General features: G+C 44.4%; 4 protein-coding genes across 23 annotated transcripts in view; 1 reads left to right on the forward strand and 3 right to left on the reverse strand.

Annotated features, from left to right (window-relative positions):
* Positions 1–42,332: 42,332 nt before the first annotated feature.
* On the reverse strand, positions 42,333–68,358 carry LOC109874750 (mitogen-activated protein kinase kinase kinase 20-like). The gene is made up of 12 exons (XM_031810111.1): positions 68,007–68,358; positions 65,279–65,366; positions 63,786–63,887; positions 61,235–61,300; positions 61,003–61,031; positions 60,367–60,504; positions 59,852–59,938; positions 55,546–55,620; positions 54,968–55,074; positions 43,378–43,516; positions 42,968–43,196; positions 42,333–42,640 (listed from the first exon to the last, which is right to left on the reverse strand). Exons 1-12 carry the CDS (start codon positions 68,163–68,165, stop codon positions 42,333–42,335), a joined length of 1,527 nt encoding a protein of 508 aa, XP_031665971.1. The 5' UTR covers positions 68,166–68,358.
* Positions 68,359–69,300: 942 nt separating this feature from the next.
* Positions 69,301–103,168, reverse strand: LOC109875107 (rap guanine nucleotide exchange factor 4). Of its 18 annotated transcripts, none has more exons than XR_004206423.1 (30): positions 102,990–103,151; positions 96,055–96,201; positions 95,794–95,882; positions 94,967–95,113; positions 91,325–91,397; positions 91,160–91,224; positions 90,246–90,352; positions 90,006–90,127; positions 89,496–89,679; positions 89,303–89,387; positions 85,609–85,669; positions 85,450–85,526; positions 84,992–85,138; positions 84,680–84,860; positions 83,180–83,600; positions 82,880–83,030; positions 82,721–82,809; positions 82,578–82,602; positions 82,321–82,393; positions 82,088–82,234; positions 81,848–82,001; positions 75,231–75,356; positions 74,783–74,859; positions 74,570–74,671; positions 74,356–74,446; positions 74,212–74,262; positions 74,046–74,133; positions 73,332–73,396; positions 73,143–73,197; positions 69,301–70,122 (listed from the first exon to the last, which is right to left on the reverse strand). XR_004206423.1 is itself a non-coding variant. In XM_020467298.2 (30 exons), exons 1-30 carry the CDS (start codon positions 103,139–103,141, stop codon positions 69,995–69,997), a joined length of 3,081 nt encoding a protein of 1,026 aa, XP_020322887.2. In that variant the 5' UTR covers positions 103,142–103,168; the 3' UTR covers positions 69,301–69,994. The 18 variants fall into 18 exon arrangements, 16 of the variants coding, with proteins under 16 accessions (XP_020322887.2, XP_031666643.1, XP_031666642.1 ...); XM_020467298.2 differs by having other exon boundaries at positions 81,904–82,001; positions 82,321–82,396; positions 83,522–83,600; positions 96,059–96,201; positions 102,990–103,168; XM_031810783.1 differs by having other exon boundaries at positions 81,904–82,001; positions 102,990–103,159.
* Positions 103,169–115,739: 12,571 nt separating this feature from the next.
* Positions 115,740–131,793, forward strand: LOC109874751 (neurabin-1). Of its 3 annotated transcripts, none has more exons than XM_031810403.1 (19): positions 115,740–115,972; positions 120,154–122,212; positions 122,940–123,072; positions 123,200–123,320; positions 123,406–123,510; positions 123,592–123,688; positions 125,970–126,089; positions 126,235–126,288; positions 126,674–126,774; positions 128,695–128,823; positions 128,936–129,032; positions 129,113–129,185; positions 129,257–129,393; positions 129,460–129,707; positions 129,813–129,887; positions 130,019–130,205; positions 130,442–130,549; positions 130,812–131,000; positions 131,267–131,793. In XM_031810403.1, exons 2-19 carry the CDS (start codon positions 120,263–120,265, stop codon positions 131,465–131,467), a joined length of 4,125 nt encoding a protein of 1,374 aa, XP_031666263.1. In that variant the 5' UTR covers positions 115,740–115,972; positions 120,154–120,262; the 3' UTR covers positions 131,468–131,793. The 3 variants fall into 3 exon arrangements, with proteins under 3 accessions (XP_031666263.1, XP_031666262.1, XP_031666264.1); XM_031810402.1 differs by having other exon boundaries at positions 120,257–122,212; XM_031810404.1 differs by lacking the exon at positions 130,442–130,549 and having other exon boundaries at positions 120,257–122,212.
* A 2,268-nt stretch (positions 131,794–134,061) lies between these two features.
* The window catches only part of LOC109874753 (integrin alpha-6), a 52,562-nt gene continuing 46,623 nt past the window's right edge, over positions 134,062–140,000 (reverse strand). The window contains exons 14-24 of the mRNA XM_031810405.1: positions 139,852–140,000; positions 138,971–139,054; positions 138,801–138,880; positions 138,634–138,711; positions 138,414–138,516; positions 138,115–138,291; positions 137,836–137,934; positions 137,637–137,747; positions 137,385–137,483; positions 137,172–137,297; positions 134,062–135,736 (exon numbers count right to left, since the gene is read on the reverse strand). The exon at positions 139,852–140,000 is cut by the window's right edge and continues 11 nt beyond it. Coding sequence (XP_031666265.1) covers positions 135,662–135,736; positions 137,172–137,297; positions 137,385–137,483; positions 137,637–137,747; positions 137,836–137,934; positions 138,115–138,291; positions 138,414–138,516; positions 138,634–138,711; positions 138,801–138,880; positions 138,971–139,054; positions 139,852–140,000 — 1,181 coding nt within the window. The 3' untranslated portion in view covers positions 134,062–135,661. The remainder of the gene's footprint in view (positions 135,737–137,171; positions 137,298–137,384; positions 137,484–137,636; positions 137,748–137,835; positions 137,935–138,114; positions 138,292–138,413; positions 138,517–138,633; positions 138,712–138,800; positions 138,881–138,970; positions 139,055–139,851) is intronic.

Consider the following 140,000-nt stretch of genomic DNA (forward strand, 5'->3'; position numbering starts at 1 on the left):
ACAAGTCAGAAATAGAGATAAAATGAATCACTTACCTTTGATGATCTTCATATGGTTGCACTCAGAAGACATTCATTTATTCAATAAATGTTCCTTTTGTTCGATAAAGTCTCTCTTTATATCCGAAAACCTCAGTTTTGTTTGCACGTTTTCTTCAGTAATCCACAGGCTCAAACGCAGTCACAACAGGCAGACAAAAAAAACAAATTGTATCCATAAAGTTCATAGAAACATGTCAAACGATGTTTATATTCAATCCTCAGGTTGTTTTTACCCTAAATAATCGATAATATTTCAACCGGACAATAACGTCATCAATATAAAAGGTCAACAAGAAAAGCACTCTCTCGGTCACACGCATGAAAAAGCTTTGTGATACGGCAGGGTCCACTCAATCAGACTGCTCTTACTCCCTCATTTTTCAGAATACAAGCCTGAAACAATTTCTAAAGACTGGTGACATCTAGTGGAAGGCATAGGAACTGCAATTTGAGTCCTAAGTCAATGGATACTGTAATGGCATTGAATAGAAAACTACAAACAAACAAAAAAATCCTAGTTCCTGAGTGGATTTTTCTCAGGATTTCACCTGCCAAATCAGTTCTGTTATACTCACATACATTATTTTAACCGTTTTGGAAACTCTATCCAACTCTACTAATTATATGCATATCCTATATTCTGGACCTGAGTAGAAGGCAGTTTAACTTGGGCATGCTTTTCATCCAAAATTCAAAATGCTGCCCCCTACCCTAGAGAAGTTAAAGGTCTTACTCACATTGGCTGCGGAGAGCGTGATCACACAGTCTTCAAAAACTGTTATTTGCCTCGAAGCAAACATAGAAGTAGTTTAGCTCGTCTGGTAGGCTCGTGTCACTGGGCAGCTCTCGGCTGTGCTTCCCTTTTGTAGTCTAGTCTGTAATGGTTTGCATGCCCTGCCACATCTGACGTGCGTCCGAGCTCATGTAGTACGATCTTAGTCCTGTATTGACGCCTTGCCTGTTTAATGGTTCGTCGGAGGGCATAGCGGGATTTCTTATAAGCTTCCGGCTCCTTGAAAGCGGCAGCTCTAGCCTTTATGTTCTTCTTCTGGTTGGGGTATGTATGTACTGTCACTGTGGGGATGATGTCATTGATGAACTTATTGATGAAACCAATTACTGATGTGGTGTACTCCTCAAAGCCATTGGAGGAATCCCGGAACATATTCCATTCTGTGCTAGCAAAACAGTCCTGTAGCTTAGCATCTGTTTCATCTGACCACTTTTTATTGGTGCTTCCTGCTTTAATTTTAGCTTGTAAGCAGGAATCGGGAGAATAGAATTATGGTCAGATTTGCCAAATGGAGGGCGAGGGAGAGCTTTGTATGCTCTCTGTGTACGAAGTAAAAGTGGTACAGAGTTTTTAAATCCTTTGGTTGCACATTTAACATGCAGATAGAAATTTGGTCAAATGGATTTATGTTTCCCTGCATTAAAGTCCCTACTAGGAGCGCCGCCTCTGGGTGAGCATTTTGTTTGCTTATGGCGGAATACAGCTCATTCAATGATGTCTTATTGCCAGCCTCTGACTGTGGTGGTATGTAAAAAGCTACAAGCAAAACCTTGATACTTCCTTAGATATCGTGCACCAGCTGTTATTTACAAAAATACATAGTCCACAGCCCCTTGTCTTTCCAGACTCCGCTGTTCTATCCTGCCGGTGAAGTGTATAACCAGCCAGCTGTATGTTGATAGTGTCGTCATTCAGCCACGTCTCCGGGAAGCATAAGATATTACAGTTTTTAATGTCTCGTTGATTGTTTTATCTTCCGTGTAGGTAATCCATTTTTTTTGTCCAAAGATTGCACGTTTGCTAGCAGAATGGAAGAAATTGGGGGTTTAGTCGATCACCTACGAATTCTCAGAAGGCAGCCCGCCCTCCGGACCACTTTTCTCCGCCTCCTCTTCACGCAAATCACAGGGATCTGGGCCTGTTTCCGAGAAAGCAATTTATCATTCGCGTTTGCCTGTCAGACTCGATAAAGGAAAAAAAATATTCTACCAGTCTGTGCTGAGTAATCACAGTCCTGATGTCCAGAAGTTCTTTTGGGTCATAAGAGACGGTAGCAGCAACATTATGTACAACATAAGTAAAAATACAAGTTACAAACAAAGAAAATAAAGAAACAAAAACACAATCGGTTGGAGGCACGTAAAACTTCTGCCTTCTTCTCCGGCGCAATTTTATGACAATATTTTGCGTTATCAATAATTCAGTTACACTTTTTCTGATATCACATGCCTTACTTTTATTTTCACGCAGAAGTAAAATCAAGATTATGCCTCTACAGCCATTAATTCCAATTAAACTAATTTGGATTATTTTACCAATATGGCTCCCATTTTAGTTGGAACTTTTAGGATTTTTGACATGGCCCTTTCAGTAATTTAATAGGATCTCTACGCTCTCAACATTGTGCTTGAGCATGTGTGTGTTTATGTGTATAAGGGAGTGTCACACCCTGATCTGTTTCACCTGTCTTTGTGATTGCCTCCACCCCCTCCAGGTGTCGCCCATCTTCACCATTATCCCCTGTGTATTTATATGTATCTGTGTTGTCTGTTACCAGTTTGTTCTGTTTAGTCAAGCCTACCAGCGTTTTTCCCTCTGGTCCTGTCTCTGGATTGTTCCTGCGGTCGTGGAAATTTCCTCTATTTACCAAATCATGAGAGCAAACCACACACAAGTCAGAGTTAGTTATCACAAAAGTCCATCTTTAATTATATGAGCTCTATCACAACCCTGTGACTCTCAGATCAATTCAGTGTCTATCAATGAATTCTCTGAGAGTCCCTTACACATTGTAACTGAGATCCTTTATAGCAAAGACACACACATAGCCAGACAGCATAGGCATAATTCATCGTTCAGCTTTGTCTTCTAAACTATGTTATTTTCTCAAACTCAGAACCATAAACCAATCTTCCATATCAACAGGCATATATCAAATCCATCCTATCTTGACAAGATCACAGAGACACACTGACTGGCACACAGACATTGTGGAGCCAAGAGATACATGCTTGACCTCTCCCCTCTCTCCAGCCCAAGCAACTTAGTCTTGACATAGAACAGATACTGCAACCCCGCCACAGTATTATACAAAAATAACATTCTGATGAGAAGTAACTTACAAACATATGATGAATATAAAACATCTTACCTATGTTACGAACTAATTCTGATTATTCCCCAACACTGTTCTCTAGTTTTCCCGGTTGACCTTTTCTGCCTGCCCTGACCCTGAGCCTTCTTGCCATCCTGTAACTTTGTTCCACCTTTGAGGAGTATTGACCCCGGCCTGTACTTGACCTGTATTTTGCCTGCCCATGTTGGATTATTAACCTCTTAGTGCGTAAATCACTCTAGCGGGATTAAATTCGACAACATCCGGTGAAATCGGAGCGAGCCAAATTCAAAATACAAAATCGTAATTTTCAACATTCATGAAAATACAAGTGTCCTACATCATTTAATAGCTTAACTTCTTGTTAATCCAGCCGCTTGTCAAATTTCAAAAAGGCTTTATGGAGAAACCATGTGAATATCTGAGGACAGCACCCCGCACACAAAAGCATTACAAACATTTTCCACAAGCAGAGGCGTCACGAAAGACAGAAATAGCAATAAAATAAATCACTTACCTTTGAAGATCTTCCTCTGTTTGCAATCACAAGGGTCCCAGCTATAAAAAAAAAGTCAGTTTAGTTGGTGCGCTTGACTCAGTAATCCACCGGTGTCCCTCGTTCAAAATGCATACAAATTAATCCCGAAAGTTACCAATAAACTTCGTCCAAACAAGTCTAACAACATTTCTAATCAATCCTCAGGTACCCTAATATGTAAATATGCGATAAAACTTAAGATGGAGAATAGCACGTTCATTACCGGAGATAAATAACGAAGTGTGCGCCCTCACCGAAGCACGCCACAATACTACAGCCAAAATGTGAGCCACCTAGAAAAACTACAAATTCTAGCTCATTTTTCAAAAAACAAGCCTGAAAGTCTTTCTAAAGACTTTTGACATCTACTGGAAGCGCTATGAACTTTAATCTGGGAGGTATTCTATTGATTTAACCATAGACAGGCATTTAAAATGGTGTCACCTCCAAAACAAACATTTCCGGATAGATTCTCCTCAGATTCTCCTCGGGCTCTATCCGTTCTGTTATACTCACAGACATAATTTTAACAGTTTTGGAAACTAGAGTGTTTTCTGTCGAATACTATCAATTATATGCATATCCTAGCTTCTGGGCCTGAGTAACAGGTAGTTTACTTTGGGCACGTCAGTCATCCGAAATACCGAATACTGCCACCGGCCCTCAAGAAGTTGAACTGTTGTTAATTCAACATTGTCTGCATCTGGGTCTTACCTTGAAACGTGATAGTACGAACTGGCCATGACTGACCAAGCAGCTGCCCAACGCCATCTCCTCCCAAGGAGCCACCATCATTAGGCACGAGGAATTGCTTCGTGGCCTTATGGAGGGTTCCAAACATTGGCTGAAAGCCATGACCGGGTTTTGGACATTTGGCAGGAGCAATTCCACGGGTTGTCTGGGAGGCAGCCTACCACAGTGGTAACCCCACAGCCCCTCAGTAACTCAGCTGCTAGCAGCGCCGTCTCATCGGTCACTCCACCTTCTCGGGAGCCTCGCTTACCTCACCCGGAACGCTTCAATGGAGAGCTGAGTACCTGTTGGGCATTTCTAGCTCAGTGTGCCCTCATCTTTGAGCTTCAGCCATCCTCCTTCCCCTCAGATTGCTCCAAGATAGCCTACCTCATCACGCTGATGTCCGGGAGGGCTCTGACCTGGGCTACTGCTGTATGGAAACAGCCGGCCATATGCGTTAGTTTGAAAGGGTTCGTGGGAGAGGTGAAGAAGGTTTTTGATGCCCCATTCTCCGGGAGAGAAGCTGTCCGGAAGCTAATCCAGCTTCGGTAGGAGTTGCGCAGTGTGGCAGACTATGGGGTGGATTTCAGCACATTGGCAGCGGAGAGTGCTTGGAACCAGGAAGCGCTGATCGATATGTTCCTGCATGGCGTCTTGGAGGAGGTTAAGGACAAGCTTGCTATTCGGGAGTTACATACAGATGTCGATTCCCTGATCGCGTAGACAATCCGCATCGAATGGCAATTACGGGAACGACGGATGGAGAGGAAATTCTATTTCGGTCGCACATCCAGGGATTCCACCTGGCCTCCGAGTCAACCAGGACGTCCCCGACGGTCCCATTGCCGAGAGAACACGAGGCTTCCTGTCCTCCCCCGCGAGTCGCCTAAGATGACGAGTCACCGTTCCCGAGCCTATGCAACCAGGCAGAGCTGGGCGCTCGCAAGAGGAATGGCAATACAGGCTCAACACAAAGAAATGTCTGTATTGCGGGACTCTTGATCATTTGGTGTCCTCTTGTCCTTTAAAAAAACAAGTTCACCGGTAGGAGCGAGTAATCTGGTGGGCCATATGGATAACTTTTCTGCTTCCCTTGCTCGCACCCCTTTTCATTTCATTCTGCTGTGGGGAAACCAGTCTAAACCTCTCCAGGACCTCATTGACTCTGGGGCCGATGAGAGCTTTTTGGACGCTACCCTGGCTTCTAAGCTGAACATCCCCACTCATGTTAGCGCGCTGGAAAGTCGCTCTATAGGCCGGGTCACTCATTTGGGATTCTCCTGGCTCTGGGGACACAATGCCATCATCAACTGGTCTATGGGTGCCATCGTTCTGCCACGATCATTGTCTGAAGTCAGCGCAACCTGCCCCGGGACGTCTTCTTGGGGGTTCGGAAGGTGCTCCGGACCTCTATGCAATCCCCGCGGGTGTACCAGGACCTCCGGGAGGTGTTCAGCGATGCCCGGGCCACTTTGTTTCCGCTGCACCAACTCTATGACTGCAATGAAGTCAACCCACACTCGCTGAAATCAGTTGATGATATGACTTAGACAAGTTAAATGCAACAAGTACTGATATTGTATCATGTAATAGCAATAATTACAGTTTTCCAAGAAAATAAAAAAAATAACATTTATGGTCTGTTTACATACATATATATTAGAGGCTATTTATTTAGAAGAAAAAATATATATATAAACGCAACATGTAAAGTCCCATTTTTCAAGAGCTGAAATAAAAGATCCCATAAATGTTCCATACGCACAAAAAGCTTATTTCTCTCATATGTTGTGCGCAAATTTGGTTACATCCCTGTCAGTGAGTATTTCTCCTTTGCCAAGATATTCCATCCACCTGATAGGTGTAGCATATAAACAAGCTGATTAAAAAGCATAATCATTAAACAGGTGCACCTTGTGCTGGGGACAACAAAAAGGCACTCTAAGATGTGCAGTGCCACAGATGTCTCAACTTCTGAGGGAGTGTTCAATTGGCATGCTGACTGCAAGAATGTCCTCCAACGTCGTTTTAGTGAATTTGGCAAAATGATCAGGCCTACCACTGTTGTGTCATCGGCACACTTAATGATGGTGTTGGAGTCGTGCCTGGCCGTGTAGTCATGAGTGAACATGGAGTACAGGAGGAGACTGAGCGCCCCTGTGTTGAGGATCAGTGTGGCAGATTTGTTGTTACCTACCCTTACCACCTGAGGGTGGCCCGTCAGGAAGTCCAGGATCCAGTTGCAGAGGGAGGTGTTTAGTCCCAGGGTCCTTAGCTTATTTATGAGATTTGAGGGCACTATGGGGTTGAACGCTGAGCTGTAGTCAATGAATAGCATTCTCACATAATTGTTCTGTTTGTCCAGGTGGGAAAGGGCAGTGTGGAGTGCAATAGAGATTGCATCATCTGTGGATCTGTTGGGACGGTAGGCAAATTGGAGGTTTCTGGGATAATGGTGTTTATATGAGCCATGACCAGCCTTTCGAAGCACTTCAGGGCTACAGATGTGAGTGCTACGAGTCGGTAGTTCTTTAGGCAGGTTTCCTTAGTGTTCTTGGGCACAGGCACTATGAGTGTCTGCTTAAAACATGTTGGTATTACAGACTCAGATACAACTATTTTACATAGGTTTAAAGATTAACTTGTGAATCCAACCAAAAATGCTTTACGGCGTAAGCATACCTTGCGGTTATTTGAGAACATAGCCCAGCAGACAAATCCTTACAAACAGTAACCTGCCAAGTAGAAGAGTTACACAAGTCAGAAATAGAGATAAAATGAATCACTTACCTTTGATGATCTTCATATGGTTGCACTCAGAAGACATTCATTTATTCAATAAATGTTCCTTTTGTTCGATAAAGTCTCTCTTTATATCCGAAAACCTCAGTTTTGTTTGCACGTTTTCTTCAGTAATCCACAGGCTCAAACGCAGTCACAACAGGCAGACAAAAAAAACAAATTGTATCCATAAAGTTCATAGAAACATGTCAAACGATGTTTATATTCAATCCTCAGGTTGTTTTTACCCTAAATAATCGATAATATTTCAACCGGACAATAACGTCATCAATATAAAAGGTCAACAAGAAAAGCACTCTCTCGGTCACACGCATGAAAAAGCTTTGTGATACGGCAGGGTCCACTCAATCAGACTGCTCTTACTCCCTCATTTTTCAGAATACAAGCCTGAAACAATTTCTAAAGACTGGTGACATCTAGTGGAAGGCATAGGAACTGCAATTTGAGTCCTAAGTCAATGGATACTGTAATGGCATTGAATAGAAAACTACAAACAAACAAAAAAATCCTAGTTCCTGAGTGGATTTTTCTCAGGATTTCACCTGCCAAATCAGTTCTGTTATACTCACATACATTATTTTAACCGTTTTGGAAACTCTATCCAACTCTACTAATTATATTCATATCCTATATTCTGGACCTGAGTAGAAGGCAGTTTAACTTGGGCATGCTTTTCATCCAAAATTCAAAATGCTGCCCCCTACCCTAGAGAAGTTAAAGGTCTTACTCACATTGGCTGCGGAGAGCGTGATCACACAGTCTTCAAAAACTGTTATTTGCCTCGAAGCAAACATAGAAGTAGTTTAGCTCGTCTGGTAGGCTCGTGTCACTGGGCAGCTCTCGGCTGTGCTTCCCTTTTGTAGTCTAGTCTGTAATGGTTTGCATGCCCTGCCACATCTGACGTGCGTCCGAGCTCATGTAGTACGATCTTAGTCCTGTATTGACGCCTTGCCTGTTTAATGGTTCGTCGGAGGGCATAGCGGGATTTCTTATAAGCTTCCGGCTCCTTGAAAGCGGCAGCTCTAGCCTTTATGTTCTTCTTCTGGTTGGGGTATGTATGTACTGTCACTGTGGGGATGATGTCATTGATGAACTTATTGATGAAACCAATTACTGATGTGGTGTACTCCTCAAAGCCATTGGAGGAATCCCGGAACATATTCCATTCTGTGCTAGCAAAACAGTCCTGTAGCTTAGCATCTGCTTCATCTGACCACTTTTTATTGGTGCTTCCTGCTTTAATTTTAGCTTGTAAGCAGGAATCGGGAGAATAGAATTATGGTCAGATTTGCCAAATGGAGGGCGAGGGAGAGCTTTGTATGCTCTCTGTGTACGAAGTAAAAGTGGTACAGAGTTTTTAAATCCTTTGGTTGCACATTTAACATGCAGATAGAAATTTGGTCAAATGGATTTATGTTTCCCTGCATTAAAGTCCCTACTAGGAGCGCCGCCTCTGGGTGAGCATTTTGTTTGCTTATGGCGGAATACAGCTCATTCAATGATGTCTTATTGCCAGCCTCTGACTGTGGTGGTATGTAAAAAGCTACAAGCAAAACCTTGATACTTCCTTAGATATCGTGCACCAGCTGTTATTTACAAAAATACATAGTCCACAGCCCCTTGTCTTTCCAGACTCCGCTGTTCTATCCTGCCGGTGAAGTGTATAACCAGCCAGCTGTATGTTGATAGTGTCGTCATTCAGCCACGTCTCCGGGAAGCATAAGATATTACAGTTTTTAATGTCTCGTTGATTGTTTTATCTTCCGTGTAGGTAATCCATTTTTTTTGTCCAAAGATTGCACGTTTGCTAGCAGAATGGAAGAAATTGGGGGTTTAGTCGATCACCTACGAATTCTCAGAAGGCAGCCCGCCCTCCGGACCACTTTTCTCCGCCTCCTCTTCACGCAAATCACAGGGATCTGGGCCTGTTTCCGAGAAAGCAATTTATCATTCGCGTTTGCCTGTCAGACTCGATAAAGGAAAAAAAATATTCTACCAGTCTGTGCTGAGTAATCACAGTCCTGATGTCCAGAAGTTCTTTTGGGTCATAAGAGACGGTAGCAGCAACATTATGTACAACATAAGTAAAAATACAAGTTACAAACAAAGAAAATAAAGAAACAAAAACACAATCGGTTGGAGGCACGTAAAACTTCTGCCTTCTTCTCCGGCGCAATTTTATGACAATATTTTGCGTTATCAATAATTCAGTTACACTTTTTCTGATATCACATGCCTTACTTTTATTTTCACGCAGAAGTAAAATCAAGATTATGCCTCTACAGCCATTAATTCCAATTAAACTAATTTGGATTATTTTACCAATATGGCTCCCATTTTAGTTGGAACTTTTAGGATTTTTGACATGGCCCTTTCAGTAATTTAATAGGATCTCTACGCTCTCAACATTGTGCTTGAGCATGTGTGTGTTTATGTGTATAAGGGAGTGTCACACCCTGATCTGTTTCACCTGTCTTTGTGATTGCCTCCACCCCCTCCAGGTGTCGCCCATCTTCACCATTATCCCCTGTGTATTTATATGTATCTGTGTTGTCTGTTACCAGTTTGTTCTGTTTAGTCAAGCCTACCAGCGTTTTTCCCTCTGGTCCTGTCTCTGGATTGTTCCTGCGGTCGTGGAAATTTCCTCTATTTACCAAATCATGAGAGCAAACCACACACAAGTCAGAGTTAGTTATCACAAAAGTCCATCTTTAATTATATGAGCTCTATCACAACCCTGTGACTCTCAGATCAATTCAGTGTCTATCAATGAATTCTCTGAGAGTCCCTTACACATTGTAACTGAGATCCTTTATAGCAAAGACACACACATAGCCAGACAGCATAGGCATAATTCATCGTTCAGCTTTGTCTTCTAAACTATGTTATTTTCTCAAACTCAGAACCATAAACCAATCTTCCATATCAACAGGCATATATCAAATCCATCCTATCTTGACAAGATCACAGAGACACACTGACTGGCACACAGACATTGTGGAGCCAAGAGATACATGCTTGACCTCTCCCCTCTCTCCAGCCCAAGCAACTTAGTCTTGACATAGAACAGATACTGCAACCCCGCCACAGTATTATACAAAAATAACATTCTGATGAGAAGTAACTTACAAACATATGATGAATATAAAACATCTTACCTATGTTACGAACTAATTCTGATTATTCCCCAACACTGTTCTCTAGTTTTCCCGGTTGACCTTTTCTGCCTGCCCTGACCCTGAGCCTTCTTGCCATCCTGTAACTTTGTTCCACCTTTGTGGAGTATTGACCCCGGCCTGTACTTGACCTGTATTTTGCCTGCCCATGTTGGATTATTAACCTCTTAGTGCGTAAATCACTCTAGCGGGATTAAATTCGACAACATCCGGTGAAATCGGAGCGAGCCAAATTCAAAATACAAAATCGTAATTTTCAACATTCATGAAAATACAAGTGTCCTACATCATTTAATAGCTTAACTTCTTGTTAATCCAGCCGCTTGTCAAATTTCAAAAAGGCTTTATGGAGAAACCATGTGAATATCTGAGGACAGCACCCCGCACACAAAAGCATTACAAACATTTTCCACAAGCAGAGGTGTCACGAAAGACAGAAATAGCAATAAAATAAATCACTTACCTTTGAAGATCTTCCTCTGTTTGCAATCACAAGGGTCCCAGCTATAAAAAAAAAAGTCAGTTTAGTTGGTGCGCTTGACTCAGTAATCCACCGGTGTCCCTCGTTCAAAATGCATACAAATTAATCCCGAAAGTTACCAATAAACTTCGTCCAAACAAGTCTAACAACATTTCTAATCAATCCTCAGGTACCCTAATATGTAAATATGCGATAAAACTTAAGATGGAGAATAGCACGTTCATTACCGGAGATAAATAACGAAGTGTGCGCCCTCACCGAAGCACGCCACAATACTACAGCCAAAATGTGAGCCACCTAGAAAAACTACAAATTCTAGCTCATTTTTCAAAAAACAAGCCTGAAAGTCTTTCTAAAGACTTTTGACATCTACTGGAAGCGCTATGAACTTTAATCTGGGAGGTATTCTATTGATTTAACCATAGACAGGCATTTAAAATGGTGTCACCTCCAAAACAAACATTTCCGGATAGATTCTCCTCAGATTCTCCTCGGGCTCTATCCGTTCTGTTATACTCACAGACATAATTTTAACAGTTTTGGAAACTAGAGTGTTTTCTGTCGAATACTATCAATTATATGCATATCCTAGCTTCTGGGCCTAAGTAACAGGTAGTTTACTTTGGGCACGTCAGTCATCCGAAATACCGAATACTGCCACCGGCCCTCAAGAAGTTGAACTGTTGTTAATTCAACATTGTCTGCATCTGGGTCTTACCTTGAAACGTGATAGTACGAACTGGCCATGACTGACCAAGCAGCTGCCCAACGCCATCTCCTCCCAAGGAGCCACCATCATTAGGCACGAGGAATTGCTTCGTGGCCTTATGGAGGGTTCCAAACATTGGCTGAAAGCCATGACCGGGTTTTGGACATTTGGCAGGAGCAATTCCACGGGTTGTCTGGGAGGCAGCCTACCACAGTGGTAACCCCACAGCCCCTCAGTAACTCAGCTGCTAGCAGCGCCGTCTCATCGGTCACTCCACCTTCTCGGGAGCCTCGCTTACCTCACCTGGAACGCTTCAATGGAGAGCTGAGTACCTGTTGGGCATTTCTAGCTCAGTGTGCCCTCATCTTTGAGCTTCAGCCATCCTCCTTCCCCTCAGATTGCTCCAAGATAGCCTACCTCATCACGCTGATGTCCGGGAGGGCTCTGACCTGGGCTACTGCTGTATGGAAACAGCCGGCCATATGCGTTAGTTTGAAAGGGTTCGTGGGAGAGGTGAAGAAGGTTTTTGATGCCCCATTCTCCGGGAGAGAAGCTGTCCGGAAGCTAATCCAGCTTCGGTAGGAGTTGCGCAGTGTGGCAGACTATGGGGTGGATTTCAGCACATTGGCAGCGGAGAGTGCTTGGAACCAGGAAGCGCTGATCGATATGTTCCTGCATGGCGTCTTGGAGGAGGTTAAGGACAAGCTTGCTATTCGGGAGTTACATACAGATGTCGATTCCCTGATCGCGTAGACAATCCGCATCGAATGGCAATTACGGGAACGACGGATGGAGAGGAAATTCTATTTCGGTCGCACATCCAGGGATTCCACCTGGCCTCCGAGTCAACCAGGACGTCCCCGACGGTCCCATTGCCGAGAGAACACGAGGCTTCCTGTCCTCCCCCGCGAGTCGCCTAAGATGACGAGTCACCGTTCCCGAGCCTATGCAACCAGGCAGAGCTGGGCGCTCGCAAGAGGAATGGCAATACAGGCTCAACACAAAGAAATGTCTGTATTGCGGGACTCTTGATCATTTGGTGTCCTCTTGTCCTTTAAAAAAACAAGTTCACCGGTAGGAGCGAGTAATCTGGTGGGCCATATGGATAACTTTTCTGCTTCCCTTGCTCGCACCCCTTTTCATTTCATTCTGCTGTGGGGAAACCAGTCTAAACCTCTCCAGGACCTCATTGACTCTGGGGCCGATGAGAGCTTTTTGGACGCTACCCTGGCTTCTAAGCTGAACATCCCCACTCATGTTAGCGCGCTGGAAAGTCGCTCTATAGGCCGGGTCACTCATTTGGGATTCTCCTGGCTCTGGGGACACAATGCCATCATCAACTGGTCTATGGGTGCCATCGTTCTGCCACGATCATTGTCTGAAGTCAGCGCAACCTGCCCCGGGACGTCTTCTTGGGGGTTCGGAAGGTGCTCCGGACCTCTATGCAATCCCCGCGGGTGTACCAGGACCTCCGGGAGGTGTTCAGCGATGCCCGGGCCACTTTGTTTCCGCTGCACCAACTCTATGACTGCGGGATTGGCCTTCTCCCGATCACCACGCCGCCCTCATGGATGTCTGTACTCTCTGTCGAGACCAGAGACCAAGGCTATGGAGACCTACATTGGGGACTCCCTAACAACAGGATTTATCCATCCCTCTTTCTCTCCCACCGGCGCAGTGTTCTTCTTAGTGGAGAAAAAGGACAAGACCCTGCGCCTGTGCATTGACTACAGGAGACTCAATGACATTACCGTTAAGAACCGTTACCCACTACCTCTTATTTCCTCTGCCTTCGAGCCACTCCAGGGGGCCACTGTGTTTTCCAAGCTGGATCTACGGAACGCCTACCACCTGGTGTGGATACGAGAGGGGAACGAGTGGAAGACCGCCTTCATCATGGCCAGCGGCCACAATGAATAGCTGGTCATGCCTTTTGGCATGAGAGAAAGAGATAGAGAAATATAGGGAGAGAGAAAAAGGTAGGGAGAGAGAAAGAGATAGAGAAAGATAGGGAGAGAGAAAGATAGGGAGAGAGAAAGAGGGAGAGAGAAAGAGATAGAGAGAGAAAGAGATAGAGAGAGAAAGAGATAGAGAAAGAGATAGAGAAAGAGATAGAGAAAGAGATAGAGAAAGAGATAGAGATAGAGATAGAGATAGAGATAGAGATAGAGATAGAGATAGAGAAAGAGATAGAGAAAGAGAAAGAGAAAGAGATAGAGACAGAGATAGAGATAGAGATAGAGAAAGAGATAGAGATAGAGATAGAGAGAAGGGATGACTTTGTGGAAATAATCCACAAATGTTGTTAAATCCACAACACAAACACAGTTCTGGAGAGAAAGAGCAAACAACAGCGTAAATGTTGGATGTGTTCATCATTTCGCTCTGGCTATCTACTCTGATTTCAGAGCATTCTCTTCTGAGTGTGCCAGAGGGCAGAATAACTCATGAATTTACAAATGCTCAACACCCGCTAAATATGGCCGGTGTCAGTAATCATTGGCAAAAAACGTAATTAAATTGTTGCCAGTAGCAGTTACAGTCACTACCGCTCTGGATAATATGAAAACAGCCTAACCAGCTCTGCTAGAGCCGTAAAATGGTGAGAGTGAGGTGTTCTCTCATTTGTTTCTGGAAGTAGCTAGCCAGTTAGCTTGGGTGCTTGACTGCCGTTGTGTGGTCAGAACGCTCGGATCAACTCTACTCTCGGCCAGAGAGTCCAGTGTGCACTCCAAACGCTCCAAAAGCAAAACACTGACAACGCTCTGAATTTATGAACGCCCAGAGCGCACTCTGGCACTCCGAAGTGAATTTACAAACACACCCTATGTCAGAGCAACTATCCTCACGCCAGTGTGTGTGTGTGTGTGTGTGTGTGTGTGTGTGTGTGTGTGTGTGTGTGTGTGTGTGTGTGTGTGTGTGTGTGTGTGTGTGTGTGTGTGTGTGTGTGTGTGTGTGTGTGAGAGCAGAAGACAAAAAGGATTGATGGTTCTGAAGGCTATCACAAATCCCCTTCTCTTACCTATAAGCCTGCAACACTCCCCATTCATCATGTCTTCCATCCATCCATCTCCTCTCCTCTCCTCTCCTCTCCTCTCCTCTCCTCTCCTCTCCTCTCCTCTCCTCTCCTCTCCTCTCCTCTCCTCTCCTCTCCTCTCCTCTCCTCTCCTCTCCTCTCCTCTCCTCTCCTCTCCTCTCCTCTCCTCTCCTCTCCTCTCCTCTCCTCTCCTCTCCTCTCCTCTCCTCTCCTCTCCTCTCCTCTCCCCCTTCAGGCATGCTGAGTCCCTTTCCCTGCCTAGTGTGATATAAGAGCTGTCTGTTGTCTTGCTCCACACCTTTATTATTCCTCTCTAAAGAGAAGAGAGGCAGAGGTGGCCACTCACTTACTGCAGTCATGTATATGCTGGCCAGCGTGTGGTTTGCATATAAAAGCCTGCTGGTGAGAGTGATTAAATGGGTATCAGGTAGTATGTTGAAATGGCTATTGTTAAAAGGGATGTATCTGTTTAAGACATCCTTGGTAGGGATAACATCATTGCAGCAAGCGAGTCCAGACTTCTAGACTATCTCCCTCTTTCTTTCTCTTTCGCTCTCTCTTTCTCTCTCTCTGTTTCTCTCTCTCTCCCTCTCTTTCTATCCTCCACTTACTTGCTGTGTACGCCAAATTAGTCTCATTGTGTTTTACTGGGTGTCTCAGTGACCCCACACACTGAGCTACAGCCCCTCTACTCCACAGTGTCTAATAAAGCACTAATGGAGGAAACACTGGCTCCTCATTAGGATGTTATTCATGGCTATTGTTTCTTCACACACAGCCTGGTAGTGTAACTTACAGGGCTGGACAATACTCTGGGGCTTATTCACTCTCTAGTCCGTGTGCCAGGAATTGACAAGCTTCCTGCTGAATCATATAACCATTTTCTGGGAGGGACCTCTTTATTAAGGTGTTTCAGGAGTCCTTATATTGTTATTTGTTTCTTAGTAGAAGCAAGCAGGGTTGGGTAGGTTACTTTGTAAATGTAATCCGTTACTGTTTCTAGTTACCTTTCTAAAAATTGTAATCAGTAACGTAGCTTTTGGATTACCCAAACACAGTAACGTAATCTGATTACTTTCAGCTACTTCCCCCTTATGAAGCATTAGAAGAAGACAAAAAGGATCCATCAAACACATTTGGTGTGTCGTCTTACAACAACTGAAACTTGGACATTTTTTCAAAGTAATGTCCTTTTTCCACAAACATCTTATTTGAATTTATAATCTTAGCATTAATCATCCACTTTTTCAAAAGCATCTGTAATCTGATTACAATATTTTAGCTGGTTACTTAACTCATTACATTTTTTTTAAACAGATTACTCCCCAACCCTGGTAGCAAGCAGTGCAGTCTTTTATTGAAAAAAGTGGGGGAATTGGGTTTTCTATGAAATTGGAGGCCAAGAGAGGAGAGGAGGACAGTAGCCACTGTGCTTCTACATCTGCATTGCTTGCTCTTTGGGGTTTTAGGCTGAGTTTCTGTATAAGCACTTTGTGACATCTGCTGATGTAAAAAGGGTTTTATAAATACATTGTATTGATTGATTGACTCTTCACCCAGCCCCAAGTCTCCGCAATACTCTGGGGGGTAGGATGCATCCAGGTGTACTTCCCTCTCAAACACACACACACACACACACAGACAGGAGAATTTGACATTTAAATGAGGTCTAGGACACAATGCAGAGTGATTGGCAGTAGGAGGGGTGTATTGATGGGAGGACTCTGTGAGGAACTGATAACAGCTGTCTTATTCACTCACTGGAGGAGAGGAGAGCATAAACACACACTTTACTTGTAGTGACACACACACAATCCCATATACACACTCCCATATACACACTCAGACACATATACACACACATACACGCTCCCAGAAGCATGCACCAGTTAGCCTCGAGCTAAAACGAAGTATACCAACTACAATACCTCTCTTGCCAATTTTGTCTGCACCCTTTGTCAACACGGAGCCCCGCCGATCCATCACGACTGGTCTGCTGATCTGCTGACGTAATTCGGCCAATGTGCTCTCAACCAGCCTCTGCGTCGTGGATGTAGTGAAGATCCATCTGCTAGCCTCGGCCCACTAGCTTCCTCGACTATGTGTCTCCCGCTCACCTAGTGTAGTAATCGACTACCGAACGGTTCCCTGTTTCATCTATTTCAACCATCTACACAGCTGACTGCTGGACTGTTCATTAACACGGTACTTCATTTAGTTTATCTGTCGGCCTCAGCCTTGAACTGAGGCCCTGTGTGTAGCTAACTGACCCTCTCTGCCCATTTATCGCCATTTACCAGTTGTTGTTTCGCCCGTTGTCTCTCCCAATCAACACCTGTGATTGCTTTATGCCTCTCTTTAATGTAAATATGCCTTGTATACTGTTGTTTAGGGCAGCTCTCATTGCTTTCTGCCTCTCTTTAATGTCAATATGCCCTGTATACTCATTGCTTTATGCCTCTCTTTAATGTCAATATGCCCTGTATACTGTTGTTTAGGGTAGCTCTCATTGCTTTATGCCTCTCTTTAATGTCAATATGCCCTGTATACTGTTGTTTAGGGTAGCTCTCATTGCTTTCTGCCTCTCTCTAATGTCAATATGCCCTGTATACTGTTGTTTAGGGTAGCTCTCATTGCTTTCTGCCTCTCTTTAATGTAAATATGCCTTGTATACTGTTGTTTAGGGCAGCTCTCATTGTTTTATGCCTCTCTTTAATGTCAATATGCCTTGTATACTGTTGTTTAGGGTAGCTCTCATTGCTTTATTTTACCTAGTCCTGCTTAACATGCCTCAGGTAACCCCCCTTGTCCCACCCCACACACATCAGTTAAGAAAAAATTCTTATTTTTTTTTTTTTTTTACCCCTTTTTCTCCCCAATTTCATGGTATCCAATTGTTTAGTTGCTACTATCTTGTCTCATCGCTACAACTCCCGTACGGTCTCGGGAGAGACGAAGATTGAAAGTCCTCCTCCGATACACAACCCAACCAAGCCGCACTGCTTATTAACACAGCGCCATCCAACCCGGAAGCCAGCCACACCAATGTGTCGGAGGAAACACCATGCACCTGGCAACCTTGGTTAGCGCGCACTGCGCCCGGCCCGCCACAGGGGTCGCTGGTGCGTGATAAGACAAGGATTTCCCTACCAGCCAAACCCTCCCTAACCCGGAAGACGCCAGGCCAATTGTGCGTCGCCCCAAGGACCTCCCAGTCACAGCCAGTTACGACAGAGCCTGGGCCAGAGTCTCTGGTGGCACAGCTGGCACTGCAGTACAGCGCCCTTAACCACTGCGCCAACCGGGAGGCCCTCAAATTCTTATTTTCAATGACGGCCTAGGAACAGTGGGTTAACTGCCTTGTTCAGGGGCAGAACGACAGATTTGTACCTTGTTAGCTCGGGGATTCGATCTTGCAACCTTTCGGTTACTAGTCCAACGCTCCAACCACTTGGCTACGCGGAGATGCAGCAAGCTTAACTGGCGCCTCCAGAGATGCAACCTCTCTCATCGTCACTCAATGCCTAGGTTTACCCACACTGTACTCGCACCCTACCATACCCTTGTCTGTACACTATGCCCTGAATCTATCCTACTGTTAAGGGAATTTGTATCAATAATGACTAATTATGTGTACATTTCAATCAGGACTGACTAATCAGAATACTATTATGTTACTGTATATGTACTAATCAGAATACTATTATGTTACTGTATATGTATGAATTTTATTTTTAATCCTAGTACTGAATATAATGTGTGTAAATATAATCAAGAATTAGAACAATGACTGTCTGTTCCTTGGTAGAAATGAATGAACTATATCGCCAGACTGGCTAGAATGCTTATCTACACAGGCTGACCTTGGCTCTAGGCGAGGTGGGAAGGCTTGAGAACTATAGAGCCTTTCTACCAGTGTCAAGAAGAGACGGAACATTTAGAAAACGCTGACGTAATTTTCAGTTTATAACCTGTGGTAAAATGTATAATGGGCAGTACTCACGAGAATAAACGCAGCTGGTTGATTTCAAAGACTGGTCTCTGTCCATTTTATACCAATAAGGGTCTTACAACCTCTTATGAATTGTCAGAGTGATTCATTTTAATTGGTTATTAAAAGAGAGGAATTTGATTCCTGTAACACCTACCGCGCCCAGAAATCTGCTCCTTTTATTCTCTGTTCCCAAAGCACTAGACGACCAGTTATTTTAGCCTTTAGCCGTACCCTCATCCTACTAGCCCTCTGTTCCCCAGGTGATGTAGAGGTTAATCCAGACCCTGTGTGTCCCCAGGCACTCTCATTTGTTGACTTCTGCAACAGTAAAAGCCTTGGGTTCATTCATGTTAACATCAGAAGCCTCCTCCCTAAGTTTGCTTTATTCACTGTTTTAGCACACTCCTCCAACCCTGATGTCATTGCATTGTCTGAATGCTGGTTTAGGAAGGCCACCAAAATTTCTGAAATTTCCATCCCCAATTACAACATTTTCCTTCAAGACAGAACTGCTAAACGGAGCGGAATTGCAATCTACTGTAGAGATAGCCTGCAGAGTTCTGTTTCACTATCCAGGTCTATGCCCAAACAGTTCGAGCTTCTACTTTTAATTCAAGATCCATCTCTCCAGAAATAAGTCCCTCACTGTTGTCGCTTGTTATAGACCCCCCTCAGCTCCCAGCTGTGCCCTGGACACCATATGTGAATTGATTGCCCCCCATCTATTGAGTTTGTACTGCTAGGTGACCTAAATTGGGATATGCTTAACACCCCGGACGTCCTACAATCTAAGCTAGATGCCCTCAATCTCACACAAATTATCAAAGAACCTACCAGGTATAACCCCAAATCCATAAACATGGACACCATCATAGATATCATCCTGACCAACTTGCCCTCTAAATATACCTCTGTTGTTTTCAACCAGCATCTCAGCAATCACTGCCTCATTGCCTGCGTCCGTTATGGGTCCGCGGTCAAACAATCACCCCTCATCACTGTCAAATGCTCCCTAAAACACTTCTGCGAGCAGGCCTTTCTAATCGACCTGTTCCGTGTATCCTGGAAGGATATTGACCTCATCCCGTCAGTAGAGGATGCCTGGATATTCTTTAAAAGTGCTTTCCACACAATCTTAAATAAGCATTCCCCTTTCAAAAAATTAAGAACTAAGAACAGATACACACTCACACACACAGTCCCATATACACACTCAGACTCACACATTCACATATACACACACACAGTCCCATATACACACTCAGACTCACACATTCACATATACACACTCACACACACAGTCCCATATACACACTCACACACACAGTCCCATATACACACTCAGACACACACATTCACAAATACACACACAGTCCCATATACACACACAGACACACACATTCACATATACACACTCAGACACACACATTCACAAATACACACACAGTCCCATATACACACACAGACACACACATTCACATATACACACTCACAAACACAGTCCCATGTACACACTTGGACACACACGGACTGGCACACACATTCACACATACATAAGGGGGCATTCATGCAGAAGCAAACACGTACACACTGATTAAATAATATAAACCAATCATGTTGTGGTAAACCAATTTGACACACACACACACATATACACACACAGAGATACTTTTCAGGTTGACTAGTTGCATTACTAATTCCCCCACAAACATCCTGCTGGGGAGTTTCATTATTCCCAAACGAACCATCGGAGCCTGACTCCCCTCCAAGTTACAGATAAAACACACACACACTGAAGTATTGCTCTCTCAACACTATCCCGTCTCCCCTGGGCCGGACCACTCGCCTGCCTGCCTTCTGTCCGGCCCCAATCAATCACACACACACACACACACACACACACACACACACACACACACACACACACACACACACGCCAGTGGAAACTTATGAAACATTCATCAAGCAGCATCTCTAACTAATGAACGAGAGTCAACAATGAATTATTGATAATATTCTAATGGTTTACCTTCCTCACTAATTACAGAGATGTAAATGGGAAACAAATTATTATCTTCTAATGACTCTGCAGAGTTTGAGCCCTGGGAAGTAGAAGAGTTTCAGACTGACTGACATAGAAGACAGAGAGAGGAAGAGAGAGGGGCAGAGAGAGGTAATGGGAGAGAGAGAAAGAGATAGAAAGAGAGGGAGAGAGAAAGAAAGAGAGAGATAGAGATATAGATAGAGAGAGAGAGAGAGAGAGAGAGAGAGAGAGAGAGAGAGAGAGAGAGAGAGAGAGAAAATGTAGTGTAGACCATTGAGCCTCAACCCTAAGTATAGAGGTTTGACATACCTGTCATACCTTTGAACTTAAAACAGAAAAATATATACAGTACAACTCTTTCTGGCATTTACAAAATTCAACTAGAACTCACAGTCTTAAACGATCATCCATGTTTCTCAAATGTCAAATTTCAAAAGGTTTAACGTCTATAGGCTACGGGGTGGTATTTTCACGTCCGGATGAAAAGCGTGCCCAAAGTAAACTGCCTGCTACTCAGGCTCAGAAGCTAGGATATGCATATTATCTGTAGATTTAGATAGAAAACACTCTGAAGTTTCTAAAACGGTTTGAATGATGTCTGTGAGTATAACAGAACTTATTTGGCAGGTGAAACCCCGAGAACAAACCATCCAGGAAAAAAACATTTTGAGGTCGCTCTCTTTTCAATGAGATTTCTATGGGATCTAGATTTCTAAGGCACTTGCTTGCAGTTCCTGTCGATTCCACTGGATGTCAACAGTCTTTAGAAATTGGTTGATGTTTTTCCTTTTTTGTAATGAAGAAGTAGGGCAGTTCAGAACGAGGGTCGAGTCTAGTGTACTGCTTGTTAGAGGCGCGCGACCTGAAAGCTCGCTCCACTTTGTTTTTATCCGCTATTGAACGCAGTTTATCCCGACTTAAATTTTATCGATTATTTATGTAAAAAAATACCTAAAGTTGTATTAGGAAAGTTGTTTGAAATGTTTGGACAAAGATTAGAGGTAACTTATTAGATATTTTGTAGTCATCAAACGCGCCAAATAAATTGACATTTTGGATATATAACGACAAAATTAATCGAACAAAAGGACCATTTGTGATGTTTACGGGACATATTGGAGTGCCAACAGAAGAAGCACGTCAAAGGTAAGGCATGAATTATATTGTTATTTCTGAGTTTGGTGTCGAGCCTGGCGGGTTGAATTATGATTGTCTGTGTTTGTTTGGTGGGGTGCTGTCCTCAGATAATATCATGGTTTGCTTTCGCTCTAAAGCCTTTTTGAAATCTGACATGTTGGCTGGATTAACAACAGGTGTAGCTTTAATTTGGTGTATTGCATGTGTGATTTTATGAAAGTTTAATATTTACAGTAATTTAATTTGAATTTGGCGCTCTGCCATTTCACCGGATGTTGTCAAATCGATCCCGTTAACGGGATTTTAAGGTTAAGCTTAGGCATTATCTCCAAGTGTTTAAGATTAGGCATTAACTCTGAATGGTTAAGGTAAGGGATAAGGTTTGGGAGAGGCTTCAAAACAAAAGTCGCAAAAACAACTCTCTATCACTGGATTTGCGACATGTAACTTACAGGCTTACTACACCAAATCCACCATCCACAATGCCCTAATGAAGCTGAAACCGACTTGAACGTAAAAGCGCTCACTGTTACCCTTAGTGCCCAGACATGGATGGACGTCGAAGACTGACTCGCACCACGGATGACCTGGCTAACCAAAATGCCAATTAAAAATATTTTTACATACCTTTTCATGATACGGTCTCACACACACACACACACACACACACACACACACACACACACACACACACACACACACACACACACACACACACACACACACACACACACACACACACACACACCACAGGAGGTTGGTGGCTCATGGTAATAACTGGAGTGCAATCAGTGGAATGGTATCAAATTCCGGCCATTATTATGAGCCATCCACCCCTCAGCAGCCTCCACTGATACACACACAAACACACACACATACTCTCCCACACAAAATGCCCCTGTGCAAGTCCACACACAAAAACACTTCATCAAAGCAATGGTCAAGGTGGAGACATCTCCTACAATCTGTCTCCCCGAGTACTGTCTCCTGAGGGTTGCTTTATGCTCCAACTGAAGATTCATGTGTGTGTGTGTGTGTGTGTGTGTTTGAATTATCAGAAGCTCACCCTGCAGTCTGAAAGTGTTCAGGCTTATGTGCTTATTGACACCTCTCTCCTCCCTTTATCCTCCCCCTCTCCATCCATCCATCCATCCATCATCCACCTTTAATAGCCTGTTAGGAAAGCTGATGCCTTTCATTAGCACAGAAAAATTATATATGTGTATGTGCTTGCGAAGAGGACCCCCCCCCCCCCCCCCCCAAAAAAAGGCAATCAGCGATGCCAAAACCAGACAGCCACTTACCTCCAGACGCTCAAACACAAACACACACAGACCCACAGACACACACACACACACACACACAAGGGGGAAATTGAGACATTGTAGAGGGGATGGGACAAAACAGCCCATTATAGAGCTGAATAGAGAAGTGATTAGATGTCCTCTCTGCATTTACAACCTTCACACACACACATTCCTCCAGGGAGAATGTGTCTAACAGTAAGCAGAGTAACCAGCCATCCAATCTCCCTGTTTCATTCCCCCATTCATACTGTTTACCAACCAATCACACAGAACAAGATTACTACCTCTGCTGCCCCCCCCCCCTCCACACACACACACACACACCAATCAGTATAGGGTAGACTAGAGACAAAGGCATGAGAAAAATCTATATTTCATCTAGGTTTGTTGTTTGGGTGGTTGTGTGCTTGTCATTAGGCCTGACCCCTGTGGCTGGGCAACACGTAATCAAATCAAATCAAATTCTGTTGGTGACATACACGTGCTTAGCAGATGTTATTGTGGGTGTTGCAAAATACTTGTTTCTCTAGCTTCAACAGTGCAGTGATATCTAACAAGAAATATCTAACAATTTCACAAAATACACACAATACACACAAACGTAAGTTAAGGAATGGAATTAAGAATATATAAACATATGGATGAGCAATGTCAGAGCGGCAAAGAATAAGATACAGTAGAATAGAATACAGTATACAGTTATGAGATGGGTCACGTAAAATATGTCAACATTATTAAAGTGACTAGTGTTCCATTTCTTAAAGTCACATGGCTCCGCTGGCTCTGCTGAGGTGTATTTCTCTCCACTCATACAGGGGTAATAAAGGCCTTTCAGTCCAGGCCTTTTCCATATTTTGTATTATCATTTTTATTGTGATTTATCAGCAGGTGCTGCAGCACCCTCAGCACCTCGACTTCCCACAGCTATGAGAGGGTATCTTTAGAGACTTTTATGAGGAAACATAGAGACTACAGGGTTCAGAGTAGTTACTTATCACGTAATATAGTTTCTCAACTCTAGTCCTCCAGTACCACCAACAGAACACATTTTAGTTGTAACCCTGGACAAACACACCTGATTCAACTTATCAGCTAATCATCAAGCCCTCAATGAGTTGAATCAGGTGTGTTTGTCCAGGGTTACAACTAAAATATGTACTAAATGAAATGTCAACCTTTTGTTTGACTGTGTTGTCTGGAGTCTGCTGAAGACTCCTAGGATGAGCATTGCAGGAGAGAAAAGTGAGAGTGTGATAGAGTCAGCACAACCTGTCACTTCCAGCACAGTGTCTTTATTAAACTCCTCACAACGCTCTATTCCCCTAGCACAGCCTACGGTGCTTTAGTGCTTTAATACCACTGCAGGTTCCTCAAATACACCACTGATACAGATGACTCTAGTGTTTACATTACACCACTGATACAGATGACTCTAGTGTTTACATTACACCACTGATACAGATGATTCTAGTGTTTACATTACACCACTGATACAGATGACTCTAGTGTTTACATTACACCACTGATACAGATGACTAGTGTTTACATTACACCACTGATACAGATGACTCTAGTGTTTACATTACACCACTGATACAGATGACTCTAGTGTTTACATTACACCACTGATACAGATGATTCTAGTGTTTACATTACACCACTGATACAGATGACTCTAGTGTTTACATTACACCACTGATACAGATGACTAGTGTTTACATTACACCACTGATACAGATGACTCTAGTGTTTACATTACACCACTGATACAGATGACTCTAGTGTTTACATTACACCACTGATACAGATGACTCTAGTGTTTACATTACACCACTGATACAGATGACTAGTGTTTACATTACACCACTGATACAGATGACTCTAGTGTTTACATTACACCACTGATACAGATGACTAGTGTTTACATTACACCACTGATACAGATGACTCTAGTGTTTACATTACACCACTGATACAGATGACTCTAGTGTTTACATTACACCACTGAAACAGATGACTAGTGTTTACATTACACCACTGATACAGATGACTAGTGTTTACATTACACCACTGATACAGATGACTCTAGTGTTTACATTACACCACTGATACAGATGACTCTAGTGTTTACATTACACCACTGATACAGATGATTCTAGTGTTTACATTACACCACTGATACAGATGACTCTAGTGTTTACATTACACCACTGATACAGATGACTCTAGTGTTTACATTACACCACTGATACAGATGATTCTAGTGTTTACATTACACCACTGATACAGATGACTCTAGTGTTTACATTACACCACTGATACAGCTGATTCTAGTGTTTACATTACACCACTGATACAGATGACTCTAGTGTTTACATTACACCACTGATACAGATGACTCTAGCATTTACATTACACCACTGATACAGATGACTCTAGTGTTTACATTACACCACTGACACAGAAAAACTCTTTGTCTAATGGGTAGACCATTGTGCAGAAGTCATTGTTATAATCAATGTCTAAAATGTGGTGGAATTGTATTCCCAGCAACAGCAGACAAAGTGGTGTCGAGTCCAATTCCAAGTCCTCTAGCCTGCAGCCCATAGGCAGCTGCGTACATCTGAAAGGATTTGAAAGGTGTACGCATTCCAGAGGGCAAGCTGGAGCTGTTACCATCCTTTCACATCAGTATTTGGTTTAATGGCACCTTTGTCAGTGGAAAAGGTGCAGCGTGATCCTGTTGCTTTGCAGAACTACATCCAGGAAGTTGTCAGCAGGAACTCAGCAACTCGGGTGAGCGAATCTCAACACAATCCTGGCGAGTCTCTCACTCACACACTCACGCACCGTTCAATCGCCCCTGCTCTCTAACATCTGCCTGTAGTTAGGCTCCATACAGGAGGGAAATCTTTTCAGGCACAAAGCACTGGTTTGATAAGGAGGTGGAAGGGAAGAAAGAGAAAGTGGATGAGAGAGCAAAGGGGAGAGACAGACAGGCACACAGAGACAGAGACAGAGAATGCTGCCGACAGCTTCCTAAACTGATTGAACCTGCAATGACTAAACTAGAAGTCTATCACTGGAAGTGACTCATAGGAACAATCGTATCACGATGACAGAATACACATTAACGCTAACAACATTAATTTAGCACTATAGGTGATAAATGTAAACATGCATAGACGATGTGGTGTACATTTACACTCCGCACCATCCCTGTGGTGTAAGGTCAATGGAGTGCCAGTAGCCGTGACAGTAGTTGAAAAGGCTGGAAACGGCTCCGGCCTGTCGATGCCTGTATGGAGGGGTTGGCTGTAGCTGAGGACATTGCACTGGGGTGTGAATGCATAAAAGCATGATGAGGTGGCATGGGGACAGATGTGTGTGTCGGTTATAACTGTAATGGCGCCGGTTACTCTGTTCACTCAGTGAGGACGGCTGGTCAACGCCATCTTGACAAACACACAAACAAACTCTCGCTCTCTCACACACACACGCAAACAGTAAAACACATGTACACACTCTTACACACACTTTCCAAACCAACCATCTGCGGATAGCCAACTGGCCAGCCAAACCATGGCAACTCAAGAGGAAAGCACACCTGTTTAGGAGAGGTGCTGGCTAGCAGAGTATAACACCTGTTTAGCAGAGGTGCTGGCTAGCAGAGTATAACACCTGTTTAGCAGAGGTGCTGGCTAGCAGAGTAAAACACCTGTTTAGGAGAGGTGCTGGCTAGCAGAGTAGAACACCTGTTTAGGAGAGGTGCTGGCTAGCAGAGTAGAACACCTGTTTAGGAGAGGTGCTGGCTAGCAGAGTAGAACACCTGTTTAAACCTGTTTAAATTAAAGATCCAGGCAGCCTCTCGTTTTAACAATTAATTGACGATGTCACCCCCTCTTATAGCGAGGGTGAGGTGTTCGATGCCGATACAACGTACGGACGAAATCAAGTCTTTAAAATATTTTAAGACCCTTGTTCACTTCGGTCTCAACATAGACTTTAACTGAAGCCATTTTTGTAATTTTGCACTTTCTCCCTATTCCATCTCCAATGTAACAGTTTTCCCTGGAGTGCGAAGGAGCCACGATAAATATGGCCCTGTAGTGAAGGACAGAGTGAAGGACAGAGTGAAGGAACAGGATAAAGGGACAGAGTTAAGGGACAGGGTGAAGGGACAGAGTAAAGGGACAGAGTGAAGGATAGAGTGAAGGAACAGGATAAAGGAACAGAGTAAAGGGACAGAGTAAAGAGACAGAGTGAAGGAACAGAGTAAAGGAACAGAGTAAAGGGACAGGGTGAAGGGACAGAGTGAAGGGACAGAGTGAAGGGACAGAGTGAAGGGACAGAGTGAAGAGACAGAGTGAAGGGACAGAGTGAAGGGACAGAGTGAAGGGACAGGATAAAGGAACAGAGTGAAGGGACAGGATAAAGGAACAGAGTGAAGGGACAGGGTGAAGGGACAGGTAAAAGGAACAGAGTGAAGGGACAGGATAAAGGAACAGAGTGAAGGGACAGGATAAAGGAACAGAGTGAAGGGACAGGGTGAAGGAACAGAGTGAAGGAACAGAGTGAAGGGACAGGGTGAAGGGACAGAGTGAAGGGACAGGATAAAGGAACAGAGTGAAGGGACAGGGTGAAGGGACAGAGTGAAGGGACAGAGTGAAGGGACAGTGAAGGGACAGAGTAAAGGAACAGGATAAAGGGACAGAGTGAAGGGACAGAGTAAAGGAACATAGTGAAGGGACAGAGTAAAGGAACAGAGTGAAGGGACAGAGTAAAGGAACAGAGTGAAGGAACAGGGTGAAGGGACAGAGTGAAGGGACAGAGTAAAGGAACAGAGTGAAGGGACAGAGTGAAGGGACAGAGTGAAGGGACAGAGTGAAGGGACAGAGTGAAGGGACAGAGTGAAGGGACAGAGTGAAGGGACAGAGTAAAGGGACAGAGTAAAGGGACAGAGTGAAGGGACAGAGTGAAGGGACAGAGTGAAGGGACAGAGTGAAGGGACAGAGTGAAGGAACAGAGTGAAGGAACAGAGTGAAGGAACAGAGTAAAAGAACAGAGTGAAGGAACAGGATAAATGAACAGAGTAAAGGGACAGAGTGAAGGGACAGGATAAAGGAACAGAGTGAAGGGACAGGATAAAGGAACAGAGTGAAGGGACAGGGTGAAGGAACAGAGTGAAGGACAGGGTGAAGGGACAGAGTAAAGGGACAGTGAAGGGACAGAGTGAAGGGACAGAGTGAAGGGACAGGATAAAGGAACAGAGTGAAGGGACAGGATAAAGGAACAGAGTGAAGGGACAGGATAAAGGAACCGAGTGAAGGGACAGGATAAAGGAACAGAGTGAAGGGACAGGGTGAAGGAACAGAGTGAAGGGACAGGGTGAAGGAACAGAGTGAAGGGACAGGGGGAAGGGACAGGGTGAAGGGACAGGATAAAGGAACAGAGTGAAGGGACAGGGTGAAGGGACAGAGTGAAGGGACAGAGTGAAGGGACAGTGAAGGGACAGAGTAAAGGAACAGGATAAAGGGACAGAGTGAAGGGACAGAGTAAAGGAACATAGTGAAGGGACAGAGTAAAGGAACAGAGTGAAGGGACAGAGAAAAGGAACAGAGTAAAGGTACAGGGTGAAGGAACAGAGTGAAGGGACAGGGTGAAGGGACAGAGTGAAGGGACAGAGTAAAGGAACAGAGTAAATGGACAGGGTGAAGGAACAGAGTGAAGGGACAGGGTGAAGGGACAGAGTGAAGGGACAGAGTAAAGGAACAGGATAAAGGGACAGAGTGAAGGGACAGAGTAAAGGAACAGAGTGAAGGGACAGAGTGAAGGGACAGAGAAAAGGAACAGACTAAAGGGACAGGGTGAAGGAACAGAGTGAAGGGACAGGGTGAAGGGACAGAGTGAAGGGACAGAGTAAAGGAACAGAGTAAAGGGACAGGGTGAAGGAACAGAGTGAAGGGACAGGGTGAAGGGACAGAGTGAAGGGACAGAGTAAAGGAACAGGATAAAGGGACAGAGTGAAGGGACAGAGTAAAGGAACAGAGTGAAGGGACAGAGTGAAGGGACAGAGAAAAGGAACAGAGTAAAGGGACAGGGTGAAGGAACAGAGTGAAGGGACAGGGTGAAGGAACAGAGTGAAGGGACAGGGTGAAGGGACAGGATAAAGGAACAGAGTGAAGGGACAGGGTGAAGGGACAGAGTGAAGGGACAGTGAAGGGACAGAGTAAAGGAACAGGATAAAGGGACAGAGTGAAGGGACAGAGTAAAGGAACATAGTGAAGGGACAGAGTAAAGGGACAGAGTAAAGGAACAGAGTGAAGGGACAGAGTAAAGGAACAGAGTAAAGGGACAGGGGGAAGGAACAAAGTGAAGGGACAGGGTGAAGGGACAGAGTGAAGGGACAGAGTAAAGGAACAGAGTAAAGGGACAGGGTGAAGGAACAGAGTGAAGGGACAGGGTGAAAGGACAGAGTGAAGGGACAGAGTAAAGGAACAGGATAAAGGGACAGAGTGAAGGGTCAGAGTAAAGGAACAGAGTGAAGGGACAGAGTGAAGGGACAGAGTAAAGGAACAGAGTGAAGGAACAGAGTGCAGGAACAGAGTAAAGGGACAGAGTAAAGGGACAGAGTGAAGGGACAGAGTGAAGGGACAGAGTGAAGGGACAGAGTGAAGGGACAGAGTAAAGGAACAGAATAAAGGAACAGAGTGAAGGAACAGAGTAAAGGGACAGGGTGAAGGGACAGAGTAAAGGGACAGGGTGAAGGGACAGAGTGAAGGGACAGAGTAAAGGGACAGAGTAAAGGGACAGAGTAAAGGGACAGAGTGAAGGGACAGAGTGAAGGAACAGAGTGAAGGAACAGAGTGAAGGAACAGAGTGAAGGAACAGAGTGAAGGAACAGAGTAAAAGAACAGAGTGAAGGAACAGAGTAAAAGAACAGGATAAATGAACAGAGTAAAGGAACAGAGTAAAGGGACAGAGTAAAGGGACAGAGTGAAGGGACAGGATAAAGGAACAGAGTGAAGGGACAGGGTGAAGGAACAGAGTGAAGGGACAGGGTGAAGGGACAGAGTAAAGGGACAATGAAGGGACAGTGAAGGGACAGAGTAAAGGAACAGGATAAAGGGACAGGGTGAAGGGACAGAGTGAAGGGACAGAGTGAAGGGACAGAGTGAAGGGACAGAGTGAAGGAACAGAGTAAAAGAACAGAGTGAAGGAACAGAGTAAAAGAACAGGATAAATGAACAGAGTAAAGGAACAGAGTAAAGGGACAGAGTGAAGGGACAGGATAAAGGAACAGAGTGAAGGGACAGGATAAAGGAACAGAGTGAAGGGACAGGGTGAAGGAACAGAGTGAAGGGACAGGGTGAAGGGACAGAGTAAAGGGACAGTGAAGGGACAGAGTAAAGGAACAGGATAAAGGGACAGGGTGAAGGGACAGAGTGAAGGGACAGAGTGAAGGGACAGAGTGAAGGGACAGTGAAGGGACAGAGTAAAGGAACAGGATAAAGGGACAGAGTAAAGGAACAGAGTGAAGGGACAGAGTAAAGGAACAGAGTGAAGGGACAGAGTGAAGGGACAGAGTGAAGGGAAAGGGTGAAGGGACAGAGTAAAGGAACAGAGTAAAGGGACAGGGTGAAGGAACAGAGTGAAGGGACAGGGTGAAGGGACAGAGTGAAGGGACAGAGTGAAGGAACAGAGTAAAGGGACAGAGTGAAGGGACAGAGTAAAGGGACAGAGTGAAGGGACAGAGTAAAGGGACAGAGTAAAGGGACAGAGTAAAGGGACAGAGTAAAGGGACAGAGTAAAGGGACAGAGTAAAGGGACAGAGTAAAGGGACAGAGTAAAGGGACAGAGTGAAGGAACAGAGTGAAGGAACAGAGTGAAGGGACAGGGTGAAGGGACAGAGTGAAGGGACAGAGTGAAGGGACAGAGTGAAGGGACAGAGTAAAGGAACAGAGTGAAGGAACAGAGTGAAGGGACAGGGTGAAGGGACAGAGTGAAGGGACAGAGTAAAGGAACAGGATAAAGGGACAGGGTGAAGGAACAGAGTGAAGGGACAGGGTGAAGGGACAGAGTGAAGGGACAGAGTAAAGGAACAGAGTGAAGGGACAGAGAAAAGGAACAGACTAAAGGGACAGGGTGAAGGAACAGAGTGAAGGGACAGGGTGAAGGGACAGAGTGAAGGGACAGAGTAAAGGAACAGAGTAAAGGGACAGGGTGAAGGAACAGAGTGAAGGGACAGGGTGAAGGGACAGAGTGAAGGGACAGAGTAAAGGAACAGGATAAAGGGACAGAGTGAAGGGACAGAGTAAAGGAACAGAGTGAAGGGACAGAGTGAAGGGACAGAGAAAAGGAACAGAGTAAAGGGACAGGGTGAAGGAACAGAGTGAAGGGACAGGGTGAAGGAACAGAGTGAAGGGACAGGGTGAAGGGACAGGATAAAGGAACAGAGTGAAGGGACAGGGTGAAGGGACAGAGTGAAGGGACAGTGAAGGGACAGAGTAAAGGAACAGGATAAAGGGACAGAGTGAAGGGACAGAGTAAAGGAACATAGTGAAGGGACAGAGTAAAGGGACAGAGTAAAGGAACAGAGTGAAGGGACAGAGTAAAGGAACAGAGTAAAGGGACAGGGGGAAGGAACAAAGTGAAGGGACAGGGTGAAGGGACAGAGTGAAGGGACAGAGTAAAGGAACAGAGTAAAGGGACAGGGTGAAGGAACAGAGTGAAGGGACAGGGTGAAGGGACAGAGTGAAGGGACAGAGTAAAGGAACAGGATAAAGGGACAGAGTGAAGGGACAGAGTAAAGGAACAGAGTGAAGGGACAGAGTGAAGGGACAGAGTGAAGGGACAGAGTGAAGGGACAGAGTAAAGGAACAGAGTGAAGGATCAGAGTGCAGGAACAGAGTGCAGGAACAGAGTAAAGGGACAGGGTGAAGGAACAGAGTGAAGGGACAGAGTGAAGGGACAGAGTGAAGGGACAGAGTGAAGGGACAGAGTAAAGGGACAGAGTGAAGGGACAGAGTGAAGGGACAGAGTGAAGGGACAGAGTAAAGGAACAGAGTAAAGGAACAGAATAAAGGAACAGAGTGAAGGAACAGAGTAAAGGGACAGGGTGAAGGGACAGAGTAAAGGGACAGGGTGAAGGGACAGAGTGAAGGGACAGAGTAAAGGGACAGAGTAAAGGGACAGAGTGAAGGAACAGAGTAAAAGAACAGGATAAATGAACAGAGTAAAGGAACAGAGTAAAGGGACAGAGTAAAGGGACAGAGTGAAGGGACAGGATAAAGGAACAGAGTGAAGGGACAGGGTGAAGGAACAGAGTGAAGGGACAGGGTGAAGGGACAGAGTAAAGGGACAGTGAAGGGACAGAGTAAAGGAACAGGATAAAGGGACAGGGTGAAGGGACAGAGTGAAGGGACAGAGTGAAGGGACAGAGTGAAGGGACAGAGTGAAGGAACAGAGTAAAAGAACAGAGTGAAGGAACAGAGTAAAAGAACAGGATAAATGAACAGAGTAAAGGAACAGAGTAAAGGGACAGGATAAAGGAACAGAGTGAAGGGACAGGATAAAGGAACAGAGTGAAGGGACAGGGTGAAGGAACAGAGTGAAGGGACAGGGTGAAGGGACAGAGTAAAGGGACAGTGAAGGGACAGAGTAAAGGAACAGGATAAAGGGACAGGGTGAAGGGACAGAGTGAAGGGACAGAGTGAAGGGACAGTGAAGGGACAGAGTAAAGGAACAGGATAAAGGGACAGAGTAAAGGAACAGAGTGAAGGGACAGAGTAAAGGAACAGAGTGAAGGGACAGAGTGAAGGGACAGGGTGAAGGGACAGGGTGAAGGGACAGAGTGAAGGAACAGAGTGAAGGAACAGAGTAAAGGAACAGAGTAAAGGGACAGGGTGAAGGAACAGAGTGAAGGAACAGAGTGAAGGGACAGGGTGAAGGGACAGAGTGAAGGGACAGAGTGAAGGAACAGAGTAAAGGGACAGAGTGAAGGGACAGAGTAAAGGGACAGAGTGAAGGGACAGAGTAAAGGGACAGAGTAAAGGGACAGAGTAAAGGGACAGAGTAAAGGGACAGAGTAAAGGGACAGAGTGAAGGGACAGAGTGAAGGGACAGAGTGAAGGAACAGAGTGAAGGAACAGAGTAAAGGAACAGGATAAAGGGACAGAGTGAAGGGACAGAGTAAAGGAACAGAGTGAAGGAACAGAGTGAAGGAACAGAGTAAAGGAACAGAGTAAAGGAACAGAGTAAAGGGACAGGGTGAAGGTACAGAGTGAAGGGACAGAGTGAAGGGACAGAGTGAAGGGACAGAGTGAAGGAACAGAGTAAAGGGACAGAGTGAAGGGACAGAGTGAAGGAACAGAGTGAGAACTCCAAAACTCAATCTCCATATAATTGAAGAGGAGAGGAGGGAAGGAGAGGAGAGTGAGGGAGCCCAGGGAGAGTGAGGGAGGCCAGGGAGTGTGAGTGAGGCCAGGGAGTGTGAGTGAGGCCAGGGAGTGTGAGTGAGGCCATGGAGTGTGAGGGAGGCCAGGGAGTGTGAGGGAGGCCAGGGAGTGTGAGGGAGGCCAGGGAGTGTGAGGGAGGCCAGGGAGTGTGAGGGAGGCCAGGGAGTGTGAGGGAGGCCAGGGAGTGTGAGGGGGACCAGGGCTAAATAGGAGCAGTTCGATCACGACTACCAAAAAATAATCTTGGAGAGGGTTGAGGAGAAGAGGGGAGGAGAGGAGAGAGAAAGCTTGGAGAGGGGTGGAGAGAAGAGGAGAGAAGAGAGGAGAGAAAGCTTGGAGAGGGTTAGAGAGAAGAGGAGAGAAGAGGAGAGAACGAGGTTACAGGCTAACACTAACATCTGCATAGAAATGATGTGTTGCTTGGCTCCACTAGTCTGCCGTACTCAGACTAGTAGCTAATTACTGATTTTGGTCTCAGTCAACATCAGCCTCACTGGCCTGGTTTAGTAGGAGTTAATAGGGCTATTGTGGTGCTATAGTGTGAGTGTTTGAGGTGCTAATGATGATGATGATGATTCATTGAGGGACTTGTGATGTATGGGGCTAGCAGTTCCTATATTGACACCAATGGTCCCAATTGTTGAGAGAAAAAGTTGTCTATTCCTATGTTCCTTCATTTCCCTCCTCTGTAGTTTCTCGGCTCCCTCTCTCTCCATTTCTAACTCTCTCTCTGCTCTCGATTTTTCTGCTCCATATCCCTCCCCTGCTCCCTCTCTTTAAATCTCTCTGCTCTCTCTCCATCTCTCTCCTCCCTCTGTCGACATCTCTGCTCCCCCTCTCTCTCTGCTCTCTCACTCCATCTCCCTGCTCTCTCTTTCTCTGGACCCTGTCTCATCTGTATGCTGAGAGATAGCTAGCTACCCCCCACCCCCCCTCTCCCTCTCTCCAGTATTCCCGGCGGACAGTCTGTGACATTGGGTGTGAGGTCAGAGAGATGGGCAGCAGTGGTCTGTCTCTCAGCACTATGAATGGCTTTAGCTACAGTACAGCTCAGGGGACAGATACTGGCAGACAGAGAGAGACGCAGATCATTTTAATTTAACACACAAAGTCTTTCAGTCCAGGATTCTGGGTTAGCACACCAACAATGGATGAAGTTAATGCACTAAACACAGCTACCAGAGAAAAGTGCATGGTTCTGGTGTCGAAAGCATCAATGAATGGACATTTCAAACGGTTTATCAAATATGGCCACCACAAAATGCTGTTTGTTTGTCCTAACCTGAATTACTGAGAGACTAAGCTGGTCCAGTAGAACATGGTCATTCCACATTAGAAGGGGAGTTCAAACAAGGTACACCAAAGAAATGATTTCCCACTTACCGAGAAATACTGTGTTTCTGAGGTGAACCAGAAGAGGCTCCAACATACTTTGTATATACTATCTGGACACTATTTCAGCCACACCTGTTGCTGACAGGTGTATAAAATCGAGCACACAGTCATCCAATCTCCATAGACAAACATTGGCAGTAGAACGACCTTACTGAAGAGCTCACTTTCAACGTGGCACAGTCATAGGATGCCACCTTTACAACAAGCCAGTTCATCAAACTTCTGCCCTGATAGAGCTGCCCCGGTCAACTGTAAGTGCTGTTAAGTGGAAACGTCTAGGAGCAAAAACAGCTCAGCCGCAAAGTGGTAGGCCGCACAAGCTCACAAAACAGGGCCGGCGAGAGCTAAAATAAAAAAATGTCCTTGGTTGTAACACTCACTACAGAGTTCCAAACTACCTCTGGAAGCAACATCAGCACAATAACTGTTAGTCGGGAGCGTCATGAAATGGGTTTCCATGGCCGAGCAGCCGCACACAAGCCTAAGATCACCATGCACAATGCCAAGCATCGGCTGGCATGGTGTAAAGCTTGCCACCATTGGACTCTGGAGCAGTGGAAACTCGTTCTTTGGAGTGATGAATCACGCTTCATATCCTGCAGTCCGACAGACAAATATGGGTTTGGCAGATGCCAGGAGAAGGGTACCTGCCCCAATGCATAGGGCCAACCGTAAAATTAGGTGGAGGAATATTAGTCTGGGACTGTTTATCATAGTTTGGGTTATGCCCCTTAGTTCCAGTGAAGGGAAATCTTAATGCTACAGACAATTATGTGTTTCAAAATTTGTGACAACAGTTTGGGCAAGGCCCTTTCCTGTTTCAGCATGTCATTGCCCCATGCACAAAGCCAGGTCCATACAAATATAGTTTGTAGAGATTGGTGTGGAAGAACTTGACTGGCCTGCACAGAGCCCTGACCTCAACTCCATCGAACACCTTTGGGATGAATTGGAATGTCGACTGCGAGCCAGGCCTAATCGCCCAACATCAGTGCCCGACCTCACTAATACTCCTGTGGCTGAATGGAAGCAAGTCCCCGCAGCAATGTTCCGACATCTAGTGGAAAGCCTTCACAGAAGGTTGGAGTTATAGCAACAAGAGGGGGACCAACTACATATTAATGCCCAGGATTTTGGAATGAGATGTTTGACGAGCATACTTTTGGTCATTTGGTGTAGCATTACTGTGGGACCAATGAGCTACATTTACCTGTAGTGTATAAGAAGAAGAGGGTCAATTTAGACTAAAATGCCAATGATCACTGAAAGCATCATCATCCCCAGTCCTCCCATCTCATATGGTATTATTACAACTATGCATTACAGTTAGAGGCAAAATGGGAATTCTTTAAAAGGTTAATCAGAAATGTGGTATTTTAAGTAACACAGTTATAAAAATGTCAAATTTGTCCATGTTTATACATAAATGCTGTATCATGTCTAATAGGATGTCATGGTTCGGATCACTTTGGATTAGAGCTGAAGTCCGTTCTACCAAATGCTATCCCACACTGCCCTCATGTGGGGAGAGAGGGGATCTGTTAGTGGTTGTAGGTGTCACTATCAGGACCTGAAGGCTCATCTTTCACATGACCTGGCTGTGACAGGTGGACAATGTTTTGAGATCTGTCCCCTTCTGTTGACATGGTGTCAGGTAACTGTCTCTAGGTGTGGTGTCAGCTCTCCTCCTCACCTGTCCTCCTCACCTGTCCTTATATCGGCTACAGCATTCTAGGTCTACATAGACAAAAACAGTATATACACTGCTCAAAAAAATTAAGGGAACACTAAAATAACACATCCTAGATCTGAATGAATGAAATATTCTTATTAAATACTTTTTTCTTTACATAGTTGAATGTGCTGACAACAAAATCACACAAAAAAATATCAATGGAAATCAAATGTATTAACCCATGACGGTCTGGATTTGGAGTCACACTCAAAATTAAAGTGGAAAACCACACTACAGGCTGATCCAACTTTGATGTAATGTCCTTAAAACAAGTCAAAATGAGGCTCAGTAGTGTGTGTGGCCTCCATGTGCCTGTATGACCTCCCTACAATGCCTGGGCATGCTCCTGATGAGGTGGCGGATGGTCTCCTGAGGGATCTCCTCCCAGACCTGGACTAAAGCATCTGCCAACTCCTGGACAGTCTGTGGTGCAACATGGCGTTGCTGGATGGAGCGAGACACGATGTCCCAGATGTGCTCAATTGGATTCAGGTCTGGGAAACGGGCGGGCCAGTCCATAGCATCAATGCCTTCCTCTTGCAGGAACTGCTTACACACTCCAGCCACATGAGGTCTAGCATTGTCTTGCATTAGGAGGAACCCAGGGCCAACCGCACCAGCATATGGTCTCACAAGGGGTCTGAGGATCTATTGTGCGGCCCCCCAAAGAAATGCCACCCCACACCATGACTGACCCACCGCCAAACCGGTCATGCTGGAGGATGTTGCAGGCAGCAGAACATTCTCCACGGCATCTCCAGACTCTGTCACGTGCACAGTGTGAACCTGCTTTCATCTGTGAAGAGCACAGGGCGCCAGTGGCGAATTTGCCAATCTTGGTGTTCTCTGGCAAATGCCAAACGTCCTGCACGGTGTTGGGCTGTATGCACAACCCCCACCTGTGGACGTCGGGCCCTCATACCACCTTCATGGAGTCTGTTTCTGACCGTTTGAGCAGACACATGCACATTTGTGGCCTGCTGGAGGTCATTTTGCAGAGCTCTTGCAGTGCTCCTCCTGCTCCTCCTTGCACCAAGGTGGAGGTAGCGGTCCTGCTGCTGGGTTGTTGCCCTCCTACGGCCTCCTCCACGTCTCCTGATGTACTGGCCAGTCTCCTGGTAGCGCCTCCATGCTCTGGACACTACGCTGACAGACACAGCAAACCTTCTTGCCACAGCTCGCATTGATGTCCCATCCTGGATGAGCTGCACTACTGAGCCACTTGTGTGGGTTGTAGGCTCCGTCTCATGCTACCACTAGAGTGAAAGCAACGCCAGCATTCAAAAGTGACCAAAACATCAGCCAGGAAGCATATGAACAGAGAAGTGGTCTGTGGTCACCACCTGCAGAACCACTCCTTTATTGGCGGTGTCTTGCTAATTGCCTATAATTTCCACCTGTTGTCTATTCCATTTGCACAATAGCATGTGGCATTTATTGTCAATCAGTGTTGCTTCCTAAGTGGACAGTTTGATTTCACAGAAGTGTGATTGACTTGGAGTTACATTGTGTTGTTTAAGTGTTCCCTTTATTTTGTTGAGCAGTGTATTTAGCTTTGAGAGGTTCCTATTGTGCATCTCTATAGCTGTTTTTCTCAAATGGTGGAACTCAGCTAGGTCTTGTCTTGAAGGTTTTATTTACCTTCGCCTTACCGTTCAGCTTCGTAGGTACAGAACACTGCCATATACTTTGCGTTCAACCAAGCAGGGCTTATAGGTCCAAGGCAGACGTTTTTTTTTTCGCAATATCAAATCATTTCTGGGTAACAATCAAGTACCTTACTGTGATAGTTTACAATTGAATTGGTAGATTAAAAAAAATAGCTTCATAGCAATTTCTCAATCAATCATTTGTCTAGTACTGTCGGGAGTTGTCTGAGTGGGACAACTGTGATTGGCAGAGATGTTTGGAACTTTCATTTACCATACTGGTGATGTCATCAAGGCAGGCCAGAGAAGGCAACATCTCTTACACCTCTAAAACGGCATCATCTTTATCAAATTTCACACACTTCAAACCTCAGTGTGGAAATCTATAGTGAACAAAAATATAAACGCAACATGCGACAATTTTAAAGATTTTGCTCAGGTACAGTTCATATAAGGAAATCAGTCAGTTGAAAGAAATTCATTAGGCCCTAATCTATGGATTTCACATGACTGGGAACACAGATATGCATCACGTCGGATGAATGGCACGACAATGGACCTCAGGATCACGTGACGGTATCTCTGTGCATTCAAATTGCCATTAATAAAATGCAATTGTGTTCGTAGCTTATGCCTGCCCATACCATAATCCTGGGGCTGCAGGTAGCCTAGTGGTTAGAGCTTTGGGCCAGTAACTGAAAGGTTGCTAGATCGAATCACTGAGCTGACAAGGTAAAAATCTGTCATTCTGCCCCTGATAAAGGCAGTTAACCCACTGTTCCTAGGCAGTCATTGTAAATAAGAATTTGTTCTTACCTGACTTGCCTGGTTAAATAAAGGTTACATAAATAATAGCCCCACCATGGGGCACTCTATTCACAACATTGACATAAGCAAACCATTTTGTTGTGTGACACATTTTAGAGTGGACTTTTACCTTCCCCATCACAAGGTTCACCTGTGTAATGATCATGATGTTTAATCATCTTCTTGATATGCCACATCTGTCAAGGGGATGGATTACCTTGGCAAAGGAGAAATGCTCACTAACAAGGATGTAAACAAATTTGAGCACAACATTTAAGAGAAATAAGCTGTTTGTATATATGGAACATTTGTGGGATTTCAGCTCATGAAAAAATGGGACCAAAACTTTACATCTTGTATTTATATTTTTGTTCAGTGTATATAAAACCCATGAAAATCATGTTTTTGACTGCACCTTAAAATGTTTGCTATGCTCTGTGTGTGTGTCTACCAGGTATAGTGATGCGCTGTTGTGCTGTCTGTGAGACATATGTAACAGTTTATTGGTGTTGCTATGCGCTGTGTGTGTAATTCTGTGTTGCTAGGCGGTAGAGAGCTGGACAGCGAGACTCAGGACCTGGCTCTGCTCAGTGTGGTCTGGCTGTCCTCACAGGTAACACACACACACACACTTATAAACAACATGACAATCCACTTCTAATTACATCACCAACTTATGTTGTAACTGTCTCTTGGTATTCTCTGTTCAGTGGAATGATCTCCTCAACTACCCCCTCTCCCTCCAGCGGTAATGCAGTCTCTGGCTCAAACGAAGAACGCGTTGGATAAGATGAACTTGACTGTGAATGTGACTAAGAAGTTTAAGGAGTTCAACCATCCAGCCAGAGAGGGAGCATAAATACAGACATGGAAGGTACAGTATACACTCCATTCTCTCCCCTTCTCATGAACACATACTTCCTAGTTCATTTATCTTAATTAACTTCACCCTCCTTTCCCTCCCCTTTTTCTCACCCAGGTGAGAGATTGCACACTCAGGGTGGGGTGATCACTGAGGCCCGTCTGAAGGAGTTAACCCCCTCTATGCCAGTAATCTCAGTACAAGCTGTACCAAACAACAGACAATGCATAATATCTATGAGTTTCCTCTGTGCAAGATCAAGCTGAGAGGAACCACTTATGGCTGGACCTTCCGCCTCAAGACCAGAGAGAGACCAGCTAAATTGGTACTGGCCGGGGTGGCACTGCTGGTCAGTGTGTAGAGGTAGGGGTTAGGGGTTAGGGGGTGAGGAGGGAGGGAGATCAGCAGAGAGACAAGCCAAGTTTTTACTAGCTGGGGTAGTAATGCTGCTCACTGTGTGAGTCAGCTGTCAGGGTAGGCAGGAGAAATGAGGTGAAGAAGGATGAGGGACCTGCTCCTCTGTTGGTTTAAGGGATTTTTGGAGGGGTTGGAACGGAGTGAGGTAGTTATTTCGTTAGTTGTTCGTGTGCTGTGTCTTTTCCTCATTATGTTGCTCAGTGTGAGAGAAGTTACTTTAGGTAAAAAGTGTTACTACATCATCTCTCAAACCAGGTTTGATGCTGCTTTTGAAATACAGTATAAAGACATTTGTATGGTATTGTTTTAGCACCTGAAAGCTATAAGAAAAAAAAAATGATTTTCATATGACTTAAATGAAAATATCAGTATTTATCTGAATTTATTGAAAAACAATACAATTTATAAAGAGAAGGGAGCTGCAAAATAGTTTTACAAATTTGATCACAGTAAGGATCCATTTGATCACAGTAAGAATCCATTTGATCACAGTAAGGATCCATTTGATCACAGTAAGAATCCATTTGATCACAGTAAGGATCCATTTGATCACAGTAAGAATCCATTTGATCACAGTAAGGATCCATTTGATCACAGTAAGAATCCATTTGATCACTGTAAGGATCCATTTGATCACAGTAAGGATCCATTTGATCACAGTAAGGATCCATTTGATCACAGTAAGGATCCATTTGATCACAGTAAGAATCCATTTGATCACAGTAAGAATCCATTTGATCACAGTAAGGATCCATTTGATCACAGTAAGAATCCATTTGATCACAGTAAGAATCCATTTGATCACAGTAAGAATCCATTTGATCACAGTAAGAATCCATTTGATCACAGTAAGGATCCATTTGATCACAGTAAGGATCCATTTGATCACAGTAAGGATCCATTTGATCACAGTAAGGATCCATTTGATCACAGTAAGGATCCATTTGATCACAGTAAGGATCCATTTGATCACAGTAAGGATCCATTTGATCACAGTAAGAATCCATTTGATCACAGTAAGAATCCATTTGATCACAGTAAGGATCCATTTGATCACAGTAAGGATCCATTTGATCACAGTAAGAATCCATTTGATCACAGTAAGAATCCATTTGATCACAGTAAGGATCCATTTGATCACAGTAAGGATCCATTTGATCACAGTAAGGATCCATTTGATCACAGTAAGGATCCATTTGATCACAGTAAGGATCCATTTGATCACAGTAAGGATCCATTTGATCACAGTAAGGATCCATTTGATCACAGTAAGGATCCATTTGATCACAGTAAGGATCCATTTGATCACAGTAAGAATCCATTTGATCACAGTAAGAATCCATTTGATCACAGTAAGGATCCATTTGATCACAGTAAGGATCAATTTGATCACAGTAAGGATCCATTTGATCACAGTAAGAATCCATTTGATCACAGTAAGAATCCATTTAATCACAGTAAGAATCCATTTGATCACAGTAAGAATCAATTTGATCACAGTAAGAATCCATTAATTGAATTCAAAGTTTTGTTTTTGAACGAATGAACTGTATCAATGGTCTAAAAGCATAGAACATTGGATGGTACCCTAACTTGTCCTAGCCTCCACAAACTGCTCTCTGATCTATGTAACACGTGTTAATATGGCACATCAGTTGCATACCACTTTAAAGGCTTCAATACACCAGAACAACATGATAGTTTTCAGGAGGAAATCCACACTGCTGACAATTCTTCACTATTATCCCCTAAAGTCCTCACAACAGGGGGTGGATAAATTTGGCTTCAATGAAAAAAATAAATAATGACGTAACAAAAACTAAATTGTGTGTGTGTGTGTGTGTGTACCTTCCCAGTATCCCTGTGTGTTTGTGTGTTCTCCTAGTCACTGTCGTGGTCAGACCAGCACAGCTCCATCACGTTCATGTCTAACGCCGCAACGGTGGCGGCCATATTGATTTTGGTTCCCTGTCGCACGCTGCAAATCTTAGAAGAGTTCTGATTGGACGTTGTCCACATGCTCATCTGTACTCCCGACCTCACCCCCTGACCTCTGACCCCTAACTCACTCCTGACCTTGTGACTTATGACCCCAGCCGTATTACCCCTGACCACTACCACCCCCAGGTCACCTATCTCCCCCATGTTCATGTCCATATCACCTACCCCCTCTACCCCATCAATATCAGCTAAAGAGAGCATGTCCCCAAACAAACGCCCCCCACCCAGCTCCCTAAACATGGACTGTAGCCTCTCTCCCTCCATACTCCCTCCATTCACAATCCGCTCCTCCTTCATTTTCTCCCTCCATCCATCTTGTCTCCCACTCTCCCCCCAACCCCTCTCCTCCCTCTCATTCTCCCCCTCTACCTCTCCAATCCCACCCTGGAACCCCTTTAGCATGATCTGTAAACGCCCCCCGTCTCCTAGCGCCAGACACCCCCCAACTATCCCTCCCTCAGTTCCCCTCTCCTTCTCTCTCTCTCCCCAGGTTACCTCTAACCCTCCATCCACACCTGCCTCCCCAAGACTGCTTGATAAGCCTCTAAGCATGGACTGGAACCCCCATTTCCCCCTGTCCACCCCCCCCTCCATTCCCCTGTCCACCCCCCCCTCCATTCCCCTGTCCTTCTCTCCATTGCTGAGGGTTCGGATGAGGCAGGATATCTTGGCGCTGTTGGACTCCTGAGACTGAGAGTGGAAGAACGACTCCGAACCGATGCCTGATGCTATAGGGGAGAAGAACTGAAAGAGAGAAAGAAATATGGGGACGGGGGGGACGGAGACAGGGGTTGATGGGCTTGATACTCTACAACATGACTCTTTCTAATATTTCATCTCAAATAAGGTTGTAAAACAAATAGAACACGTACATGAATGAAGCATTGTGATCTTTGAAACCCGGCCAAACATGTAGGCTACTCACAGGTGTCACATTGGACCTCTCCATCAGTCTCTCCTCCCACAGTTTCAGTCTTTGCTCTCTCTCCTCCAGCTCCTTCTCTTTAGTGGCCAGGTCTCTCTCCAGCCTCCGCAACCTCTCCAACGTAGCATCTATCTCACACCTACAGAGAGGAGAGCTACTGTTATACTATGCCCATTGACCATTCCCTTACATTGTCTAGAGCTCTCAATTCAAGTCAATTCAAAGGGCTTTATTGTCATGGGAAACATACAGTTGAAGTCGGAAGTTTATATACACTGTATTTCAACCACTCCACAAATTCCTTGTTAACAAACTATAGTTTTGGCAAGTCGGTTAGGACATCTACTTTGTGCATGACAAGTAATTTTTCCAACAATTGTTTACAGACAGATTATTTCACATAAAATTCACTGTATCACAATTCCAGTGGGTCAGAAGTTTACATACACTAAGTTGACTATGCCTTTAACAGCTTGTAACATTGCAGAAAATAATGTCATGGCTTTAGAAGCTTGTGATAGGCTAATTGACTTCGTTTGAGTCAATTGGAGGTGTACCTGTGGATGTATTTCAAGGCCGACCTTCAAACTCAGTGCTTCTTTGCTTGACAAGACGTCAGGAAAATAATTGTAGACGTCTACAAGTCTGGTTCCTCCTTGGGAGCAATTTCCAAAAGCCTGAACGTACTACGTTCATCTGTACAAACAATAGTACGCAAGAATAAACACCATGGGACCACGCAGCCGTCATACCGCTCAGGAAGGAGACACGTTCTGTCTCCTAGAGATGAACGTACTTTGGTGCGAAAGTGAAAATGAATCCCAGAACAACAGCAAATTACCTTGTGAAGATGCTGGAGGAAACAGGTATAAAAGTGTCTATATCCACAGTAAAACAAGTCCTATATCAACATATAACAAGTCTTATATCAACCGCTCGCAAGGAAGATGCCACTGCTCCAAAACCGTCATAAAAAAGCCAGACTACGGTTTGCAACTGCACATGGGGACAAAGATGGTACTTTTTAAGAAATGTCCTTTGGTCTGATGAAACAAAAATAGAACTGTTCGGCCATAATGACCATCGTTATGTTTGGAGGAAAAAGGGGGACACTTGCAAGCCAAAGAACACCATTCCAACCGTGAAGCACGGAGGTGACAGCATCATGTTGAGGGGGTGATTTGCTGCAGACGTGACTGTTGCAATTCACAAAATAGATATCATCATGAGGGAGGAAAATTATGTGGATATATTGAAGCAACATCTCAAGACATCAGTAAGGAAGTTAAAGCTTGGTCGCAAATGGGTCTTCCAAATGGACAATGACCCCAAGCATACTCCCATAGTTGTAGAAAAATGGCTTAAGGACAGCAAAGTCAAGGTATTGGACTGGCCATCACAAAGCCCTGACCTCAATCAGGGATGAATTTGTGGGCAGAACTGAAAAAGCGTGTGTGATCAAGGAGGCCTACAAACCTGACTCAGTTACACCAGCTCTGTCAGGAGGAATGGCCAAAATTCACCCAACTTATTGTGGGAAGCTTGTGGAAGGCTACCCAAAACATTTGACCCAAGTTAAACATTTTAAAGGCAATGCTACCAAATACTAATTGAGTGTATGTAAACTTCTGACCCACTGGGAATGTGATGAAAGAAATAAAAATAAATAAATCACTCTCTCTGCTATTATTCTGACATTTCACATTCTTAAAATAAAGTGGTCATCCGAAGTGACCTAAAACTGTGAATATTTACTAGGATTAAATGTCATGAATTGTGATAAACTGAGTTTAAATGTATTTGGCTAAGGTGTATGTAAACGTCCGACTTCAACTGTATATTTACAGTGTTCTAACAACGTGCAAATAGTTAGGGTACGAAAGGAAAAATAAATAAACATAAATATGGGTTGTATTTACAATGGTGTTTATTCTTCACTGGTTGCCCTTTTGTTGTGGCAACAGGTCACAAATATTGCTGCTGTGATGACACACTGTAGTATTTCAATCAATAGATATGAGAGTTGATCAAAATTGGGATTGTTTTTGAATTCTTTGAGGGTCTGTGTAATCTGAGGGAAATATGTCTCTCTAATATGGTCATACATTGTGCAGAAGGTTAGGAAGTGCAGCTCAGTTTCCACCTCATTTTGTGGGCAGTGTGCACATAGCTTGTCTTCTCTTGAGAGCCAGGTCTGCCTACGGCGGCCTTTCTCAATAGCAAGGCTATGCTCACTGAGTCTGTACATAGTCAAAGCTTTCCTTAAGTTTGGGTCAGTCACAGTGATCAGGTATTCTGCCGCTGTGTACTCTCTGTGTAGGGTCAAATAGCATTCTAGTTTGCTCTGTTTTTTTGTGAATTCTTTCCAACGCGTCAAGTAATTATCGTTTTGTTTTCTCATGATTTGGTTGGGTCTAATTGTGATGATGTCCTGGAGCTCTGTGGGATCTGTTTGTGAACAGAGCTCCAGGAACAGATTGCTTAGGGGACCCTTCTCCAGGTTCATCTCTCTGTAGGTGATGGCTTTGTTATGGAAGGTTTGGGATACACTTCCTTTTAGCTTTTTGTGGCTATCGGCCTAATTCTGCTCTGCATGCATTATTTTGTGTTCTAGGTTGTACACAGAGCATATTTTTGAAGAATTCTGCATGCAGTGTCTCAATTTGGTGTTTGTCACATTTTGTAAATTCATGGTTGGTGAGCGGACCACAGACCTCACAACCATAGAGGGCAATGGGTTCTATAACTGATTCAAGTACCTAATCAGTATGTCGAATTTGATGTTCCTTTTGATGGCATAGAATGTCCTTCTTGCCGTGTCTCTCAGATCATTCACAGCTTTGTGGAAGTTACCTGTGGCGCTGATGTTTAGGCCAAGGTATGTATAATTGTTTGTGTGCTCTAGGGCAACAGTATCTAGATGCAATTTGTATATGTGGTCCTGGACCTTTTTTGGAACGCCATTATTTTTGTCTTACTGAGATTTACTGTCAGGGCCCAGGTCTGACAGAATCTGTACAGAAGATCTAGGTGCTGCTGTAGGCCCTCCTTGGTTGGTGACAGTAGCATGAGATCATCAGAAAACAGTAGACATTTGACTTCAGATTCTAGTAGGGTGAGGCCGGGTTCTGCAGACTGTTCTAGTGCCCTCGCCAATTTGTTGATATACGTGGATGTTGAAGGAGGTGGGACTTTATCCCTTTTTCCTCCCACGGCCCTGTGGAAAGAAATGTGTGTGTTTTTTGCCAATTTTAACCTCAGACTTGTTGTTTGTGTACATGGATTTTATAATGTTGTATGTTTTTCCTCCAACACCACTTTCCCAACTTTTGTGGATTGGGGTGATCAGTTCTTGGTTCCAAATATTGGGGAAGATGCCAGAGCTAAGGATGATGTTAAAGAGTTTAAGTATAGCTAATTGGAATTTGTGGTCTGTATATTTGGTCATTTCATTTAGGATACCATCAACACCACAGGCCTTTTTGGGTTGGAGTGTTTTTATTTTGTCCTGTAACTCATTCAAGGTAATTGGAGTGTGTTATGTTAGTCTTTACTAGTTGATTCTAAGATTTGTATTTGATCATGTATATGTTTTTGCTGTTTGTCTTTGGTATAGAGACAAAAAGATAGGAGAAGAGGCTTACCCATACATCTCCATTTTGAATAGATAACTCTATGTGTTGTTGTTTGTTTAGTGTTTTCCAATTTTCCCAGAAGTGGTTAGTCTATGGATTCTTCAATTACATTGAGGTGATTTCTGACGCGCTGTTCCTTCTTTTTCCCATATTGTATTTCTCTATTGTTTTAGTGATCCACCATATTCAAGGCATAGACTCAGGTTTTCTGGGTCTCTATGTTTTAGGCTGGACAGGTTTCTCAATTTCCTTCTCAGGTTTTTGCATTCTTCATCAAACCATTTGTCATTGCTGTTAATTTTCTTTGGTTTTCTGTTTGAATTGTTTTTAATTGAGAGGGACGCTGAGAGGTCAGATATATACTTTTCAGATTTTCTACTTCCAAGTTTATACCTTCACTATTACAGTAGTATGTTTTGTCCAGAAAGTTGTCTAAAGTTGATTGAATTTGTTTGTTGCCTAATAGTTTTTTGGTAGGTTTCCACACTGCATTCTTTCCATCTATAGCATTTGTTTGTATTACTCAGTTCCTTTGGCTTTGTTGCCTCATGATTGAGTATTGCTCTGTTCAAGTAGACTGTGATTTTGCTGTGATCTGACAGGGATGTCAGTGGGCTGACTGTGAGCGCTCAGAGACTGGGTTGAAGTCAGTGATAAAGTAGCCTACAGTACTACTGCCAAGAGATGAGCTATAGGTGTACCTACCATAGGAGTCCCCTTTCAGCCTGCCTTTGACTATGTACATACCCAGCGTGCGACAGAGCTACAGGAGTTGTGACCCGTTTTTGTTAGTTATGTTGTCATAGTTGTGCCTAGGGGGGCATGTGGGAGAGAGAATGCTGTCACCTCCAGGCAGGTGTTTGTCCCCTTGTGTGCTGAGGGTGTCAGGTTCTTGTCCGGTTCTGGCATTAGGTCGCTATCTGTCTAGTGCTGGCGATTTATTCCACTATGGGGCAATGTTTAGTCTGTGATATGAAATGATATAATGGAACACACACACAACATCTAAATATACAGACATCTGATGCACGGATATATCTCCCTCCCCCTCTCCCTAAACTCTTCCAACTCTCCCTCAATTCAAACTTCTCCCTCTCTCCAAACCCCAATCGCACTGCTCGCCTCCTAATCCAACTTCTCTCCGCCACTTAAAGCCCTCCTCACAACGTTTCCCCTCAGTAAACCTTCCTCCAATGACAACCCCCACTAGCTCTCCCTCCCACTGTCTCAACTCTTCTCCCCCTCTTCCTCCAATGACAACCCCCACTAGCTCTCCCTCCCACTGTCTCCAACTCTTCTCCCCCTCTTCCTCCAATGACAACCCCCACTAGCTCTCCCTCCCACTGTGTCCAACTCTTCTCCCCCTCTTCCTCCAATGACAACCCCCACTAGCTCTCCCTCCCACTGTCTCCAACTCTTCTCCCCCTCTTCCTCCAATGACAACCCCCACTAGCTCTCCCTCCCACTGTCTCCAACTCTTCTCCCCCTCTTCCTCCAATGACAACCCCCACTAGCTCTCCCTCCCACTGTCTCCAACTCTTCTCCCCCTCTTCCTCCAATGACAACCCCCACTAGCTCTCCCTCCCACTGTCTCCAACTCTTCTCCCCCTCTTCCTCCAATGACAACCCCCACTAGCTCTCCCTCCCACTGTCTCCAACTCTTCTCCCCCTCTTCCTCCAATGACAACCCCCACTAGCTCTCCCTCCCACTGTGTCCAACTCTTCTCCCCCTCTTCCTCCAATGACAACCCCCACTAGCTCTCCCTCCCACTGTCTCCAACTCTTCTCCCCCTCTTCCTCCAATGTCAACCCCCACTAGCTCTCCCTCCCACTGTCTCCAACTCTTCTCCCCCTCTTCCTCCAATGACAACCCCCACTAGCTCTCCCTCCCACTGTCTCCAACTCTTCTCCCCCTCTTCCTCCAATGACAACCCCCACTAGCTCTCCCTCCCACTGTCTCCAACTCTTCTCCCCCTCTTCCTCCAATGACAACCCCCACTAGCTCTCCCTCCCACTGTCTCCAACTCTTCTCCCCCTCTTCCTCCAATGACAACCCCCACTAGCTCTCCCTCCCACTGTCTCCAACTCTTCTCCCCCTCTTCCTCCAATGACAACCCCCACTAGCTCTCCATCCTACTGTCTCCAACTCTTCTCCCCCTCTTCCTCCAATGTCAACCCCCACTAGCTCTCCCTCCCACTGTCTCCAACTCTTCTCCCCCTCTTCCTCCAATGATAACCCCCACTAGCTCTCCCTCCCACTGTCTCCAACTCTTCTCCCCCTCTTCCTCCAATGACAACCCCCACTAGCTCTCCCTCCCACTGTCTCCAACTCTTCTCCCCCTCTTCCTCCAATGACAACCCCCACTAGCTCTCCCTCCCACTGTCTCCAACTCTTCTCCCCCTCTTCCTCCAATGACAACCCCCACTAGCTCTCCCTCCCACTGTCTCCAACTCTTCTCCCCCTCTTCCTCCAATGACAACCCCCACTAGCTCTCCCTCCCACTGTCTCCAACTCTTCTCCCCCTCTTCCTCTACTATCAATTATATGCAAGTCAATCTCTCCTGGCTCAAAGTGGAGGAGAGATTGACTTCATCACTACTAATATTTATGAGAGGCATTGACATGTTGAATGCACTGAGCTGTCTGTCTAAACTATTGGCACACAGCTCAGACACCCATGCATACCCCACAAGACATGCCATAAATACATGTGTGTAGTTCTGTCCTTGAACTGTTTTTGTCTAATGATGTTCTGTTTTATGTTTTGTGTGGACACCAGGAAGAGTAGCTGCTGCTTTTGCAACAGCTAATGGGGATCCTAATAAAATTCCAAAATACCAAATGCCACAAGGTCTCTTCACAGTCCTCAAGTCCAGAACAGACGCACAGTACTACATAGAGCCATTACTACATCCTTACATCAGTTACTTAAGCAGTAAAATTAGATTAAAAAAAATATTAAACAGATAAAAATACACCTTATAGACTTTGAAGCAACACAAACATAGGCACAGACACATGCATACACACATGATAACATACGCACTATACACACATAGTTAGTACTACAGATATGTGGTAGTGGTGGAGTAGGGGCCTAAGTGCACAAAGTGTGTTGTGAAATCTGTGAATGTATTGTATTGTTTTTCAAATTTGATAAAATACTTCCCTTCCCATGTGTCTCCTTCACTCTCTCCCTTCCCCTGCTCTCTACCTCCCCTGCTCTCTCCCTCCCCCTCTCTCTACCTCCCCCTCTCTCTCCCTTCCCCTGCTCTCTCCCTTCCCCTGCTCTCTCCCTTCCCCTGCTCTCTCCCTTCCCCTCTCTCCCTTCCCCTGTTCTCTACCTCCCCCTCTCTCTCCCTTCCCCTGCTCTCTACCTCCCCCGCTCTCTACCTCCCCCTCTCTCTCCCTTCCCCTGCTCTCTACCTCCCCCGCTCTCTCCCTTCCCTGCTCTCTACCTCCCCTCGCTCTCCCTTCCCCTGCTCTCTACCTCCCCCTCTCCTGCTCTCTACCTCCCCCTCTCTCTCCCTTCCCCTCTCTCTCCCTTCCCTGCTCTCTACCTCCCCCTCTCTCTACCTCCCCCTCTCTCTACCTCCCCCTCTCTCTACCTCCCCCTCTCTCTACCTCCCCCTCTCTCTACCTCCCCCTCTCTCTACCTCCCCCTCTCTCTACCTCCCCCTCTCTCTACCTCCCCTGCTCTCTCCCTTCCCCTGCTCTCTACCTTCCCCTGTTCTCTACCTTCCCCTGTTCTCTACCTTCCCCTCTCTCTCCCTTCCCCTGCTCTCTACCTCCCCCGCTCTCTACCTTCCCCTGCTCTCTACCTCCCCCTCTCTCTCCCTTCCCCTGCTCTCTACCTCCCCCTCTCTCTCCCTTCCCCTGCTCTCTACCTCCCCCTCTCTCTCCCGTCCCCTGTTCTCTCTTTCCCTTCCCCTGCTCTCTACCTTCCCCTGTTTCTCTCTCTCCCTTCCCCTGCTCTCTACCTCCCCCTCTCTCTCCCTTCCCCTGCTCTCTACCTCCCCCTCTCTCTCCCTTCCCCTGCTCTCTACCTCCCCCTCTCTCTCCCTTCCCCTGCTCTCTACCTCCCCCTCTCTCTCCCTTCCCCTGTTCTCTACCTCCCCCTCTCTCTCCCTTCCCCTGCTCTCTACCTCCCCTCTCTCTCCCCGTCCCCTGTTCTCTCTCTCCCTTCCCCTGCTCTCTACCTTCCCCTGTTTCTCTCTCTCCTTCCCCTGCTCTCTACCTCCCCCCTCTCTCTCCCTTCCCCTGCTCTCTACCTCCCCCTCTCTCTCCCTTCCCCTGCTCTCTACCTCCCCCTCTCTCTCCCTTCCCCTGCTCTCTACCTCCCCCTCTCTCTCCCTTCCCCTGTTCTCTACCTCCCCCTCTCTCTCCCTTCCCCTGCTCTCTACCTCCCCCTCTCTCTCCCTTCCCCTGCTCTCTACCTCCCCCTCTCTCCCTTCCCCTGCTCTCTACCTCCCCCTCTCTCTCCCTTCCCCTGCTCTCTACCTCCCCCTCTCTCTCCCTTCCCCTGCTCTCTACCTCCCCCTCTCTCTCCCTTCCCCTGCTCTCTACCGCCCCCTCTCTCTCCCTCGCTCTCCCCCACCCTCTACCTCCCCCTCTCTCTCGCTCTCCCTCTCTCTACCCCTCTCAACTCTCTCCCCCAGACTCTCCCTCCCCGTTTCCCTGCCCCACTATCTCCCTCCTCCCCCAACTCTCTCCTTCTCTCTCCTCCACTCTCTCCCCCTTAATCTCTCCCTCCACTTCTCACTCCACTTCTCTCTCCCCAACTCTACCCCCACTCGCTCCCTCCTCCACCCTCTCCCTCCTCCACCCTCTCCCCCAGATCTTTCCACTCATTCTCTATTCTTCTCTCATAATTGATGATCTTGCCACACTCATGTCAAACACGAACAGAATCTGTCACCCTCTTCCTCCTCCTCCCTCTTGTCTCTCTTCTCTATTCTCTCTTCATCAGTGTTTTATTTTTCACCCTCTACATTTTGTTTCCTCTCTAAATAGTGCCCCCCTTCCCTCTTTTTCCCATACTTGACTTCTAGCTGCCCCCTATATGCTTCTTATGTGAACTCTTTCTTCTTCCTGTTCCCCATGGAATAAAAAAGCGTACAGTCAATAACACAATAGAAAAAAGAAAGTCTATATACAGTGTGTGCAAATGGCGAGAGGGGTTAAGGCAATAAATAGGCCATAGTAGCAAAGTAATTACAATTTAGCAGATTAACACTGGAGTGATAGATGAGCAGATGATGATGTGCAAGGAGTGAATCTGGTGTGCAAAAGAGCAGAAAAGTAAATAAAAACATTATGGGATGAGGTAGGTAGATTGGATGGGCTATTTACAGATGAACTATGTACAGCTGCAGCGATCGGTTAGCTGCTCAGATATCTGATGTTTAAAGTTAGTGAGGGAAACGTAAGTCTCCAGGTTCAGCGATTTTTGCAATTCGTTCCAGTCAATGGCAACAGAGAACTGGAAGGAAAGGCGGCCAAAGCAGGTGTTGGCTTTGGGGATGACCAGTGAGATATACCTGCTGGAGCGCGTGCTACGGGTGGGTGTAGTTATTATGACCAGTGAGCTGAGATAAGGCAGAGCTTTACCTAACATAGACTTATAGATGACCTGGAGCCAGTGGGTCTGGCGATGAATATGTAGCGAGGGCCAGCCGACTAGAGCATACAGTTCGCAGTGGTGGGTGGTATAAGGTGATTTGGTAACAAAACAGATGGCACTGTGATAGACTGCATCCAGTTTGCTGAGTAGAGTATTGGAAGCTATTTTGTAGATGACATCGCCGAAGTCGAGGATCGGTAGGATAGTCAGTTTTACTAGGGTAAGTTTGGCGGCGTAAGTGAAAGAGGCTTTGTTGTGAAATAGAAAGCCAAATCTAGATTTGATTTTGGATTGGAGACGTTTGATATCTTTTTAGTGACAGGGGGGAGCATTCGTAAATTCGGATGAATGAATGTCACTCAGGCCCAGAAGCTTGGATATGCATATAGCATTGGATAGAAAGCACTCTGAAGCTTCTAAAACTGTTAACATTATGTCTGTGAGTATAACAGAACTGATATAGCAGGCAAAAACCAGAGGAAAATCCATCAAGGAAGTGGGATTTTTTTGATGTGAGTGGTTTTCCATTGAATGCCTATTGACTATGTAATTGGTTAGGGTCCCGATTGCAGTTTCTAAGGCTTCCAATAGATGTCAATAGTCTTTAGACATGGTTTCAGGCTTGTTTTCTGAAAAACGACGAAGAAAAATACCTTTTGGTTAGGGGACTGGGGAAGCATGCAATACTGCTATTGAATACGCTATTGTCCGGTTGAAATATTATCTATTTTTTATATAATTGACACCCTGAGGATTAGTGATAAACATTGTTTGACATGTTTCGACGAACTTTACCGATACTATTAGGATGTATTTGTCTGCATGTTTTGACCGCATTTGAGCCAGTGGATTACTGAACAAAACGCACCAACAAAACAGGGTTTTTGGGATATAAAGAAGGACTTTATCAAATAAAACAACCATTTATTGTGTTCCTGGGACCCTTGTGATTGCAACCAGATGAAGATCTTCCAAGGTAACTGATTTGTTTTATTGCTATTTCTGACTTTCGTGACTCCTCTGCTTGGTTGGAAAAATGTTGTATGCTTTTGTGTGCAGGGCACTGTCCTCAGCTAGCTAGCTGTTTGTAATGTTTTGTATGCTGAGAGAGATGTCTTTACATAAACGCATGTTATGCTGTCGCCGTAAAGCCTTTTGAAAAATGACAAAGCGGCTGGATTAAGAAGAAGTTAATCTTTTAACCGATGTATAACACTTGTATTTTCATGAATGTTTATTATTGCTATTTCTGTCATTTGAATTTGGCGCTCTACAATTTCACAGTATGTTGTCGAGGTGGGTCGCTAGCGGCACGCCTGCGCCAAACAGGATATGAGTCTGGAAGGAGAGTTTACAGTCTAGACAGACACCTAGCTATTTGTAGTTGTCCACGTATTCTAGGTCAGAACCGTCCAGAGTAGTGATGCTAGTCAGGTGGGTGGGTGCGGGCAGCGAATGGTTGAAAAGCATGCATTTGGTAATAATAGCATTTAAGAGAAGTTGGAGGCCACGGAAGGAGTGTTGTATGGCATTGAAGCTTGTTTGGATGTTTGTTAACACAGTGTCCAAAGAAGGGGCAGAAGTATACAGAATGGTGTTGCTTGCGTATAGGTGGATCAGGGAATCACCCACAGCAAGAGCGACATCTTTGATATATACAGAGAAAAGAGTCGGCCCGAGAATTGAACCCTGTGATACCCCCATAGAGACTGCCAGAGGTCCGGACAACAGGCCCTCCGATTTGACACACTGAACTCTGTCTGCGAAGTAGTTGGTGAACCAGGCGAGGCAGTCATTTGACTGTCTTTTATCGATGGCGGTTATGATATCGTTTAGGACCTTTAGGGTGTCTGAGGTCCACTCATGACAAGCTCGGAAACTGGATTGCACAGCGGAGAATGTACGGTGGGATTCTAAATGGTCGGTGATCTGTTTATTAACTTGGCTTTCGAAGACTTTAGAAAGGCAGGGCAGGATGGATAAAGGTCTATAACAGTTTGGGTCTAGAGTGCCACCCCCTTTGAAGAGGGGGGATGACCGCGGCAGCTTTCCAATCTTTAGGGATCCCAGACGATACGAAAGAGGTTGAACAGACTGGTAATAGGAGTTGCAACAATGGCGGCAGATAATTTTAGAAAGAGAGGGTCCAGATTGTCTAGCCCAGCTGATTTGTACGGGTCCAGGTTTTGCAGCTCTTTCAGAACATCTGCCATCTGGATTTGGGTGAAGGAGAAGCTGGGGAGGCTCGGGCAAGTAGTAGAGTTTAAACAATCCAGTCTCTGCTTACTGTACCACCTGTATTACACACACACATGCATGCACTCTGCGTACCTCCACTGGTCCTTGTTGTGTAGGAATGAGTTACACTGGTCTTGTAGTCTGCTGTCATTAGACATGGTCTCCAGAGTCCCCAACACCTGTTTAAACACTGGACGCTCCTAGAACCCCCCCCCCCCACACACACACACACACACACACACACACACACACAATATCAAGTCAACACTGCAACTGCAGCTTTTTTTTTCTTCAGCTAAGCCTAAAAACATTAGTGTGCACATGAAGAAAATACTATAGTATACACTGTCATGTTTTTGCAAACTTTTCCTGTAATATTTACTGTAGCGTTTACTGTAAAATGTACTGTAGTGTTTACTGCAATATAAATGGTTAGGTTTACTGTAATATTTACTGTAGTGTTTTTGCAGACTTTACTGTAGTGTTTACTGTAGTGTTTTGGGGGACATTACTGTAGTATTTACGCACATTAGGACTGTATCAATAGTTCACTCTTCTGTAACAGTTCATAGTATGCCAGACTTCAGAGACCAGGTTACTAAGTTCAGTACCAGCTGCTGCATTGTCCAATCAGGCAATCTGAGTGGTAGCCCTGACCTTTGCCCTCTCACCTTTGGTTCAACCTGCCAGCATCTCTTCATCAGGTCAGCAAAGCTAGGCGGACAACTGGTGGGGATGGTCAGCCTCTGTAACAGACACACAGGAACCATATACAGTGGCTTGCGAAAGTATTCACCCCCCTTGGCATTTTTACCATTTGTTTGCCTCACAACCTGGAACGAAAATAGACTTTAGGGGGGTAAGTATCATTTGATTTACACAACATGTATACCACTTTCAAGATGCAAAAAAAACAAACCAGAAATAAGACAAAAAAAACAGAAAACTTGAACGTGCATAACTATTCACCCTCCAAAGTCAATACTTTGTACAGCCACCTTTTGCAGCAAATACTGCTGCAAGTCTCTTAGGGTATTCTTAGGGTATGTCTCTATAAGCTTGGCAGGTCTAGCCACTGGGATTCTTGCCAATTCTTCAAGGCAAAACTGCTCCAGCTCCTTCAAGTTGGATGGGTTCCTCTGATGTACAGCAATTTTAAGTCATACCACAGATTCTCAATTGGATTGAGGTCTGGGCTTTGACAAAGCCATTCCAAGACATTTAAATGTTTCCCGTTAAACCACTCAAGTGTTGCTATAGCAGTATGCTTAGGGCCATTGTCCTGCTGGAAGGTGAACCTCCGTCCCAGTCTCAAAACTCTGGATGACCGAAACAGGTTTCCCTCAAGAATTTCCCTGTATTTAGCGCCATCTTTCCATCAATTCTGACCAGTTATCCAGTACCAGTGCCGATAAAAAACATCCCACAGCATGATGCTGGATGTTGTTCTCGGGGTGATGAGAGGTGTTGGGTTTGCACAAGACATAGCATTTTCCTTGATGGCCAAAATGCTACATTTTGTCTCATCTGACCAGAGTATCTTCTTCCATATGTTTTGGGAGTCTCCCATATGCCTTCTGGCGAACATCAAACATGTTTGCTCATTTTTTCTTTAAGCAATGGCTTTTTTCTGGCCACTCTTCCGTAAAGCACAGCTCTGTGGAGTGTATGGCTTAAAGTGGTCCTATGGAGAGATACTCGAATCTCCGCTGTGGAGCTTTGCAGCTCCTTCAGGGTTATCTTTGGTCTCTTTGTTGCCTCCCTGATTAATGCCTGGTCCGTGAGTTTTGGTGGGCTGCCCTCTCTTGGCAGGTTGTGGTGCCATATTCTTTCCATTTTTGAAAAATGGATTTAATGGTGCTCCGAGGGATGTTCAAAGTTACGGATATTTTTATAAGCCAACCATGATCTGTACTTCTCCACAACTTTGTCCCTGACCTGTTTGGAGAGCTGCTTGGTCTTCATGGTGCCACTTGCTTGGTGGTGCCCATTGCTTAATGGTGTTGCAGACTCTGGGGCCTTTCAGACAGGTGTATTATATACTGAGATCATGTGACATTTAGATTGCACAAAGGTGGACTTTATTGAACTAATTATGTGACTTCTGAAGGTAATTGGTTGCAGCAGATCTTATTGAGTGGCTTCATAGCATAGGGGGTGAATACTTATGCATGCACCACTTTTCCCTTTTAAAAAAAAAAAATTCATTTCACTTGACCAATTTGGACTGTTTTGTGTATGTCCATTACATGAAATACAAATAAAAATCAATTTAAATTACAGGTTGTAATGCAACAAAATAGGATAAATGCCAACTCACATGAACCCATCTACATTATGAAGTAGGAAACCAAGGCAATGTTACAATTAAAGAAAAGCCAATGCTCAGGCTCCAGTACAAAGCAACAACAGGCAATAGGATACATCCACTGTAAGGGGCAAGGGGATAATATGGAAACAGTTCTCTCTGGAGGGATTTCAAATGAAATAAATACATGTCTTTCTCTCACCACTATTGGACCCCATCCAAGAGCATACTGGGATACTCAGCAATTATGTTCTCAGATGTCTATACAGTGCAGCACAGTATTACTGGAATATAGACACAGTTTAAACCCCCTTTCACACACACACACACACACACAGATAACCCCCTACACCAGTTTCCCAAACAGAGATGGGACAGTAGTGGAGAAGGTGGAAAGTTTTAAGTTCCTCGGCATACACATCACGGACAAACTGAAATGGTCCACCCACACAGACAGCATGGTAAAGAAGGCGTAACAGCGCCTATTCAACCTCAGGAGGCTGAAAAAACACTCAAACTTTTACAGATGCACAATCGAGAGCATCCTGTCGGGCTGTATCACCGCCTGGTACAGCAACTGCTCAGCCCAGAACTGCAAGGCTCTTCAGAGGGTGGTTCGGTCTGCACAACGCATCACCGGGGGCAAACTACCTTCCCTCCAGGACACCTACACCACCCGATGTCACAGGAATGCCAAAAAGATCATCAAGGACAACAACCACCCGAGCCACTGCCTTTTCACCCCGCTATCATCCAGAAGGCGAGGTCAGTACAGGTGCATCAAAGTGGGGACAGTGAGACTGAAAAACAGCTTCTATCTCAAGGCCATCAGACTGTTAAACAGCCATCACTAACATTGAGTGACTGCTGCCAACATTGATAATCTCTTGCCACTTCAATACCTTTATTAAATCAATATATTAAATGTATCACTAGTCACTTAAATAACAGCACTTTAATAATGTCTACATTACTCATTACTCTTCTCATATGTATTTACTGTATTCTATACCATCTACTGCATCTTGCCTTGTTCGGCCATCGCTCATCCATATATTTATATGTACATATTCTTATTCATCCCTTTACTCTTGTGTGTATAAGGTAGTTGTCGTGAAATTGTTAGATTACTTGTTAGATATTACTGCACTGTCGGAACTAGAAGCACAAGCATTTCGCTACACTCGCATTAACATCTGCTAACCATGTGTATGTGACAAATAACATTTGATTTGAAACAAGTGTATGTTCCAGTAATAGTGTGCTGCACTCTATAGAGATCTGAGAACATAATTCCTGAGTATCCCAGTATGCTCTTGGATGGGGTCCAATACACACACACAGCATAAACCCCCTACACACACACACAGTATAAACCCCCATACACACACACACACAGTATATAGCCCCCTACAGCACAGTATACATGCCTTACAAGAGCAGAGGTCAGCTCTAGAAATACTCCTTACCCTCCTCACAGCGGAAAGCATGAGAGCATCACATTGTTACTCAGGCTCTGTGTGTGTAACTTGTTCAGTGTGTGCATGTGTTTTATGCAGTGGTTAAAGTACATAAGTAAGTTCCCCTGGCCATCTGTAAATGATGTCTGAGTGTTGGAGTGTTCCCCTGGCCATCTGTAAATGATGTCTGAGTGTTGGAGTGTGCCCCTGTCTATCTGTAAATGATGTCTCAGTGTTGGAGTGTTCCCCTGGCCATCTGTAAATGATGTCTCAGTGTTGGAGTGTTCCCCTGGCCATCTGTAAATGATGTCTCAGTGTTGGAGTGTTCCCCTGGCCATCTGTAAATGATGTCTCAGTGTTGGAGTGTTCCCCTGGCCATCTGTAAATGATGTCTCAGTGTTGGAGTGTTCCCCTGGCTATCTGTAAATTATGTCTGAGTGTTGGAGTGTGCCCCTGGCTATCTGTAAATTATGTCTGAGTGTTGGAGTGTACCCCTGGCTATCTGTAAATTATGTCTGAGTGTTGGAATGTACCCCTGGCTATCTGTAAATTATGTCTGAGTGTTGGAGTGTGCCCCTGGCTATCTGTAAATGATGTCTCAGTGTTGGAGTGTGAACCTGGCTATCTGTAAATGATGTCTCAGTGTTGGAGTGTGACCCTGGCTATCTGTAAATGATGTCTGAGTGTTGGAGTGTACCCCTGGCTATCTGTAAATGATGTCTGAGTGTTGGAGTGTACCCCTGGCTATCTGTAAATGATGTCTGAGTGTTGGAGTGTGCCCCTGGCTATCTGTAAATGATGTCTGAGTGTTGGAGTGTGCCCCTGGCTATCTGTAAATGATGTCTGAGTGTTGGAGTGTGCCCCTGGCTATCTGTAAATGATGTCTGAGTGTTGGAGTGTGCCCCTGGCTATCCATAAATGGAGAAAAGAACATGGTGCTGTCTGGTTTGTTTAATATACGGAATTTGAAATGATTTATACTTTTTCTTTCATATTTAAGCAATTACATTTACTGAGTGACTTTCACTTTTACTTGAGTCATTTTCTATTAAGGTATCTTTACTTCTACTCAAGTATGACAACTGGGTACTTTTTCCACCACTGGTTTAATGTTTGATTCTATGTATGACTGTCTTGTATTTGCAAGTGAATCTGAGCCCCTTGAAGCTCTTAACTAATCGTAAATCAGAACAATGTGTCTTAGTGTACCTCTTGTTTCTCCACCACCAGCCAAGCCACCTGCAGCCCCTCGAAGCCTTTAAAGGGAACCTCCCGTGTCAGCATTTCCCATAGCACCTGGTAACACACACACACGACCGCGTACACACACGAGCGCACACACACACGAGCGCACACACACACACACACAAGCACACACACACAAGCACACACACACCCGAGCGCACACACACACACCCGAGCGCACACACACACGAGCGCACACACACACGAGCGCACACACACACGAGCGCACACACACACGAGCGCACACACACACGAGCGCACACACACACGAGCGCACACACACACGAGCGCACACACACGAGAGCACACACACGAGAGCACACACACGAGAGCACACGAGAGCACACACACACACACACGAGCGCACACAGACACAAGATGATATGCCAGATGTTTTTGCAGTGAAGATTTTGCTGAAAGACCACTTGAGGTAGAACATACAGTATCAGACTCCTCCCCTCCCACACAGACACACTCACCACTCCGTAGGAGAATGTATCACAGGTCTCTGATACAGGTAGGCTCTGTATGACTTCTGGGGCCATCCAGGGGAATGTGCCCACCACTGTCATGTGGGTGGTGTGGGACTGGAACTTAGACGCTCCAAAATCACAGATCTGACAACAGACCAGAGAGAGAGAGCATTGGGACACTTAACTACAAAAAACAATATTTTACTTTTATTTAACCAGGTAGGCTAGTTGAGAACAAGTTCTCATTTACAACTGCGACCTGACCAAGATAAAGCAAAGCAGTTCGACAAATGGTCATGAGTTACACATGGAATAAACAAACATACAGTCAATAACACAATAGAGAAAGTCTATATACAGTGTGTGCAAATGAGGTAGGATAAGGGGGGGTGAGGCAATAAATAGGCCATAGTGGCGAAATTATTCCAGTATGGCAAATGAAACACTGGGGTGATAGATGTGCAGAACATGTGTGTGCAAGTAGCGGTACTGGGGTGCGAAGGAGCAAAATAAATCAAATAAATAACAATATGGTGATGTTGGAGTTGGATGGGATATTTACAGATTGGCTCTGTACAGGTAAAGTAATAAAGGATGTATAAGTGAAAACACAATCATTGTCAGACACCCTACTGTATGTACCTTGAGTACCTTGTCTGCTGTCAGTACCACTGTAGTAGGAACAGAGATAAAGGTCAGTCCACAAGAGGATCCACATCTCATCATTATGCCATTCCTCACTATCAAACTATAATCCATTCATCCTGATTGGTTTACAATGGAAAGTTATTATGTAGCAGTAGCAGTGAGAGAAATGTTGGATTTCCTGGTGGGTAGATACGTTTGGTTGTAGATTGTGTGTGCAGTTGGTTACCGTTTCGTGACTTGAGGTCTCTGTGAATGACTTTGACTGGGGCTTCCGAATGAAGATAGTGCATTCCTATTGGACAGAAACATTAAACATCCTGAGCCACAGACCAACAAAATGTAAACAACCCTGCTCGACAATGGCTACCCGTCTCCAAACAAGTCACTGATCCTCACACCAGAGAAGAATGTGCTCCTGTTGCACTCAGCCAGCTAACTTTGATAAATAACCAGAAATAACTGTTGACTTTCTGATTCATTAAGAAAGCTAAACATATACACTGAGTGTACAAAACATTAGGAACACCTTCCTAATATTATGTTGCACCCCCTTTTGCACTCAGAACAGCCTCAATTCGTCAGGGCAGGGACTCTGCAAGGTGTCGAAAGCATTCCACAGGGATGCTGGCCAATGTTGACTCCAAAGATTCCCACAGTTGTGTGAAGTGGGCTGGATGTTCTTTGGGTGGTGGATCATTCTTGATACACAAGGAAACCGTTGAGTGTGAAAAACCCAGCAGCGTTGCAGTTCTTGACTTTAAAAAACATTAATGGATCGGCGTCCCGTCAATGGGACAGTTGTAAATCATTCAGCGCCTTATGTCAAGATAGCAGATTTTAGAGTAACAACAACTGTCTGTACATAGAAGTGTCTTACATCGGCTGAAAGCTTACGTTCTTGTTAATGTAACTCCACTGTCCAATTTAAAGTAGCTATTACTGTGGAAAAAATCCCATGCTATTGTTTGGATGATAAATCAGAGCAAGATTTCAGAATGTAAGTACACATTTCACCTTCAGAGGTGAATTTATCAAACCCATTGCGGTGAAAAAAACTGTTTTGCTAGGAGCTCTCCTCAAACGGTCCCAGAGATAACATGAAGTGTCATTTTGTTAGATAAAATCCTTTTTCATTTCCTAAAAAGGTCCATATAGCATGCACAATCGATTTTGTATTTCCACTGTTCAATTTGCAAAGAAAGGAATCTGTGAAAATCTCACCTTAAACGTTGTTTCAATGAGTCAAATCACGTTCATATCTATTACTCAGAGATCCTAGACAGTAACAAGACTTCACTATTTCATTAGGGGTGTAGTATATCCTATAGGACACCATATTTGGTCAGAGAGTGATGCCTTCATGGCACGCCGATGAGGCGGGCGGCCATCACTTGAACGACTATCTTTGTCAAATAAGCACCAATTGGGGTCAAACAAAGCTAGCTAGATAGCCAATGAGCTGGGCTTTATGGGAGCATCCGGAAACAATGTATATGTCATAAAATGTAACTTTTCATCTTGTACGACAGCATGCCTTTTCATTTTGGACAAAAATTGTAAGGATATTATGAAGTTATGAAAACTTATTGTTTTGTTTTGTATTAGTAGCCATTATAATATGGCTACTAATACTTGGAAAGCTAAATAAATATCTAAGTATGCAGATTTGACGATATTCTTGCAGACAAATGGAATATGAATGTGAATGTCTCCTTTACGATTTGCCCAAATGTACCTGGGGACTTTACACTAAAAGTCTTGAGGATCAGTCATACTCCAAGTTGTCCATCTGAAACTTTGCACATACACTGCTGCCATCTTGTGGACACTATTGGAATTACAACCAGAGTGATGGCTATAACAGTGACCTTTCTCTTGCATTTCAAAGATGGTGGTAAAAAAACACAGGCTGGTTTTGTCATTGTATTTTCTTCTACCAGATCTATTGTGTTATATTTTCCTACATTCAATTCACATTTCCACAAACTTCAAAGTGTTTCCTTTCAAATTGCTTCAGGGCCTGAGCTACAGGCAGTTAGATTTGGGTATATCATTTAGGTGAAAATTGACAAAAAGGGGGCTATCCCTATTAAACCAGTGCGCCTGGCACCTACTACCATACCCCGTTCAAAGGCATCGAAATCTTTTGTCTTGTCCATTCACACTCTGAATTGCACACATACACAATCCATTGTTTCAAGGCTTAAAAATCCTTCTTTAACCTGTCTGTCTCCTCCCCTTCATCTACACAGATTGATGTGGATTTAACAAGTGACATCAATAAGGGATCATAGCTTTCACCTGTATTCACCTGGTCAGTCTATGTACTGTAAAGAGCAGTTCCTGATGTGTTGTAAGCTCAGTGTATAGGCTATGTGTTTTTGGTTGTTGAGTCAATTAGACCATGCACGTTTCAAGCTTATCTTTCTAATAAATGAAAAGTTATTTCAGAAAATACAGGCAAGCTAGCTGGCTAACTCATGGATCCCGCTTCGTAGTTTTCCCCTCAGGAAGACAGAACTCAACCAGTTTATTTAGCTAAGGGTGCTCTAGAGTCGAGACTTGGTGGAACTAGAATACTAAGTGTATTCTGGGACAGTGGTTCTCAAACCTCTGCAGACATTTAACAATGTTGTAGCTCTGAACTAGCTATCCTGATTCACCTATTCAAGGGCTTGATGAGTTGAATCCGGTGTGCTCACTCTGGAATAGATCGAATCCATAGAAGCACTGTTCTGGGAGCAGGGAAACGTGTTTAAAAGTATGTCTGTCTTCACCTTTGGCTATCTCCACGGCCCAGGTCATGATCTGTTCCATGTCCATCTCCTTACTCTGCTCACTGGACAGGTACTCATACAGAGAACCTCCGCCTGCATACTCTGGAGACGAAATACAATTATGTGTTTTTAAAAAACTTAAATAATGTACACCTCCATTCAAAACTTTAGGATCACTTAGAAATGTCCTTGTTTTTGAAAGAAAAGCACATTTTTTGTCCATTTAAAATAACATCAAATTGATCAGAAATACAGTGTAGATCTTGTTAATGTTGGAAATGACTATTGTAGCTGTAAACAGCTGAATTTTAATGGAATATCTACATAGACATACAGAGGCCCATTATCAGCAACCATCACTCCTATGTTCCAATGGCAGGTTGTGTTAGCTAATCCAAGTTTATCATTTTAAAAGGAGGCCAGCAACCCGGAGTCGCCTCTTCACTGTTGACGTTGAGACCAGTGTTTTCAGGTACTATTTAATGAAGCTGCCAGTTGAGGACTTGTGAGGCATCTGTTTCTCAAACTAGACAGTCTGCTGTACTTGTTCTTTTGCTCAGTTGTGCACCAGGTCCTCCCACTCCTCTGTCTATTCTAATTTCTTGCATGGAATAGCCTTCATTTCTCAGAACAAGCATAGACTGATGAGTTTCAGAAGAAAGTTCTTTGTTTCTGTCCATTTTGAGCCTGTAATCGGATCCACAAATGCTGACGCTCCAGATACTCAACAAGTCTATTTAAGGCCAGTTTTATTGCTTCTTCAATCAGAACAACAGTTTTCAGCTGTGCTAACATAATTGCAAAATGGTTTTCTAATGATCAATTAGCCTTTAAAATGATAAACTTGGATGAGCTAACACAACGTACCATTGGAACACAGGAGTGATGGTTGCTAATAATGGGCCTCTGTACGCCTATGTAGACATTCCATTAAAAATCAGCCGTTTCCAGCTACAACATTAACGCTGTCTATACTGTATTTCTGATCAATTTGCTGTAATTTTAATGGACAAACATTTTGCTTTCCTTTCAAAAACAAGGACATTTCCAAGTGACTCCACACTTTTGAACGGTAGTGTATTTCTGCAACTCAAGACACTTTGTAAGAACCGTACAGTGTAGAATAAACACACAGACACAATCGAATACATTCACTCACACACACACAAATTCACTCACACACACACAGAGAGAACAGGGGTTGAGATCATTCAACAGTCTTCCTACTGTCACTCACAACCTGAACTCATAACGACTTGAGAAACGTCAAACATAGCTTAGCACCTCAGGCTCACACACACACACACACACTTGGTAGTGTGTTCTGTAAGTCATTATAATGGGCAGTGCTGTCACAGAGCTTATGTCCTGCCAGGAAATACAACTCACACAGTCTGTGGCCTAAACGATCCTCAACCTGTTGTGGTTCCATATCCATTGGCGAGTGTATGAGGAAAATACACACACACACACACACACACACACACACTGACCTGTGATGATTCCATAGTTGGGGGACTCCAGTACGGCTCCATAGAACTGAATGATGTTCTTATGACTGAGAATACTCAGAATCTCAGCCTAGAGGGGGGGGGGGGGGTTGGTAGGGCAGAGACAGCATGAGTGTGTACTGTATGCATCACAGGAGGCTGCGAAAGGGATTATGACTCATAATAACGGAAGGAATGGAATGGTATCCAACACATGGAGCCACCGGGTTTGATGTGTTCAATAACATTCCATTCATTCTGTTCCAGCCATTATTATGAGCACCAGCCCCCTGTGGTGTGCACAGTATATACTTACTATAGGTGTACTGTATATGCAAAGGATTTTGATCACTCTGTTATAAGCGATCTGAGGGATGTACACAATGTTTTTCTGCTATGCATGTCTGTACCGTATTCCCTTTTTCACACTCTAAGGTTAGGGTCAGAGCACCAAGCAACACAACGTCAACATGGCAAACATGCTATCAGTCAACTCACCAACAGGCCATATCTACTATAGAACACAGACATTTTGTATCAACCTCTTACTAGATAGATTCATTGAAAAATCTACTGTCATTACAATCCCACTGTTTTCTAACCAAACATCAAGGCTGTGTGTGTGTGTGTGTGTGTGTGTGTGTGTGTGTGTGTGTGTGTGTGTGTGTGTGTGTGTGTGTGGTGTGTGCGTGTGTGTGTGTGTGTGTTTGTGTTTGTGTGTGTGTGGTGTGTGCGTGTGTTTAGAAGCGCCCCAGCCCTTGCCAGTACATGTCTCAACAGTTATTCACCCATCAAGGGAGAAAGTCAGGCAGTGTAATGACAGTGTCACAGCCAGGCCAGGACACTATAACCCATGGGTTTTCTGCTGGGTTGGGAAATCATTTATACTGAGTTACAATTTCAGACTGGATTGTGGCAGGAAATAGTGTTTTGTTCATTAATGTCAGCCACATAATTTGTTTGGGAATCACTGAACAGCAGTATCACACCAGACAAACAGATAGCCCATACAATATCTCACAGAATAGGAGGAAGAGAAGAAGAAGCATATGTTATTAACAAATTCTGTACTCCAAAATGATAGGAAGAGGAGAGGTACAAGGAACAGGAGAGGGAACAGGAGAGGGAACAGGGAACAGGAGAGGGAAGAGGAGAGGGGACAGGAGAGGGAACAGGGAACCAGGAACAGGAGAGGGAACGGGGAACAGGAGAGGGGACAGGAGAGGGGACAGGGAACAGGAGAGGGGACAGGAGAGGGGACAGGGAACAGGAGAGGGGACAGGAGAGGGGACAGGGAACAGGAGAGGGAAGAGGAGATGGGACAGGGAACAGGAGAGGGAAGAGGAGAGGGAACAGGAGAGGGGACAGGGAACAGGAGAGGGAAGAGGAGAGGGAACCAGGAACAGGAGAGGGAACAGGGAACCAGGAACAGGAGAGGGGACAGGAGAGGGGACAGGGAACAGGAGAGGGGACAGGGAACAGGAGAGGGGACAGGAGAGGGGACAGGGAACAGGAGAGGGAAGAGGAGAGGGGACAGGAGAGTGAACAGGAGAGGGAACAGGAGAGGGGACAGGAGAGGGGACAGGAGAGGGGACAGGAGAGGGGACAGGAGAGGGGACAGGGAACCAGGAACAGGAGAGGGAACGGGGAACAGGAGAGGGAAGAGGAGAGGGGACAGGAGAGGACAGGAGAGGGAACAGGGAACCAGGAACAGGAGAGGGAACGGGGAACAGGAGAGGGGACAGGGAACAGGAGAGGGAACGGGGAACAGGAGAGGGAACGGGGAACAGGAGAGGGGACAGGGAACAGGAGAGGGGACAGGGAACAGGAGAGGGAACAGGAGAGGGGACAGGGCACAGGAGAGGGGACAGGAGAGGGGACAGGAGAGGGGACAGGGAACAGGAGAGGGGACAGGGAAGAGGAGAGGGGACAGGGAACAGGGAACAGAAGAGGGAACAGGGAACAGAAGAGGGAACAGGGAACAGAAGAGGGAACAGGGAACAGAAGAGGGAACAGGGAACAGGAGAGAGAACAGAAGAGGGAACAGGAGAGGGAACAGGATAGGGAACAGGAGAGAGAAGAGGAGAGGGGACAGGGAACAGGAGAGGGTAGAGGAGAGGGAAGAGGAGACGGAACAGGGGACAGGAGAGGGAACAGGAGAGGGAACAGGCGAGAGAACAGGGAACAGGAGAGGGAAGAGGAGAGGGAAGAGGAGAGGGGACAGGAGAGGGAAGAGGACAGGGAACAGGAGAGGGGACAGGGAACAGGAGAGGGAACAGGGAACAGGAGAGGGAACAGGGAACAGGAGAGGGAACAGGGAACAGGAGAGGGAACAGGGAATAGGAGAGGGAAGAGGAGAGGGGACAGGAGAGGGAACAGGGAACAGGAGAGGGGACAGGAGAGGGAAGAGGAGAGGGAACAGGGAACAGGAGAGGGAACAGGGAACAGGAGAGGGAACAGGGAATAGGAGAGGGAACAGGGAATAGGAGAGGGAAGAGGAGAGGGGACAGGAGAGGGGACAGGGAACAGGAGAGGGGACAGGGAACAGGAGAGGGGACAGGAGAGGAGACAGGGAACAGGAGAGGAGACAGGGAACAGGGAACAGGAGAGGAGACAGGGAACAGGAGAGGAGACAGGAGAGGGAACAGGGAACAGGGAACAGGAGAGGAGACAGGGAACAGGTAACAGGAGAGGGAACAGGGGGCAGGAGAGGGAAGTGTGTCTCTCCTACCTCAGTCTCAATCTTGAGTAGTTTCTTCACAGCGACCTCTTTATCCTGAGATATCCAGTGTGCTCGGTACACAGTCCCAAAGCTGCCCCCTCCACAGTTCTCATAGAACCGCAGGTCCTCATGTTTTATCTGGACAAACGAGGCACCCAGAGACGACATGGCTGACACGCACTCGAAGACAGCCGCTCTGAGTAAACAGAGCAATCTGAGAGGGGAGGGAACAGAGAGAGAGAGAGGGAACAGAGAGAGAGAGGGAAAGGGTCTGAGAGAGGGAGAGAAAGTTTAATCACACACACCCGATAGCAGAATGGACTCAGAGAACGAGAGCAGACAGAGAAAGAGAGCAGTCAGAGAGAGAAAGAGCAGAGAGAAAGAGAGCAGACAGAGAGAGTGAGCAGACAGAGAAAGAGGACAAAAAGACAGAACAGACACAGAGAGCGCAGACAGAGAGAGAGAAAGAGCAGAAACACAGGAGAGAGAGAGAGAGAGAGAGCGATGGAGTGTGTAAGTGTGTGTGTTTGTTAATCACATTCTGCTCCCTACCTGTTATCCCCTTTCCCAGTCAGTGTATGTGGTGTTTGAATCTGTATGTGACCCGTCCCTTCAAATATGGCTGCTGACATCCAGAGCATTCATTCATGGGTTTGTTGCTTCTATAGAAAACACTTCACCCCCCCCCCCCCCAACACACACCCACACAGGTCAGAGACAGGACTAGACAATGAGTCTACTCTAGTTTCACACTCAACCCCGTCCCTCATTCACTCATCAACTAAAACCTCACCACACACACCGAAGAACAAGGAGGCAGTGACATCACCAGTCTGGAATGACCATGGTGACATGACAAACCCATAGATTAAACAACATTGTATCTGTCCCATCATGGTGTCTGTGAGAGCACGGGCAACGCCATTGAGACCGTCTCCATTTTGAAGTAGTACATTTTCTTCTTCTACCACTTCTATGAGTTGGCAAACAAACAGAAATGAGGCACCTGGAATTCTGGAATGTTTCCTCACTAGTTTAATTCATTGGCTGATCCCTCCTGATAACCTGGATGGAATTATGTGATCCTTCCTTAACCCATAGGAGGTCCCACCCAGTTGACTGGTGAAAGGCCTCCATTGTGCTGCCCATGCGAACACAGGCTTTTGAGCACTAGAGTCCTCTATCTATATGGACCAATCCATGAATGACTGTGATGACATAATCAACAGGGGACAGACCAGGTGACATCACTATCAGGGACAAAAACAGTGACCAAATCAGCAATAACCACCAGAATCCAATGTTTTGATTATTATATTAGCTCTTTTTTATTTACTGTTCAGACAGACTATAAGCTCTCAACCCACTGACATCATGATGAGGTAAAACAAGTTAAATATACTGTACCCACATTTACAAAAACTACATGAAGAAAACTGAGAAAGATGAATAACAATACGCTACAGGAGTTGTGCTTTAATGTAAAAATAAACAAGAGGACAGTTTTCAGAACACTGGCGTAACAAAGCTAGAGGTTTTGTTTCTCTATAATAATTTATGTAAAGATCTTGGTATTTGTAACGTTATACTTTTTCACATCTGCTCAAAGTAAGGGACATGATAATCTAAATGAGACTTAACATCTCTTGTAACTTTGTTCAATCTACATTTAGAATAACCTTACATGTAACAGAGAAATCAAGTCTCTTCTCTAAATCATCTCTCTTCTATGTGATGTCACAGAGGGCAAAGTGTTCTGTATGATTTCACAGAGGGCTGATGGTTCTGTGTGATGTCATAGAGGGCTAAGAGTTCAGTAAGATGTCTTAGTGGGCTAAAAATTCCCATGTGATGTCATAGACATTGACTGTTCCATATTATGTCACAGAGGCCCAATGAAGCCATTTGATGTCATAGCAATGAAGGTTACTTGATCTTACAGAGGCTGAGGGTTCTGTATGATGTCATAGAGAGTAACAACTGCATGGTGGGCAACCTCAGGTCCTGCGGGGCTCTAGCCTATAGGAGAGTGTTGTCAGGGTCCGTTGTTTGTCAATCACACACAGCTTCCTGACATAACCCCTCACCTCAGCATGGTTCTTATTGGGCTGACACACCTCAGGGTCTGAGAGAGAGAGAGAGAAAGTGCGAGAGAGAGAGAGAGAGAGACACAGACCCAGTTATTATTACTTTGGCCCTGTATGCCACTACAATGGATTTGAAGGGAAACGGACTTTCAGCTTTTATTTGAGGGCATTTACATCCAAATGGGGTGAACATTGTAGGAAATACAGCACTCTGTGTGTGGTCCCCCCTTTTTAAGTAATTGGACAACTGGCTGCTCAGCTGGTCCATGGCCAGCTGTGTGTTATTCCCTCATTAGTTCATTTACAAGTAAGCAGATAAAAGGTCTAGAGTTGAAGTGTGGCATTTGCATTGGGAATCTGTTGCTGTTAACCCTCAATATGAAGTCCAAAGAACTGACACTACCAGTGAAGCAAGCCATCATCAGGCTGACAAATCAAACCTATATCATAGAGATAGCAAAAACATTAGGTGTGGCCAAATCAACTATTTGGGACATTCTTAAAGAGAAAGAACTCACTGGTGAGCTCAGGGACACCAAAAGACCTGGAAGACCACGGAAAACAACTGCGGTGAAACGACAGAAGAATTCTTTCCCTGGTGAAGAAAAACCCCTTCACAACAGTTGGCCAGATGAAGAACACCCTCTAGGAGGTAGACGTATCTGTGTTAAAGTCAATAATCAAGAGAAAATAGTAAATACAGAGGGTTTATCACAAGATTAAATCATTGGTAAGCCTGAAAAACAGGAAGACCAGATTAGAGTTTGCCAGACATCTAAAAATGTCTATACTGTTCTGGAACAACATCCTGTGGACAGATCAGTGGTAGAAAAAGTACCCAACTGTCATACTAGAGTAAAAAGTAAAGACACCTTAATAGAAAATGACTCAAGTCAAAGTCACAGAGTAAAATTCTACTTGAGTATAAGTCTAAAAGGTTATTGGTTTAAAATATACTTAAGTATCAAAAGTAAAAATAATACAAATGATTATTAAGCAAACCAGAGGGCACCATTTTGTTTATTATTTATGGATAGCCCAGGACATCTTCAAACAAAGGATGTGTTTAGTGAGACCACCAGATCAGAGGCAGTAGGGATGACCAGTTCTCTTGATAAGTGTGTGCATTTGACTATTTTCCTGTCCTGCTATGCATTCAAAATATAAGGAGTACTTTTTGCTGTCATGGAAAATGTATGGAGTAAAGAGCACATTATTCTCTTAAGGAATGTAGTGAAATATAAATAGTAAAGTACAGTTACCCAAAAAAACTACTTCAGTATTATTTTAAGGTATTTTTACTTAAGTACTGGGACAGATGAGACAAAGATCAACTTGTACCAGAATGATGAGAAGAGTATGGAGAAGGGAAGGAACTGCTCATGATTCCAAGCATACCACCTCATCTGTGAAGCATGGTGGAGGTGGTGTTATGATGTGGGCTTGTGTGGCTGCCAATGTACTGGTTCCCTTGTAGTTATTGATGATGTGACTGCTGACAAGCAGCAGGATGAATTCTGAAGTGTTTAGGGTTATAGTATCTGCTCAGATTCAGCCAAATTCTTCAAAACTCCTTGGACGGCCCTTCATAGTGCAGAGGGACAATGACCAGAAGCGTACTGCAAAAGCAACCCAATACTTTTTAAGGAAAAGAAGTGGAATGTTCTGCAATGGACAAGTCAATCACCTGACCTGAATCTAATTGAGCATGCATTTCACTTGCTGAAGACAAAATGCCCCAAGAACAAACAGGAACTGAAGACTGCTGCAGTAAAGGCCTGGCAGAGCATCACCAGGGAAGAAACCCAGCATCTGGTGATGTCTATGGGTTCCAGACTACAGGCAGTCATTGACTGCAAAGGATTTGCACTATCAAAATAAAGTCAGACACTCCACGTATAAACTCCCAGTAATTTAATGGGTATTTACCAACGTTTGGGCATCACTGTGTCTTCCTCAGGGTAATGTCATGAATACTTGAACCAGGTTATGTAGACAAATAGTGCAATCAACGACAATAGTGAGGGGTGTGTCACAATGATTAAGTTAATTTTAATTAGTGACACTTAAAGTAGTATATGGCATATTAAATATATTACGCTATTAACATATAGAAACATCATGGAATATTGTACATCATATTAGCATCAACTTACATTATTGTTTCATTCAATTTTACACCCATTCCAAATGGGAACTACAAATGTGTCTCATGCGCACAGTGTAATAGCACTATAAAAACATCTTTCTTCAGACACCCACATACAGGTCCAAAGATCCCTATTAGGGGATCATCTCATGCAAGACCAAGGGAGTAATCTACCTCATCACCTGTTCATGTGGAAACGCCTATGTAGGACAAACGAATAGACAACTAAAACAACGCATAGCTGAACACAGCAGCTCAATCAGATATAAGAACATTGACTATCCAGTAGCAGCTCACTTTGTTGAAGCTAACCATCCCATTTAAATTAACTTAATCATTATGACACACCCCTCACTACTGTCATTGATTACACTGATTGTACTGTGTGTCTACATAACCTGCTTCAAGTATTCATGACATTACCCTGAGGAAGACACAGTGACGCCGAAACGTTGGTAAATACCCATTAAATTGTTGGGAGTTTATACATGGAGTGCGCCACTTTATTTTGATAATTTATTCGCCGTTAGTCAGCACCTCCACACAAACTATTTATCTCTGGGTGTGTGCCAGCTCATGTTTTTTAATCTGCAAATGATTTGCAACCAAGTATTAAAACTCACAATTTAACTTATGATTATGTTAGTTTGTCCAACTACTTTTGAGCCCCTAAAATGGGGGGGGGGCACATATAAAAAGTGCTGTAATTCCTACACCGTTCACCCAACTTGGACGAAAATACCGTCAAATTAAAGCTGAAAGATTGTTTCCTTTCAAATCCATTGTAGTGGCTTACAGAGCCAAAATGATAACTTTGTCCAAAAATGTATGGACCTGAGTGTATGCATTGTTAATGCCTATTGTTATGGGTTCAGCTGAAAGGACCACTGGACATAATCTGAGACTTACTGAACGGCTGACTCCTGCAGTGTCTCACCGCCCGGATGGTGTTTGCGATCACCCGCTGGAAAACCCAACAACAAGCAGTGTCACATACCATACAGAAGTTGTATTCATGTTCTATGAAGGTTGTGGATACTACAACATACATATAGGTGACATGAACAGTTTGAGCATCTTACACCTGTGTATACTCACCATCTTCTCAAAGTTGACCATGTTGTCTATGAATGTCTTGTTGCCCTCGTGACTAAAAGTCATGTCTGGGAACAGAATCAAAAAAGCAGTTTTAAAACAGAGGACACACTATAAACTACCTCATCTTAGCTTGAAAACAGCCACCCTAGTCATAGACTGTTCTCTCTGCTACTGCATGGCAAGTGGTACCTGAGCAGCAGCTCTAGGTCCAAGAGGCTTCCAAACAGCTTCTACCCCCAAGCCATAAGGCTCCTGAACATCTGATCAAATGGCTATTCAGACTATTTGCATTCAGCATTTCACTGTCAGGTTGTGACCTGTTGTATTCAGTATTTCACTGTAAAGTTGTGACCTGTTGTATTCAGCATTTCACTGTAAGGTTGTGACCTGTTGTATTCAGCATTTCACCGTAAGGTTGTGACCTGTTGTATTCAGCATTTCACCGTAAGGTTGTGACCTGTTGTATTCAGCATTTCACTGTAAGGTTGTGACCTGTTGTATTCAGCATTTCACTGTAAGGTTGTGACCTGTTGTATTCAGCATTTCACTGTAAGGTTGTGACCTGTTGTATTCAGTATTTCACTGTAAGGTTGTGACCTGTTGTATTCAGCATTTCACTGTAAGGTTGTTGTATTGGCGCATGTGACTAATACAATTTGATTTGAAAACGTTTCCTGTTGCATACCTACTGAATGCGACCGAGCTTGGGCTTACCTTTGAGGAGGAGGGGCATGAAGGGGATGATTGGCGGCTCTATTTTGGTGACGGTCAGCCGGTATGCCCGGTGGTTCCTGGACGGGTCCTTGGAATACACACACATCACTGTTCAAAAGGTCAACAACCGTAGTGTTAATTTAGGGGTCTTTGAAGAGCAACTCACCATCATGCTCTCAAACTCAGCATAGAACTTCTTGAACTTGCTAGGGAGTTTCTGCCAACAGAAAGAGAGAGGTTCAGGGGCTTCTGTTTTTTTATGGATTAATAGAAAAACTGCAGTTTAGTTTAACAGTATAGTAGTTGTCACCTCCCAGGTTTGGGTGAGTCGGCTGACTGCAGGGTTGCTCATACCCATGATGATGGCAAAGAACGAGTTCAGGTTTTTAAACTCCCGACAGCTGGAGAAAGAAACACCACCAATACAATGAGATTGTGAAGAAGCATTTCAGAGCCATCAATAATCTATATGCATGAGTATCTACAGAACGAGTGGGTGTTTTGTTTGTGTGCACAAGACTCACTGAGCAGCGATTTTGATGAACTTCTTGAGCAGCTGAACCCGTTTGCTAAGCTGACCACACAGACATACCTCCGTCACCACCCACAGCTGCACCTGGTTGAACCTGACCACGACATCACACATTACGGTCATAACATACTGTAACATGTTCCATCAACCTAAACAACGTCATAGAAGTTATTTAGAAATGATTAATGTTTGATTATAATCAGACCTGCGTAGAAACAGGTCCAGGTTGGCAGTGGTTCTCCTGAAGCTCTGACGACCAAACGTGTTGTACAACAACTCATGCTACAACATGGAAGACAAAGAAAACCTACAGGTGTAGGATCTTAATTTGATCACTCTGTCACAGAGAATTTCCCTGTGCAGTAGGACATTCAAATTGTTGTGTATTCAAGGTTTAAAAAGGCTTCTAAAGTTAGCCATTTCCACTGATTTATCCTAAATAAAAATGTATCAACCCCTACAAAAATGTCCATTAATTATCACACACATAATAATTAACATTTCCTGTTGCTGCAGGATTATTTTCCTGCTGTGAGAAACTGGTCAAATTAAGACAGAACATAATGTATGTACTATAGGATTCAGGTGTAGTGAGAGAAATAGACCACATGTTTATCTCATATTAGCCAGGGTGTGAGTGTGTGTGTGTATACCTCGTGAACACAGCTGAAGAGTTCCCAGTCGTACAGGGTCATCTGATAGGCCAGGTCTTTAGAACTCATCAGCTCAAAACTGGACATGGACCCAGCTGAGGGCCCTTCCTGGTCTGGGAGAGGGGTCTAACAAACACACACTCACAATGGGTTAATGTCTACACATCTCTATGATTACGGTTACATGAACACAATCTAACTAGCCACAATAATTGTATTACTATAATAGATTGTTTAAAACAATTTCCTTAATAATCCTGTTACCATGGACACATCTGAAAACATGCAGAAAATCACCAATCAAAATAATTGTTCTACCACAGCGCTATTTTTGCCTATTTGATTCTAAGTTTGGAAATATAGTTTGCATAGGAAAACAATTTCTAAGATGCATATGAGCTCAGTTGACCCGCTCAAAATCAGGGAGGCTTGCGCTACCGGTGCTGGCACATGCGCAGACCAGACACACTCGTTTACATGTCCTAATCATTTAGGAGGAGATTCAGCCTAGGAGAAAGGGTTAAATATCAGCGCTTGTGTGAACATGTCTTTGTCCAATGCAGCTGTATTGATCCTCTGGGAAGAATAAACTTGGTTTAACCTTTCATAGTGTCCTTACAGTTTTTACTCTGAATAATAGTGTTGAAGTCGGACGTTTACATACACTTAGGTGGAGTCATTAAAACTTGTTTTTCAACCACTCCACAACTATAGTTTTGGCAAGTTGGTTAGGACATCTAATTTGTGCATGACAAATTAGATGTCCTAAAAGACAGATTATTTCACTGTATCACATATCCAGTGGGTCAGAAGTTTACCTGTGCCTTTAAACAGCTTGGACAATTCCAGAAAATGATGTCATGGCTTTAGAAGCTTCTGATATGCTAATGACATCATTTGAGTCAATTGGAGGTGTACGTGTAGATGTATTTCAATGACTACCTTCCAACTCAGTGCCTCTTTGCTTGACATCATGAGAAAATCAAAAGTAATCAGCCAAGCCATCAAAATAAATTGTTGCTGTGCGTTTTGTTGCCAACCTATTTTGCTACCTGACAACTTTACGGTTTTTACTTTTTAATTACCGTTTATATTTTTGTTTTTTCCCTCAACTTTTTCACTCCGGACGCTTTATCTGGACACCGTTCGTCAGGACCTCCAACAGCCGAAGCTAAGTAGTAACATTAACATTAACATGATGCCTTCTAATTGCAGTCGCTGTACTCATAATATACAGGAGAACGATCGCCTTACGGCAATCGTTAGGCAAGGGGAATTTCTGTGTAGGAAAGGATGAAACAGCGTCTGTGCCACCAGTAAGTACAGATAGCAACGTTAGTATAAATCCCCTCGCACAGTCCCCGCAGCCGGACAACTTTCTCACGGTTTCTGGAAGGAAATGCTGTAGGAATGCTCAACCTGTGTCGCTCATTCAGCCGACAGAAACTTTCAACCGGTTTTCCCCATTAAGAAGCGAGTCGGAGTCAGAGGCCGAGTCTTCTCTGGTCTCTACTCCTCCCGTTAAGGGGTCTGAGACGCCGAAGCTTCCCACCATTAGCTCTGACAAATTGAAAACTCTAGTCATTGGCGACTCCATTACTAGTATTAGACTTAAAACGAATCATCCAGCAATCATACACTGTTTACCAGGGGGCAGGGCTACCGACATTAAGGCTAATCTGAAGATGGTGCTGGCTAAAGCTAAAACTGGCGAGTGTAGAGAGTATAGAGATATTGTTATCCACGTCGGCACCAACGATGTTAGGATGAAACAGTCAGAAATCACCAAGCGCACATAGCACACATAGCTTCTGCGTGTAAATCAGCTAGAAAGATGTGTCGGCATTGAGTAATTGTCTCTGGCCCCCTCCCAGTTAGGGGGAGTGATGAGTCTCACAACTCAATCGCTGGTTGAAAACTGTTTTCTGCCCCTCCCAAAAGATAGAATTTGTAGATAATTGGCCCTCTTTCTGGGACTCACCCACAAACAGGACCAAGCTTGACCTGCTGAAGAGTGACGGACTCCATCCTAGCTGGAGGGGTGCTCTCATCTTATCTACCAACATAGACAGGGCTCTAACTCCTCTAGCTCCACAATGAGATAGGGTGCAGGCCAGGCAGCAGGCTGTTGGCCAGCCTGCCAGCATAGTGGAGTCTGCCACTAGCACAGTCAGTGTAGTCAGCTCAGCTATCACCTTTGAGACCGTGTCTGTGCCTCGACCTAGGTTGGGCAAAACTAAACATGGCAGTGTTCGCCTTAGCAATCTCACTAGGATAAAGACCTCCTCCATTCCTGTCATTATTGAAAGAGATCATGATACCTCACATCTCAAAATAGGGCTACTTAATGTTAGATCCCTTACTTCAAAGGCAATTATAGTGAATGAACTAATCACTGATCATAATCTTGATGTGATTGGCTTGACTGAAACATGGCTTAAGCCTGATGGCTACACTAGTGACCATATCCCCCGTGCATCCCGCAGAGGCGGAGGTGTTGCTAACATTTACAATAGCAAATTTCAATAAAAAAAATAAAAAAAGACTCATTCTCCCAAACTCTCTTGTCATCCAAAAAGTTGGCCCAACTTTGACGTCATCGCCCCCACCCTTCCCAAGCACCTACGGTCCTGGGAACACTTCCTATGCCTTCAGCGCGGTGTCCGCTTTCAATGGGGCTTCTCATTGTGTGAATCGCGCGCTCACGAGATTAATGACGTACCGATTCCTTTCGGTCGCGCGAGAATACAGGTTACTCTCACGCGCAATCTGCGCCTGTGCTGTCTTTCTTTCAAGATTGATTAAACGATGCGTGTGTTTCTCTTTGTCCTGAGAATTGCGGTGAAGCTATATAGCATGCTAACGCTGTGTTCTGAACCAAGTTTGACATGTTTAGTCGACATATAATATGTAATTTCGACGTTTTGGTGCGAACTAACTTTACTTTTTGGCTGCATTTCAACCGAAATATGTCGTGTTTGATAACCGAAAGACACAGACTTCAAAACTAAAGCTGTTTTTGGTAAGTATAAACCCTTCGAGGTCTTCTGATGGAAGAACAGCAAAGGTAAGGGAACATTTATGTGTTAAATTTGGGTTTCTGTGGAGGAGCCAAAATGCTAAATCCTGAGCGCCGACTCACATTATAGCCTAGTGAACGAAATCTGTAAAGTTAAAAATAAATGTAACACAGCTGTTTTATTAAGAAGAAGTGTATCTTTCTAAGTATATGTAGAACATGTATATTTAGTCAACGTTTATGATGTGTATTTCTGTTATCTGGCAGAGTTACCATAATTTCTCCAGGCATTGTTGTAGCATTTTTTAGCCATGACCTTCTATGTAAACCGTGATTTATGTATATAATTAGCATATTATTGAAAAAAACATAAATGTACTGTATAACATGTCCTATTCCTGTCATCTGATGAAGACTTTCAAAAGGTTAGTGAATTATTTTACTTTTAATCCTGCTTTTGTGATTGCATCTATTGTTCTACAAAATGGCTATGTAAATTAGCCTATCTTTGGTGGTGGTTTGACATAAATATGTGCTATGTTTTCGCCGTAAAACATTTTAGAAATCTGACTTGGTGGCTAGATGAACAAGGTGTTTATCTTTCATTTGAGCTATTGGACTTGTTAATGTGTGGAGGTTAAATATTTCTAAGAATATTTTTTGCGTTCTGTGTGCTACTGTGTCAGTTGAGCAGTGGGGGGAGGTGCCCTAGCGGGACGTGTGGTGCCTAGTATTTTAAAGCTCAGTTGTCCTGAGTCTGCACAACTCTGCCAGGACCTAGGATCAAGAGAGACACTCAAGCGTTTTAGTACTATATCTCTTGACACAATGATGGAAATAATCATGGCCTCTAAACCTTCAAGCTGCATACTGGACCCTATTCCAACTAAACTACTGAAAGAGCTGCTTCCTGTGCTTGGCCCTCCTATGTTGAACATAATAAACGGCTCTCTATCCACCGGATGTGTACCAAACTCACTAAAAGTGGCAGTAATAAAGCATCTCTTGAAAAACCCAAACCTTGACCCAGAAAATATAAAAAACTATCAGCCTATATCGAATCTTCCATTCCTCTCAAAAATTTTAGAAAAGGCTGTTGCGCAGCAACTCACTGCCTTCCTGAAGACAAATAATGTATACGAAATGCTTCAGTCTGGTTTTAGACCCCATCATAGCACTGAGACTGCACTTGTGAAGGTGGTAAATTACCTTTTAATGGCATCAGACCGAGGCTCTGCATCTGTCCTCGTGCTCCTAGACCTTAGTGCTGCTTTTGATACCATCGATCACCACATTCTTTTGGAGAGATTGGAAACCCAAATTGGTCTACATGGACAAGTTCTGGCCTGGTTTAGATCTTATCTGTCGGAAAGATATCAGTTTGTCTCTGTGAATGGTTTGTCGTCTGACAAATCAACTGTAAATTTCGGTGTTCCTCAAGGTTCCGTTTTAGGACCACTATTGTTTTCACTATATATTTTACCTCTTGGGGATGTCATTCGAAAACATAATGTTAACTTTCACTGCTATGCGGATGACACACAGCTGTACATTTCAATGAAACATGGTGAAGCCCCAAAATTGCCCTCGCTAGAAGCATGTGTTTCAGACATAAGGAAGTGGATGGCTGCAAACTTTCTACTTTTAAACTCGGACAAAACAGAGATGCTTGTTCTAGGTCCCAAGAAACAAAGATCTTCTGTTGAATCTGACAATTAATCTTAATGGTTGTACAGTCGTCTCAAATAAAACTGAAGGACCTCGGCGTTACTCTGGACCCTGATCTCTCTTTTGAAGAACATATCAAGACCATTTCAAGGACCGTTTTTTTTTCCATCTACGTAACATTGCAAAAATCTGAAACTTTCTGTCCAAACATGATGCAGAAAAATTAATCCATGCTTTTGTCACTTCTAGGTTAGACTACTGCAATGCTCTACTTTCCGGCTACCCGGTTAAAGCACTAAATAAACTTCAGTTAGTGCTAAATACGGCTGCTAGAATCCTGACTAGAACCCCAAAAAAGTATCATATTACTCCAGTGCTAGCCTCCCTACACTGGCTTCCTGTCAAAGCAAGGGCTGATTTCAAGGTTTTACTGCTAACCTACAAAGCATTACATGGGCTTGCTCCTACCAATCTCTCTGATTTGGTCCTGCCGTACATACCTACACGTACGCTACGGTCACAAGACGCAGGCCTCCCAATTGTCCCTAGAATTTCTAAGCAAACAGCTGGAGGCAGGGCTTTCTCCTATAGAGCTCCATTTTTATGGAACGGTCTGCCTACCCATGTCAGAGACGCAAACTCGGTCTCAACCTTTATGTCCTTACTGAAGACTCATCTCTTCAGTGGGTCATATGATTGAGTGTAGTCTGGCCCAGGAGTTGGAAGGTGAACGGAAAGGCTCTGGAGCAACGAACCGCCCTTGCTGTCTCTGCCTGGCCGGTTCCCCTCTTTCCACTGGGATTCTCTGCCTCTAACCCTGTTACAGGGGCTGAGTCACTGGCTTACTGGGGCTCTCTCATACCGTCCCTGGAGGGGGTGCGTCACCTGAGTGGGTTGATTCACTGATGTGGTCATCCTTTCTGGGTAATCCTGTCTGGCCATAATAAAGAAAGACTAAGGTTTGCAACTGCACATTGGGACAAAAATCGTACTTTTGGGGAATTGTCCTCTAGTCTGATGAAACAAAAATAAAACTGTTTGGCCATAATGACCATCGTTATGTTTGGAGGAAAAAGGGGGAAGCTTGCAAGCCGAAGAACATCATCCCAACCGTGAAGCTCGGGGTGGCAGCATCATGTTGTGGGGGTGCTTTGCTGCAGGAGGGACTGGTGCACTTCACAAAATAGATGGCATCATGAGGGAGGAAAAATGATGTGTATATATAAAAGCAACATCTCAAGACATCAGTCAGGAAGTTAAAGCTTGGTTGCAAATGGCTCTTCCAAATGGACATTGACCCCAAGCATACTTCCAAAGTTGTGGCAAAATGGCTTAAGAACAACAAAGTCAAGGTATTGGACTGGCATCACAAAGCCCTGACCTCAAATCTATAGATAATGTGTGTGCAGAACTGAAAAAGCATGTGCGAGCAAGGAGGCCTACAAACCTGACTCAGTTACACAAGCTCTGTCAGGAGGAATGGGCCAAAATTCACCCAACTTATTGTGGGAAGCTTGTGGAAGGCTACCCGAAACATTTGACCCAAGTTAAACAATTTAAAAAGCAATGCTACCAAATACTAATTGAGTGTATGTAAACTTCTGACCCACTGGGAATGTGATGAAAGAAATAAAAGCTGAAATATATCGTTCTCTGCTATTATTCTGACATTTCACATTCTTAAAATAAAGTGGTGATCCTAACTGACCTAAAACAGGGAATTCTTTCTAGGCTTAAATGGCAGGAATTGTGAAAAACTGAGTTTAAATGAATTTGGCTAAGGTATATGTAAACTTCGACTTCAACTGTAGATCTAACAGACCTTACAAAATTAAGATAAACTGAGTGTTTACATGACTACTGCCATACTCTTTCTACTGAAATAATCTGTTTAATATGGAATTATTAGTGTGCATGTAAACATACTCACTGATCTGTCTCAAAGGCCACTCTATTGACCCATGTCTATTCCTTATTCTCTCTCACCAGAGCATTGAGCTGGTCCCGGGGACAGGCGAACATACGCCCATTGATGCTCAGAGAGGAGAATACTGACACATCATTGGGCTTCAGCATCTGCTTCTCTGTGACAGGAGAACACACACAGAGGAAAATAAAATGGCAGCAATAAATACTATGTAAATTAAGTGAGATGTGATTGGCTCCTCACCGCCTGCGGAGCTGAGGTGGACCAATAGCAGGTCGTCGTTTGAGGCAAGTTTGTCGGCCACAGCGCTGGTCACCTCACTCCCTGTGGCCGCTACGGCAACCCGGATGGTGGTGTAGGTGTGGTCACTGCAGTACACCTTCAACAGGACTACACACACACACACACGTTTTTAAGAGGCTTGTGATTAAAGAAAAAGTGTAGGAAAATACATTTTTTTTACGGCACAAACTGACTGTCGTCATAGTTCCTGATGGGTTGTGTCTTCACTAGTTTCTCGTCTCCGTTGCTGAACTGTGTAAGGACCTTCTGCTGAGACAGACCACACAACATCAGAGATGATCAACACACACACACACACACACACACCATCAGAGATGATCAACACACACCTTGACAGACCACACAACATCAGAGATGATCAACACACACAAACAACATCAGTGATGATCAACACACACCTTGACAGACACATTCACCATGCCACACTCACCTTTTTAACTTTGGCCTCTTCTGAACTGAAGAATAGAAACAAGAGAACAAGTGTATGTTAATAATGCATGTCTTTATAATGGTTTGAGGATCAGGATTATGGGGTTAAGGTCACCGTGGAGGTTAGAGGTCAGTTTTACATACTGTAGTTTGACAACCTTCTCCAAGTCAGGTACAAAGTCTTTCAGAGCTCTGAGGATCCGTGAGTCATTGGACACACTCCCATACAGCTCCTACAGAGAGAGAAACACAGACTCAGACAACTCCTCAGGTGTGTGTGAGTGTGTGTGTGTGCGTGTGTACCTCCAGGAATATGAGTGCTGCTGGCTCCTCCTGTAAGTGATGTGTGTGTACTGCAGCCCAGCGCAGGGCCAGATTGAGGACTCGTCTCTTACAGGTCACAGCGTACTCCAACCTCTCCTGCTCCGAGCCCGGGGGAGCCACCGCATGGTAGGTACACACGGGGTTAAAGATATAACACACAACTATAACATAACTGTCACCTATGTGTAACATACTGAACTTCAAGAAGAGAAACTGAAGGGAGAGAAAGAAGGATAGGGAGAAAACAAGAGGGCAGAGTGGGAAAGAGAAAAAGGATATTGTGCCATGAGTAGCTGGCAGAACTGGCTGTTAGGCATGAAGACACAGTGCATGAGGACAAAGTCATCTACCGTAGGATCTGAGAGGAGGGGAGGGGAGAGAGAAAAAGGATATTGTGCCATGAGTAGCTGGCAGAACAGGCTGTTAGGCATGAAGACACAGTGCATGAGGACAAAGTCATCTACCGTAGGATCTGAGAGGAGGGGAGGGGGGAGAGAAAAAGGATATTGTGCCATGAGTAGCTGGCAGAACAGGCTGTTAGGCATGAAGACACAGTGCATGAGGACAAAGTCATCTACCGCAGGATCTGAGAGGAGGGGAGGGGGGAGAGAAAAAGGATATTGTGCCATGAGTAGCTGGCAGAACTGGCTGTTAGGCATGAAGACACAGTGCATGAGGACAAAGTCATCTACCGCAGGATCTGAGAGGGAGAAAAAGAGTGGAAGAAAGAGAATAATATTAGGATACAGATATTCATACATATCTACCGACCCATCATCCGATCCCATACAGTAGCAGGGCCCAGTTGTATAAAACATGTTAGGTGTTTCCCTTAAGGAATCATTTCCCCTCATCTAAGGTCATTATTTAAGGGTGTTGCATAGAACCCCTCAAGGGCATACTTTAAGCTTTTTGGGGTAGTTTGAAGGCATGTATGGCAGAAAGAGTCTCTGGTTACCATGGAGAAGACTTGATTCACAGAATGGATTTCTTATCAAAGAGATCACATTTATTTTGACATCTCAAAATAGAAGTTCTACATTCAAGACTGGAGAAATAAATTGATTCAGAATACAATAAAACACTTTTCTTTGAGTTATTTTTCTCACCTCGTTTCTATTACTTTCTAGTACTTCAAGCTAGCTTACAGAGCAGGTAAGCTTAGAGTAGGTAGCTTACAGAGCAGGTAGCTTACAGAGCAGGTAGCTTCGAGTAGGGAGCTTACAGAGCAGGTAGGCTGCAGAGCAGGTAGCTTATAGAGCAGGTAGCTTACAGAGCAGGTAGCTTTGAGTAGGGAGCTTACAGAGCAGGTAGCTTACAGAGCAGGTAGCTTACAGAGCAGGTAGCTTCGAGTAGGGAGCTTACAGAGCAGGTAGCTTACAGAGCAGGTAGCTTGCAGAGCAGGTAGCTTGCTAGCCAGCTGGCTTTGAAGACATTGATTGTGCGCCTTTCATTGTTTAGCTAAGTAGCTAGCTGCTTGCTGTTTTCCTTTTGAAACCAGGGGAGAGGAAAGCAACATTCAGCCACAAATGATGTTTTCATTGACATCCATACTGAATGAAGCACTTAAGGGACCTCATAGGCACCCTTAACTTTTTCACTTAATTTAAGGGGGAAATTAGCCCCAAAATGTTTTGTGCAACTGACTTAAAGTTAAGGAAACTAAGGGAAAAGGGGAAAATTGACTTAGGATGTTTTATGCAACCAGACCCAGGCCCTCAACCCTAGGGACTCACAGTGTATCTCTACCAGGTTGTGTGTGTGTGTGTGTGCTCGCACCTGGGTCAGAGTGGTGTGTATCCATCCTCATAGTCTCCAGGAAGTGGTCAAGGATCTTCTCAGGGGTTCCAGACAACACAGTGTACCTGATATTTCCCGGACTGGAGGCTCTGGGACTCTTCTCCAAGACCAGAACAGCCTGCTCATATTCCTTCAAACGCACTGTATTTGCCTCCACGTCCTAAAGTCAAGTAAATACCAGGACATTACATTAAAGGTAAGGTAAGGTAAGGTAAATTTCATTAAAGTAAATTACAGTATGGTACAGTATTGCACAGTGTAGTAACAGAACAGTACAGTATACAACTCTACCCTGAGTATCCTGTTGAAGTCTTCTTTGTCCACTCGGAGGAAGTGACAGTTGTCTTCTCTGAGGACGATGGAGGCAGCTCGAGGAGAGTCAGTCACCAACGCCAGCTTTCCAAAGTCATCCCCCTCGTGCAGGGTACACACCACACCCTGAAGAGGAACACACACGCGTCAAAACACATGGATTAGACAGCTGGAGAAGTGCTAGCATGAATGAAGATTGTGACTAATCACGTGTGAGTGTGTTGTGTATATTCTGAGAACCTTGAGCTAGTCATTCACTGTGATGAGCGAAGCCAGAGTTTCCCAAACTGTAGCACTAGTTCCCCTAGGGAATACAAGCCAGCTGTTGTATGCAGATGCAATCTTTTGGTCATAATCATTTTAGTTAGCATCATCTTGTGCTACTTTCAAATCCACTGTAGGCCCATATACACATCATGTATAAACACATGTCATACCTTGCCGTAGATGACCACATTGACAGAGCCCTTCTGGATGATGTACCAGGATGTTCCCTCCTCACCCTGGTTAAACACTGGAAGGAGAGAGAGCACACCTTAATGTGTGTTCCTAAAACACACACACATACTGTACAGCATGGTGAGATAGGGACTTACACACGGTTCCTGCTTTGGCGTGAGACTCGAAGATGAGAACACTTGCCAGCTCCCTCTTCACCTGTAAGCAAGATGGTAACAGCCAAACAAACATTAAAACAACACCTGAAAAACCTCTGAACAGTTCATCAATGTCTGTAAGCACACAAGCCAGCTAGGATCTGCTAGACTAGCGGTCCCTAATTCCATTCAGTCATGGGCTGATTGTTACTTGAGTGGATGGTTGGGGGGCCGGAACATAGTTATAAATTGTACACTGAAAATTGACCGTAAGAATCCCAAAAATATTTAGTATTTGACTAAAACTGATTTCCTCAATTAAAATCACTTTGAGCTCATTTCCTGGTGATTCTACAGTCTTTTCTGTCCAAGATCGTATATAAACTCAGCAACAACAAAAAAACGTCCCTTTTTCATGACCCTGTCTTTCACAGATAATTCATAAGAATCCAAATAACACAGATCTTCATTGTAAAGGGTTTAATCACTGTTTCCCATGCTTGTTCAATGACCCATATGTAGATATTCCATTTATTTTTTAGATCAGACGTTTCCAGCTACAATAGTCAGTCATTTACAACATTAACAATGTCTACACTGTATTTCTGATCAATTTGATGTTATTTTAAAATGGACAACAAAAAAAAGTGCTTTTTCTTTCAAAAACAAGGACATTTCTAAGTGACCCCAAACTTTTGAACAGTACTCTCTGTGTGTGTGTATATGTATGTATGTATGTATGTATGTATGTATGTATGTATGTATGTATGTATATATATATATATATATGAGTGCCTTTGGAAAGTATTCAGACCCGTTTACTTTTTCCAAATGTTACTTAAAAATATCCCATAATAACAAAGCAAAAAGGTGTTTTTTGAATTTTTTGCACATTTATTAAAAACAATAGAAAACAGAAATACCTTATTCAGACCCTTTGCTATGAGACTCGAAATTGAGCTCAGGCATCCTGTTTCCATGGATCATCCTTTAGATGTTTCTAAAACTTGATTCCAACTGTGGTAAATTTAATTGATTGGACATGATTGGGAAAGACACACCTGTGTATGTAAAATGTCCCACAGGTAACAGTGCATGTCAAAGCAAAAACCAAGCCATGAGGTCGAAGGAATTTTCCGTAGAGCTCCGAGACAGGATTGTGTCGAGGTACAGGTCTGGGGAAGGCTACCAAAACATTTCTGCAGCATTGAAGGTCCCAAAGAACACAGTGGCTTCCATCATTCTTAAAATGGAAGAAGTTTGGAACCACCAAGACTCTTCCTAGAGCTGGCCGCCAGGCCAAACTGAGCAATTGGAGGAGAAGGGCCTTGGTCAGGGAGGTGACCAAGTACCCAATGGTCACTGACAGAGCTCTACAGTTCCTCTGTGGTGATGGGAGAACCTTCCAGAAGGACAACCATCTTTGCAGCACTCCACCAATCAGGCCTTTATGGTAGAGTAGCCAGACGGAAGCCCCTCAGTAAAAAGGCACATGACAGCCCACTTGGAGTTTGCCAAAAGGCACCTAAAGACGACTCTCAGACCATGAGAAACAAGATTATATGGTCTGATGAAACCAAGATTGAACTCTTTGGCCTGAATACCAAGCGTCACATCTGTTGGCAACCTGGCACCATCCCTACGGTGAAGCATGGTGGTGGCAGCATCATGCTGTGGGAATGTTTTTCAGCGGCAAGGACTGGGAAACTAGTCAAGATTGAGGCAAAGATGAATGGAGCAAAGTACAGAGAGATCCTTGATGAAAACCTGCTCCAAAGCACTCAGGACCTCAGACTGGGTCGAAGGTTCACCTTCCAACAGGACAATGACCCTAAGTACACAGCCAAGACAACGCAGGTGTGGCTTCGAGACAAGTCTCTGAATGTCGTTGAGTGGACCAGCCAGAGTCCGGACTTTAAACCGATCTAACATCCCTGGAGAGACCTGAAAATAGCTGTGAAGCAATGCTCCCCCTCCAACATGGAAGAGATTGAGAGGATCTGGAGAGAAGAATGGGAAAAACTCCCCAAATACAGGTATGCCAAGCTTGTAGTGTCATACCCAAGAAGACTCAAGGCTGTAATCGCTGCCAAAGGTGCTTCAACAAAGTACTGAGTAAAGTGTCTGAACACTTACATAAATGTGAAATCTGTTTTTTCTTTTTAATATTATCAGCAAAAATTTCAAACCTGTTTTTGATTTGTCATTATGGGATATTGTGTTTAGAACGTTGAGGGGAAAAAGCAATTTTATACATTTTATAATTAGGCTGTAACCTAAGAAAATGTTGAAAAAAAATCAAGGGTTCTGAATACTTTCCGAAGGCACTGTACCAGTCAAAAGTTTGGACACCTACTCATTCAAGGCTTTTCCTTTATTTTTACTATCTTAAACAAATCAAAATATATTCTTCAAAGTAACCAGCCTTTGCCTTGATGACAGCTTTGCACTCTCTTGGCATTCTCTCAACCAACTTCACCTGGAATGCTTTTCTAGTCTTGAAGGAGTTCCCACATATCCTGAGCACTTGTTGGCTGTTTTTCCTTCACTCTGCAGTCCAACTCATCCCAAACCATCTGATGCAGCATTCCATCACTCTCCTTCTTGGTCAAATAGCACTTACACAGCCTGGAGGTGTGTTGGGTCATTGTCCTGTTGAAAAACTAATAATAATCCCACTAAGCGCAAACCAGATGTGATGGCGTATCACTGCATCACGTATCACTGTGGTAGCCATGCTGGTTAAGTGTGCCTTGAATTCCCCCCCAAAAAAATCACAGACAGTGTCACCAGAAAAGCACCATCACACCTCCTCCTCCATGCTTCACGATGGGAACACACATGCAGAGATCATCCGTTCATCTACTCTGCGTCTCACAAAGACATGGTGGTTAGAACCAAAAATCTCAAATTTCGACTCATCAGTCCAAAGAACAGATTTCCACAGGTCTAATATCCATTGCCCATGTTTTTGGGCCCAAGCAACTCTCTTCTTATTATTGTCTTTAAGTAGTGGTTTCTTTACAACAATTCGACCATGAAGGCCTGATTAACGTAGTCTCCTCTGAACAGTTGTCTCTTCTGTTGAACAGTTGTCTCTTCTGAACCGTTAATGTTGAGATGTATCTGTTACTTGAACTCTGAAGCATTTATTTGGGCTGCAATTTCTGACACAACTGATTGGCTCAAACGCATTAAGAAGGAACGAAATTCCACAAAACAACTTTTAACAAAGCACACCTGCTAATTTAAATGCATTCCAGGTGCCAAAAGTGTGTGAAGCTGTCATCAAGGCAAAGGGTGGCTACTTTGAAGAATCTCATATTTTGATTTGTTTAACACTTTTTTGGTTACTATATGATTCCATATATTTTATTTCATAGTTTGTCTTCACTACAATGTAGAAAATTGTCTACAAATTTTTTTTTTGAATGAGTAGGTGTGTCCAAACTTTTGATTGGAAATATATATGTGTCGGAGAGGTGGGATAAGACTCGCAGTGTCGGAGAGGTGGGATAAGACTCGCAGTGTCGGAGAGGTGGGATAAGACTCGCAGTGTCGGAGAGGTGGGATAAGACTCGCAGTGTCGGAGAGGTGGGATAAGACTCGCAGTGTCGGAGAGGTGGGATAAGACTCGCAGTGTCGGAGAGGTGGGATAAGACTCGCAGTGTCGGAGAGGTGGGATAAGACTCACAGTGTTGGAGAGGTGGGATAAGGCCTTGATGTGAAGCAGCTCATCATAGATGATCTCTAGATCATCACCCGTCCTCTGACCAGGCCTAGAGATGGAGACAGAGAGAGAGTTCTGTTGATGATTCCTAACTGGTATACAATATATAAGAATGAACTAGGCACGTGTACATATGTGTGTCTATGCATGTACTGACGGTTTGCGGAGGATCATGCACAGCAGGGCATCAGGTCCCATCTGGGCGAGGAAGAGGATTGTCTCAGGCAGCTCTTCCTCACTCTCCCTCTTCTCCTCCTCGCTAGGCAATGGGGTGTGCTCCTCCTCATCGTCAAGGAAACGATAGAACAGGTACTTGTCCTGGAAACCTAGCTCCTGGTCCACTAGGGGACACACACACTGGATCAGTAATCAGTGAACTCACATAGTGAGATAGCTGGATACAAGGGTTTCACAGCATTTTTATTAGCCAGTCGTGTCAGATCACTTCAATTGGATTTCCTTCATTCCTCTCTCCTCCTCCTTCTCAAAATCCATTGGATGAAAAGGTCACAGGGAACGGACTTCTAACCTTCTCATCCAATGGGTTTTGAAAAAGAGGTGAGGAGAGAGGAATCAAGGAAATGCAATTGAAATTCTCCTTACATGTGATGAAATTGGTGGAGAACATTTGAAGCATTGTGTCCAATAGAGGGCAGTGTAGTCTCACCATGGTTCAGGACTCCCTCCTCCAGCAGAACCTGCCACATCCCCACAGCGTGAGAGCGAGTATGTACACAGGTACTCTGCTGCACCAGCCAGTCTACCAGCTCTGTACCTACACAACACTGCCTGCATCACACACAGTGAGACAGTTTGCATGGACCATAAAGTAACACAAAACATACATATGTATGTGCACACACCACACACACACACAAACACGTGCAAACGTAAAAAACACACACACCTGTAAGTCTTGAGGTGGTACTTCCTGTCTCTGATCATGTGAGGAGCTCTGGAGAGGATGGCGTTCCGCATCACCTTCCCCCCTCGCTGCAGCTTCTCTGATGGAACCTACAGACATAACACAGGAACACAATATAACACTTATTTTATCTCTAGCATAGCTAGATAGTCACAATCACAGTGAGCATCTCAGTCTCCAGGTGTTAATCATTTCAACTTTGAGCTGAGAAATCCACAAAAAATAATGAGCCAGGGGACTTTTCATTTCATGTCTCTGCCAACATAAGCCCTACAGCCTCCTCATATTTACTATACACTCACTAAGCTGTGAATCACAAACACACAACCTGTCCTAACACTCCCAGTTGTAATAGCAACCACACAACTGCTGTCAGGGATCATGAATGAAAGGTGAGAAAAAAAACAATCACACCCACCGACCCACACACAGAGATACTGCTGCTGTCATAGAACTACAAAAGAGGGCATCATAATTGGGCAGATGGGGCCTTTCTTGCTTGTGCATGAATTCTCTCTCATTAGCACAACTACAGAGGAAACTACAACTACATTGCACAGTTCAGGCTAGATATGATTTAACTCAGTAGAAACTTTACAATGTGTGCATTGAGCTCACAGAAAAAAATAGAATGAAAAGGAATTCAAATTATTGAACCAATGTCAGTCAGTTACTTGTTTAAAAAACTAAAACTTACTGACATTTCAGTTAGTTGCTCAGCACTAGTGTGAATACACCCCCCCCCCTCCTTAATAGTATCCTCTTGTAGAATAGACACACATCTCAGGTCACAGTCTCACTGTACACAGCCTCATTTAAAAAGACAGTACTTTGGGGTTAGTTGAGTAATCAGTGATATTAACTTTAATGAATAACATTGAAAGGGGCCAACTTACCTTGTTGAGTATCTTGTTCATTAAGTTGAGAGGATCTGAACCTAGACTGTCTTTGTCTGTCAGCCCTTAGGGAGGTGGGAGACAAAGTTATGACCATCGTAATGTGTAAAATGCAATGTTAATAATTCAATATTATTCATTCAACTGGATTGTGGTTGTACTCACTGTCATTGTTGGATCCAGTTTCCATGGCACCATAGGGAGGGGCCAGAAGTCCAGCCATACACTGACGGTACTTCTACAACACAACACACAGCCTTAGTCATCATAATCAATAAACACACACACCATTAGTCTGAACAAGGCTCTATTGCCTTACCCACTCATCACCTCACACCAACATTACAACTCTGGACATTACATCCCTATACGACCCTGAGGAGCTCCATTACCGCTGCCTCCACACACACACACACAAATGCACACACACCCACCCACAGCCTACACCCTTCCAACAAAACAAAGCCCTTTGTCACCCCGGGATCATTTACATATGGAACATTTCACATTACATAATACACACACACACACACACAATGAGTATAGCAAGGACAACTGAGTGCAGCGGCGTGTGTTTTAGTGCCACTCACTCTTATGTTCATATCTATAGTTCAAGACAAACATTGCAGATTGCTTGACTTCTTTAGCCATGCTTGAATGCTAAACACACAGGGATGAATTTACAACAGAGTTCTCCAGGATTATGTCCCTACTCTAAAATCTGTGTGGTCTAAAGTAATTACCAGGCAAGCCATGCCTTTAGGAGCCAAAACACACACAGGAAAAGAGGCCCTTTAACATTCAGGAAGCTGCTGACGCACAAACACACACACACACACACACACTAACAATAGGCTGATTCTTTGAGCAAATCGAAGTCATCACATCCGATGTCAGACAACAGAGCATTGGCAGTACTGAAATCAGAGTTTACCGGGAGTTTGTACTTTCTATCAATTCATGAATGAGTAAAAAGTCACTTAAGAACCAAACCCACCCTGGCACATCGCATCTCTCTCTCTCACACACACACACACACACTTGACTAAACTCACCCAGGGTCTTCTCTACACTCTACGTCTGAGAAGGACCACTAAGAGGAGCTCTCTGCTCCTGTAATCCACACACACAACCAGGAAGCCAGCAGCATCCTCAGTACTACCCCAGAGGTCTCCTCTCTCTCTGTTGCACCCACTCAGTCCTCTTTGAAACAGCACTCCAGTACTCACACACAGAGGTTGCCACGGCAATCAGAGCTTTTCAATGAGCTAGCGGGAGAGCAAGAGAGAGCAAGAGGAGCTAGATAGAACGTTAGAGAGAAGTGTATATAGAGAGCCGAGAAAGATGGAAAGTGAGAGTGTGTGTGAGAAAGAGAAAAAGTCCCAAGGCACAAGCACCAGACAACATTTTCATCAATAATGAATAGAGCTCAATATTGTTTACACTGAACAGAGACAGACATACTGTCACGTATACTCTCTCTCCGGCCTCTAGGTCATCAGGCTGCTGATTATCCCGCACACCCGTCACCATCGTCTCGCGCACCAGCGCCTCATGACACTCACCTGGACTCCATCACCTCCTTGATTATGTTCTCTATATGTGTCATTCCCCTTGGTTCTTTCCTCAGTTGTTATTGACTCATGTCGGTGCGTTGTTTGTGTTTTCATTTTTATTGTTTCATTTATTTATTAAAACACTCGCTCCCTGAACTTGCTTCCCGACTCTTACCGTACTTGTTACAGAATAACACCTCACCTAAGGGAAGAATTAGGGTGAAGTGTTCTATTGTTTTATTTTTGTGTCAGTGTAATGACGTTGGGTCCGGGAACTGCTACAGGCTCCCGTGCCTCAGCTGGTGTGATCGGTCCGCTCCAGTCCCCTTTGAAGCGTCCTGCGGCTGCAGCCGTGCGTCAGGGATCCGGCATCTTGGTCATCTGATTATCCCGCACACCTGTCACCATCGTCTCACACACCTGCGCCTCATGACAGTCACCTGGACTCCATCACCTCCTTGATTCTCTTCTCTATATCTGTCACTCCCCTTGGTTCTTTCCTCAGGTGTTATTGACTCTGTTTTCATGTCCGTGCGTTGTTTGTGCTACGTGTTGTTTCATTTTGATGCACTGCGAGAGGTAGGCACGCTTTTTCTGTCTTCAGAAAATGTGATTATTTTAAGTACAAAGTCATACACACAGTGTTTTGTTCATGAATAATGTGTATTTAGAGGTTACTCATAAGAGGATGGTATTGTTAAGATGCACTTGTAATTGTACTTTTTAGGATGATATCAACATTCTGAATTCAACATGTGGTTAATAGCTAGCTAAGGTATTAGCAAGCTATTGTATCTGTGAACGATGGCTAGCTCCTCGAATGATCCCAGTCCCTCCTATTGTGCATCTGTTGTAGAAAGAGGCGACGATTCTCAGAACATATGTGCTCTACAAATCTTTATTTCCTTTTGGATGCAGATGAAGGATGCAGAGTGAGTTCTGCTTAATTAAGACTACCTGATCTCCAAAGTCCGCGTCTATAGTCTCAATCTACCACACACAACGCAAGGACCATTGTAGTATGTAATGTCTAAGAAACGTGCTACAAGATGAATAGCTGACTATAAAACTACCGTAAGAAATTAAAGAATGTTCAAATTTATCAAAGTAATGTTTAAAAATGAATAACCCTTTTTCTGCCTCTTATTCCACAAGACCGGTGATGACACACTTTGTGATGACTGTGTGGGGTTGTGATAGGCTTAAAGTTTTGGGGGACTATTGTTTTTATCGCTGAAATTGAAGTTGCAACATTTGCAATCAGAAGCAGATGCTTACCACCATCCCTGTCAACAACACTAGCAAAATTGAAACCTACCCGAAGGTAGCAGTGCTCACTATTGCCCGTAGTGGCTGGTTTCCACGTCTTCTCCGACGTTCTCAGACATGGATGGCCGTTGAATATTGTCTTGTATAGAGGGTGACCTGGCTTGGGTCTCTGTAGTAACACTTACTGTATATCAAGGGTGAACTGGCTTGGGTCTCTGTAGTAACACTATTACTGTATATCAAGGGTGAACTGGCTGGGACCCCTGTAGTAACACTATTACTGTATATCAAGGGTGACCTGGCTGGGACCCCAGTAGTAACACTATTACTGTATATCAAGGGTGACCTGGCTGGGACCCCAGTAGTAACACTTACTGTATATCAAGGGTGACCTGGCTGGGACCCCTGTAGTAACAATTGTATAACGGGTGACATGGCTGGGACCCCTGTAGTAACAATTGTATAACGAGTGACCTGGCTGGGACCCCTGCAGTAACACTATTGTATAATGGGTGACCTGGCTATCGCCTGTCAAATGCTGTGACTGATCTTTGTCTTTCAAACACTATGGTTCCTCTCCTTTAACCAGCATGATATGACACTTCAAGACAATGGCAGCAGCAAGCGACTGGCACCCAGGCTAATATCACCCACACAACATAAGATCAGAACACTGAGGAGAACTACAGCCTCAGGCCCTTTCTGCTGTATATTTAACCTGCTAAAATAGACACCAGAGAGAGAGATGGGGGAGTGCACTTAGCACACATACAAAAACCTTGTTATCCCACTAGCACTCCACCCCCCCATTCACACAATGACTGTTTCAGCATGCATCATCCCACTGAAAAGTACAGCAGGTTCCACACAGTGGACCATAGTGGAGGCCTAGGGTTGACAGTGGACCACCCTCTTGTGGCATAATTGAAAACCACTTAAATGTTAACCTTGTGCCTCTTCTGCCTCACCTCCCCTCTCTCACCTCCCATAGACTCTTGAACTCTCTCTGTTCGATGCGGAGCAGTTCGCTGGTCTCTCTGCTGACGATAGTGGCGTGGCGAGGAGTATTATCCAGAATTGACTCTCCAAACGCCGTCCCGATTCCCAGCGTGCAGATAGTGACAGCATCCTAGACACACACAGAACACACTCAATTCGTTTCACTTATTTGATTCAATTTAATTCAGTTCCCAATCAATACATCTGTCACCAAAAGAGCAATTAATTTGTAGAACAACCACCACATACAACAGCACTGGGGACAGTTATGCGCACACACACAAACACACAGAGAAGACTGTTTCAATCCAGACCCACTACCTAAGGATCAATGTTGTAAGACTAGTTGTTAAAAACATTCTATTCTTGCATTCTGTCTAGGATGGCCAGAAAGTGACCCACATACTGAGAATAACATGACCATGGTCTCTAACTGACAGTAGACCAATTAGAGTATTGTAAATGATGCACTCCAAGCATTCATCTGGGCTGTACAGGACAACACAAGTAGTAACAAGTAGAACAGAACTAGATGGAGAACATCGAACTTTAGAGAGAGATCACAGAACTCTAGAGCGAACACTGGAAAGAAAACAGAGAACCCTAAACACCAGAGAGCACACAGGACATTAGAAAAAGAGAACCCTGAACACCAGAGAGAACACAGGACATTAGAAAGAGAGAACACTGAACACCAGAGAACACAGGACATTAGAAAGAGAGAACAGCTCCAGAGGGAATACATAGTAACTACAAGAGGAAATCCAAACACCGAGGTTTAGTAAAAGGTGTGAAGCAGACCTGATTTACCTGGTGGTTGGCAGTTTCTGACACCTTGACGTCCAGAGAGCCAGACAGAACAGCATACCAGCTGGTCCCTATGTCACCCTGGCGGAACACTACACAGAACAGACATAACAGCATATAAGCATTCAGAAATCATTCAGAAATAGTCATAACATTGATGTGACAAGTCATAGTAAACCTGAAAGCCAATGAGGTATCAGAGAGGCCTTTTTCAAGGTACTCATACCACTGAGTGAGTGTGTGCAGATGTGTGTGTGTGTATACTTCCAGGTGATGCCTTTCCCCAGGTATTCGTAGAATGCACAGGAGCAGATCTGCAGCAGCAGGGAGGGGTGGAACCTCTGGAAGGCTTTAAACCCTGTAAGTCTGGTCAGAATAATATCCACATCCTCTGCTGAACGCTCCGCAGGCCTACAGAGAGAGATGGGAGATGTTAGTAATAATAATACTACATGGGAGTTATAGCACTTTTCAAGGACCCACAGTCACTTTACAATTATAGAAAGAAAAAGTCAAAACAAAACATCAGCGTTAACAAAAACATGAATAAAGAGAGGGGTGGGCTCAAAGGAGGGAAAGAGTGATGTATCAGTGTGTGAGGAGGGGATAGTTGGGATTTGGATAGGACCACGGTTTAGGGTAAGGGGTAGGGGGGCATGTCAAAGAGGTGGCGCTTTAGGTGGGACTGAAAGACAGGGGGGAGGGAGAAAGTTCCAGAGCCTAGGAGCAACCATGGAGAAGGCCCTGTGGCCAAATCATCAACCTGGGGATGACAAGATGGGCTGCTGCGGTGAACTGAGTGCGGGTGCAGAAGGTCTGGGTGATAGGGGGGGGGGGTCAAAGCATTGGGACACAGGGAGCCAATGGAGTTGGAGGACAGGGGTGATGTGCTGTCAGGACTTTGGAGATCACAGGGGAGCTTGAGTTGATGACGGACAGTAGTGAGTAGACGAGTAGATTAATGCATGTATGAGGGTTTCAAATCAAATCAAATTTTATTTTACTCAGGACAGGAGTGGGAGGACCTGACTTTGGCAATGTTGCGGAGGTGGAAGATTGAGGATTTGACAGTCTGTCCTATATGGAGGTCAAAGGAGAGGGTGGAGTTCAGGATTACACCAAGGTTGCGTGCATGGAGGGAGAGACAGTGGTGTTGTCAATGGTGAAGGTGAGGTTGCAAGCTTTGTTGAGGGTGGATTTGGTGCCTATGAGGAGTTGTTTCGTTTCATCACTGTTGAGCTTGAGAATGTTATTTTGCATCCATGTTTTTATTGCAGAAAGACAGGATTCAATGTGGGTTGAGGAGGGATTTGCTGCTGAGGTAGATCTGGGTCTCATCGTCATAGCAGTGGAAGTCAAGGTTGAAGTGACGGAAGGTTCTGAGCAAGGGGGAGGATGTAAATGAGGAGTAAGGGACCCTGGGAGACACCCAGTATAACTGCAGCTGAGTCTGAGGTGTGGCCATTGAGGGTCCGGTTTGTGAGGTATGTTTTTGTAGCCAGGAGAGTGCGGTGCCCTCATCACACAGACCCTCCAAATCAAATCAAATCAAATTTATTTATATAGCCCTTCGTACATCAGCTGATATCTCAAAGTGCTGTACAGAAACCCAGCCTAAAACCCCAAACAGCAAGCAATGCAGGTGTAGAAGCACGGTGGCTAGGAAAAACTCCCTAGAAAGGCCAATACCTAGGAAGAAACCTAGAGAGGAACCAGGCTATGTGGGGTGGCCAGTCCTCTTCTGGCTGTGCCGGGTGGAGATTATAACAGAACATGGCCAAGATGTTCAAATGTTCATAAATGACCAGCATGGTCGAATAATAATAAGGCAGAACAGTTGAAACTAGAGCAGCAGCACAGTCAGGTGGAAGTTGAAACTGGAGCAGCAGCATGGCCAGGTGGACTGGGGACAGCAAGGAGTCATCATGTCAGGTAGTCCTGGGGCATGGTCCTAGGGCTCAGGTCCTCCGAGAGAGAGAAAGAGAGAAGGAGAGAATTAGAGAACGCACACTTAGATTCACACAGGACACCGAATAGGACAGGAGAAGTACTCCAGATATAACAAACTGACCCCAGCCCCCCGACACATAAACTACTGCAGCATAAATACTGGAGGCTGAGACAGGAGGGGTCAGGAGACACTGTGGCCCCATCCGAGGACACCCCCGGACAGGGCCAAACAGGAAGGATATAACCCCACCCACTTTGCCAAAGCACAGCCCCCACACCACTAGAGGGATATCTTCAACCACCAACTTACCATCCTGAGACAAGGCTGAGTATAGCCCACAAAGATCTCCGCCACGGCACAACCCAAGGGGGGGGGCGCCAACCCAGACAGGATGACCACAACAGTGAATCAACCCACTCAGGTGACGCACCCCCTCCAGGGACGGCATGAGAGAGCCCCAGCAAGCCAGTGACTCAGCCCCTGTAATAGGGTTAGAGGCAGAGAATCCCAGTGGAAAGAGGGGAACCGGACAGGCAGAGACAGCAAGGGCGGTTCGTTGCTCCAGAGCCTTTCCGTTCACCTTCCCACTCCTGGGCCAGACTACACTCAATCATATGACCCACTGAAGAGATGAGTCTTCAGTAAAGACTTAAAGGTTGAGACCGAGTTTGCGTCTCTGACATGGGTAGGCAGACCGTTCCATAAAAATGGAGCTCTATAGGAGAAAGCCCTGCCTCCAGCTGTTTGCTTAGAAATTCTAGGGACAATTAGGAGGCCTGCGTCTTGTGACCGTAGCGTACGTGTAGGTATGTACGGCAGGACCAAATCAGAGAGATAGGTAGGAGCAAGCCCATGTAATGCTTTGTAGGTTAGCAGTAAAACCTTGAAATCAGCCCTTGCTTTGACAGGAAGCCAGTGTAGAGAGGCTAGCACTGGAGTAATATGATCGAATTTTTTGGTTCTAGTCAGGATTCTAGCAGCCGTATTTAGCACTAACTGAAGTTTATTTTGTGCTTTATCCGGGTAGCCGGAAAATAGAGCATTGCAGTAGTCTAACCTAGAAGTGACAAAAGCATGGATTAATTTTTCTGCATCATTTTTGGACAGAAAGTTTCTGATTTTTGCAATGTTACGTAGATGGAAAAAAGCTGTCCTCGAAATGGTCTTGATATGTTCTTCAAAAGAGAGATCAGGGTCCAGAGTTCCTCCAGCCTGGTGAGGAAGCGCTGATGACTCACTGTGTCAAAAGCAGCACTCCGATCAAGGAGAATCAGGATGTTGAGGGCAGCAGCAGAGGAGAGGAGGTCATTGATAACTTTGAGGAGTGCAATTTCAATACTGTGGAGGGGGCAGAAACCAGACTGGTGGGGCACGAACAGATTGTTGATTAGCAGGTGGGTTTGTAATTGGAAGGCAGCAGCACGTTCCAGTCTTGGCAAGGAAGAGAGGAGAGACAATAGGTCATTTTCAGGATGAAAAAACGGCCGCAGGAGAGTCAGAGGGTCATCCGATAGCTATTCCAGGGTAGGTATGGAGAGCAAAATCCAAAATAGATACAGTAAGGCAATTGGGTTTGGTCAGGGAACCTGGGCCCAGATTCACAAACCTTAACTGACATTTTTCCTTAACTATACACTTAAGAAGCAAGTTAAGCAAAGTTGCTATTCCTCAATAAAATGTTTCTAAAAAAAAAGTTAAATGTGATTCTTGAAAATAACGTTCAAGGATTTCTTCTTGGAAATGTACTTAGGTTAACCCTCGTCTTGTGACGATTGGCTACTGTTGTAACCCTAAACGTTTTCTTGCGCCACTGTCACAGACATAGTTGGCTACCGGACATTTAAATTCAGCAAGAAAACAAATTAAACGCACATAACCTAGCTAGTAATTATCAATATAACCAGGAAGAATCTAGGCAGGTGGAGGTAATCACAGCAGTGCAGTCCAGACTCAGAGGTAGGCTAACAACCAACTAGCTAGCACTAATAAGCCACGGCTGTAAAAGTCACAAAGCTCCAATAGGCCCGAAAGTGCATAAAAACAACAGGTAGAGAAGCAGCAGTCAAGCATGACAGCAGATACTCTCACCCGGAAGTGTGTGTGTTCTCCTCTTTTCTGTTCTCTGTGATAGCTGTAGGCGTTCTGTAGCTAAGAGCCCCCAGGCAGTGTGGATGTAAGCTTAAAGACACACCACTGACTGAGACAAAATCATTCAGAGAAACTCACAGAGCAGTCTGTTCACATCTCTTGATCTCCCCTCACTCTGTCTCTCTCTCATTCACCCATTCACATAAACACAAGTATGCATACACTGTGCCTGGCCATGGGTGATGTTGAGACACCATATGACCTCCAGCTCTCCTCTGACACTTGTGACTCACTGAGTGTGAGAAGTCCACTGAATGGCTAGTACATATTGACCTGCTCATGCAGACCAGGGGCTTTCTAGCTATTCTCTTCAGATACTCTCCTAGGCCTTGGTTAATTCCTTTTTCTCTAATCTGTCTTCTCGTCTTTCCATCCATCTTTCTCCTTTCCTCTCAGACCTTCTCCTGTCACAAGAGTCCAAGCTGAAGGAAAAATTCTGCCTGAGGACCACAGCTCTCTCTCTCTGTGGGTTTAATCTGTTAGACAGGTGGTCTCTAATCTCTGCCCCCACACACACAGAGACAGTTGTGTTAGACTCACGGGCCTACATAATACAAGACCTTCCTGTTCCTCAGCGTTGACCCAGATGTCTAGAAGAAGGGATTACAGGTGACACAGACCACCTTCATCTGGCTCTCTTTCTCCATCTCTCTGTTTCTCTCTCTCACCATACCTCCCCGCTCTCCCTGCATCACACAGCATTTCCAGTAGAATGTGCATCTCTCTGAAGCTGATGTGGTCTGAGAGCAGCTCACACCACCTTCAACCTGTAGGTCACATGATTCATCCTCCTGTTACTCTCACGCTCTCTTTCCTTCTCTACTCTCTCCCTCGCTCTGTCTACACTGAAAATAGTTTCCTACCTCATATTACAGCTAAACCACAATGACACATACACAACTCAGTGAGACGTATTCTAGCAGGTGGTACAGATGAGGGGACAGGAGGAGAGGACTGGAGAGGAGAGACCAGATAGCTCCAGAATCTTACTCTGCAGCACCCAACGGTTCGACGAGGTCTCTGTTCATTACTTCATCAAAATATATAGCTTTCCAAACAAATAGTTTCCATTTTGTATTATTTCAACTGCAGCAGCAGGCTCGTAAGCATTCATTCCAACCGCACTTTCCTCCGTTTGCCAGCAGCATTTCGCAATGCTTGAAGCACAGCGCTGTTTATGACTTAACCTTTCAACTCCCGAGATTAGGCTGGCAATACTAAAGTACCTATTAGAACATCCAATAGTCAAAGGTATATGAAATACAAATGGTAGAGAGAAATAGTCCTATAATAACTACAACCTAAAACTAATTAAATATTGAAGTTTTGTTGTTGTATTGTTGCAATTGTTATATTTGTAATAATGACGACAAAAAATATTTAAATAAAAATCGGCCAATTAATCGGTATTGGCTTTTTTTGGTCCTCCAGTTATTGGTATTGAAAAATCTAAATCGGTTGACCTCTAGTCCACACACAGAGAGAGACACATGCATACACTGACATTAGCTGTGTAACAGTTAGCTGATTTATCATTGTTGCCTGGGCTTATTGATTTGGACATTGTGTGTCCATCATGCCCACCTTAACCTTATCTCCACCATCAGGGGGATGGACTAACACAAGGGGGGGCTATCGGTCAGCATTGTCATGGGCTGCATCTCAACAGTTTAACATGGCTTCCTTTCCTTGATCTACACTGACTGGGCATTACCATTAGAAACATTTATCTGTTTCCTAACTTCATCAATCAATCAGACAGACAGACAGACAGACATGAGCTCCCATTGCAGATGGTTACCTGTGGAGAGAGTCCACAAACACTATAAAAATAAATGATTCTGGGGTGAATTGAAATAGACTAATAAACAACAACATATACTTAATAAAAGTAATTTCAAAGATTTGGTCATTTTACCAACCAAAGAAATGTTGTAAAAGGATGAATTGAGTACATTTTAATATCTCTTTCCACTTAACAATAAATTATTGCAACCACTTGCCCGTTTTTAGAGGATTGTGGGTAATTCAAAATTGATTGACTTTGTGATTATTTTACAGAATGTTGTAAGCATATTCGAAGAAATACAATTCTATATTAGTATTAAGCAGCTTGTCGTGTCATGGGGTGTAATGTATTATAACGAACGATATCAAAACCAGACAAATGTACGTTCAAAGATCAGCCCACCCATTCCCTCCACCACCATTCATAAAGACAGAGGCAAATTCAGCGTCATGCAATGCATGCAGTTCTACCTCCAGGTAGACTGCTGCTTGTGGATTTAAAATGGCAAATTTTGAAATTAAATTAGATTCAACAATGTTCAACATTAAGAGTTTTATTAACACTAGTATGGCAGCTGTACTAAATGTGTGACATCAACTCATATTACCACATTATCAGTAAATCCAACACGTTTAAGGCTATTATAAAATTCCCTGTATTTACTTTATTTGTGTAAATCCCAAACAATTTATGAAATATTTTTTTACTAAAAAGAAAATGTGACTATGTGATCTACTAATAAGAGTAAGTGTTTTGTTGTTGCGTTCATTTTTTATAGTAGATTCAACAATGTTTTTTACAGTGCCATTTGACAAATTACCCTGCAATGAAGAGATTGGATTTGCGCAAACCTGCCCCACGCCCAAAAATAACCCAACCCTACACACACACGACTGTTTTTTGTAGGGTAGAAATTACCCGTCGCAGACTACAATAAAGTTCTGTCTAAATTCACAAGAGATAAAAAGTGATAATGCTGCGGGTGGTGAGGAGGATTAACGATTGAAACAGAAAACCATGAACCTACAACGCCTTTGTGAACGACTAGCAAATAGACAAACACAGCAGGTAAATGCCCTATGGATAACCTAACCTGGGAATGGTCTTCAATTTGTACCTCGACCGAATGTGAATGTCAATGACATTTGATACACAATAACAAAGCCGCCTTCGCTCTCAGGCATGCACACAGAGATTGCCGGTTAAGATTACAATTTGTCTGTTGGTGCTGATTCATGAATGGAACCCAAATTCGTTGTTATCAGCGGTTTAGGATGCCGTGACCAAAAGGCGGGAATGTTTATTACCCACCTTTTATCCAGACAGCCGACCCATTCAGCCAAAGGAGACGAGTTGGGTGATGTTTCTATAGAGACCATCTTTCCAGAGGATGTGTAATTGAGAAACCGGGAGATGCTGAAGGCGGCTTCAGCGTGGTGGTTATCCGTGCAGTCGTCGTTCATGAGCTGAACTCGCGACTCCGCCCCTGGGCTGATCCTGGGCTGAAGTTTAACGTTATCAGGCTACTCTACACACTCAGGCAGCAGGACATTAATAACAACCAACGAGTGATATTGATGTGCTAAATAATAGGCTATCATTTTTTTTTAAAGATACCATTCTTCGAGTTGATAATAAAAAGGTTTAGAGAATATTTTTTCAGAAACGTGTAATGTGTTGATGATAGTGATACTGACTAGATGAATGAAATTGTCTTCACCTATTCAGTCCTTTCATACCATAACTGAAAAGAAATGAAGAGCGGAGGAAAATCAACCAACCTTTAGATCATTCTCTATTAGCTTCATGACAAAATCTGTAGAATAGCACTATAAAACTGCACATTTTTCTCTGCACTGTGGCAACATGTGTTGAAATGCAGTAAATTAGCTGATTGAATGTGGGGAGCTATTCAGTGGTCAATAATCAATCACTGAAAAGCATCAGCATCAGATAGAATGGAATGACATGTGTGAGACAGACAATATCTTCAGAGACAAAACAGTATATTTTTATGAATGGTTGAATTTTCACGACATTGCACATGGAACACTAATACACACACACGACTGTTTTTTGTAGGGTAGAAATTACCAAGGTGGCATAGCAGTTCAGACGTCTTTTGTCCTCGTCTTGTCGTGTCCTGTATATATATATATTTACAACTTTTTCACATACATTTTATTTTTATTTTCCATCAACTCATCTTCAAAACACTCTCCTGCAACCCGCCTCACCAATGTATATTTATAAAAAAGTATTATTTACCTCAGATCTGTAATCCTCCAAGAAGCTAGCCAGAAACTCCAAGAAGCTAGCCTGAAACTAGCCAGAAGCTAATCCAGAAGCTAGTTCAGAAGCTAGTTAGCTCCTTTACTGGCAAATCGTTAATATTCAGCTAACCACGGTTTGTGGTCATCAGCTATCCTTTAGCTCGAAAATCTATCGCCAGTTCTGTACGGCGCAGCGCGGCTCGGAACGGAACATACCGGACCAATTTTTCTCTCCATGTCCCTGGACATTCATACCCGGATCTCACAGCTAGCTAGCTGCTATCCGTGTGACCATCGGCCTTCGTCGATTCCGGAGCAAACATCAATTATTCCGGAGCTAGCAAGCTCCGTCAATCACTCCTGAGTTCCATCAATCACACCTGGGCTGCAGTCACCTATCCGGACCCGTTTTACTGCCTTCGCGGAGCCCCACCGGGCCTTCACAACTGGACTGCCGACGTTATCTACCCGAAGGAGTTATTCGGCCGGCTCCTCCGTCGCGACGTTACCTGAACGCCCATCTGCGGCCTGCTAACCGTTAGCTGTCTTACCGGCTGCTATCTGAATAGACAATCGGACAATTTTTTTATTATTATTTTTTTTAAATTATTTTTTAAATTATTATTATTATCTTTTCTTCTTGGGCCTCTATAACTATATCTATTGTTTTTATTTTTGTTGTTGTTGTGTGATTTGGATTAATCCCCTCTACCACACGGAACCCCACTAATCTACTGACGGAACGTAAGGGGTGGCTAACAGACCTCCATCCTATGCTAGCTTGCTACCGATGCCCTGGCTAGCTGTCTAAATCACCAACCAACCTCTCCACTCACCGGACCCTTTTGATCACTCGACTAAGCATGCCTATCCTTAATGTCAATATGTCTTGTCCATTTCTGTTCTGGTTAGTGTTTATTGGCTTATTTCACTGTAGAGCCTCTAGTCCTGCTCACTATACCTTATCCAACCTATTAGTTCCACCACCCACACATGCAATGACATCTCCTGGTTTCAACGATGTTTCTAGAGACAATATCTCTCTCTTCATCACTCAATACCTAGGTTTACCTCCACTGTATTCACATCCTACCATACATTTGTCTGTACATTATACCTTGATGCTATTTTATCGCCCCCAGAAACCTCCTTTTACTCTATGTTCCAGACGTTCTAGACGACCAATTCTCATAGCTTTTAGCCGTACCCTTATTCTACTCCTCCTATGTTCCTCTGGCGATGTAGAGGTGAATCCAGGCCCTGCAGTGCCTAGCTCCACTCCTATTCCCCAGGCGCTCTCTTTTGACGACTTCTGTAACCGTAATAGCCTTGGTTTCATGCATGTTAACATTAGAAGCCTCCTCCCTAAGTTTGTTCTATTCACTGCTTTAGCACACTCTGCCAACCCGGATGTTCTAGCTGTGTCTGAATCCTGGCTTAGGAAGACCACCAAAAATTCTGAAGTTTTAATTCCAAACTACAACATTTTCAGACAAGATAGAACTGCCAAAGGGGGCGGTGTTGCAATCTACTGCAAAGATAGCCTGCAGAGTTCTGTCCTACTATCCAGGTCTGTACCCAAACAATTTGAACTTCTACTTTTAAAAATCCACCTCTCTAAAAACAAGTCTCTCACCGTTGCCGCCTGCTATAGACCACCCTCTGCCCCCAGCTGTGCTCTGGACACCATATGTGAACTGATTGCCCCCCATCTATCTTCAGAGTTCGTGCTGCTAGGCGACCTAAACTGGAACATGCTTAACACCCCAGCCATCCTACAATCTAAACTTGATGCCCTCAATCTCACACAAATAATCAATGAACCTACCAGGTACCTCCCCAAAACCTTAAACACGGGCACCCTCATAGATATCATCCTAACCAACTTCCCCTCTAAATACACCTCTGCTGTCTTCAACCAAGATCTCAGCGATCACTGCCTCATTGCCTGCATCCGTAATGGGTCAGCGGTCAAACGACCTCCACTCATCACTGTAAAACGCTCCCTGAAACACTTCTGCGAGCAGGCCTTTCTAATCGACCTGGCCGGGGTATCCTGGAAGGATATTGATCTCATCCCGTCAGTAGAGGATGCCTGGATATTTTTTAAAAATGCCTTCCTAACCATCTTAAATAAACATGCCCCATTCAAGAAATTTAGAACCAGGAACAGATATAGCCCTTGGTTCTCCCCAGACCTGACTGCCCTTAACCAACACAAAAACATCCTATGGCGTTCTGCATTAGCATCGAACAGCCCCCGTGATATGCAGCTGTTCAGGGAAGCTAGAAATCATTATACACAGGCAGTTAGAAAAGCCAAGGCTAGCTTTTTCAAGCAGAAATTTGCTTCCTGCAACACTAACTCAAAAAAGTTCTGGGACACTGTAAAGTCCATGGAGAATAAGAACACCTCCTCCCAGCTGCCCACTGCACTGAAGATAGGAAACACTGTCACCACTGATAAATCCACCATAATTGAGAATTTCAATAAGCATTTTTCTACGGCTGGCCATGCTTTCCACCTGGCTACTCCTACCCCGGACAACAGCACTGCACCCCCAACAGCAACTCGCCCAAGCCTTCCCCATTTCTCCTTCTCCCAAATCCATTCAGCTGATGTTCTGAAAGAGCTGCAAAATCTGGACCCCTACAAATCAGCCGGGCTAGACAATCTGGACCCTTTCTTTCTAAAATTATCTGCCGAAATTGTTGCCACCCCTATTACTAGCCTGTTCAACCTCTCTTTCGTGTCGTCTGAGATTCCCAAAGATTGGAAAGCAGCTGCGGTCATCCCCCTCTTCAAAGGGGGGGACACTCTTGACCCAAACTGCTACAGACCTATATCTATCCTACCGTGCCTTTCTAAGGTCTTCGAAAGCCAAGTCAACAAACAGATTACCGACCATTTCGAATCTCACCATACCTTCTCTGCTATGCAATCTGGTTTCAGAGCTGGTCATGGGTGCACCTCAGCCACGCTCAAGGTCCTAAACGATATCTTAACCGCCATCGATAAGAAACATTACTGTGCAGCCGTATTCATTGATCTGGCCAAGGCTTTCGACTCTGTCAATCACCATATCCTCATCGGCAGACTCGACAGCCTTGGTTTCTCAAATGATTGCCTCGCCTGGTTCACCAACTACTTCTCTGATAGAGTTCAGTGTGTCAAGTCGGAGGGTCTGCTGTCCGGACCTCTGGCAGTCTCTATGGGGGTGCCACAGGGTTCAATTCTTGGACCGACTCTCTTCTCTGTATACATCAATGAGGTCGCTCTTGCTGCTGGTGAGTCCCTGATCCACCTCTACGCAGACGACACCATTCTGTATACTTCCGGCCCTTCTTTGGACACTGTGTTAACAACCCTCCAGGCAAGCTTCAATGCCATACAACTCTCCTTCCGTGGCCTCCAATTGCTCTTAAATACAAGTAAAACTAAATGCATGCTCTTCAACCGATCGCTACCTGCACCTACCCGCCTGTCCAACATCACTACTCTGGACGGCTCTGACTTAGAATACGTGGACAACTACAAATACTTAGGTGTCTGGTTAGACTGTAAACTCTCCTTCCAGACCCATATCAAACATCTCCAATCCAAAGTTAAATCTAGAATTGGCTTCCTATTTCGCAACAAAGCATCCTTCACTCATGCTGCCAAACATACCCTTGTAAAACTGACCATCCTACCAATCCTCGACTTTGGCGATGTCATTTACAAAATAGCCTCCAATACCCTACTCAACAAATTGGATGCAGTCTATCACAGTGCAATCCGTTTTATCACCAAAGCCCCATATACTACCCACCATTGCGACCTGTACGCTCTCGTTGGCTGGCCCTCGCTTCATACTCGTCGCCAAACCCACTGGCTCCATGTCATCTACAAGACCCTGCTAGGTAAAGTCCCCCCTTATCTCAGCTCGCTGGTCACCATAGCATCTCCCACCTGTAGCACACGCTCCAGCAGGTATATCTCTCTAGTCACCCCCAAGACCAATTCTTTCTTTGGCCGCCTCTCCTTCCAGTTCTCTGCTGCCAATGACTGGAACGAACTACAAAAATCTCTGAAACTGGAAACACTTATCTCCCTCACTAGCTTTAAGCACCAACTGTCAGAGCAGCTCACAGATTACTGCACCTGTACATAGCCCACCTATAATTTAGCCCAAACAACTACCTCTTTCCCAACTGTATTTAATTTTTATTTATTTATTTATTTTGCTCCTTTGCACCCCATTATTTTTTTATTTCTACTTTGCACATTCTTCCATTGCAAAACTACCATTCCAGTATTTTACTTGCTATATTGTATTTACTTTGCCATCATGGCCTTTTTTTGCCTTTACCTCCCTTCTCACCTCATTTGCTCACATTGTATATAGACTTGTTTATACTGCATTATTGACTGTATGTTTGTTTTTACTCCATGTGTAACTCTGTGTCGTTTTATCTGTCGAACTGCTTTGCTTTATCTTGGCCAGGTCGCAATTGTAAATGAGAACTTGTTCTCAACTTGCCTACCTGGTTAAATAAAGGTAAAATAAAATAAATAAATAAAAATAAATAAAGAATTCTGAGAAATAATTCATGGAACACAGATGCATAGATATAGAAATTCAAATCGAATTCTACTGTGATTATATGGTGTGTGAAGCTTCTGAGTTTGGTGAAACAACAGGATAGATACAGCCAGCTGTGACGGGCTGTCTGTCACCACAATGACAGTGTCACGGCACCAGGAAGCGTCTTACTTTTCCCAACGCTGTTTAGCCAAAACCACGCCCTGTTATTCAGAGGAACGTTCTACTACGCTCCCATTGGCTAGCTAGCGTTGTCTCACTCACCGGCAATCAGCGCAGAGACAGTGACCTTCCAAGGTAAGGATGGAAAGTGTAATTTAACAATTAGCTGCCTGCCGTAATGCAGGCCTATTATTATCATGTTTGGTAACATTTGCCCATGTATTTCTTTTCAAAGTATCAATGAGTTGCAAAAATGTCTCAGAGAACTCTGCTGAATTCCCTCAATTGAAAGTGAGCTAAATGAGCCTAAGCTACTTAACTTTACTATCTCGGTATTTGAAGTTGTTATATTATCATTAGTAGTCTATTATCAGGTAAAATCATATGCTTATTATTCATTATTTCTCAAATATTTATTAGCTAATCATTCAGACGAATACCCTATGCTACAGCCATTTAATCTGTCTTTGAGCGTTAAGGGACATTAATGGCTAGTACTGTCCACTACATGATGTTATTTTATTTTTCGATCTTGAAATACAAGGGCAAATGTTATTGATCAGTGACTGAAATTTTGCGCTACCTGATATTCACTGCCGGACTTGGAGAGCGCTCAAAGCGTTGTAGAACACCCCTCTGAATAACGGGGCATGGTTTTGGCTTAACTGCGTTGGGGGGAAAGAAAGACGCCACCAGCAAGGGGTGAGGAAACAGGAAGTGTTTGAGATTCAGTGAGTGCCAAAAGATACAGTACTTCCTTCAGGCCGATGTTGAGAGAAGACAGACTCTCCTACAGAAGATGTGGAGAGAGAGAGAGATAGATGAAGATCGAGAGATAGAAAGGGTGATAATGGAGAGAAAAGGTTGGGGAAGACGGATCAAATGAGATGAGAGGGAGGGAGAGATTGATAGTCATAATATGCCATTTGAAATGTCTCTATTCCTTTGAAACTTTTGTGAGTGTAATGTTTACTGTTAAATTACTGATTGTTTATTTCAATTTTGTTTAGTTATATATTTCACTTGCTTTGGCAATGAAAACATGTTTCCCATGCCAATAAATCCCTTTGAATTGATTGACTCCCTTTACTCTGGCCTGCAGTGTGGTCTAAGGGAGTGGTAGAGGGAGGAAGAGAAAAAAAAGGGGTTGTTGATGTCCGAAGATGAAAGAGGAAGACAGGAGGGAGGCAGGAGATGTGCTGTTGCGTTCAGAGATGGAAACACACAGACCACAGACACACACACAAACCCTCCTACTGACAGATTCAGTTATCTGGGATTCCCATACTAGTGGGAGCTATTAGTTCCACCTAGGTTATCTGTTGTGTGTGTGTATGTGTGCCAGATGTCTGAAGTAGAGGTTTAACACAGTGTAAATGACTGAAGTATGTATGTGACAGACACAGTAGGAGAGCGAGGAATTGTGTGTCCAAACCCCTTAGACACTACTAGATATTTAAGCATTGTTTCACCTTGCCTTCTGATAGACTGAGTAAAATGTTTGATTTATTCTGAACACTTTAGGCTATCCATTCATTTTAGATCTAGGAGTGCCTACACCAAGGAAACAGAAGGTTCTATCTGGAACCTAAAAGTGTTCTTCAGCTGTCCTCATGGGAGTGCAGCACCTGACCAGCAGTATGCACCTCTGAACAGTAGATGGCAGTGTTGCTGTATGTGTCTCAGAGCCATAGACCCCAGAAATTATAAACAATTGTGTTCCAACCATAGGGTTTTAATAAAGAGTGTTTTTGAATGCCCTGATGATTATGTCAACTGTGTGATCTCCTGGTGGATGTGAGAAACTCTAAATATGGTCCTCCACAGGGGCAATTTTAGCATGTAAATCTTGGTGGGGCAAACTAAACAAATGTGTTTTAGATGCATGTCAGCAAGCCACTACACAACACTAAACAATACATTAATTGCACTATAATGGTGACAAATGATTCCCACAAACTGTTAGGAACTACATAAAGCTTTCCCAACAGCAGTCCCAACATCTTACCACTGCTACACCTGGCTATCAGCGGAGCCTTGTCTGGCAGCAAAACAGTTCATTCAGCCTCATTTACTGCCTTTTAAAAACAACATAGCTGATAAGGCTGACTTGCTTAAACAAATGTGGTTTTCAACAGATAATTGAGATGTACAAACTATGGCATAAGGGGGGGACGAGCAGATAAGAGGCCATCCGTAATTTCGATTAAGACATTAACGAATGAGCTAGGACAAATGTAATCAATATAACTGTTTGTTCAGCACTTTTGAAATGTACAGCGACAGAATTCAGAACATGGGTCGTTCTTACAGTATTCACCCTGTACACCAAGTCAGAACCGTAGGATAAATAAAGGGGGCATCTAAGCAGACAATGAAGGCTCTTACTAAATTATGACATTTCTATAAAACAGGCTATAGGCTACATGTGCACCACCAAGTCAGAACAGTAGGCTAAATTATGAGTGGAAAAGGGACACAATTATTAGGGTGAGGCACGTGGGCTATTAACAGCTTACTACACAACATACACAACATACTTTCTTAGCTACAGTATACATATCTTCCTGGCATATTACATAATGTATGCAGCAGCATACAATGCATTTTTGGACTCAACTTGTTGTACTGTGCTCACTTGAACAGGAAGGTGGTGTGGCGGTCCTTTGTGGGCAAATTTTGTCATCAAACTTTGTCATCAAATTCTGGCACTATATGGATTTTTGGTGCTTTCAAGACAACTGGGAACTCTGGGAAAAAAACACGGTGGAATCATGACGTTAGTGATTTTCAGGTCGGAGCTCTAGAAAGAAGCCCAAGTTCCCGACTTCTGAGTTGGATGACCAATAAGAATGTATTTTCCCAGTCGGAGCTTGTTTTCTTCTGAGTTCCCAGTTGTCTTGAACTCACTAAAGTCTGAGATTTCCGAGTTCCTAGTTTCCATTTGTTTTGAATGCGGCAGAAGTCATGCTGGAATGCTTCAATGTTGAAGCTTGGAAAAGTGACCCTTAAACACGGACTTAGACCACACATACACTCCACTGAATAGCGGGCTAGTGATTGCTTTGCAATGCTTGCAGTTAGACACTGATTCCTTCCAAACCACTCATTGTTGGATTTACGATTTTCAACTTGTTATGTAATGTTTATGTCCAATGGCCAATTAGCACTGATACCTTTTATCTATAATTTCTTCTCTTCATATGACACGTTTTGAAAAGGATTTGCCAGTAGATTGTCGACGTGATTCATGATGATGACTGCTAGCTAAGATTTTGAAAGTATGATGTTGACATGATCGGTCCAATCAAAGCTACGGTTGATATAACGTGATTTGACGTCATTTTATCTGTGGCCAATGACCTTGAGCCTTCTTGGACGGGCACATCTAATGTAACTCTATGACAGCACCAACGGGGCTTGAATTTTCAAGCTCTCCGTAGATTTTGCGGGGACATAGTGTCCCCATGAGTGACAAAAAACTGAGCTAATCATGGTGCAACTAGAGGACTTTACCAAACCCTAAGCTCTGTATTTCCACTGGCTGCTCCACAACCACAGAAAGCACTGAGCTAGGCAGAAACACCTGTAATTTGGAGCTGCCTTACTCAAGGAAGCAGAAAAGAGTCCATGTTTGTATGCAGCTTCATTAACTCCAATTAGAGTTTTTTTGTTGATTTTTTGCAAACTGATATGTGACACGTATTAATGCAAAAATAACATGCAAAACAGGCATTAAAAATAACATTCCCCACCTGCCCTGAATGACGGGTTGCCACTGGTCCTCTATCCTCCAGAGACCCAGCCATTCATTTTTGTCCTCTCCAATGGACATTTAGTTTTTGGTCTGTATCTACATTTGGAAAGTGTTCAGACCCCTTGACTTTTTCTACATTTTGTTACGTTACAGCCTTATTCCCCCCAAAAAAATTATTAACCTCATCAATCTACACACAAAACGGCATAATGACAAAGCGAAAACAGGATTTTAGAATTGTTTGTTAATGTATTAAAAATTAAAAACACAAATACATTTTTTACATAAGTATTCAGACCCTTTTCTATGAGACTCGAAATTAAGCTCAGGTGCATTCTGTTTACATTGATCATCCTTGAGATATTTCCTCAACTTGATTGGAGTCCACCTGTGGTAAATTCTATTGATTGGACATGATTTGGAAAGGCACACACCTGTCTATATAAGGTCCCACAGTTGACAATGCACGTCAGAGCAAAAACCAAGCCATGAGGTTGAAGGATTTGGCTGTAGAGCTCCGAGACCGTGTCGAGGCACAGATCTGGGGATGGGAGCAAAAACATTACTGCAGCATTGAAGGTCACCAAGTACACAGTGGCTTCTGTCGTTCTTAAATTGAAAAAGTTTGGAACCACCAAGACTCTTCCTAGAGCTGGCTGCCCAGCCAAACAGCAATATGATGAGAAGTGCCATTGGTCACTCTGACATTGCTCAGAGTTCCTCTGTCGAGATGGAAGAACCTTCCAGAAGGACAACGATCTCTGCAGCAATCCACTAATCAGGCCTTTATGGTAGAGTGGCCAGACGAAAGCCACTCTTCTGTAAATCGGCACGACAGCCCACTTGGAGTTGCCAAAAGGCATCTAAAGGACTCTTAGACCTTGAGGAACAAGATTATCTGGTCTGATGAAACCAAGATTGAACTCTTTGGCCTGAATACCAAGCCTGGAGAAAATCTGACCCCACCCCTACAGTGAAGCATGGTGGTGGCAGCATCATGCCGTCATGCCGTGGGGATGTTTTTCAGCGGCTGGGAGACTAGTCAGCATCGACGGAAAGATGAACGTTGACCTTCAAACAGGACAACGACCCTAAGCATACAGACAAGAGAATGCAGGAGTGGCTTCAGGACAAGTGTCTAAATGTCTTTGAGTAGCCCATCCAGAGACTGGACTTGAACCTGATCTAACATCTCTGGAGAGACCTGAAAATAGCTGTGCTGTGACGCTCCCCATCCAACCTGGCAGAGCTTGAGAGGATCTGCAGAGAAGAATGGGAGAAACTCCCCAAATACAGGTGTGCCAAGCTTTTAGTGTCATACCCAAGAAGATCCGAGGCTGTAATCGCTGCCAAAGTTGATTCAACAAAGTACTGAGTAAAGGGTCTGAATACATATGCAAATGTGATATTTGAGTTAAAAAAAAATTTATACATTTGCAAAAAAAAATCTAAAAACCTGTTTTTGCTTGGTTATTATGGATTATTGTGTGTAGAATGATGAGGGGGGAGGGGATAATTGATTCCATTTTAGAATTAGGCTGTAATATAGTAAAATATGGAAAAAGTAAAGATGTCTGAATACTTTCTGAATGCACTGTATGCCACTGTGTTAGTCCTGTTGTACATTTTGAGAGGACACTCTGAGATGTTCAATGATTACACCTTGATCGTTTTCTTTCTGGTTCTTCAAAATGGCTGCAATCACAATTAGCTAATGTTAATGTAATTGTGTAATTATAATTTTTGTGAGTTTGATATGGATAATTGTTTCTTAAAAGTAAATATCTCAGGAACAGTTTCAGTTTTCAGAGCAGTGCAATCTTCTTCTTTTTTTTACATAAAATAAGAGCTAAATAAGAGCTGGTTGATACATGTTCTCTGGGGTGGACATCAGGATGCACCAGCTATGTTTTTTACCTATAGATCTACATCTGGGTCATGATTGGTCATGATTTCTCCTCCCTCCTACTCTCTCTCCCCCCACCTCTCTCCCTTCCTCTCACTCCCTTCACCCACATTCCTCTATCCTTCTCCTTCCATTATCCTTCTCCACCTCTCTCTCTCCCCCCTCTGTACAGTGGGTGGTATTTATATCATCTAGGTCCCAGTGCCTCCTGGGAGAATGGTTCCATATCCAGGTCAGAACTCACCATAGCCCCAATACTCTCTACAGCCCACTCTACTCTGTTCCACTCTACTCTGTTCCACTCTGCTCTGTTCTACTCTACTCTGTTCCACTCTGTTCTATTCCACTCTGCTCTGTTCTGTTCCACTCTGCTCTGTTCTGTTCCACTCTGCTCTGTTCTACTCTACTCTGTTCCACTCTGCCTGTTCTGTTCCACTCTGCTCTGTTCTGTTCCACTCTGCCTGTTCTGTTCCACTCTGCTCTGTTCTATTCCACTCTGCTCTGTTCTGTTCCACTCTGCTCTGTTTTGTTCCACTCTGTTCCACTCTGCTCTGTTCCAATCTGCTCTGTTCTGTTTCACTCTGCTCTGGTCTGTTCAACGCTGTTCTGTTTCCCTCTGTTCTGTTCCGCTCTGTTCCACTCTACTCTGTTCCACTCTGCTCTGTTCCACTCTAATCTGCCTACCAGGAGGAGAGGCAGATCTGGCTGCAGGTAAGCTGCTCCACTTTAGTTCCTTTTGTGAATGGTGAATACGCTGTACTGTACAGTACATTTCAATGTGGAAATTAATTATACTTAGGATACTGTTATGTAGGCTGAAAGTAATTTATTAATTGATTTTTTAATAGTTTGATTGATTGGCTAGCATCTAAGCAGTCGGACAGGGTGTGTCTCCTTTTCCAACCACGGGTCCAGAACAGTGTACATTAGTGTAGTACACTTCTTGTCTTCTTCAGTCACCTCTGGCTTTGTAGCAATATGGCTAAGAGTCTGGACAGCAGGTTTCTCTGTGTGAGCATCAATAGCCAAACAGGACAGAACTCAAATGGACTGATTGGCAGCCCGGCCACCTTGGCACCAGTCTTCAGAACAGCTCTTCGGGGTATTAATGGTTCATTATTAGCACAATATGATAATCATTATTATTAATATTCCCAATGGATTCCCTCACTTGTCCCTGTTGTGTGTTAAATGGAGAGGGTTACATTTATTATCACGTTCCTCTCTGTGATAGGGAGAGGGGGAGTAGCCTGACTGTGATGTAAGTGTTTACACCAAGGTAGTTTATACAGGATTACAGTGAGATAATCCAATTTCAGTATTTAGTGACATTAGCTGCCATCTGTACTCTGTTAGCATGCTGAGAACACAGGTTTATGCCAGCCAAAGTCCTTCTGAAAGACATTTCAATAGGATGGAGAATATACCTGAATATGATGTGAAAGCGTTTCGTGCACGCGCACTTTCACTGTAGTCGCGTCAGGTGCTGATTGAAGGGAGCGCGCGCTGTTGGCGCAAGGTGTGGCGAGTGGACAAATGTGTCCTTTCTCCAATGAACCGAGGACAATTCAATCAGCGCTTCTAAAGCCGCGGACGAAGGGACAATACTGGTGATTATAAATACTGTTAAACTTGAATAGCGACATGAATCAATTTGACCTGATTTTTAATGCGTTGTAGTTGTCTTTCAGCTTTGCGAACAGTTGTGACGGTCTCACGAACTTCACGTTTTCAAGACCAAATAGGCCTATAACATGTTATCGTCGAATATAATCTTGAATTGAACAGTAGCCTACTGTACGATAAGTAGGCCTACATGTCGTTATATTGCTGTTTTATGTTATAATTACGTCCATTTGATTTTAGCTACTTTTTCACCGCACCCCTTTTGATTTGAACAAAACTTAACACATATTTGCCCATTGTAGAAGTAAGTGGTCAGAAAGTGGTATTTCTTTGGGACCTAAATGCCAAAACATTTAGGAGATGGAGGTGCTCAAAATTGACCCATTTTGCATACCCCACCATACCATGAGACATCCAGGTCTTCATCACTGGAGAAGATGAATGGTTGAGTTCGATATGAATTTTAAAAGCTTAAAAACATGGTTATCAAACAATTGAATCATTCCTTGAAATGTGTTTTTATAAATAATTGCCTTTAAAAAAAACTTTTTTAATGTGAATTCTCAAAAAATGCATGAACTCAGATTATATATTTTCAAATGTTGTAATTTAAACCCTAATTTACACTATCTGAGGTAGCCAGAATATATTGCGAACCTACACTTGTTTACAGCTGCACGGGGTCAGACAGGCTTCCTGTTTAGATTAAGAGCCCACGTAGCCAGTCTGAGATATGGCTTGATGAATGTACCTCATTCCAGGGATGAGCAATGAATTGTACTGTGAATAGTACCATTATCCCAACTGTTAAATGAGAAGATTGAACAACTGCTATGAAATTAGCAGTCGTTCAATATTCTCTGTGTAAATTGGGTTCATGGGACAAATCGGCGTATAAAGCATTTCTCGTCCCTGGATTGAGGCACATTTTGCGAGTCATATCCCGGTATCTTAATCTAAACATAACGTCTGTCTGACCCCAGTGCAGCTGTAAGAAAGCGTAGGTTCAGAATCTATTCTGACTACCTCCTGAGGTGTATGTGTTGTTTGCCCACCATCATTTGAGACACCGCATACTCTTGGTTACTGGGTGGTTGTCATTTCAATCATAGAAATATAATTCATAGAATGAACCTATCCCTTCAGACCACTGCAATTTAGCTGGTACACCATTGAAATTTAAATTAAATACCGATTTTTACTTCCAATAACTACCACAAAGATGCCACCATCGAATGTCAGCTTAAAGGCCCCCCACCAGAGGGCAACTTTTATTTAACCTTTATTTAACTAGGCAAGTCAGTTAAGAACAAATTATTATTTTACAACAATGGCCTACCCCAGCCAAACCCTCCCCTATCCTGGACAACACTAGGCAAATTATTCGCCACCCTATGAGACTCCCGATCACGAACGGTTGTGATACAGTCCGGGATTGAACCAGGGTCTGTAGTGAAGCCTCTAGCACTGAAATGCAGTGCTTTAGACTGCTGCATCATAGATAATTCCACAAAGTTGTTTTTCTTTTCTTATACATAGGATAGACACTTGTGGTTTCTACAGTAGCTGCGCCGTGGCTCAGGCTGCCAAGTGTAGGCTACGGCAGAAAGCTGTTTGGTTCAGGCTGCCAAGTGTAGGCTACGGCAGAAAGCTGTTTGGTTCAGGCTGCCAAGTGTAGGCTACGGCAGAAAGCTGTTTGGTTCAGGCTGCCAAGTGTAGGCTACGGCAAAAAGCTGTTTGGCTCAGGCTGCCAAGTGTAGGCTACGGCAAAAAGCTGTTTGGTTCAGGCTGCCAAGTGTAGGCTACGGCAGAAAGCTGTTTGGTTCAGGCTGCCAAGTGTAGGCTACGGCAGAAAGCTGTTTGGTTCAGGCTGCCAAGTGTAGGCTACGGCAAAAAGCTGTTTGGCTCAGGCTGCCAAGTGTAGGCTACGGCAAAAAGCTTTTTGGTTCAGGCTGCCAAGTGTAGGCTACGGCAGAAAGCTGTTTGGTTCAGGCTGCCAAGTGTAGGCTACGGCAAAAAGCTGTTTGGCTCAGGCTGCCAAGTGTAGGCTACGGCAAAAAGCTGTTTGGCTCAGGCTGCCAAGTGTAGGCTACGGCAAAAAGCTGTTTGGCTCAGGCTGCCAAGTGTAGGCTACTGCAAAAAGCTGTTTGGCTCAGGCTGCCAAGTGTAGGCTACGGCAGAAATCTGTTTGGCTCAGCTCAGTCGCGACTCGCAAGGGGAAGAAGACTGAAAAGTATTAGTGTTAAACGCTCGTGGGTGTTTCAATGGGAATGTCTATTCTATGTATATTTCTATGATTTTAATAGGTTTCCTATTGACAGTTTAATTGACGGTGTAATTTAAAACTGATACTCAATTCAACATTATCTGATGTGTGGACCTCCAACTATCTTTGGTACCATTTGAAAGTTAAAATGTCCATTTAATTTCCATTTCAGTACATTTATCAGGCATAACATGACACCCACCCTGTATTCAAGAGCATCTCTCAACCTGGCCGGCACGACACAAACACCTCCGATGATGTAAAATAGGGTCTAAGCTACAACCTATGCGGAACAAAAATTAATTAATTTACATTAAAGGCAACAAATGTCGTTTTTTAATAAAGAATTTAACAATTTGACAATCCTTTTTTGAAAGCTTTTAAATGATATCAAACTCAAGTGTTTTATATTTTCCAGTGATGAAGATATGGATGTCTCGTGATATAGTGGGGTATGCATAACGGGTCGACTTTGGGCACCTCCATATCCTGAATGTTTTGGGATTCAGATCTTAAAAGTCACTTTCTGATCACTTCTACCATGGACGAATACACTATATATACACAAAAGTATGTGGACACCCCTTCAAATGAGTGGATTCGGCTATTTCAGCCACACCCTTTGCTGACAGGTGTAAAACTGAGCACACACAGTCATGCCATCTCCATAGACAAACATTGGCAGTAGAAAGGCCTTACATGAAGAGCTCAGTGACTTTCAATGTGGCACCGTCATAGGATGCCACCTTTCCAACAAGTCAGTTCGTCACATTTCTGCCCTGTAAGTGCTGTTATTGTGGAGCGGAAACGTCTAGGAGCAACACTGGCTCAGCCGCAAAGTGGTAGGCCACACAAGCTCACAGAACGGACTGCTGAAGTGTGTAAAAATCGTCTGTCTTCTGTTGCAACACTCACTACCAAGTACCAAACTACCTCTGGAAGCAACGTTAGTACAATAACTGTTAGTCGGGAGCTTCATTAAATGGGTTTCCATGGCCGAGATCACCTTGCGCAATGACAATTGTTGGCTGGAGTGGTGTAAAGCTCGACGCCATTGGACTCTGGCGCAGTGGACATGTGTTCTCTGGAGTGATGAATCAAGCTTCATCATCTGGCAGGTCCCACGGAGGAGAACGCTACCTGCCCCAATGCATAGAGGAGGAGGAATAGTGGTCTTGGGCTGTTTTTCATGGTTCGGTCTAGGCCAAGGGAAATCTTAACACTACTGCATACAATTTCGTTCTAGACATTTCTGTGCTTCCAACTTTGTGGCCACAGTTTGGGGAAGGCCCTTTCCTGTTTCAGCATGGCAAAGTGAGGTCCAGTATGGAAGAACTTGACTGGCCTGCACATATCCCTGACCTCAGCCCCATCGAACACCTTTGGGATGAATTGGAATTGCGAGCCAGGCCTAATCGCCCAACATCAGTGCCCTGATCTCACTAATGCTCTTGTGGCTGAATGGAGTCCCCACAGCAATGTTCCAACATCTAGTGTAAAGCCTTCCCAGAAGAGTGGATGCTTTTATAGCAGCAAGGAGGGACCAATTCCATATTAAAGGCCACGATTTTGGAATGAAATGTTAGACATGCATGTGTCCACATACTTTTGGTCATGTAGTGTATGTATGGGAAGTTGAGTTAAAATCAAAAGGGGTGCTGTCAAAAAGGGATTGTAATCCAATGGTAGGGCCCAATTATTTGTAGTTAGGGAACATCATTGCCAGGCTAATTGCGCATGGCCGGAAGTGTCTGGTGAACAAGGTTATTAGGTAGTTGGAAGTAGGTTAAATTACAATTTGATATGAAATAAAGATTTTGCTTCTGCAACCATGTCAAAAGCACCAGTGCCATTCCATGACTTTAATTGTATTTTTTTTGTTAACTGATTCTGGCCTAGTGTGTTTCTCTGTAGACAGTGGAGTCCTGAACCTGTCTAATCAGGGATACATGCTAACTTGACTCTCCTTCATTGAGCTCCATACCTCTCCACCTGTCTCCAGCCCCAGATGATGCGGACGGACAATAAAGGCCGGAGCGCCTCCCCCCACAGGAACGCCTACAAGTCTGACTTCCACACCATCAAATGCTCCTTGGATGCAGGGACCAGGCCTAGACCTTCTTCCCTGGGCGCCTCAATCCCTTCACCTGGCTCCATGGCAGTCCCTCACACCAGGACTAGCAGTGGAGGTAACCCTGGTGAAGGTACCAGGGGTGGGGCCCTCAGCCCTAGAGGAACTAAGATCAAAGACAACATCTTCTTCCAGATGGACAGCCAACAGCACCTCCTCCACCCCTTATCTGAGGCCCTGCCCAAACACCCACTCAGCTCCAGCTCTGTCCGGAGCAGTGTGGCCAGCATGTCCAGTGTAGAATTGTCTATGCTAGATAAACCGTCTAAGGCAGAGGAGATAGCAGAGATAGACAGAGCTGCTCTAGCCCAGAAGTTCTCAGTGACCCGGAAGCTCTTTGAGACGGTCATTGGGGGTCAAAGTCTAAATGTCAGCCCTGGCAGAGATAGCAGGAGGTTGGTGGAGAGTGGGGAGGAAAGGGGAATTGGGAGTGCAAGGAGCAGGTTAGACAGGGAGCAGCTGACATCCATGTCAGAAAGTGAAGGAGAGGGGGAGAGAAGGAAAGAACTCCTACACATACACATTTCACTACCCAACATAGAACTCCATAAAGCCACCAGTTTGCCTACACCCCTTCACCCTGTTAATGGTCACAACAGTGAGACATTTTCCCCTGACGGTAGAAGTCCTACAACTGACCCCTCAGACCGCAGGAGTGTGTACGGTCGAAGTGTGTTTGATGGGAGTATGTGTGAGAACTTTGTGTTCTCCCATGTATCCAACCTTTCTAGCCCAGCACCCACCTCTCCCCACTCTCAGCCTCCATCCCCTTCTTCCAACTCCCCCAGTCCTCTCACCCCAGTCTCCCCTTGTTCTGACCAGACTGACCTCTATAGCCCTAGTAGTCCTAATGCTGACCCCCTGGACAACAGGAGTTTGTCTGAGGGGAACCACCCTAATGACCTTTACATGACCCCTGATGTCCCTTTGACCCCCAAAGAGGGGTCAGGGGCTGGAACTGTAAGGGCGGAGCTAGTGGAGGTGAAGAACGAGTCGTCTGAGAGCGACGGTAACGAAGGAGAGGAGGAAGGCAAGAGGGAGGAGGGCAATGAGAATAACCTGGTGGATGATGTGTTTGAAGAATCCAGAGTGGAACCTAGAATAGAACCTACATCAGCACAAAGAACAGTAGAACCTAGAATGGTGGAAAAGAGAACGGTTGAACCTCCAGTAGAACCCAGAATGGTAGAGTGTGTGGAGGGATTCCCTGACAGTCTTGAAGTGACGGAACAGGAAAGTGAATCAGAAAGAGACATGAAACAGCAGGAGACAGAACAGAGGGAAGATCGAATGGAGGGAGAAAACAGACTGATCAGCCAAGAAATAGAGCAGCACAGAGAAGAGGGGACAACTGGAGATGGTGAGAAAGTGGAGGTGGAAGGAGATGAGGCAGGAGAGCAGGAGGAAAGGGAACTTGAGGAGAGAGAAACCATGTGCAGTGACAGCAAAGAAAAGATGAGGGAGGAGGTGAGCGAGGGAGAGGAGGAAGCGAAAGAGAAGGCCGGATTGGAAGATGGAGGGATTGACTTCAGGGAAGAAGAGGAAAGAAAGTGCAGAGGGAGAGTGGAAGTGAAGGAAGAGAGGGAGTGCACTGAGAGAGGAGATGAGGAGAATGGATTTGCTGCCGTCCTTGGAATTGAGAATGAGGCCTTTATGGAGGATGGGGAACTGAACTCTGAGTGTCATGATGATTTGGAATGGCACAGAAAGGACTGGGAGCAGCTTTTTATGGAATATGAGGAGATTCCCAGTCTTCCCCATGAGGATGACGATGATGTGGATTCTGCTAAGAGGAGGAAGATTAAGTTCTCTGCAGCACCAATCAAGGTAACCCCCCCCCCCCATCACATTGACACTTCCTTCCTCACTCAAGCTCACCCCATTAGGTTTGATAAAGTGATACCAGATTTTTATTTGAGAGGAAGTCTGGCCCTCATTGTTGGGGTAAGATGAAAACCATGAACATACAGCCAGTCTATTCTATTCCTTTAGGTTGAGAGGAGAGAGACAGGATCTCACATGCTCTGTCAGGTATTCAGCTCAGAATAAGTGATATATCAACAGCTTTTCTCCCCCAGGATGAGTGTTAGCTCCCATGTCTTACCAAACTGCAAGTCAGCTTATTTTAGGGCCTCATAATGAATTTATTAGTCCAGTAAGGATTTTAAATCTCCCAGACTTCTCAGGCCTTGTGTGGCTACCAAGTATACTGAGAGCCTTAATGGGTACGACACAGTTGGCACACATTTCACAGGGGGGGTGTTTAGGATTGAATTACTGTTCAAGGACCATTTTGTCTAAGATGTTCTCTGCCTCTGAGATTGAACTGCAGTAGAGCACATGGATTTGCAACAGCTTGTTTCCAATCCCATCTCACACCCCAGTCCTACTGGAGGATCTTCTAGCATAAACAGGATGGCCATGGTGTGCTAGCAGTAACCCCAGATAGCAGTGGCTAGTCAGGATCCAGACAGCCAAAGACAGGCATGCATACACACACACATACACCTTGACTATGAAAGATCTAATGGTCTGTGTGTGTGTGTACACTCAGGTGTTCCTGACCTACTCAAATGCAGACTATGACCGGCGTAATGATGATGTTGACCCTGTGTCTGCCTCTGCTGAGTATGAACTGGAGAAGAGAGTGGACAAGATGGATGTCTTTCCTGTCCAGATAAAGAAAGGTTGTGCTTACTCCCTCTGTACTGCTTCCTTTCCTTTATATTCCTTGTCTCTCTGTGTCTCTGTCTCTCTGTCTCTAATTCTCTGTTTTAACACCTCTTTGTCTAACTCCCCCGTCTCTCTGTCTAGGAGTGGAGGGCCTGGGTATCAGTATAATAGGGATGGGGGTAGGGGCTGACCAGGGGCTGGAGAAGTTGGGGATCTTCGTTAAGACCATCACTGAGAACGGAGCTACACAACAGGACGGACGGTGAGAATCTAAGGTCAATGATGCCTTTCTAATGGTTAGGATGTGAGTGTGGTGCTGTAAGCTGATCCTAGATTGTGTGTGTTAGTATCCAGGTGAATGACCAGATAGTGGAGGTGGATGGGGTCAGTCTGGTCGGAGTCACACAGCTGTTTGCTGCCACCGTGCTAAAGAACACCATTGGCACTGTCAGGTATGCAAGCACAGACAGGCTCATGCTCACACACTTTCTCTTTGCAGATTGGTAATGATTTGTCATTGTCCCTCACTGCAGGTTTTTTATTGGACGGGAGAAGCAGGGAGAGGAGAGTGAGGTGGCCCGTCTAATCAATGAGAGTCTGGAGCAGGACAAGACACTGTCTACGGTAGAGGTAGGCAGGGGTGTGACTGGCCCTACGGTAGAGGTAGGCAGGGGTGTGACTGGCCCTACGGTAGAGGTAGGCAGGGGTGTGACTGGCCCTACGGTAGAGGTAGGCAGGGGTGTGACTGGCCCTACGGTAGAGGTAGGCAGGGGTGTGACTGGCCCTACGGTAGAGGTAGGCAGGAGTGTGACTGGCCCTACGGTAGAGGTAGGCAGGGGTGTGACTGGCCCTACGGTAGAGGTAGGCAGGGGTGTGACTGGCCCTACGGTAGAGGTAGGCAGGGGTGTGACTGGCCCTACGGTAGAGGTAGGCAGGGGTGTGACTGGCCCTACGGTAGAGGCAGGCAGGGGTGTGACTGGCCCTGCGGTGGAGGCAGGCAGGGGCGAGACTGGCCCTGCGGTGGAGGCAGGCAGGGGCGAGACTGGCCCTGCGGTGGAGGCAGGCAGGGGCGAGACTGGCCCTGCGGTGGAGGCAGGCAGGGGCGAGACTGGCCCTGCGGTGGAGGCAGGCAGGGGCGAGACTGGCCCTGCGGTGGAGGCAGGCAGGGGCGAGACTGGCCCTGCGGTGGAGACAGGCAGGGGCGAGACTGGCCCTGCGGTGGAGGCAGGCAGGGGCGAGACTGGCCCTGCGGTGGAGGCAGGCAGGGGCGAGACTGGCCCTGCGGTAGGGGGGCAGGCAGTGGTTCGACTGGCCCTGCGGTAGGGGGGCAGGCAGTGGTTCGACTGGCCCTGCGGTAGGGGGGCAGGCAGTGGTTCGACTGGCCATGCGGTAGGGGGGCAGGCAGTGGTTCGACTGGAACTTCTGTGAAATCAAACTGTCCACATAGGAAGCAACACTGATTGACAATAAATTTCACATGCTGTTGTGCAAATGGAATAGACAACAGTTGGAAATTATAGGCAATTAGCAAGACACCGCCAATAAAGGAGTGGTTCTACAGGTGATAACCACTTCTCAGTTCCTATGCTTCCTGGCTGATGTTTTGGTCACTTTTGAATGCTGGTGGTGCTTTCACTCTAGTGGTAGCATGAGACTGAGTCTACAACCCACACAAGTGGCTCAGGTAGTGCAGCTCATCCAGGATGGCATATCAATGCGAGCTGTGGCAAGAAGGTTTGCTGTGTCTGTCAGAGTAGTGTCCAGAGCATGGAGGCGCTACCAGGAGACAGGCCAGTACATCAGGAGACGTGGAGGAGGCTGTAGGAAGGCAACAACCCAGCAGCAGGACCGCTACCTCTGCCTTTGTGCAAGGAGGAGCAGGAGGAGCACTGGCAGAGCCCTACAAAATCAAAATGACCTCCAGCAGGCCACAAATGTGCATGTGTCTGCTCAAACGGTCAGAAAAAGACTCTGTGAGGGTGGTATGAGGGCCCGACGTCCACAGGGGGGGGGTTGTGCTTACAGCCCAACACCGTGCAGGACGTTTGGCATTTGCCAGAGAACACCAAGATTGGCAAATTCGCCACTGGCGCCCTGTGCTCTTCACAGATGAAAGCAGGTTCACACTGAGCACATTTGACAGACGTGACAGTCTGGAGACACCGTGGAGAATGTTCTGCTGCCTGCAACATCCTCCAGCATGACCGGTTTGACGGTGGGTCAGTCATGGTGTGGGGTGGCATTTCTTTGGGGTGTCGCACAGCCCTCCATGTGCTCGCCAGAGGTAGCCTGACTGCCATTAGGTACCGAGATGAGGTCCTCAGACCTCTTGTGAGACCATATGCTGGTGCGGTTGGACCTGGGTTCCTCCTAATGCAAGACAATGCTAGACCTCATGTGGCTGGAGTGTGTCAGCAGTTCCTGCAAGAGGAAGGCATTGATGCTATGGACTGGCCCGCCCGTTCCCCAGACCTGAATCCAATTGAGCACATCTGGGACATCATGTCTCGCTCCATGCACCACACACTGTCCAGGAGTTGGCCCAGGCGTTGTAGGGAGGTCATACAGGCATCTGGAGGCCACACACACTACTGAGCCTCATTTTGACTTGTTTTAAGGACATTACATCAAAGTTGGATCAGCCTGTAGTGTGGTTTTCCACTTTCATTTTGAGTGTGACTCCAAATCCAGACCTCCATGGGTTGATACATTTGATTTCCATTGATCATTTTTGTGTGATTTTGTTGTCAGCACATTTAACTATGTAAAGAAAAAAAGTATTTAAGAATATTTCATTCATTCAGATCTAGGATGTGTTATTTTAGTGTTCCCTTTATTTTTTTGAGCAGTGTATATATGCAACCTTGCATTTCTTATTGGTTGTACCTGTGTCGGTGTTTGTGTGTCTCAGGTGTTAAATGATGGTGTTGTTGGGCTGAGCTCAGTGGAAGAGACGGTAGAAGTCCTCCGTACAGATGATGAAGAGGATGACGAAGAGAAAGAAATCACCAGCTGCATCAGATGCCAACAGGTGTTGAAGTCCATTCTAGTCTGAGATGAAAGGCATTGGGGGGGTACTCTCTGTTTTCCCTCAGTCGGCCTTATGCTCCTCCAACAGCTTCCAGTTTCAGTAGATGTTGTGTGAAGTGTGCATGTGTGTACTGGTCTCTCCTCAGCTCCAGTTAAAAGTCAGGACCAAATCAGACCAGCTCTGCCTAGTGCGGGAGAAGGTAGGTCACTCTGACGAGACTCCCAAAACACATGCTCACTCATTGCTTCACTCAGAGCAGTCTGACCCATTTAGCTCTGTGTGAGACTTGCCTCTCTAACAGTCTACAGTCTGAGTTATTAGCACATTGGCCATGTTCCAATCACCTTGAAAACATAGTATGTCTTCTCTGTGTTCTCACTGATCTGACGGCATTGATTCAATCAATTTAATGTAGGCTTCTGCTTTCATATATACAACTGTGTTAGATGAGTGATTGAAACATGACTGTTTTTGCGGTGTTTAGAGTGGTGAGTGAAGTGTCTAAGGGGAGTGTCTGGGATGATTCCTAGATGAAGGGCTCATGGTATGGGACGCACCTGTGTCCGTCTTTCTGTCTCCTCCAGCTGAGGGGGTGTGAGGAGCAGCAGGCCTTGTGGGAGAGTCATCAGGCTGAGCTGAAGGAGTGTGTCCAGGATGGAGAGGAGAAGGCTGACAAACTAGAGAAGTATTAATCAAATACACTAATCAACCCTCACTAAGTTCTGATGACGCAAATTGTGGCGACGATGATGAACATGATGATGAACATGACGATGATACATTATTTTGTATTTATTATGGATCCACATTAGCTGCTACCAAGGCAGCAGCAACTCTTCCTGGGGTCCAGCAACTTTAAGGCAGTTATATACAATTTTAAAAACTTTACATTTCACAACACATTGTGTGCCCTCAGGCCACTAATGTACTACCACACATCTACAACACAAAATTCATGTTATCGTGTGTGTGTAGTCTGTTCTGGACCTGGGGACTGTGACTAAACATCTTGTGGCAAGTGTTGTGGGGTGTGCATGGGTGTCTGAGCTGTGTGCTAGTAGTTTAAACAGACAGCTCGGTGCATTCAACATGTCATACCTCTCATAAATACAAGTAGTCAATCTCTCTACTTTGAGCCAGGAAAGGTTGACATGTATATTATTGATGTTAGCTCTCCGTGTACATTTAAGGGCCAGCCGTGTTGCCCTGTTCTGAGACAATTGTAACTTTGTGGCTCCTGACCACACGACTGGACAGTATTCCAGATGCAACAAAACTAGGGCCTGTAGGACCTGCCTTGTTGATAGTGTTGTTAAGAAGGTAGAAACTAGGGCCTGTAGGACCTGCCTTGTTGATAGTGTTGTTAAGGAGGCAGAAACTAGGGCCTGTAGGACCTGCCTTGTTGATAGTGTTGTTAAGGAGGTAGAAACTAGGGCCTGTAGGACCTGCCTTGTTGATAGTGTTGTTAAGAAGGTAGAAACTAGGGCCTGTAGGACCTGCCTTGTTGATAGTGTTGTTAAGGAGGCAGAAACTAGGGCCTGTAGGACCTGCCTTGTTGATAGTGTTGTTAAGGAGGTAGAAACTAGGGCCTGTAGGACCTGCCTTGTTGATAGTGTTGTTAAGAAGGTAGAAACTAGGGCCTGTAGGACCTGCCTTGTTGATAGTGTTGTTAAGGAGGCAGAGTAGTACTTTATTATGGACAGACTTCTCCCCATCTTAGACACTGTTGTATCAATACGTTTTGACCATGACAGTTTACAATCCAGGGTAACTCCATGCAGTTTAGTCGCCTCAACTTGCTTAATTTTGTTGACGATTAAGGTTTAGTGAATGATTTGTCCCAAATACAATGCTTTTAATATTTGGGACTAACTTGTTTCTTGACACCCATTCTGAACCTGACTGCAGCTTAGTTAAGTGTTGCAGTGATTTCACTTGCTGTGGAAGCTGATGTGTGGAGTCATCAGCAAACATAGACACACTGGCTTTACTCAGAGCCAGTGGCAGGTCATTAGTAAAGATTGAAAACAGTAAAGGGGTCTAGACAGCTGCCCTGGGAAATGCCTGACTCTACCTTGATTATGTTGGAGAGGCTTCCATTGAAGAACACCCTCTGTGTTCTGTTAGACTGGTAACCTTCCATCCACAATATAGCAGGGGATGTAAAGCAGTAGATTATGATCAATAATGTCAAAAGCTGCACTGAAGTCGAGCAAAACAGCTCCACCATCTTTTTATTCATTTCGCTCAGCCAATCAGCAATTTGTGTCAGTGCCGTCATACATGCTGAATGCCCTTCCTTAACAATCTGTTCATCTATTTACTGTGAAATAGCCTTGTATCTGGTCAAACACCATTTTTTTTCCCCCAAAAGTTTAGTAAGGATTGGGAACAGGCTGTTTGAGTCAGTAAAGGGTGCTTTGCTCTTCTTGGATAGTGGAATGACTTTTGCTTCCCTCCAGGTCTGAGGACACGCACTTTACTGTAGGCTTACATTGAAGAGATGGAAAATAGGAGTGGCAAAATCGTCAGCTGTCATCCTCAGTAATATTCCATCTAAGTTTTCAGACCCAGATGATGAACATGATTCGTCGTCTTCTTCTAGGTACTGGCAGGAGGCCCAGGCTCTGTGCAGGATTGTGAACCAGCGATTGGCTGACACCCAGAGCCAATTAGACAGCCTGGAGGTGAAATACAGCAAGGCCAAGAGACTGCTGAGGGAATTCCAACACAGGTGAGCTCTGGTTAACATAGTTAACATGCCCCTGTAGGCCAATTGGTAATATTCAATGCCTGTTTAGAATGTCTATTTCTCTGTGTTTGATGGTCCCTCTGTCCATGTGCAGGGAGAAGGAGAGCGAGGGGAGAGAGGAGGAGCTGCAGAGAGAGATGGAGGAGAGCGAGAGGATACATGGAGAGACTGTGGAGAGACTCCAGAGACGGGTGAGACTGGAGGAGACACCGTCAACTGTAGTGTACAGATGCTACCTCAGTGAACTAAGCATTTCTTTCTGTGTGTTCAGATAGGGCTACTGGAGAGAGGGGAGATGGTCCCTGAGAGTGACAACCAATCACTGGATACCTCATTTACCTCAAGTAAGACACACTACCTGAGGGGCAGTGTGTGTGTGTGTCAGGCAGTGTCTCTCAAACTGTGTGTGTTTCAGGTGCAGACTGGAGCATTGCGGTGCCTGTGACAGATCTGTTAGACACCAGCGCTCACAGGGCCAGAGCACAGCTTGCCCAAAAAGCCAAGAGACACCCTCCCTCACGAGACAAACTCAGAGAGTCCTTCAGACAACAGGTCAGACACACACACACACACACTCTCCTTCCAATCACATACTGAATGTTCTATCACTCCCTGTAGGGTGAGGAAGACCATATTCAGAGCTGTGGCGGGAAGAGCCAATCACTGACTGCGATCGCACCACGAGAGACGGGACGATCGGTCTCAGTAGGCAGTCACCGTGTCCACTCCAGTACATCCTCTCTGTCTGCCCTCACCTCCAAGCCCCACCCCCCCTTTCTCCTCACCCCCCAGCCAGGCCAGTCCCCCTCTAAAGAGGACAAGTCATCTACCACATGCAAATCAAAGAGGAGATTCCCTGACTTCAGGTAGGGCACACCAGACCTCTTCAACCCCTAACCCCCTTTCCCATAGGCGCTGTGTGTAGATCTGACAAGCATTATGGTAATAGCCCCACCTCCTAACCCCTCTAGCGGCCTCCGCAAGTCTCTGAGGAGAGGGAGGAAGTGTGAGGAGAAGAAGAACAAGGAAAGGCCCCTGGACCACAGGTACAAGAAATAACACACTACTGATCTAGCAGAGGAAATGGGTACAGTCAATACTATGCACCCACACACATTACATTTCTTCTTTCAGTGTTTCTGCTGGCCCTGTATTTGATTTGTGTTCCTGTCTCCAGGGGTTTATGTGTTAACCTGATAGATGCCCCCAGCGGTGGTGTCTTTCCCTCTGTCTCCTCCGTGCCCTCCTGCCTACCCTTCTCCTGGTTCGGAGAGCGAGGGAGGGAGAAGGAGAGAGGGAAGCTTAGGTCTGTCTCCAGCAGCAGTCTACCGTACATGACCACCGGAGGCAGTAGAGACTGCCAGGTGAGAGGGGAGTCTTCCATCTCAGACCACCCTGGACTTTAACTCTAATTTGGGCTCAAAGCACTTGTCCAGCTTATTCACTGGCTCAGTAACTTAGTGGCTTATTCACTGGTATGTTTTGTATACTTATTTCCCCTGGGGCCTTTCATGTTATACTCTACATGATCTTGACTGTGTGTGGTGTACCACTGTGCACTTCAGTGTGTGTCAGTCACAAATGTCTTTGCTCATTCTAGAGAGTGAATGTAGGAGACTCAGGTAGTCCCAGCTCTGCTCTCCTATCAGGGATGCTGTCAGATCTGTCTCTCTCTGCACACTCTCAAACTCCCACCTTTTCATCAGAGGTGAGTCTGTCTCATGTGGTCTCCCTTCTCTCTGTGTATCTCTGTTCTCTCGATGACCTGATTTTTGTTCTAGTTTTCTACTATGCCCTGATTAAGTTCTCTGTAGTTCATAGAGCTGGATAGGATGGTAATTCACTTCCTCCTGAATGACCCAGAATGGGATGGAATATCATTACGATGTTAGTTCGTTTTTAATTTAGAAAAGGTTTGTTATACATCGTACTGTTGGGTTTGTGTGTGTCTGTCCCGTCCATCTCCGTAGAACCTGGATGAGGACTCTGTCCCAGTTGGTAACGATTACCAATGGCAAAGCCGACCCCTGGACCAATGGACTAATCAGCAAGTCTGTCTGTGGTTGATTGGCATGAGCATGGATCAATACGCGGCCCAGTTCACAGCCAATGGTGTGGATGGGCTGCAACTTCTCAGTCTGGACAACAACAAACTCAAGGTAGTCACGGGAGTCACGGGCCATGTCTCAATATTGACTCATCGCCTCACCTTTTGTCCTTTGATAATTGAAATCATAGACAATCTATAGTTGATATGGCTAAATGGGTTGCCGTTCCTCCGGCTAGATCCTTGAGGAGGAGAAGGGGGCTAGGGTATTGCGACACAGCCCTAGATTTAGATGAATGAGTTCATTCCATATGGAGCAGCCCACTGTGGCACAGAAATTAAAGTCTCGCTCTCTCCTCTCTCCCTCCCTCACTCCAGGCTCTGGGTGTGTGCAGTCACAGTGACCGTGCTGCTCTGAAGAGAAGGCTGAAGGAGATGAGGAAGACCCTGGAGAGAGAGGAAAAGGAGAGAGCGAAGGGAAAGGAGGAGAGGGAACATGAGAAGAGAATGAAGGAGGAGAAGGAGAGAAAGGAGGCCAGGCATGGTGGTAAAAAGGTCCGAAACGAGTCCCTCTGCTGAAGTCTGGACCCTGACCTCTAACCCCTAAACCTGGAAATGATCTTCAATCACAACTTTTTGTCTACTCCTATTAGGTTCATCTCATGCATTCCAGCCATTAGACAATCAGCTATAGTCTCTCTCTTATAAACTCTCTACCAGCACAGAAACGTCAGTCTCACTGTTAGTCTTCACTGTGACTAGTGAAATATACTTTTTATCTGTTTTGTAACAGTATTTATGTACAGATGTTTCTATATGAATGTTGTACAATTGATTGCACTGAAGCACTCAAATATTTGAAGCTGAATATTTTACATTCATGAATAAATAATGTTTTAAACATATTGCCTTGGTTTTATTTGTCTGTGATCAACATGTTTTTACATGTAGGTGAAGTATCAAAGTGCACAAAAACCAAAAGAGATTGTAACTGTACAGGGTGTAAAAACATGTATTTAAGAAATCATTGCATTTGTCCACGTTACTTTACATTAATATCAAGAACTGTCACTGGACAAATCCTCCACATTTGGTATTGAATGGGCCCTGTTTAAATACTTAAATGCAAAATGGAAAGCTGCTGATTAGCTGCTGCTATAACTTGATAAAATAGGACCCCGGTTAAACACCTGGGATGTGTGGAACTGTCTTTATACACATGAGTGCAGATGTGTTGAAACACTGTCTATTTGTTGTTTTGAGATGATTTGATACGTCCTTCCATATGTTGAGAGAAACTCATTCTGGGTACAAAAAAAAAGAAAGTATTTGGCCATTGGAGTAATGGTTAGGAAACCTAACCAATATTAACCCCCTGTCGTGACCCAAGAGTCGATTGATGCACCAGTGTTGTCAAACTAAGCTTCATAACATAAGAAAATCCCATCAATCTGTCAGTTTAAGCTAGATATGTTTTTTTGCATTCGATGCGTCTCAATCAGCCAGCGTCGGACTTCCGCATCTACGGTGAAAGGTGGTACAGCTAGAACGATGTTTGTCAGACCATGTGACATCCCGAAAATCGGTCTTCTCACGAGAACGTCTGTAGCGTCCGAACGGTTTGACCAAACTATACTGAACAAACAAATAAACACTGTAAAGTGTTGGTCCCATGTTAAATGAGCTGAAATAAAATAAACACTGTAAAGTGTTGGTCCCATGTTAAATGAGCTGAAATAAAATAAACACTGTAAAGTGTTGGTCCCATGTTAAATGAGCTGAAATAAAATAAACACTGTAAAGTGTTGGTCCCATGTTAAATGAGCTGAAATAAAATAAACACTGGAAAGTGTTGGTCCCATGTTAAATGAGCTGAAATAAAATAAACACTGGAAAGTGTTGGTCCCATGTTAAATGAGCTGAAATAAAATAAACACTGTAAAGTGTTGGTCCCATGTTAAATGAGCTGAAATAAAATAAACACCGTAAAGTGTTGGTCCCATGTTAAATGAGCTGAAATAAAATAAACACCGTAAAGTGTTGGTCCCATGTTAAATGAGCTGAAATAAAATAAACACTGTAAAGTGTTGGTCCCATGTTAAATGAGCTGAAATAAGATAAACACTATGTAAAGTGTTGGTCCCATGTTAAATGAGCTGAAATAAGATAAACACTGTAAAGTGTTTGTCCCATGTTAAATGAGCTGAAATAAGATAAACACTATGTAAAGTGTTGGTCCCATGTTAAATGAGCTGAAATAAGATAAACACTATGTAAAGTGTTGGTCCCATGTTAAATGAGCTGAAATAAGATGCCACAATTGTTCAATATGCACCAAAAGCTTATTTCTCTCATTGTGTGCACAAATTTGTTTACATCCCTGTTTAGTGAACATTTCTCCTTTGCCAAGATAATCCATCCACCTGACAAATGTGGCATTTCAAGAAGCGGATTAAACCGCATGATCATTACACAGGTGCACCTTGTACTGGGGACACAACACAATACCACAGATGTCTCAAGTTTTGAGGGAACGTGCAAATGGCATGTTGACTCCAGGAAAATCCAGCAGAGCTGTTGCCAGAGATTCTCTACCATAACTCACCTCCAGCATTGTTTTAGAGAATTTGACAGTACGTCCAACCAACCTCATAACCGCAGACCACGTGTAACCATGCCAGCCCAGGACCTCTACATCTGGCTTCCTCACTTGTGGGATCGTCTGAGAACAGCCATCCGGACATCTGATGAAACTGAGGAGTATTTCTGTCTATAATGAAGCCCTTTTGTTGGAAAAAGTTCATTCCGATTGGCGGGGCCTGGCTCCCCAGTGGGTGGGCCTATGCCCTCCCAGGCCAACCCATAGCTGCGCTCCTACCCAGTTGTGAAATCATAATTGACTGATTTCCTTATATGAACTGTAACACAGTAAAATTGTTGAAATTGATGCATGTTGTGTTTATATTTTTGTTCAGTGCATTATGACCACTGTGTGTAAAAGGGAGACTCTCACGCACATGATGGTGTTCTCTGTTTTGCTCTGCGACCCCCACAAGCGTCACAGGACTCTTCTGAAGGTAACCAGTACCAGATATCTTTTTAAATGATGCATGTATTAAGGTAGTTTTGTGCCTACCCCCCAAAAAGGGGTTAAATGTGGAAAAAAAACGAAACATTCTGAGTTTGTTTTTAATATCTCCTAGATTTAGGACAGACACTTCAAAACCTTGTTTCTCATATTTTGACTGTACTTTTTGCCATTTATGAATGTGTTATTCAATGCATTTCTATGGGCTTTAGTAGTAAAGGACAAAATCTATATTTTATCAAATAATTTTGTTATAAATATATATTTTGGCAAACTTTTTTTTTAAAATATATTTTAAAACTCTAAATCAAATAGCTAAAGGATCCATAGTATGACCATCTTAAAGCAATTCCATGTCAGTTTATCCCCCCCCCCCCCCGCAATGTCTTAGACTCTAAAGAATTAAACATCTTAAAGAATGTATACAAAAACCCTCCAGCCTATACCATAGGCGTACATTTACAAAACATTGTCCAGGGCTCTGAAAGAGAGACAACTGGGATTCTTGACCCAAAATGTACAAGAACACACAAAAAACCTCTTTCTGTCCAGTGATCAACATGGATGTCACTATCAAGATAAAATAAAATCAGACAAGATAATACTTAATAAATCCCCAAAAAGGAACAATTTGATCAAGTGTCTTATTTTACCTTGTCTAAACTGCTATTGTAGCATCATCATCCCTCTTTAAAGTCCACAAATAAAGCTTTTTGACAATCCTTTTGTATTTCTATGTACAATCAAATATCCACACTGCGGAGACAAGCCTTGGAATGGTTAGAGGAAGACTGTGGAATGTTAGGTAGGAATTCTGTGTCTCTGGGAATGTCTGTGGGAATGGGAGATCCAGCATTCTGCCATCATTAAAAGTAACTCATTCTCATTCCAGCAGGCTTTCATTTCCAGGATTTCCAGTTGGTCTTTCTCCTTATTTTTTATCTGCAACGCGTTGTAGCTGGGAACACGATGACGTCGTATTTGAAGAGTTAATTAAACCTCTCACCGTCATTACAGGAATAGTTCATTCCCCAAACTGAATCTATGAATTCAAAATATGAAAGCGTATAAGAAAGGTTGATTTAGGGGTGAACTATCCCTTTAAGTATGGCACTGCAAGTGCTTTTACAGAGTCGCCAATAGTCCTACAAACAGAAAGATGCTATAAAACCAGAATGAGAGCAGTCGAGGAGCTTTGAGAGAGGAAAAGGAAGTGCTTGAAGTTCCTATAGCAACCAAAGAACCAGAAACCAGAGATTGAGAGAGAGCTGCAGGGTCTTTGGAGTGATAGATGAGCATTTCATAATGATTTTCAACCAAAGCATCAATCCGGGATGGCCATGCATGTAGAGAGTCCATAACTCAGTCAGTTGGAAAGAAGGATATTTCCAAGCAGAAACTTGAAGTGCTTTCTACAGAAACCTATAAGCTGAGCTCTTAACATTTCATTCCATCATCATAGTAGTCATCATAGCATTGCATTTGATTTCATAGCGCTGAGCCCCTTTACTGCCAGTCTTTTATGAAAAGCGTTTTCCTCTCCTGCGATAGAGTTAGTCTGCACTGTTCCACTGGGCCAGTCCATCCTTCATGCCACTCTGTGCCCCACCAGGCATGTACACTGAAGATGGGTCAAGATGTGTTTACCCCAGAGACTGACAGCTCCTTTCTCTCTCTTTCTCTCTTTATGCATCAGACGGCGTCAATCTCTCTTTGTCAGAGGGTGGGGCATCCTCTTTCTTCTTCCCGAAGAAACCACACTAGAGAGAAGTAACGCATTAGTGTGTGTGCAAAAAAGTCATTTAGGTCAAAAGAGTCCAAATTAACAAAGGAAATGGAAGGATTAACAGTATAGATAGATAACAAAAACTGTACCATAGAGGCTCAGAGTAAGTTAGAGGAAAAACTCAAAGAAATGGAGGAACGTATTCAAGAGAGATCCCGTGTAATATAGTATCAAAATAAAGCAAACTGGATGGAATATTATTAGAATTATTTTTCGATCTTCAACATAGAAATGCTACCAAAAATAATGTACAGGAACTTGTTACAAATGATGGAGTCACTCATGATTCACCAAACTATTTTTTGAAAGAAGAAGTCAAGTACTTTAAGCATAGGTTTTCATTTCAGTCTCCTCCATCTCCACTAACCTAAGTTAATTGTATGGATTTTTTTCCTATTAATAATGTAAAATGAATGTGAAGGCCGAATTCCAGAGAAGGAACTTCTTGATACAGTTAAAGGCTTTAAGTCTGGGAAAACTCCAGGGCTGGATGGCAGACCAGTGGAAGTTTAACAACCTTTTTTGATATACTCAGAGGACCATTATTAGCATATTTTAACCACTCCTATATAAACGGTAGGTTATCGGTCTGATTATTCATTATTACTGAAACAGGATCCAGGTGGGGTGTACATATAAAGATCCAGTCCATTTAAAACATTGGAGGCCTCTTACACTCCAGTGTTGTGATGCAACAATTATACCTAAATGCTTGGCGCATAGAATTAAAAAGGTATTGTCAGATATTATTCTTCCTAATCAGACAGGTTTTTACATGGATAAGTACTGGAAACAATACAATACTATGAAATATCACGGAAACCAGACCTGGTTTTCATAGCTAATTTTGAAAAGGTGTTTTATAAAGTACGACTGGAGTTTATATATAAATGCCTAGAATATTTTAATTATGGAAAATCTCTTATAAAATGGGTTAAAATCATGTATAGTAACCCTAGGTGTAAAATAGTAAACAATGGCAACATCTCAGAAAGTTTTAAACTGTCAAGAGGAGTAAAACAAGATTGTTCGCTATCGGCATATCCATTTATTATTGCCATCGAAATGTTAGCTGGTAAAATTAGATCCAACAATAATATTAAGGGATTCGAAATCCATGGCTTAAAAACAAAGGGTCTGAATACTTAAGTAAATAAGGTATCTGTTTTTTATTTTTCATACATTTGCAAAACTTTCTTAAAACCTGTTTTCACTTTGTCTTTATGGGGTATTGTGATGTCATTATGGGGTATTGTGTGTACATTGCTGAGGATTTTTATTAAATGTAATCCATTTTAGAATATGGTTGTAGTGTAACAAAATGTGGAAAAAGTTAAAGGGTCTGAATACTTTCCAGAGGCACTGTATATACTGTAAACAGTTTCTCTGTGCTCCCCTTGCTGTCTTACCTTCCAGAGCAGGAAGACCAGCAGGCCGAGCAGCAAAAGTCCTAACAAGATGGCCACCAGGATGATCCACCATGGCAGTCCTCCGTACTGAGCCACACGACGCTCCGGGAACACCGTCACTCTCACCTGAGAAAGACAACATCAATCAAGCATTATTTTGAAAGTAAAAGAAAGTAAAATATATTTTGTGTTGAAATGAAAGTGATAAAGTACCTGTGTCTCAGCGTTCCTCAGGACCATGTTTTTAGCTGTGCCGTCCACTCTGAGAGAGGCTTTCACGATCACGTCCAGATAGTTCAGCTTAGAGTACTCCTGTTGGGAATCACAGAGGGACGGGAGTATGGACAGGGGATTGAGGTGCAGTCAAATATCAAAGAGGTGTGTGTGTAGAGGTGTGTGTGTGTGTGTGTGTGTGTGTGTGTGTGTGTGTGTGTGTGTGTGTGTGTGTGTGTGTGTGTGTCTTACCTCCAGGAATGTGCTGTTCCAGAGGCGAGATCTGAGCAGGATGACTGCATTACTGTCCAGGCCCTGTAGGGAGCAGTGAATCTCCACACACTTTGCCCCATCCTCACACGACTATAACACACACACACACCATATTACAGGGTAGCTCGTACATGACTAACAACATTGATCAACTGGGAGAGAAGGAGAGTTGTGTTACCAGAGTAGTGTATTTCCTTTTGTCAGTCAGCAGTGCGATGGTTCCCTCAGGTTTGTCAGTCTCCCCTACAGCTCGCCTCCTCCTGCTACTCCTACTCTCCTGAACACAGTGTAACAGAACTTAGATGTATGGTAATTTGGAACAAACCTCCCATTGGTAAGCACCGTACAGCAGAGTTAACTGTATTGGGACTGTTAGTGTAGTGTGTTAGAGTTTGACTCTGTATGAACACTTGGGACTGTTAGTGTGTTAGAGTTTGACCCCCCAGTGCTTACTAACCTCTTTGACAAGGAGTGGGTTGATCTCTCTGGCTGGAGAGCATGTGATCTGTTCCAGACCTTGGGAGTCCATCTTCACCAGGTACAGGATCCACTTCCCCTCCACAGTTTCTTTCGGCCAATTGATGATCAGGGAGGCGGTGCCATAGGTCTTCAGGGGCTTCCCTAGGTTGATCACCTGTCAATCAAAAGACAGATCAAAGGACAGTTCAGTATATAATGAAATATGATGAAAATCCTGTTTGGTTTATGTCTTTTTTGTATTTTTTTTGTGTGTTTATGAAAATACATAATCCTTACCCTGAACTCATACTCGATCGGGCTGCCGATGTCTCCCTCTGACTTCATGTCGCTCTCACCTTTGACCTCTCCAGTGAAGTAGACCTGGGAGGGCTTGGCCACTCTGGGGAAACAGGTACACTGTGAGCACAAACACACACCTTACTGAAGTTTAGATGCTGGGAGGTCTCACGTGTAAAAGCACATTAAAGTGAGCAGCTGGCAAATCATATTTTTTTACCCTGTGAGGGACAGCTGCAGCTCGATCACCACTTTGGCCTTGGCCTTGACTCTGCCCACCTTCTGCTGGTCACTTGTCCTGAAAGGTCAGAGATCAAATCAGCACTGATGGTCAAATCCATATCTATTTCATTATAGACATGACAGAGGAGTGTGTACTCCACTCACGTCTCCAGCTTCAGGTCTATCTCCAGCTCTGTGGTGTTCAGAGAGATGCCTGCTGTACTCAGGATTATGTAGAACGTTACCTAAACACACAGAGTGATATGTTAGCGTACACACACACACACACAAAAACACATAGCTAGTGATCATGATTAGCTGATGGTGTCTCTCACCTCTGAGTCTCGCTTGAAGGGGTTCCCCAGCTCACAGTCTGCCTGAGAGCCATTCTTATTGGCCACACAGGACAATTGCCTGTCCTGCAATCAACAACAACAGCCAATCACAATTCAGTACCAGTCTAAAAGATGGAAGAGGGAAAGGGGAGAGAGAGAGGTAAATCACTGCGTTGGATACAGAGCGGAAGGTGGAGAGAGAGCGAGAGAGAGAGAGGTAACTCACTGCGTTGGATACAGAGCGGAAGGTGGAGAGAGAGCGAGAGAGAGAGAGGTAACTCACTGCGTTGGATACAGAGCGGAAGGTGGAGAGAGAGAGAGAGAGAGGTAACTCACTGCGTTGGATACAGAGCGGAAGGTGGAGAGAGAGCGAGAGAGAGAGAGGTAACTCACTGCGTTGGATACAGAGCGGAAGGTGGAGAGAGAGCGAGAGAGAGAGAGAGAGGTAACTCACTGCGTTGGATACAGAGCGGAAGGTGGAGAGAGAGCGGTAACTCACTGCGTTGGATACAGAGCGGAAGGTGGAGAGAGAGAGAGAGAGAGAGAGAGGTAACTCACTGCATTGGATACAGAGCGGGAGGTGGAGAGAGAGCGAGAGAGAGAGAGAGAGAGGTAACTCACTGCGTTGGATACAGAGCGGAAGGTGGAGAGAGAGCGAGAGAGAGAGAGGTAACTCACTGCGTTGGATACAGAGCGGAAGGTGGAGAGAGAGCGAGAGAGAGAGGTAACTCACTGCGTTGGATACAGAGCGGAAGGTGGAGAGAGAGCGAGAGAGAGAGAGAGGTAACTCACTGCGTTGGATACAGAGCGGAAGGTGGAGAGAGAGCGAGAGAGAGCGAGAGCGAGAGCGAGAGCGAGACAGAGAGAGAGAGGTAACTCACTGCCTTGGGTGCAGAGTAGGAGGCGGAGTAGGAGAGAGAGGAGGGGAAGGAGGCAACCAATGCTGCCTCATGAGCATCATCTCCATTCTTATTGGTCACTGTGATCTCTAGGGCGATGTCCTTCTGGTCGCTAAGGGAGACCACTGGCA

The sequence above is a fragment of the Oncorhynchus kisutch genome, linkage group LG30, assembly GCF_002021735.2.
Source record: "Oncorhynchus kisutch isolate 150728-3 linkage group LG30, Okis_V2, whole genome shotgun sequence".
NCBI lineage: Eukaryota > Metazoa > Chordata > Actinopteri > Salmoniformes > Salmonidae > Oncorhynchus > Oncorhynchus kisutch.

Bases quoted from the DNA above. Each gene is read 5' to 3' on its own strand.
- LOC109874751 (XM_031810403.1), top strand. From the start codon at position 120,263: ATGATGCGGACGGACAATAAAGGCCGGAGCGCCTCCCCCCACAGGAAC. The intron at 123,321-123,405 runs GTGAGAATCTAA...TGTGTGTGTTAG, and splicing joins GCTACACAACAGGACGGACG to TATCCAGGTGAATGACCAGA. The intron at 129,394-129,459 runs GTCAGACACACA...CACTCCCTGTAG, and splicing joins GAGAGTCCTTCAGACAACAG to GGTGAGGAAGACCATATTCA.
- LOC109875107 (XM_031810780.1), bottom strand. From the start codon at position 95,907: ATGCTGTTATGTCTGTTCTGTGTAGTGTTCCGCCAGGGTGACATAGGG. The intron at 83,031-83,179 runs ATATCCTTTTTC...CCCCGTGTGTAC, and splicing joins TGCCAGCTACTCATGGCACA to CTACCATGCGGTGGCTCCCC. The intron at 74,860-75,230 runs GTATACACACAC...TCCATGTTGTAG, and splicing joins TCTTCAGCTGTGTTCACGAG to CATGAGTTGTTGTACAACAC.
- LOC109874750 (XM_031810111.1), bottom strand. From the start codon at position 68,165: ATGTCGTCTCTGGGTGCCTCGTTTGTCCAGATAAAACATGAGGACCTG. The intron at 61,301-63,785 runs GTGAAGACAGAC...TCTGTCCAATAG, and splicing joins GGCCGTGGAGATAGCCAAAG to GAATGCACTATCTTCATTCG. The intron at 59,939-60,366 runs GTGAGTGTGTCT...GTGTGTTACCAG, and splicing joins ATACATTCTCCTACGGAGTG to GTGCTATGGGAAATGCTGAC.